The sequence below is a fragment of the Mustelus asterias genome, chromosome 22, assembly GCF_964213995.1.
Source record: "Mustelus asterias chromosome 22, sMusAst1.hap1.1, whole genome shotgun sequence".
Taxonomy (NCBI): Eukaryota; Metazoa; Chordata; class Chondrichthyes; order Carcharhiniformes; family Triakidae; genus Mustelus; species Mustelus asterias.
The window spans coordinates 23,083,332-23,194,810 of NC_135822.1; the positions used below are offsets into that span (position 1 = coordinate 23,083,332).

General features: G+C 46.9%; 1 protein-coding gene and 1 pseudogene across 1 annotated transcript; one reads left to right on the top strand and one right to left on the bottom strand.

The window, feature by feature from the left end:
• Positions 1-20,753: 20,753 nt before the first annotated feature.
• vwa1 (von Willebrand factor A domain containing 1) lies at positions 20,754-89,604 on the top strand. The gene is made up of 6 exons (XM_078238919.1): positions 20,754-20,995; positions 45,628-46,191; positions 72,569-72,847; positions 82,164-82,436; positions 85,365-85,649; positions 88,332-89,604. The coding sequence occupies exons 1-6, from the start codon at positions 20,926-20,928 to the stop codon at positions 88,394-88,396; spliced, it is 1,536 nt and encodes a 511-aa protein (XP_078095045.1). The 5' UTR covers positions 20,754-20,925; the 3' UTR covers positions 88,397-89,604.
• On the bottom strand, positions 35,700-36,131 carry LOC144509753 (small ribosomal subunit protein uS9 pseudogene; annotated as a pseudogene).
• Positions 89,605-111,479: the final 21,875 nt, after the last annotated feature.

Consider the following 111,479-nt stretch of genomic DNA (forward strand, 5'->3'; position numbering starts at 1 on the left):
CATTTAGTTCCCCTCTGAAGCCACTTTAGTGCAGTAACTAGCATACCCAGCTCTCTGGGTGGAAACGAAAGCTGTACACATTGCACCATGATGCAAGATTTGTGCCCCTAACTGTACCATCTTTTGGGGGGACGGCTGGGGGGGAGGGGGCCACCTTACCAAAAAGATCTAAGTGCCAAACGAGCATGAAAATGGGAGGGAATCGCTCCCACCTTTTGGCTCCCAGACGCAATTGTACGGCACTTAGAAAACAAAATGAGGCAAAGTGTGCTTCTCGCCAGTAGGGGCAGTGGGCGGAGCCTATTCTCACCGAAAAGCCGGCTATTGAGCTGCACGAGCGTCATTGCACAGGCGCACCGTATCTCCAAGTGCCCCCTGTACTGTGTCCCGGGCACGAGGCTGATTTCGCCGGCAGAACAGGGACCAGTAACATCGTGAGAGGTGAGAAACCGGGCATGAGCCCAACGTTTTGCCTCTCGCCCAATCTTATTGGCCCATCACGCCGACTGACTGGCATGACAAGCGTGTAAGATCACCCCCTTTGTATCTGCCTGGCCTCTTTAAAAGAGAAAGGGTGGTGGGAATTTCTGGCCCCACCCGCCACTGGGATTTTCCAGTCCCGTCGAAAGTCAATGGTCTTTTGGCTGAGCCGCCAAATCTCCCGTGGCGGTAGGTGCCACCACAGCGGGGCTGGAAAACCCCGGCCAAATGATTTGCATTTCTGTATTAATTTCTTTCACGAGCACCACGCAAAGCGATTTGCAGCCAATGACCTATATCTGAACTGTAGTCACTGTTGCAATATAGGCAGCACAGCAGCCAATTCGTGCACAGCAAGCTCCCACAAACAGCAATGGCCAGATAATTGCCAGAATTTTCCGACATTCGGTAAGCGAGGGAGAATCCCAGGTGGCTCCACTAATCCTCACATGCCCACTCCCACTTTCAAAAACGAAAAAATGTTCTCACGACTTTGACGCCACGCTTGCCTCTGATTGGCTCGTCCTGGCATCGCTTGACCTCGTCAATCAGGTGCGCGAATCTTTTAAACCCCTCCCCAGCTCGTGATCTAAGTCCAATCGGGGGATGGCTGCCAGAAGGCTGTGCCCCGATTCTCAAAGGGAGCTCGCACCAAGCTTCTGGTTGGGGTGGAGCAGAGGCGTTGGGGTGGAGCAGAGACTCTCACATGGGCAGACTGCCTACCAACAAAGTTACCAACCCCGCATGGGCGACAGTGGCAGCGATAGAGAGACGGCCAGCTCACTGCATAAGAGAATGGGGATCCAGTGCGGGAAGAAGGTGAATGATCTTGTTCGTGCAGCCAGGGTAAGTCACCCTTCTCATGTGTCCACCTGCACCTACTAACGTGCCCATCACACTTTCTCCCAGCCACCTCACGGGATCCCAACACTCATTCTGTTCCTGCCTTCCCCGCCACTCCCTATCCTCCCAGGTGGCTCCACTAATCCTCACATGCCCACTCCCACTCACTTAACATGCATGCCAGACATCCTTACCCTCTGACCTGGCACAAGTTCTGCCTATGCTCTCCCAGCTGGTGCCGTGGTGGCACGGTGGTTAGCACTGCTGTCTCACAGCGCCAGGGACCCGGGTTCAATTGGAATTTGCACGTTCTCCCTGTGTCTGCGTGGGTTTCCTCCGGGTGCTCCGGTTTCCTCCCACAGGCTGAAAGACGTGCTGGTTAGGTGGATTGGCCATGCTAAATTCTCCCTCAACGTACCCGAACAGGCGCCGGAGTGTGGCAACTAGGGGAATTTCACAATAACTTCATTGCAGTTTTAATGTAAGCCTACTTGTGGTACTAATAGAAAAAACCTGTCTCATTTTAGGACAAACTCAAGCACATTTGGCGTGAGTGGGCGCAGGTAGCCAGAGCAATGCCCGAGTTGAAGACCCTCGATCCATTTGAGGAAAGAGTCCTTGAGCTGGTTGGAGAGGAGCAGGACCACCCACACCGGTGCTGAGGGTGAAGGCACAAAATGAAAACCCTCAACACATCCAGCCATGTCACCATCCTCACACGAGTTCAGTTCTGCTATCCTTATGGACACGATGGACCCGGGAAGCTCCAAGGGAAGTTCTCGGAGAATAACACTGAAGAAGCAGCACAGCTGTCACCCGCACCCTCCGCCAGCGAAGATGATGCAATCTTGGTGGACATTACAGGCCTCAGGGTCGCTCTGTGGTGGGCACCTCACAGCTGACGATCCACAGCCGGCAGAGACAGAGACGTCCCAGGCATCCAAGACTCGGAGAGATGCTGGACCCCAGGACTCGGCTGCCTCCCGGGCAGATGATGTGCCCCAGAGTCCAGCCGTCCCAGAGCTGCTGCAGCGGCAAAGGCAAAGCCGCGAGCGTAAGGAAGGGATTTCAGCATCCATCCTCGGACTGCAAGGCCGAATTGTGGAGTCCCATCGCATTCTGTCCCAGGAGATACTCCGAAGCAAACATTGTGAGGCTGGCATCCACAGTGGAGAGCTCGGTGTAGGACTTGCACTCCATGGCGGGGAATGTCCAATCCATGTTTCAGCTCCTGCACTCCGTGCCTGAGGGCTGTAAGATTCTGTGATTTAATCTAGCAAAACGTCTCACCGTCTTGGAAACCGATCCTAGGTAATCTCTTGACCATCTCAGTTCCAAGGAGAACAGTCTGAGCTTTTCCAAAATGTCCTCAGAGCCGAAATCCCTCGTCTCCGGTAACATCCCAGTAAACCTGCTCCGCGTGCCTTTGTATCTATCCTGAAATGTGGTGTGAGGAAGTGTCCACATTGGGCAGGATTTTCCACGCAATCTGTCGGAGCAGAGGCGGCCGGCCATTGGCCAGCTGTGGGATCTTAACCACCACCTGCCGCAGTTCCAGCCGAGCAGCTGTGTCTTTTAGGGCCCGGCCAGTTCGGTCTGTGGTGGTACAACCGAGCCACTCTTGGCGATTGAAGTCCCCACCCAGAGTACATTCTGCGTCCTTGCCACCCTCAGTGCTTCCGCCGCCAAATGGCGTTCAACATGGAGGAGCATTGATTCATCAGCTGAAGGGGGTCGGTACGTGGTAATCAGCAGGGGGTTTCCTTGCCCATGTTTGACCTGGTGCTATGAGCCTTTATGGAGTCCAGACTCGATGTTCAGCACTTTCAGGGCGACACCGTCCGACTGTATATCACTGTGCTACCACCTGCGTTGGGTGTGTCTTGCCGATGGGACAGGACATACCCAGGAATGGTGATGGTGGTATCTGGGGTGTCATCTGTAAGGTATGCTTCCATGAGTATGACTATGTCAAGCTGTTACTTGACTGCTCTGTGAGACAGCTCTCCCAGTTTTGGTACTAGTCCCCAGATGTTAGTCAGAAGGACATTTGCAGGGTTGACAGCGCTGAGTTTGCCATTGTCATTTCCAGTGTCAAGGTTGATGCCAGGTGGTCTGTCTGGTTTCATTTCTTTTTGTTCCATTTGTAGCGGTAGTGGCCTGCCAGGCCATTTCAGAGGGAATTTCCAAATCAATTACGTTGCTGTGGCACAGGAATCACATGTAGGCCAGACCGGGTAAGGATGGAGGATTTCCTTCCCCAAAGAACATGAATGAACCAGTTGGGTTTTTCCGACAATCGACAATGGTCTCATTGCCATTGTCAGACTTTTGTAATCCCAGATATTTCATTGAATTCAAATTCCACCACCTGCCCGATTTGAACCCAGGGCCCCAGAACATTTAGATAAAGGCAAAATATTGCGGATGCTGGAATCTGAAACAACAACAGAAAATGCTGGAAAATCTCAGCAAGTCTGGCAGCATCTGTGGAGAGAGAATAGAGCCAACAATTCGAGTCTGGATGACCCTGTGTCAGAGCTCCAGAGAAATCCAGAGATTACTAGTCAGATTACTAGTTAAATGACAATACACCGCCGCCTCTCCCTTCCAATAAATCTATGCATTTAAGATTTATTTATTAGTGTCACAAGAAGGTTTACATTAACACTGCAATGAAGTTACTGTGAAAATCCCCTAGTTGCCACACTCCGGCGCCTGTTCAGGTACACTGAGGGAGAATTTAGCATGGCCAAGGCACCTAACCAGCACATCTTTCGGACTGTGGGAGGAAACTGGAGCATCCAAGGAAACACACGCAGACACGAGGAGAATGTGCAAACTCCACTGAGACAGTGACCCAAGCTCGGGAATCAAAACCGGGTCCCTGGCACTGTGAGGCAGCAGTGCTAACCACCGTGCCACCGTGTCGCCCACTTGATTGAAATGTATATAACTGACTAAAATAATATCCCGGTAGCCAGAGCTATGGCCAGTCAGCAATTTTAATTAAGGCACCAGTAACTCAAAGGGTAATCAAATGATAGGGCAAGTTACCAGGGAGGGATATTGAAGGAGAGAATGTATATGATGTGGTAAGTTATAAAGAAAGGATATTGAGATAGACAGTATAAATGATGGGGTGAGTTACCAGGAAGGGATATTGAGGGAGACAGCAGAAGGACAGGATCAGTCGGATTTTTGTGACTGACTGCCTTTTCATGCCTTTAAACATTCCTATTTTTAAAATATGTTAAAGTTAAAGTTTTTTTATTAGTGTCATTGCAATGAAGTTACTGTGGAAATCCCCTAGTTGCCACAATCCGGCGCCTGTTCGGGTACACTGAGGGAGAATTTAGCACGGCCAATGCACCCAACCAGCATGTCTTTCGGATTGTGGGGGGAAACCAGAGCACCCGGGGGAAACCCACGCAGACACGGGGAGAATGTGCAAACTCCACACAGACAGTGACCTGAGGCTGGAATTGAACCCGGGTCCCTGGTGCTGTGAGGCACCAGTGCCAACCATTGTGCCACCGAGCCGCTTGGCAGCTTCCCGTCGGGGAATGTTCAAAATATTCTCACCATTTGTATTTCATTGTCACAAGCTGTTAATCTCAGCAAATTGTTAACCGTTTGCCCGAATAATTGTAACTCAATGCAGTCATTAACTGGACCCTCCTAAAATTGAAGCATTGTACCAGGACACACAGAGGTCTTGACAGGGTGGATGTGGAGGGGAAGCTTCCTCTTGTGAGAGAATCTCAAACTAGGGGTCACTGTTTAAAATTAAGGGGTCGCTCATTTAAACTAGAGATGAGGTGAACTATTTTCACTCAAAGAGTTGTGAGTTGGGCGGCACGGTGGCACAGTGGTTAGTACAGCACCAGAGACGTGGGTTCAATTCCGGCCTTGGATCACTGTGTTAAGTTTGCACATTCTCCCCGTGTCTGCATGGGTTTCCTCCGGGTGCTCCGGTTTCTTCCCACAGTGCAAAGATGTACGGGTTAGGTGGATTGGCCATGCTACATTGCCCCATAGTATCAGAGGGATTAGCAGGGTATATGTGTGGGGTTATGGGAATAGGGCCTAGGTGGGAAGTAGTTGTTATGGACTTGATGGGCCAAATGGCCTTGTTATGCATTATATAAGGATTCTATGATTCTTTGGAACTCTCTTTCTGAAAAGGCAGTGGAAGCAGAGTCTTTGAATAGTTTAAGGCTGAGGTGGATAGTTTCTTGGTAGGCAAGGGGGTGATAGGTTATCGAGGGTAAGCAGGGTAACAACAGGGTAACCTCAAATGCAGATTTGAGGTTACTATAAGATCAGCCATAGTCTTATTAAATGACATAGCAGGTCCGAGGGGCTGAATGGCCTACTCCTGCTCCTTGTTCATATGTTTAGTACACCAACGCCCCAGATAGTGACAGAATTTCAGCAGATAAACTTGAGAAACTGTGTTTGCCCGAAATACATTCACACACACAGGAGGGGGTGGTACATACGCCAGCGCCTGCGTAGAGAAAGTACATACATGAAGAAGACATGTGCACACATACATGAAGAGGGGAGCCAGATGTGCACATGGAGTGCGGTTGAATATTCATTTGGCTGAGGAGGCAGGACGGGTGGCGAGGGGGGGTGGGGGGGTGGGGGCTGGGGGGGCTGGGGGGGTGGGGGGTGGGGGGGTGGGGTGGGGTGGGGGAGTAGGGGGAGTGGGGGGGGTGGGGTGGGGGGGGTGGGGGGATGGGGGGGGGGGAGGGTAGGGGGGGGGGAGCAGGCGGTGCCACAATTTCATGCCCCCCGAGCGATGTGTTAGCTTTCCTCTTCCCAGCCGGGATTTTGGAAGAAGTTGAGCATATTTTTTTTAAAAAGGAATATTGTGTACACTTCTGGTCGCCACACTAGCAGAGGGATGTGGAGGCTTTGGAGGGGGTACAGAAGAGGTTTACCAGGATGTTGTCTGGTCTGGAGGGTATTAGCTCTCATGGATGAGAGGGGTGTGGAGGGATATGATCCAAGTGCAGGTCAGTGGGACTAGGCAAAAAATGGTTCGGCACAGACAAGAAGGGCCAAAAGGCCTGTTTCTGAGCTGTAATTTTCTATGGTTCTATGGTTCTAGGAGAGGTTGGAGAAACTCGGTTTGTTCTCACTGAACGACGGAGGCTGAGGGGTGACCTGATAGAGGTTTACAAGATTATTGGTGGCATGGACAGAGTGGATAGTCAGATGCTCTTTCCTAGGGTAGAAAAGTCAAGTACTAGGGGACATAGACGTGGGGAAAAGTTTAGAGGAGATGTGCGAGGCAAGTTTTTTCATACAGAGGGTGGTGAATGTCTGGAATGCGCTGCCTGGGGAGGTGGTGGGAGCAGGTACGATAGCGGCATTTAAGGGGCAACTAGGTGAATACATGAATAAGATGGGAATGGAAGGATACGGACTCCGTTAGTCCATACGGTTATAGTTTAGACAGGCATCATGATCGGCGCAGGCTTGGAGGGCCGAAGGGCCTGTTCCTGTGCTGTAATGTTCTTTATTCTTTGTTCTCTGTCGGCTTCATTAAGGGCACTCTCCCGATCCGGCCTGGGTTTTCAATCCCACCACATCAGGAAGCCATCTGTGAACCTGTGGACGGCTTCCACTAGCTGAGTTGGGCAAACATCAGAAGAGTTGGGTAGGCCTCAGAAAAGTTGGGTAGGGCTCAGAGGAGTTGGGTAGGGCGCAGAGGAGTTGGGTAGGGCTCAGAGGAGTTGGGTAGGCCTCAGAGGAGTTGGGTAGGCCTCAGAGGAGTTGGATAGGCCTCAGTGAAATTGGGTAGGCCACAGAGAAGTTGGGTAGGCCTCAGAGAAGTTGGGTAGGCCTCAGAGAAGTTGGGTAGGCCTTAGAGGAGTTGGGTTGGCCTCATAGCTGGAGCTGCCATCTATTCAAAAGGTGCCACTCCACAAATGGGCCACACAACCATGGCAGTGCCCATTACTATGGTGGGGGAGGGTTTTCCCTTTGATTTCCAGAGGTCCTAGCCCACCTGTCCCTCGTAACTAACCCACGGCCAGGAATGGAGGCACTCCCTGTATACTCACTTACTTCAGCAGCACCTCCCTCTGAGAGTGGGCCTTCCAAACTGGTCATCGTGGGTGACCCTCAAGACTCAGGCTCACCCTCCTGAACTGGTTATCTCCGCCCAAATTTCATGCCTGCATTTCATCCTGAAGGCAGCTTTGGGACCTGGGGGACAAAAATTCAGATCAAATTCAAACATAGAGTGCACGTAGGGTTTTCCAGTCCCGCCGACGGCCATCCTCAGAAAACCCATTTGAAAGCGGCGGGACTGGAAGATCTCACCGCTGGTTGGTGGGTGCAGAAAGTCCCGCAGCACGGGCACACCAGCAGCATAACAGCCACTCACACAAACAAACATATCGACCACATGTGCATTCATTTAAGTTTATTTATTATTGTTACAAGTAGGCTTACATTAACTCTGCAATGAAGTTACTGTGAAATTCCCCCAGTTGCCACACTCCGGCGCCTGTTCAGGTACACTGAGGGAGAATTTAGCATGGCCAAGGCACCTAACCATGGATGGCACGGTGGCACAGTGGTTAGCATGCTGCCTCACAGCGCCAGGGACCTGGGTTCGATTCCCGGCTTGGGTCACTGTCTGCGTGGAGTTTGCAAGTTCTCCACGTGTCTGCGTGGGTTTCCTCCGGGTGCTCCGGTTTCCTCCCACAGTCCAAAAGATGTGCTGGTAGGTGCGTTGGCCATGCTAAATCCTCCCTCAGTGTATCCAAACGGGTGCCGGAGTGTGTCGACTAGGGTATTTTCACCATGTGAATGTAAGCTTACTTGTGACACTTAATAAATAAACTTTAACCAGCACATCTTTCGGACTGTGGGAGGAAACCGGAGCACCCGGAGGAAACCCACGCAGACACGGGGAGAATGTGTAGACTCCGCACAGACAGTGACCCAAACCGGGTATTGAATCCGGGTCTCTGGCGCTGTGAGGCAGCAGTGATAACCACTATGCCTTTAACTTGTTTTGGCTGTTAGGAAGGGATTATAAAGAATGATGATTCCACTCTGGGACTGCTCATCCAGCCAAAGCATTCTCTCAGTCCTGCACTGTAGATAACATAATAAATGAAGGAGGTAACATGCCAGGGATTAGGCGAGGCAGCAGGCTAGATTAAGTAAAAGTTTCATTTGCGTTACTCGCACTGAATTCCGGCCAAGAGACCTCAGTGGAAAGTTTCCTTTTTCCCAAATGGAAAACAAGTCGGATGCTTCCAGCCCTATTCCCCATGGACTGAAAGCCAAAGCCCAAATTAAGGCCAGAAATATAACATTATTAATGTCAGGAGCTGGCGAAGACAGAAGCAGGAGTGCGTAGCTGTTGTTGAGTGTTAAAATATCCCAAGGAAGCACTTGTCTAGTCGCCCTGTCCTCAGCCTCTGAGATTGAGTATCGGAGGCACTGACGGGCAACACAACCCCGGACGAATTTCCCCGACATTTAAATCCAACAGGTTGCTTAATTATAAAAGGCAAGTGTTTAAAGAATCGAGTTCGCTGCTGCTGAACTCTGGCCACTGGAGGATTACTAACCCGCGCGGGTACAAACAACACTTAACAAGATGGGGAAAGAAAAGAGCAAAATGCTACGGATGCTGGAAATCTGAAATAACTACAGAAAATGCTAGTGGCACAGTGGTTAGCACTGCTGCCTCACAGCGCCAGGGACCCTTGAACTTGGGTGACACTCTATGCTGAGTCTGCACATTCTCCCCGTGTCTGCGTGGGTTTCCTCTGGGTGCTCCGGTTTCCTCCCACACTCCAAAGATGTGTGGGTTAGGTGGATTGGCCATGCTAAATTGCCCCTTAGTGTCAGGGGGATTGGTTGGATAAATTTATGGGTTTACGGGGATAGGGCCTGGGCGGGATTGTTGTCGCTGAAGGCTCGATGGGCTGAATGGCCTCTTTCTGCACTGTAGGGATTCAGTGATTCTAAGTGCCCAGCAGTGTCTGTGGAGAGAGTCACATGTGGGGTTGGGTTGAAGATCCTTTAAAGGGCGGGATTTTCCGCTCCTGCCTGTCCCGTGGCGTATGTTCCCATGGCATATTTTCTGGCGTCCGGCCATTGGCCGGCGATAGGATCTTCCAGCCCCGCCACGTCTATGGAATTTTGTGTGCCCCACACCCACCCTCCTATTTTGGGAATGCGTTGGGGGGGTGGGGTCACCATTGATGGGACTGGAAAATCCTGCTGGCTAGAAGGGCTGGAAAACCGCAGAATTGTTACGGTGCAGAAGGAGGCCATTTGGCCCATTGCGTCTGCTCCAGCTCTCCAACCGAGCATCATGATTTAGTGCCATTCCCCTGCCCTATTCCCCCGTACCCCCCATACATTGTTTCTATTAGAGTTTCGGCCTTTGTGTGAGAGTTGACAATATAGCAGCACTATCCAAATGGATAAACAGACAGGGAATGACCAATAATCCGTGGAGGACAGCACTTGTACTTCCTGCCACTGGGCAGGACAATATTGGTGAAATGGGCTGAAAGACATGTAGGGAAATGTTTTCACTGGGAGTGAATTGAATACTGATCACTAACCTTCACCATCCCCAGAACCAATGCCGTTGCGAGCGTGGGCCTCTGTGTGTTTCATTGTTCGACTCTGTCCCTTTGAATGTCATTGTGCTTCAGCTGGGTCAGAAAGTCGCTTGTTCGAGCCCACTCCGGGGATTTGAACCTCATGAGCTGAGGTATGTAGAATCCATACAGAGCAGAAGGAAGCCATTCAGCCCATCGAGCCCGCACCAACAACAGTCCCACCCAAGCTCTATCCCTGTAACCCTATGTATTTACCCTGCTAGTCCCCCTGACACTAAGGGGCAATTTAGCATGTTCGATCAACCTAACCCGCACATCTTTGGACTGTGGGAGGAAACCGGAGCACCCGGAGGAAACCCACGCAGACACGGGGAGAACGTGCAAACTTCACACAGAGGCCGGAATTGAACCCGGATCCCTGGCACTGTGAGGCAGCAGTGTTAACCACCGTGCCGCTCGGTACACTGGTTGCCATACTGTAGATGAGACATTGAGTTGAGCTTTTCTCCAGCCATTCAGGTGGGTGTTAAAGGTTTATTGACACAGTGTGTAGAACAGTGTGTGTCGTTCCTGCCTGCGGGCCAATCACTGGAAATTCTAACGAGCCGACATTGCTTAGTACAAAACCGGACTCACTGCTAAAACACTCACCTATTTGTATACAGTACTCCGAGTGATTGAAAGGAAGGGTAAAGAACGTTCCTCACTCCTCAAAGCCCCACATCCCACAGCAGCACTGAACACAAACAGAGGAGGGGGTAAGAATGATGATCAGTGATTTCAAATGGCAATTGGATGGGCATTTGAGGTACATGCATTTGCAAAGGTATGAGAATAGAGAGGGGGAATGGAGCTGATTGAATCACTCTACAGAGAACCAACATGGATTTGATGGGCTGAATAGCCTCTTTCTGAGCTGTAATGACTCAATGAGTTTGGCCCAAGGGAACCCATCTCAATAGGAACTGTAGCCACTTCCAGGCCCATGGTGAATACAACAAAATGAATGTTTTTCTGAGTCCCCCTTTGTCAATTACAACATTGAAAGCATTCTTTCTGGTTGTATCACAGCTTGGTGTGGCTCCTGCTCTGCCCAAGACCGCAAGGAACTACAAAGGGTTGTGAACGAAGACCAGTCCATCACGCAAACCAGCCTCCCATCCATTGACTCTGTCTACACTTTCCGCTGCCTCGGAAAAGCAGCCAGCATAATCAAGGACCCCGTGCACCTAGAACATTCTCTCTTCCACCTTCTTCCATCGAGAAAAGGGTACAAAGGTCTGAGGTCATGTACCAACTGACTCAAGAACAGCTTCTTCCCTGCTGCTGTCATTTTTGAATGGACATACTTTATATTAAGTTGATCTTTCTCTACACCCTAGCAATGACTGCAACACTACATTCTGCACCCTATCCTTTCCTTCTCCCCTTTGTACTCTATGAACGGTATGCTTTGTCTGTATAGCGCGCAAGAAACAATACTTTTCACTGTATCCCACTACATGTGACAATAATAAATCAAATCAAAGCAATGTTGCTGCGGTTGCTTGATTGGAGGTAAAACAGCATAAAGTGAATGATGGGCGAGATTCTCTGTCCTCCCAGCCGTGTGTTTCCCGCCAGCGGGAGGTGGCGCGTTGTTTGCTAGCGGTGGAATTCTCTGGTCCCGCCGCTGTCAATGGGAATTCCCATTGACGTCACACCAGCCGGGCAGGAAACCTGCGGGTGGGGGTTGGGGTGCCGGCGGGACTGGAAAATCCCGCTGGCGTACGGGCGGGAGAATCCCGGCCCATATCTTTAAACGCACAGGACAGAGATGATGGGAGCAGCAGAAAAATAAAGTTGACAAGGTTTCTTTCTGAGCTGACGAAATGGGCTGAAAGACATGTTTTCACTGGGAGTGAATTGAATGATGATCACTAACCTTCACCATTCCCAGAATCAATGCCTTTGCGAGCGTGGGTCTCCGTGTGTTTCATTGTTTGACTCTGTCCCTTTGAATGTCATTGTGGTTCAGCTGGGTCAGAAAGTCGCTTGTTCGAAGCCCACTCCGGGGATTTGAACCTCATGAGCTGAGGTACGTAGAATCCATGCAGAGCAGAAGGAGGCCATTCAGCTCACTGAGCCCCGCACCAACAACAGTCCCACCCAAGCCCTGTCCCCGTAACCCCATGTATTTACCCTAGCTAGTCCCCCTGACACTAAGGGGACAATTTAGCATGGTCAATCCACCTAACCTGCACATCTTTGGACTGTGGGAGGAAACCGGAGCACCCGGAGGAAACCCACGCAGACACGGGGAGAACGTGCAGACTCCACACAGATGGTGACCCGAGGCCGCTGAGCTGAGTTCCAGTTCAGCTGTTTAGTTGATGGTGCAGGTGGCTGAGTTCTGGATGAAGCCGGCGGATGCAGCACATCCAGCTATAAATACTTCGCATTTCGACCTGGCTTCCTCCTCTGTGCCGTCAGTAATAGTTTAACTTGCGTCTGCCCGTGAAAATAGGCCACAGGAAGCTGGTTTCATTAAACAAGGCTGTTGAATGGAAAATATTTTTTTCTCTCCTTTCCCATTCATAGAGGCAGTAAAAGCAACGGCCGCGGATTGACAGCTGACTTAACTCTTCCACGTCCTTTGGTAGGAGAGCACTCTACTGGCACTTGGCATCACCTTACCATGGCTAAAGTGGCCAACTCACAGGCTGGGATTCTCCAAATTTGTTCGCCCTGCCAGCGAGAACGGAGAATTTGGTGCTCAGCCTAAACCCCATTCACTGCAGCGGGACTGGAGAATCCCAGTCACGGGCAAGGTCAGAGAATTCTGGCCACAGTCTCAAAGCCACATTATACCATAGTAAACTGAAAGAACATAGAACAATACGGCACAGGAACAGGCCCTTCGGCCCACCACGCCTTCACCGATACACAGTTTCTATCCCTCTGTTTGCCTCGCATTCATGTGTCTATCAAGATACGCCTTGAATGTTGCTAATGTGCCTGCTTCCACTGCCACCACTGGCAGTGCGTTCCAGACACCCACCACCCTCTGTGTGAAAAACACATCTTCCCTAAACTTACCACCTCTCACCTTAAACCTGTGCCCCCTTAATAGAATCCCTACAGTGCAGAATGAGGCCATTCAGCCCAACAAGTCTGCACCGACCATAAACCCACCCAAACCCTAATCCCGTAACCCCACATATTTACCTTGCCAATCCCCCTGACACTAGGGTCAATTTAGCATGGCCAATCAACCTAACCCGGGAGGAAACTCACTGTGGGAGGAAACCGGAACACCCGGAGGAGACTCACGCAAACACAGGGAGGACATGCAAACTCCACATAGACAGTGACCCAAGCCGGGAATCGAGCCCGGGTCCCTGGCGCAGTGAGGCAGCAGTGCTAACCACTGTGCCAACATGCCCTTGCAATCAATCTTTCCACCCTGGGAAAAAGCCTCTGACTATCCACCCTGTCTGTGCCTCTCATAATTTTGTAGACTTCTATCAGGTCTCTCCTCAGCCTCCGTCTTTGCAGTGAAAACAATCCAGGTTTATCCAACTTCTCCTCATACCTAAAGACCTCCAGACCAGGCAACATCCCGGTGAACCTTCTTTGCACTCTCTCCAAAGCATCCACGTCCTCCTGGTAGCGTAGCAACCAGAACAGCATGCAATATTCCAAATGTGGTCAAACCAAGGTTTTATACAGGTGTAACATAACTTGCCAACTTTAATACTCGATGCCCCGGTTGATGAAGGCAAGCGTGCTCTATGCCTTCTTGACCACATTATCCACCTGTGTTGCCACTTTCAGGGATCCGTGGACCTGTATGCCCAGATGGCAAGAGGTGGAGGGAATTATACTATTACACGCATGGCATAGCAGAAGATTGATCTAAACTGGAGCACAAAGGGACACAGTATAAGGGACGGAGGTGGGGCGGGCTGTATGGTACACATGCCATCAGGATATTTAATAGTTCATAACCTGGTGATAAAGCCAGGCCTGATTCTAATCGAAGCTCTGGGGCTCTGACGAAGGGTCATCCAGACTCGAAACGTTGGCTCTATTCTCTCTCCACAGATGCTGTCAGACCTGTTGAGATTTTCCAGCGTTTTCTGTTTCTGATTCTGATTGTATTCTTTGCCCGATGCATTCAGTTCTACTGCCCTACGTTCAAGAAATGAACTGCAGAGTGTCCGAATAATCCACTGATGGGCAATCTAGGCTAGTGAGTGGCTGCATGAGTGGCTCTCCTCCGTCTCAGTGGGCCACAAGATTGAAATTGGGCTTGTTCACTAACCATGATTCCATGGATCGGATTAAACACATTTAATACACGCCAAATATTTCATAATGAGTTACTGAAATTGCTTACTCATTTATATATTAATAGAACTATCATCAACTTCAAATGCTAAAAACAAAAGAAATATTTACACTTTGGACATAGAGGGAGCGCACGGCTCTCACAGTCAATGTTGTGAGCAATCAGCACGTATCTCACTTCACTTGCCCTTGCTTTATGTACAAATTCAGTCATACTGGCAGGAAAAAAAGTATGCGGATGGAAATCAGTGGAATGTGATAATCACGTGCAGTGGGCAATGGTCAACAAAATGTCTCATGGGGCCGCACTCAGAACCCAGATGGGCCGCATGTGGCCCCCGGGCTACAGGTTACTCACCGCTAAGATAATCACAGGATATCAAATACTCTCATTTGCACTAAAGAGAAATCAGTAGGCTGAATTTTATGGCCCTGCCATGGAGCTGGAAAATGCGATGAGCCCGTGGAAAATCCATGACCTTCGGCGGGAATGGAAAATCCCGCCGGTGGAAAATCCCACTCAATGTGTGAATTTAAATAAAGGAGTCTTTTCATTCAGCACCTCAGTCACAGATATTAAAGGAGTAAGAATCATAGGATCCATGGAATCCCTACAGTGCAGAAGGAAGCCATTTGGCCCATCGAGTCTGCACCGACTCTCGGAAAGAACATCTTACCTAGGCCCAGCCCCACCCCATTCCCCACCCCCGAATCCCGTAACCCCACACATATAGCAAGGTCAATCCAACTAACCTGCACATTGTTGGACACTGAAGAAGGGAAAGGGTTAATGTTTTTTGTACTCAATGTATTTTGTGCCTAAAATGTTGAACTTTGTATCTGGAATGTATCATAAACATAACGCTTCCTTGTGGCTAGTCACCCCTTTGTTTATATTGCTCCTGGTAGAAGTATAAGCCATTTGTTCATGTCTTTCATCTTTTACTTTTAGTAGTATAAGCCATTTGTTCTTGGTTTCATCATTTACTTTTAGTATAAGCCATTTGTTCATGGTTCCCTCGCTTGTTTATATCATTCTGATAAAACAGACAGTTGAATATAGATGTTAGTCTTTCTTTCCCGTGGGCTTGTCTGTGATTTAAACAGAGGAAGCAGTGACCAAATGGTAGAGTGCGAGAATGGCCGTTTGAAGGACTCCCACTGGGACAGTTGCACTCAGTCACTTCAAAGGAAAAGCTGCGGGAAGAGCAGGGGACCAGAGGTGGCACCTTGGCTACAACGACCAGGAGAATTGTGCTTTATGACCCAAGGATACCAGATGGTCTCTAACCATGATCCAGAGACTATCAGAAGCTGTTAAAGGAACTATAATTTATGATCAAGGACTGTTAACTGGACTTTGCTTTATGGCTTGTACTGGGAATCCTGATGTATAAATATCCACGCTTCTTGTGTTCAGAGAGAACTTTGGCTTCCACTTTCAAGGGGTCAAGTTCTCCCATAAGCTTGTGAGAATAAAGCCTGACTGTATTTTGACTCATACCAGCCTCAAGAGGTATAATTTCCGACTTCAGACACTAAGGGAGAATTTAGCATGGTCAATCCACCTAATCTGCACGTTTGGACTGTGGGAGGAAACCGGAGCACCCAGAGGAAACCCACGCAGACACGGGGAGAACGTGCAGACTCCGCACAGACAATGACTCAAGGCCAGAATCAAACCCGGTTCTCTGGAGCTGTGAGGCAGCAATGCTAACCACAATACCACAAAGTGGTAGCTACAGCTAGTAGGGTGTTGGAGTGCACTCATAGGACAATTGATTAAAAGACAAGGCTATTTAGTCCGTGTACAACACCTTGGTCAGCGTATTCTTGGAATACTGCGTCCAGCTTCAGTCTCAGCAGACAGTGGGTGATATTGAGGCTTTGAAAAGTGTACAGTGGGGGCCCACTGCACAAATTCTCATTGCAAAGCATTGTAGTTACCAAGGTTGGGGAGTCGGTTAGCTCAGTTGGCGGGACGGCTGGTTAGTGATGCCAACAGCACAAGTTCAATTCCTGTACTGGCTGAGGTTATTCTTGAAGGCCTCGCCTTCTCAACCTTGCCCCTCGCCTGAGGTGATTCGCAGGTTAAATCATTTCCAGTCAACTCTGCCCCTTAAAGAGGGGGAGCAGCCTATGGTCATCTGGGACTATGGCGACTTTACCTTGCCTTTTAGTTATCAAGGCAGACGAGAAGAATCGGAACTCCATACTTTGGAGGTGTAAAATTACAAGTGATCTGATTGAGGTTTATAAGATAATGAAGAGGAATAGACTCATAGAATCCCTACAGTGCAGAAGGAGGCCATTCGGCCTCTTGAGCTAGCACTGACAACAATCCTACCCAGGCTCTATTCCTGCACCCCACATACTTACACTGCTAATCCTCCTGATACTAAGGGGGGCAATTTAGCACAGCCAATCAACCTAACCCGCACGTCTTTGGACTGTGGGAGGAAACCGGAGCACCCGGAGGAAACCCACACAGACATGGGGAGAACGTGCAAACTCCACACAGACAGTGACCCAATCAGGGAATTGAACCCGGGTCCCTGGCGTTGTGAGGCAGCAGTGCTAACCACTGTGCCACCGTGCCGCCATTTGCTTCGGTCATTGCTTGCTGGCTCGTTGGTCTAGGGGTATGATTCTCATTCAGGGTAGTAGTATTAGGATAGATGTTTATCCATTTGGAACTTGCTCCAATTAAACCGATTGAGGAGGACCAGGAGACAGAATTGTAAGCTGTACAAGGTAAAAACTGTGAGGGGGATAGTTAGAACTTCAAAAGGACATAGACAAGTCGGTGGATTGATTGAGTAGAGAGGTGGCAGGCGAATTTCAATAGAGAGAAATGTGAAGTGACTCATTTTGGTAGGAAGAGCGTGGAGAGACATTACAAAATAAAGGGTACAATTCTAAAGGCACCTGGGTGTATATGTGCATAAATCATTACAGGTGACAGAACAGGTTGAGAGCATGGTTAACAAAGCATACACTATTCTAGGCTTTATTAATAGGGGATTAGAGTACAAGGGCAAGGGTTATATCCAACTTGTATTGGGCACTAGTTCAACCTCGCTAGAGTATTTTTTTATTCCTTTACAGGATGTGGGTGTCACTGGCTAGACCAGCATTTATTGCCCATCCCTAATTGCCCTTGAGAAGGGGGTAGTGAGCTGCCTTCCTGAACCGCTGCAGTCCATGAGGTGTAGGTAGGTACACCCACAGTGCTGTTAGGTGCAGTAAGAAGGAGAGAAATGCACACAAGGTCAGCTTTTAAACAAAAGACTCCACAAAAGCTGAGAGGTGTTTGCCGATAGCCACACTGGAAAATTAGTTTTCTTCTCTTTTGCCTTTGTCTGCCTTTATTAGTATTTCAAACGCCTTTCACGTCGGTGCGTTTGTTTTTTCAATTGACTGAATACAAGTTGGCTTTAAAACACAAAGTACAACTTTTTTTTCAAATACTTTTTGTGGAAAACATTGTCAGAGAAACGCCCACACGTAACAAGCACACTATCTCACTGTTCCATTCCACGCATGAGGTGATACTTGGATCTCTCTCAAGAATCAACAGAGTCACAGGATCCCTACAGTGAAGGAGGCCATGCAGTCCATCGAGCCTGCACCGTCCACAATCCCACTCAGCCCCTTTCCCCATAACCCCATGTATTTACCTTGCTAGCCCCTCTGACACGAAGGGGCAATTTAGCACGGCCAATCCACCTAACCAGCACATCTTTGGAGTGTGGGAGGAAACCAGAGCACCCGGAGGAAACCTCATGCAGACACGGGGAGAATGTCCAGACTCCACACAGACAATGACTGTGCTGGGAATCGAACACGGATTGATGCACTATCAATCGAGTCAAGACTAGTTGTGAGCAAGACGAATAGGCTTTTATTAGCAAGAACTTGGAGCCATCCCTGTCGGAGATCTGGTCTGTACTGGAAGCTAGGGGGAGGAGCCATCGCCTCTATAGGGGAGGAGTCTTGGGCGGAACCGACAGGGATGTGCCACATATACAGGTAATAATAAATATTAACCACCACAGGTAACAGATAACAGTGGTTTACCACACCCGGGTCCCTGGCACTGTGAGGCAGCAGTGCTAACCACTGTGCCACCGTGCCGCCCACCATACTGTCTCATTCTTCTATTTAACACATAGCACCCATGTGACAGGTCTAGGAATCGGTTCAAGCCAAACATGATTCCTGCTTCTGAAGAGGAAAATCCGAGCTGCACCTAATCCTGAGCCTCAGAACTCATTTCAATATGGGCACCAAATGCAGGATGAATGTTGGTTATTAAGGGGGGCTTGCCAGTGAATTAGCACCGGATTTCAGACCAATTCCTTGCTGGCAGCATTCCTCAGGTCCTGGGAGGGAAAGGATGATCCGGAGTCAGGAGGAATGAGCCAATCAGAGAGTTAAGAGTGACCAGGGGTCTTTCAGCACTGGAAGTAGGAGAACTGAAATATTTTTACTTACCAAATCTACCTGTTTAATGCTGTCCTCTTACTGTCCCTTTAAGAACTGTTAGTGAGCTGATATATATGCTGGAATTTTACGCCTCGTCCGCCCGAGGCTCGTAAGATCCCACCCCAGGCCAACGGAGAATGCTGTTCTGTGAGCCTCACCCACCCTGGGGCGGGCGAGATGGTAAATTCTGGCCATAAAGTCTGTTTTCCTGAATGCAGCTGGCTACAATCGGGGCATGGCAATTCTGGAAAGAGAGGCTGAAATTGGCAGTGGACTGTTTATTTACATGGGGCAAAAGACACTGTGCTTATATCAGACATAGGCCCAGGACAATGCTTATTGTGCCTTTATGAATATGACAGGCAGTGTGATCTATCGTGGAATGTGTATATTGGATAGTCGGGCACTTGGTCTATATGTCAATGGCCAATTAATGACCCAACCATGTTCTATTCCTCAAGATCATAGAAACATAGGAACAGGAGTAGGCCATTCAGCCCATCAAGTCTGCTCCGCTATTCAATACAATCGTGGCTGATTGGACACTTCAATGCTTTTTACACCCACCATCCCCATAACCCAGAAAACATCTAACTGCTGCATTTAACACATGGGAAATTCTTAGCTCTCCCTCTCTCCTGATTAGCACATTCTTCACTCACTCTTTTACATGTACAGTGAAGTCTGAAACTATAGTCCAGCATCTTAAAAACCCATCTGGTTCACTGATGTCCTTTAGGGAAGGAAATCTGCTGTCCTTACCTGGCCTGGCCTACATGTGACTCCAGAGCCACAGCAATGTGGTCAAACTGCCCTCTGAAACAGTCTAGCCAACCATTCTGTTTAAGGGTAATTAGTGACGGGCAACAAGTTGGCCTTGCCTCTGACACCCCACATCCCATACTCAGCAGGAGATATTTTCCACTCCATACTGAACTGGCCATGTTGACCAGTGTAACTAACTATGCATCCATTGACACTGTTTACACTTCACGCTGCCTCGGAAAAGCAGCCAGCTTAATCACGCAGCCCGGACATAGTCTCTTCCAACTTCTTCCATCAGGAAAAAGATATAAAAGTCTAAGATCCTGTACCAACTGACTCAAGAACATCTTCCCTGCTGCCATCAGACTTTTGAATGGACCTACCTCGCATTAAGTTGATCTTTCTCTACACCCTAGCTATGACTGTAACACTACATTCTGCACCCTCTCCTTTCCTACGTACTCTATGAACAGTATGCCTTGTCTGTATAGTGCACAAGAAACAATACTTTTCACTGTATCCCAATACATGTGACAATAATAAATCAAATCAAATCAAAAGAATGTTTCAAATGGGAAGGCAATGGTCTAGTGGTATTATCACCAGACTATTAATCCAGCTAATGTTCTGGGGACCCGGGTTCGAATCCCACCACAGGAGAAGGTGGAATTTGAATTCAATAAATAATATCCAGAATTAAGAATCTACTGATGTCCATGAAACCATTGTCGATTGTCGTAAAAACCTACCTGGTTCACTAATGTCCTTTAGGGATGGAAATCTGTCCTTACCTGGTCTGGCCCACATGTGACCCCAGAGCCACAGCAATGTGGTTGAATCTTAACTGCTCTCCAAGGGCAACTAGGGATGGGCAATAAATGCTGGCCATCCAGCAAGGGCCCATGTCCCACGAATGAATAAAGTGGCCTCCCTCCACCCCTTGTAAGCTTTGATTGCAGGGACTGAGTGTTATGGTTTACTGAAGAGTTATTGAAGGTGTAATGAGGGCGCTGAACTTCAACAACCCTTTGCTTGCATTCTTCAGATCGACACTAGATGACACGGTGGTTAAACTGTGTCTTTGCTCAAGCACTTCTCTCTCTCTCTCTGTGTGTGCCGGCACTTTGCCAGCTTTCGAGTGACGCGGTGTCTCCAAGTTCAACGTTAACTCCACAGTGGGAGACTGGATCAGCTTGTGAGAGTTTCTCGGTCGAGGGCAATTCTGCACACAGAGAGATGTGGAGCAGAGGCGGACCAGTTTGAGAGGCGCCCGGGATCTGCTCCCCTTTTCCCGCGGTCACTTTTCCAGTTCGTTGCCACTGGCCAGAATGTGAGCAAATTTTGCAAAGATAAAGGACGACAGCGAGTGTTTCCCCCCCCCCCCCCAAGAGCAGCAATCGCCATGCCCGCACTCAGAGGCATCAGTCTGCAATCCTTGCTGCTAGCGGTCTGGATCTTACACAGGACAGCAGGTAAGACAGGGCACAAGAGGCAGGACCCCTGGGGAGGGGGACTGAGGGGACGGGTGGGGAGAGGGGGAGGGGGGAGTCAGTTAAAATTGGGTGAAGGATCAAGTCATATCTCAAAGTCTGAAGACAAATATCACCCCGTGGGAAGATGCACTGTTTGTGAACATTGAAGACTGACAGTCAAGGATATCATTAAGAAGTTTCAAAGGTGGTCACAGCAGCTAAAAGAGACAGGTGCAAGTTGTTCCAGACTAGGTGGGGAGGGGGGGGGGGGGTGACTAGAGTTGGGGTGACTGGAGTTGGGATTGAACCCCCCCCCTCCCCTTTGTGATTTTAAACCAGTTTACACACAGCGCAAGTTTCATCTACAGCCGAAATCTGGGAATGTCACTCCTCACCCAGAGTTTACTGGATGGGACTTGTGGATATTTATTTCTCTTTTGAATGGGGGATATTGCAGAGTGTCTGGTTAGAGTGGGGTGGGAGGGCGGATAGTGGTCTCTCTCTCTCTCTGCCTATTGGGGGAATATTCCGTTCCATTACACAGACACCAGCCAGTGGCAAAATGGGACAAAGGTAGAATAAAACTGAACTGAGAAATTGAGACCTTAAACGAGTCGCCCCACTTGTTTTTTGTGGACATTTCCAAAGAGTTTTGTTTTATAATGGAATAAAGTTACAGCTGTATCTGTGACACCCACCCCAGCTGGAGAGGGCACAAGGATTCCTCACTCTCCGGGCTGTCTGGATTTCCCCTTGCCCCAATCTGTGCCCTTCCTCTGGGTTGGAGGGGACCGTGTGCCAGCTCAGTGTTGGCAAACTGGCCCCCCTGTGGAATCCCCTGAACTTAGGGGCTGTGTTTCATTGCCTGCCGCGGCTGCCTTTCCGCAGAGGCATCTTGTAACTGAGCTTTCTCTCAGGGCCAGGACAACTCGTTCTGTCCGGCTTCACTCTTTATCCCACCGGTTGCTTTTGCTGGGAGCTGTTCAGAGGGAGTTAAAGCAGGCAGTTCCTTACCCAGGCTGGGCATGCTGAGGTGTTGCAGAAATAGGAATGTCTTCAGTTGTCTGTCTACTGGAAGTTGCTGTTGTGTGGTCCCTAATAGAGAGTGATTGTGAATGTTCCCTTGTTTACTGTAACTGCAGGTTAACCTGGAGGGGAGGGATGCGGGTTACATTAAAAACCTGGTTAGAGTGAGTGCCAACACATTGCTGATGTTGCTGGAATTTTAAATACCTGAACCCCTAACTACAATCTCAGTAACCTTTGTTTAGGAGTGGCCTGGCTCCGTACTAGTTATCAGTTCTCTGGAGTACAATGGCAGTTGATCCACTAGAATCAGAGAATTACTACAGTGCAGAAGAAAGTCATTCGGCCCATCAAGTCTGCACTAACAACAATCCCACCCAGGTCCCATCCCCGTAACCCCACGTATTTACTCTGCTAATCTCCCTGACTCTAAGAGACAATTTAGCATGGCCAATCCACCTAACCCGCACATGGGGCAGCATAGTGGCACAGTGGTTAGCACTGCTGCCTCACAGTGCCAGAGACCCAGGTTCGATTCCCGGCTTGGGTCACTGTCTGTGCGGAGTCTGCACATTCTCCCTGTGTCTGCATGGGTTTCCTCTAGGTGCTCTGGTTTCCTCCCACAGTCCAAAAGATGTGCTGGTTAGGTGCATTGGTCATGCTAAATTCTCCCGCAGTGTACCCGAACAGGCGCCAGAGTGTGGTGACTAGGGGATTTTCACAGTAACTTCATGGCAGTGTTAACGTAAGCCTACTTGTGACACAAATAAGTAAACTTTAATTTTTGGAGTGTGGGAGGAAATCGGAGCTAACCCAAGCAGATACGGGGAGGAAGTGCAAACTCCACACATACAGTTACCAAGGCTGGAATCGAACCCGGGTCCCTGGCGCTGTGAGGCAGCAGTGCTAACCATTGCGCCACCGTGTCACCCCTGCCACTACTGAGGCACAAGCTCATACATTATTGGAATGTACACACGGAATGCCGAGTGATCCCTTCCTGAATGGGCAGAACAATTTTTTTAAATTAATTTGCTTATTAATTAGTTAACACTAAAACGCTGTCACAAGCAGCCAATAATCCTACCATGCCTTTTGAAGTGCTCTCCTGGGTGGCAGTAACCACCTGTTTCCAGTCTGTGGACTGACATCATGATAAAGGTGGTTATTCAAATTTATTGAAGATTAAAAATAACTTGTCATTAAACAATGAACAGCATTGGCAATTTCCTGTCCTCACACCTGGTTATAGGCTTCTTTTATTCATTCGAGAGACATGGGCGTCGCTGGCTGGCCAGCATTTATTGCCCATCCCTAGTTGCCCTTGGAGGGCAATTGAGAGATACTAAATGGTTTTTTTGCATCCGTATTTACTGAGGAAACGGGCATGGAGTCTACGGAAATAGGGCAAACTGGTAGGGAGGCCATGGAACATTTACAGATTAAAGGGGAGGAGGTGCTCGCTGTCTTGAGGCAAATCAGAGTGGATAAATCCCCAGGACCGGACAGGGTATTCCCACGGACCTTGAGGGAAGCTAGTGTTGAACTTGCAGGGGCTCTGGCAGACATATTTAAAATGTCAGTATTCACGGGGGAGGTGCCGGATGATTGGAGGGTGGCTCATGTTGTTCCGTTGTTTAAAAAAGGTTCCAAAAGAAATCCGGGAAATTATCGGCCAGTAAGTTTGACGTCGGTGGTGGGCAAGTTATTGGAAAGCGTGATAAGGGATAGGATCTACAAATATTTGGATAGACAGGGACTTATTAGGGAGAGTCAACATGGCTTTGTGCGTGGTAGGTCATGTTTGACCAATCTATGAGAGTTTTTCGAGGAGGTTACCAGGAAAGTGGATGAAGGGAAGGCAATGGATGTTGTCTACCTGGATTTCAGCAAGGCCTTTGACAAGGTCCCTCATGGAAGGTTAGTTAGGAAGGTTCAGTCGCTAGGTATACATGGGGAGGTAGTAAATTGGATAAGACACTGGCTCAATGGAAGAAGCCAGAGAGTTGTGGAGGATTGCTTCTCTGAGTGGAGGCCTGTGACTAGTGGTGTGCCGCAGGGATCGGTGTTGAGTCCATTGTTGTTTGTCATCTATATCAATGATCTGGATGATAATGTGGTAAATTGGATCAGCAAGTTTGCTGATGATACAAAGATTGGAGGTGTAGTGGACAGTGAGGAAGGTTTTCAAAGCTTGCAGAGGGATTTGGACCAACTAGAAAAATGGGCTGAAAAATGGCAAATGGAATTTAATGCAGACAAGTGTGAGATATTGCACTTTGGAAGAACAAACCAAAGAAGAGCGTACAGGGTAAATGGTAGGACTCTGAAGAGTGCAGTTGAACAGAGGGATCTGGGAATACAGGTACAGAATTCCCTAAAAGTGACGTCACAGGTGGATAGGGTCGTAAAGAGTGCCTTTGGTACATTGGCCTTTATAAATCGGAGTATCAAGTATAAAAGTTGGAGTGTTATGGTAAGGTTATATAAGGCATTGGTGAGGCCGAATTTGGAGTATTGTGTACAGTTTTGGTCACCTAGTTACAGGAAGGATGTAAATAAGATTGAAAGAGTGCAGAGAAGGTTCACAAGGATGTTGCCGGGACTTGAGAAGCTGAGTTACAGAGAGAGATTGAATAGGTTGGGACTTTATTCCCTGGAGCGTAGAAGATTGAGGGGAGATTTGATAGAGGTGTATATGATTTTGATGGGTATAGATAGAGTGAATGCAAGCAGGCTTTTTCCGCTGAGGCTAGGGGAGAAAAAAACCAGAGGGCATGGGTTAAGGGTGAAAGGAGAAAAGTTTAAAGGGAATATTAGGGGGGGCTTCTTCACGCAGAGAGTGGTGGGAGTGTGGAATGAGCTGCCGGATAAAGTGGTAAATGCGGGGTCACTTTTAACATTTAAGAAAAACTTGGACGGGTTCATGGATGAGAGGGGTGTGGAGGGATATGGTCCAAGTGCAGGTCAGTGGGACTAGGCATAAAATGGTTCAGCACAGACAAGAAGGGCCAAAAGGCCTGTTTCTGAGCTGTAATTTTCTATGGTTCTATGGTTCTATGAGAGTCATCCACATTGCTGTGGCTCTGGAGTCACATGTAGGCCAGACCGGGTAAGGACAGCAGATTTCCTTCCCTAAAGGACATTAGTGAACCAGATGAGTTTTTCTGACAATGGTTTCATGATTTTTAATTCCAGATCTTTAAAAAAATTGAATTCAAATTCCACTGTCTGCCGTGGCGGGATTCAAACCCGGGTCCCCAGAACATTAGCTGAGTTTCTGGATTAATAATCACGGGTGGCACAGTGGTTAGCACTGCTGCCTCACAGCGCCAGGGACCCGGGTTCAATTCCGGCCTTGGGTCACTGTCTGTGTGGAGTTTGCACGTTCTCCTCGTGTCTGCGTGGGTTTCTTCCGGGTGCTCTGGTTTCCTCCCACAGTCCAAAGATGTGTGGATTAGGTTGATTGGCCATGGTAAATTGACCCTAGGGTCGGGGGATTGGCAGGGTAAATACGTGGGGTTAGGGGAATAGGGCCTGGGTGGGATTGTTGTCGGTGCAGACTTGATAGGCCAAATGGCCTCCTTCTGCACTGCAGGGATTCTATAATACCACTAGGCCATTGCTTCCCTATCAACATGAAGTCAAAAATACGTAGATCAAGGAGCTGTCTATGACCGTAAAAGGGTTCAATTCAAAGACATGAGGAAATGACTGATATACAAATTTTGGATGGGTTGCTGGGTAGCACTTCATAGGAGGCCAAGTAGAACTCCATGTAGGTACAATGCTGAAAGAATGAACGTTAGCTACATTTCTAAAATCAACAAACTCAGTCTAAATAAATGTGACCTTTAAGTGGCTTAACAAACAAATCAGGAAATAAATAAACAGGATAAATAATCTTTGCACGGCGTCTAGGTTTACTGGAATGAATAGAACTTCGGTGACGCCACAGCTAGATTACTGCGTGCAATTCTGGTCACCACATTATACGAAAGATGTGAACGCACTGGAGGAGATGTAGAGGAGATTCACCAGGATGCTGCCTGGGATGGAACCATGCCTTGGATGGAACATTTAAGTTATGAAGAGAGGTTGCGTAAGCTTGGGTTGTTTTCGTTGGAGCAGAAGAGTCTACAAAAAGATCAGCCATGATCTTACTGAATGCCAGAGCAGGCTCAAGGGGCCAGGTAGCCTACTCCTACTCCTAGTTCTTTAAAGTTTACTTATTAGTCACAAGCAAGGCTTACATTAACACAAGAAGTTACATGAAGTTACTGTGAAATTCCCCCAGTCGCCACAGTCCGGCGCCTGTTCGGGTCAATGCACCTAACCAGCACGTCTTTCAGAATGAGGGAGGAAACCTGAGCACCTGAAGGAAACCCACGCAGACACGAGGAGAATGTGCAAGCTCCACACAGACAGTGACCCGAGCTGGGAATCGAACCCGGGTCCCTGGCGCTGCGAAGCAGCAGTGCTAACCACTGTGCTACCGTTCGGGCCTATGTTCTTGTGTTCTCTGAGTATCATTTACCAGTCTCTCTTTTTTTAAATATTCTGCTTTTCCAGTTTTCTTACCACATTACACTCCAACTACCACCTTCTCACCCAACCACTTAATTGGTCTCCACCCGTCTGCAGTCACTTTGTGTCCTCCTCACAGCTTACTTTCTCACCCAGCTTCGTATCATCAGCAAACCTATGCATATTAAACTTAGTCCTCTCATCCAAGTCATTGATATCGATTGTAAACCGCTGAGACCTGAACACTAAGCTCTCAGTGCTCCATTAGTGACAACCTGTCACCCCAAAAATGATTCTTTATTATTATTCGGGCTACTGGCTAAGTCCTGGTAAATGGGATTAGGTGGGAGTTCAGGTGTTTCTCACGTGTCAGTACAGACTCGATGGGCCAAAGGGCCTCTTCTGCACTGCATGAATTTGTGATATTTATGATTTTCTGACTGAGGGGGCGACCTGATCGAGGTGTACATGTTTATGAGCGACATGGACAGAGTGGATGAGGAGGAACTGTTCTCCTTAGTTGAAGGGTCAGTCTCGAGGGGAGATAGGTTCAAGGTGAGGGGCAGGAGGTTTAGGGGGGGATGTGAGGAAAAACCTTTTTACCCAGAGGGTGGTGACGGTCTGGAATGCACTGCCTGGGAGGGTGGTGGAGGCGGGATGTCTCACATCCTTTAAAAAGTACCTGGATGAGCACTTAGCACATCATAACATTCAGGGCTATGGGCCAAGTGCTGGCAGATGGGATTAGGTGGGAGTTCAGGTGTTTCTAAGGTGTTGGGGCGGCTCGATGGGCCGAAGGGCCTCTCCTGCACTGTATGATTCTATGAATATTTAAGAAATTGAAAACAAAACTAAAAGTTTGATCAGAGATACAAAGAGAAAGCTGGATAAAGATTCGATTTGATTTGTTATTGTCATATGTGTTGGGATACAGTGAAAAGTATTGTTTCTTGCACGCTATATAAAGCATACCATTCATAGAGTACATAGGGGAGAAGGAAAGGAGAGAATGCAGAATGTAGTGTTACAGTCATAGCTAGGGCGCAGAGAAAGATCGGATTACAGAGGCTGTGGCTAAGCACATCAGTAAAAATAATTGAATTATCATAGAATTGTAGAATCCCTACATTGCAGAAGGCGGCTATTTGGCCCATCAAGTCTGCACTGACCACAATCCCACCTAGGCCTTATCCCCGTAACCCCACATATTTACCCTGCTAATGGGGAGGTGATGGCCTAGTGGTATTATCGCTAAATTATTAATCCAGAAACTCAGCTAATGTTCTGGGGACCCGGGTTTGAATCCCATCACGGCAGATGATGGAATTTGAATTCAATAAAAAATATCTGGAATTAAGTATCGACTGATGACTGTTGTAAAAACCCATCTGGTTCACTAATGTCCTTTAGGGAAGGAAATCTGCCATCCTTACCTAGTCTGGCCTACTTGTGACTCCACAGCCACAGCAATGTGGTTGACTCTCAATTGCCTTTCAAGGGCAACTAGGAATGGGCAGTAAATGCTGGCCAGCCAGCGACGCCCATGTCCCATGAATGATTTTTTTTCAAAACTGTCTAACCTATGCATCCTGGGACACTGAAGGGCAATTTAGCATGGCCAATGCACCTAACCTGCACATCTTTGGACTGTGGGAGGAAACCGGAGCACCCGGAGGAAATCCACGCAGACAGAGGGAGAACGTGCAGACTCCACACAGACAGTGACCCGAGGCTGGGAATCGAACCCGGGTCCCTGGGGCTGTGAGGCAGCAGTGCTAACCATTGCGCCACCGTGTCACCCTGCCACTACTGAGGCATAAGCTCATACATTATTGGAATGTACACACGGAATGCCGAGTGATCCCTTCCTGAATGGGCAGAACAATTTTTTAAAATTAATTTGCTTATTAATTAGTTAACACTAAAACGGTGTCACAAGCAGCTAATAATCCTACCATGCCTTTTGAAGTGCTCTCCTAGGTGGCAGTAACCACCTGTTTCCAGTCTGTGGACTGACATCATGATAAAGGTGGTTATTCAAATTTATTGAAGATTAAAAATAACTTGTCATTAAACAATGAACAGCATTGGCAATTTCCTGTCCTCACACCTGGTTATAGGCTTCTTTTATTCACTCGAGAGACATGGGCGTCGCTGGCTGGCCAGCATTTATTGCCCATCCCTAGTTGCCCTTGGAGGGCAATTGAGAGTCAACCACATTGCTGTGGCTCTGGAGTCACATGTAGGCCAGACCAGGAAGAACAGCAGATTTCCTTCCCTAAAGGACATTAGTGAACCAGATGAGTTTTTCTGACAATGGTTTCATGATTTTTAATTCCAGATTTTTAAAAAATTGAATTCAAATTCCACTGTCTGCCGTGGCGGGATTCAAACCCGGGTCCCCAGAACATTAGCTGAGTTTCTGGATTAATAGTCACGGGCGGCACGGTGGCACAGTGGTTAGCACTGCTGCCTCACAGCGCCAGGGACCTGGGTTCAATTCCGGCCTTGGGTCACTGTCTGTGTGGAGTTTGCACATTCTCCTCGTGTCTGTGTGGGTTTCCTCCGGGTGCTCCGGTTTCCTCCCACAGTCCAAAGATGTGTGGGTTAGGTTGATTGGCCATGGTAAATTGACCCTAGGGTCGGGGGATTGGCAGGGTAAATACGTGGGGTTAGGGGAATAGGGCCTGGGTGGGATTGTGGTCGGTGCAGACTTGATAGGCCAAATGGCCTCCTTCTGCACTGCAGGGATTCTATAATACCACTAGGCCATTGCTTCTCTATCAACATGAAGTCAAAAATACGTAGATCAAGGAGCTGTCTATGACCGTAAAAGGGTTCAATTCAAAGAAATGGGGAAATGACTGATATACAAATTTTGGATGGGTTGCTGGGTAGCACTTCATAGGAGGCCAAGTAGAACTCCATTGTAGGTACAATGCTGAAAGAATGAATGTTAGTTACATTTCTAAAATCAACAAACTCAGTCTCAATATATTTGACCTTTAAGTGGCTTAACAGACAAATCAGGAAATAAATAAACAGGATAAATAATCTTTGCACAGAGTCTAGGTTTACTGGAATGAATAGAACTTCGGTGACGCCACAGCTAGATTACTGCGTGCAATTCTGGTCACCACGTTATACGAAAGATGTGAACGCACTGGAGGAGATGTAGAGGAGATTCACCAGGATGCTGCCTGGGATGGAACATTTAAGTTATGAAGAGAGGTTGCGTAAGCTTGGGTTGTTTTCGTTGGAGCAGAAGAGTCTACGAAAAGATCAGCCATGATCTTACTGAATGCCAGAGCAGGCTCAAGGGGCCAGGTAGCCTACTCCTGCTCCTAGTTCTTTAAAGTTTACTTATTAGTCACAAGCAAGGCTTACATTAACACAAGAAGTTACATGAAGTTACTGTGAAATTCCCCCAGTCGCCACAGTCCGGCGCCTGTTCGGGTCAATGCGCCTAACCAGCACGTCTTTCAGACTGTGGGAGGAAACCGGAGCACCCGGAGGAAATCCACGCAGATACAGGGTGAATGTGCAAGCTCCACACAGACAGTGACCCGAGCTGGGAATCGAACCCGGGTCCCTGGCGCTGCGAGGCAGCAGTGCTAACCACTGTGCTACCGTTCGGGCCTATGTTCTTATGTTCTCTGAGTATCATTTACCAGTCTCTCTCTTTTTTTAAATATTCTGCTTTTCCAGTTTTCTCACCACATTACACTCCAACTACCACCTTCTCGCCCAACCACTTAATTGGTCTCCACCCGTCTGCAGTCACCTCCTCACAGATTACTTTCTCACCCAGCTTCGTACCATCAGCAAACTTATGCATATTAAACTTAGTCCTCTCATCCAAGTCATTGATATCGATTGTAAACCGCTGAGACCTGAACACTAAGCTCTCAGTGCTCCATTAGTGACAACCTGTCACCCCAAAAATGATTCTTTATTATTATTCGAGCTACTGGCTAAGTGCTGGTAAATGGGATTAGGTGGGAGTTCAGGTATTTCTCACGTGTCAGTACAGACTCGATGGGCCAAAGGGCCTCTTCTGCACTGCATGAATTTAAGATAGTTATGATTTTCTGACTGAGGGGGCGACCTGATCGAGGTGTACATGATTATGAGCGACATGGACAGAGTGGATGAGGAGCAACTGTTCTCCTTAGTTGAAGGGTCAGTCTCGAGGGGAGATAGGTTCAAGGTGAGGGACAGGAGGTTTAGGGGGGGATGTGAGGAAAAACCTTTTTATCCAGAGGGTGGTGACGGTCTGGAATGCGCTGCCTGGGAGGGTGGTGGAGGCGGGATGCCTCACATCCTTTAAAAAGTACCTGAATGAGCACTTAGCACATCATAACATTCAGGGCTATGGGCCAAATGCTGGCAGATGGGATTAGGTGGGAGTTCAGGTGTTTCTAATGTGTCGGGGTGGCTCGATGGGCCGAAGGGCCTCTCCTGCACTGTATGATTCTATGAATATTTAAGAAATTGAAAACAAAACTAAAAGTTTGATCAGAGATACAAAGAGAAAGCTGGATAAAGATTCGATTTGATTTGTTATTGTCATATGTATTGGGATACAGTGAAAAGTATTGTTTCTTGCACGCTATATAAAGCATACCATTCATAGAGTACATAGGGGAGAAGGCAAGGAGAGAATGCAGAATGTAGTGTTGCAGTCATAGCTAGGGCGCAGAGAAAGATCGGATTACAGAGGCTGTGGCTAAGCACATGAGTAAAAATAATTGAATTTTCCAGTATCACAGAATTATAGAATCCCTACAGTGCAGAAGGCGGCCATTTGGCCCGTCAACTCTGCACTGACCACAATCCCACCTAGGCCTTATCCCCGTAACCCCACATATTTACCCTGCTAATGGGGAGATGATGGCCTAGTGGTATTATCGCTAAACTATTAATCCAGAAACTCAGCTAATGTTCTGGGGACCCGGGTTTGAATCCCACCACGGCAGATGATGAAATTTGAATTCAATAAAAAATAACTGGAATTAAGAATCGACTGATGACTGTTGTAAAAACCCATCTGGTTCACTCATGTCCTTTAGGGAAGGAAATCTGCCATCCTTCCCTAGTCTGGCCTACTTGTGACTCCACAGCCACAGCAATGTGGTTGACTCTCAATTGCCCTTCAAGGGCAACTAGGAATGGGCAGTAAATGCTGACCAGCCAGCGATGCCCATGTCCCATGAATGATTTTTTTTCAAAACCCTCTAACCTATGCATCCTGGGACACTGAAGGGCAATTTAGCATGGCCAGTGCACCTAACCTGCACATCTTTGGACTGTGGGAGGAAACCGGAGCACCCGGAAGAAATCCACGCAGACACAGGGAGAATGTGCAAACTCCACACAGACAGTGACCCGAGGCTGGGAATCGAACCCAGGTCCCTGGAGCTGTGAGGCAGCAGTGCTAACCACTGTGCCACCGTGCCACCCCTCATAACAGGGCAGAAATAAATGTGCTTTGAAGGGTTTTTCTATGTTATTTTAATGTAATTTGTTGTCAAAAACTTTAATACATGTAAACAGGCTGGAAACCAAAAATGAACACAAGTCGTAAATATCCTGAACGATTCCTTCCATCAGCTCTTCAGAGGGAGTGACACGCACTATATATGCTTCTTGAAGCAGAAATAACCTAAGCAAAATCAATCACTTCAAGATAAATAAAAGTATACTTGACAGGCTGAAGGAGCTCGAAACAAATAAGTCCTCGGAGATGAATGCTGTTTATCTCAGAATGCTGGAAGAAACCAGAACGAAGACTTATGCAGTATTAATGGCCAATATTGAGGGAGCCACTGAGCACTAGTGAAGTGGCAGAAGATTGGAAACGCCATGACATGCTGTCCATATTTAACAACAGATGGAGGCAACAAGTGACCCATTCAATTAAAGATAAAATAATGGATTAATTATCGGGAGACAAATTTGAGGATGATCGGTACAACAATTCACTAAGCAACAAGCATCAAGGATTCCAAAGATGTTTGGGTTAGGTTGATTGGCCATGCTAAATTGTCCCTTAATGTCAGGGGGATTAGCAGGGTAAATATGTGGGGTTACAGGGATAGGGCCTCAGAAAGTCCCCACAGTGCAGTGCACCCAACCCCTACCCGCTTAACCCCATGTATTTAACCTGCTAGCCCCCCTGACACTAAAGGGCAATTTAGCGTGGCCAATCCACCTAACCCACACATCTTTGGAGTCTGGGAGGAAACAGGAGCACCCACAGATAAAGGGAGAAAATGCAAACTCCACACAGACAGTCACCCGAGGCCGGAATTGAACCCGGGTCCTTGGTGCCGTGAGGCAGCAGGGCTAACCACTGAGTGGGATTGTGGTCGGTGCAAGCTCAAAGGGCCAAATGGCCCCTTTCTGCTCTGTGGGAGTTCTATGATTCTGTGATTCGGATGGACAAGAACCAGTCTGACATACATAACCCATTGCTTCAATGAGGTGACAACACAAGTCAGCTGTGGGGAAGTCCCTCATTAACTTCCAAAATACTGGGAATGCTGGAATCCAAAACAAAAACAGAAAAGTGCTGGAAAGTCTCAGCAGGTCTGACAGCATCTGTGGAGAGAGAATAGAGCCAAATGTTTCGAGCCTCAATGACCCTTCGTCAGAGCTCTGATGAAGGGTCATCCAGACTCTCAACATTTGGCTCTATTCTCTCTCCACAGATGCTGCCAGACCTGCTGAGACTTTCCAGCGTTTTTCTGTTTGTCCACAAAGAGGTTGCTAGTTAAACTCGTTATGTTGGTGGTCCAAAACTAAAATCTGAAAATGGATAAATCATTGACCAAAGAATTGGGAGCAGAGTGTCTGTGAAAGAAATCATATTGGAGTGTCCAGAGATTGCACTCATTCTGTTTGCAATTTATGTTAATAACCTGGATTCAGAAACTGAATGCGTACAGATCATACTAAAGCAGGAGATGCAGCAAATTTAAAGAAGGTCACTTCTTCTGCTCCTATATCTTATCGTCTTATTACCCAATGTTGAAATGCTTCCCTGTTGAATGTTAAGTTTACTGAGAATCTTAGGTCTCTGTTAGCTTCATTGTTAGCTGTTGCAACACTGTTCATGGAATATATCTGTTCACTTAGCTTCTTTGTAATGCAGTATTTTATATTTGCCAGCACTAAATTTCATTTACACCAACTAAATTGCATTGGTCAAATTTCTACCTAATAATATATTTATCCAACTCTTTGAGTAGCTTCTAAGTAAACAGATATATCCCATGAACAGTGTTGCAATAGCTAACAATGAAGCTAACAGAGACGGCACGGTAGCACAGTGGTTAGCGGGCGGCACGGTAGCACAGTGGTTAGCACTGCTGCTTCACAGCTCCAGGGACCTGGGTTCGATTCCCGGCTTGGGTCACTGTCTGTGTGGAGTTTGCACATTCTCCTCGTGTCTGCGTGGGTTTCCTCCGGGTGCTCCAGTTTCCTCCCACAGTCCAAAGATGTGCGGGTTAGGTTGATTGGCCAAGCTAAAATTGCCCTTAGTGTCCTGGGATGCGTAGGTTAGAGGGATTAGTGGGTAAATATGTGGGGGTAGGGCCTGGGTGGGATTGTGGTCGGTGCAGACTCGATGGGCTGAATGGCCTCTTTCTGTGCTGTAGGGATTCTAAGATTCTAAGATCAGACCTAAGATTCTCAGTAAACTTAACATTCAACAGGGAAGCATTTCAACATTGGGTAATAAGACCATAAGATATAGGAGCAGAATTAGGTCATTCAGCCCATTGAATGCTCCACCATTCAATCATGGCTGATATGATTCTCAGCCCCATTCTCCTGGCCTCTCCCCGTAACCGTTGATCCCCTTATTGATCAAGATAAAGGGTACAGCTGTTATACAATGCAATGGAGAATGCACTAGTCCGCTGCTAAGGCAGCAAGTCTTCATTGCTAAAGTTGCAGCAGCTCAGGTCACAGTTTAATCGTTCTCCAATGAGCGAACTTGGCAAATTAGAAATCGTCGTTTAGCAGATTCAGATCTGAGCTGTTGCACGAATAGGTGAAATTCAGTTAATCAGCCATCACACAGCACCATCCATTTTCATTCCTGTTTAAATATTAATTTCATTCCTATTATTTAGCCTCACAGCGCCAGGGACCCCAATTCAATTCCGGCCTCGGGTAACTGTCTGTGTAGAGTCTGCATGTTCTCCACGTGTCTGCGTGGGTTTCCCCCGGGTGCTCCAGTTTCCTCCCACAGCCCAAAGATGTGCAGCTTAGGTTGATTGGCCATGCTAAATGGTCCCTTAGTGTCAGGGGGATTAGCAGGGTAAATACATGGGGTTAAGGTGATAGGGCCTGGGTTGGGTTGTTGTCTGTACATGCTTGATGGGCTGAATGGCCTCCTTCTGCACTCTCGGGAGTCCATAAAGCAGGAGAACCAAAAATTGTAAAAGATATAGAATTGGTCACCAATTCAATATCGGCCATTTTGCATAATCGCGCAAGGACCCCGGAGGGGGTGTTGAATAGCAGTAGGGAGGCTGGTATCGGTGGGGTTGCGTTCCTCCGATATTACTTTACATTACAAACGTCAGCCAGGGCTCAGTTGATAGCATTCTCACATCTGAACCAGAGGTCTTGGGTTCAAATTCCACTCCACAGACCTAGCTGCAAAAGGGTGCAGTACTTTTTAAAAGTTTATTTATTAGTGTCACAAGTTAGTCTTGCATTAACACCGCAGTGAAGTTATTGTGAAAATCCCCTCGTCGCCACACTCCGGCGCCTGTTCGGGAACACTGAGGGAGACTTTAGCACGGCCAGTGCACCTAACCAGCACATCGTTTGGACTGTGGGAGGAAACCGGAGCACCCGGAGGAAACCCACGCAGACGCGGGGAGAATGTGCAGACTCCGCAGAGACAGTGGCCCAAGCCGGGAATCGAACCCAGATCCCTGGCGCTGTGAGGCAGCAGTGCTAACCACTGTGACAGCGAGGGATTATTGGAAGTGCCGTCTCTCAGATCAGATGCTAAACTAAGGCCCTGTATGCCCCATGGACATAAGAGATCCCTTGGCATTATCTTGAAGAGGGGCAGCGGAAGTTTTTTTTTAACAGTTACATATTTATTTGTCACAATCAAATAAAAGAGTTAACGGTAAGATGTCCGGTGACGTGCACGGACACCAAGCCCACCAACTTTCCTGGCCTCACAACGGTGTGGATCAGCAAACAGCAAGGTCCTGTCCTGAGGATGTCTTTGATCTCTTTCTTGGAGGCTTCCTCTACATGTTTCTGGTAGTATTCCCCCAATGCTTTAGAAATGGCGTAGATGGATAACATAGATTTGAGCTATTTGACCACCGACTTTCACACAAACTCGACTATCGATTCCAGCAAATCTTACCTTGCCCAACAGCAGAGCTGGTTCCAACAGTTTGTACTGTAAGGTTCTTGGCTCAATCTGCTCCAGAGGCCGTCCATCTTGATAAGGCCATTTCCTCCATTACACTGGGCAACAGAGGTTGCTGTTTGTTTTTCACCCAAACACCTCAATCGATTGCAAAGAACCTTTAGCGAACATCTTCCCGTTTCTGCCAAGCACAGTCATCACGCCCCAGCCACAGTCTATCCTTCATAGAATCATAGAATCTCGACAGTGCAGAAGGAGACCATTCGGCCCTTCGTGTCTGCACCGACAACGATCCCATCCAGGCCCTATCCCCGGAATCCTCATTTACCCTAGCTAATCCCCCTGACACTAGGGTCAATTTAGCACGGCCAATCAACCTAACCCGCACATCTTTGGACTGTGGGAGGAAACCGGAGCACCCGGAGGAAACCCACGCAGACACGGGGAGAAAACGTGCAAACTCCACGCAGACAGTGACCCGAGCTGGGAATCGAACCCGGATCCCTGGAGCTGTGAGGCAGCAGTGCTAACCACTGTGCCACCGTGCCGCCCAATCAACATCACAAAAAACAGAATATCTGGTCATTATCACAGTGCTGCTTGTGGGATCTTGCTGTGCGCAAATTGGCTGCCACGGTTCCTACATTAAAATACTGGCTGCTCTTCAAAAGTCACTTGGGACATTCTGAAATATGTGCAAGGCTTTCCTTCTTTATCCTGAGGGTAGGGCAAAGCAATAAAGTTTGAAGTGAGTAAAATGCAAATTTAGGGAAAGGAATCATCGACTGGGAATGGACCAATCAGATTAAAATACGCAGGAAACACATTTTCCAACCCTTGCTGTAAATAATACAATTGGAGCAGTCGCCAGCTTAGAGACATCACATAGGTACAGTAAGATGCATTGAGCTGAAGCATATTAGTGCTATACCTGATATGGGAGTGTTTAAGGGGAGAGTGTAAAGGATCCTTCACTCAGTAACTAACCTGTGCTGTACCTGAGCTGTGAGCATGTGTCAGGGAGTGTGGCTGGAGCTTTACTCTGCATCCTAACCAGTGTGTACCTGCCCTGCTGCATCCTAACCAGTGCTGTACCTGTCCTGCTGCATCCTGACCAGTGTGTACCTGCCCTGCTGCATCCTAACCAGTGTTGTACCTGCCCTGCTGCATCCTAACCAGTGCTGTACCTGTCCTGCTGCATCCTGACCAGTGCTGTCACCTGAAGAAGGGGCTTAAGGCTCCGAAAGCTTGTGGCTTTTGCTACCAAATAAACCTATTGGACTTTAACCTGGTGTTGTTAAACTTCTTACTGCTGCATCCTGACCAGTGATGTACCGGCCTTGCTGCATCCTAACCAGTGCTGTACCAGTCCTGCTGCATCCTAACCAGTGCCGTACCAGTCCTGCTGCATCCTGACCAGTGCTGTACCTGTCCTGGCAATCCTTGATGCTGACATTGAATATCTAAAATAGAATGTACTCTGTTTCCTGTGCTAACATTCAGCTCTGATGAAGAGTCATCCTGACTCGAAATGTTGCCCCTATATTCTCTCCACAGGGGCTGTCAGACCTGCTGAGATTTCCCAGCATTTTCTGATTTTGATTCACACAACATTTATCTTTAAGTTTATTATTGTGGACTTAGATTAACACTGCAATGAAGTTACTGTGAAAATCCCCTCGTCGCCACACTCCGGCGCCTGTTCGGGTACACTGAGGGAGAATTTAGCAGGACTGCACCTAACCAGCACATGTTTCGGGCTGTGGGAGAAAACCGAAGCACCCGGAGGAAACCCACACAGACACGGGGAGAATGTGCAGACTCTGCACAGACAGTGACCCAAGCCGGGAATCGAACCCAGGTCCCTGACGCTGTGAGGCAGCAGTGCTAACCACTGTGCCACCGTGCCTCCCCCTTTAGGAGAGAGAAAAAAGACAGCCCAAAAATTCTTGCATAGCACTTTCCAAAAGCAGCACCGCGTATTCGACAACATCATTAAGTGCACAGTAATGATTGGCTTTTATAAATAAGTAATTAGCGGCAGCTGCAATTGCGCTGTAACTGTACGCACCGAGCTCGATTACTATTTAGATAAATTGTCCTTTCAGTGGGCTAAGACTCGCAGAGGCAATTATTTGGGTTTAAATCCCGACTTTTTAAAGTGGCTGAGCCAGTGATTGTAGGGTGACCAGGGATACACGGCAAAGGAGGTGCTGCTAACTAGATTGCATGGGCTGGGAGTGCCTGTCTTTGATCCACGGTGTTAGACTGTCTCAGATTGAATGAATCATGTATTATTGCACATCAAGCACAATAGAATCACTTCTTGGGTATTTACGCACTGCCCGGGGCCAAACATTAATCTTTTGTTAGTCAGCCTCGCTATCAGCTCGTGTTACTATCAAATCTGGTTTGCGTGTCCCCACTCGGAATGCTGACTACCACATTTACTCATTGTTCCGCATTTCATTTTTATTTCATTAAACTACAGCTGCGAGGTTTGTGTTTTTTTCAAGGCCACTTGGCGAACGTTTAACCCAATGATGCAGCTGTCCGGTGCCCTGCCAGACTAGAATTAAGGGGAATGAACCTGGCTGCGGTCTGCACGAGATACAGTGGACGTGATTGTGGGAGTGGGGGGGGGGGGGGGGAATCACAGTGAGAAGGATGACATGACCCACCCCTCTCCCAAAACCTGAGCCTTCATCAAAGTACCGAATCCCACCATGACACTCGTGTGGTTTTATAAGGTTGTAAAAGCACCAATCCATTCATTAGGGATTGGGGAAAGACATTGAGAATTCATTTATTTACACTTGGCAAATAAGAACAGCTATTCAAAGATATAAAACGTGAAGACATCAGCAGTAGAGCTGTGTGTGCTGAGTTCTGCTCACAGGCCAAAGTGCAACTGAGACTGGATCACATGGATCACTTGCCTACTAGTGATGTCATGCTGTTATCTCTTAAAGGTATATTACAACCGTCACATTCTCTCTTCTGCTTTTAATAGTGTGCAATTGCGCAGATTGAAAGAAGTTTGGATTTATACAGCACCTATACAGCCTCAGGATATCTCAAAGTGCCTCACAGTTAATTAAGTACTTTTAAAGAGCAGTGAAGGTGGTAAGCAGACAGGCAACCAATATATGAACAAGCAGCAATGAGATAAGTGGCCAGATAATCAGCGTTAATAATGTTGGGTGAGGGATATATGTTGGCCAGGATGCTAGGAGAACTCCAAAATCAAAACAGAAAATGCTGACCAGGTTTGGCAGCACCTGTGAAGAGAGAGGAACTAAGTTAACACATCAGTTCTGATGCTGTCTAATGTTGACTTAATCATTTTTCTAATCCTAAGTTTATTTATTAGTGTCACAAGTAGGTTTACGTTAACACTGCAATGAAGTTACTGTGAAAATCCTCTAATCGCCACACTCTGGCGCCTGTTCGGGTACACTGAGGGAGAATTTAGCATGGCCAATGCACCTAACCAACACATCTTTCGGACTGTGGGAGGAAACCGGAGCACCCGGAGGAAACCCACGCAGACACGGGGAGAACGTGCAGACTCTGCACAGACAGTGACCCAAGCCGGGAATCGAACCCTGGTCTCTGGCGCTGTGAGACAGCAGTGCTAGCCACTGTACCACTGTGCAGTATGCCTTTCCATTTTGTCCTTTTGAATGAGAGAAAAAAGACATCCCAAAAATTCTTGCATAGCACTTTTCAAAAGCAGCACCGTGTATTCGACAACATCATTAAGTGCACAGTAATGATTGGCTTTTATAAATAAGTAATTAGCGGCAGCTGCAATTGCGTTGCAATTGTCTCACTGACTGAACGCACCGAGCTCTTTTGAATGGGAATTAATAATGGCAACTACTGCAGGATCATTTACAGGAAGGTGTTACCCCCCCTCGCCCCCTCCCCCCCCCCGACCCCCACCCCCCCCCACCCATGCATCAACTTACCGCATAAAGACAGAGGGAAACCCAGGGCAAGTAAAGCCAGTCAGTCATCAGTCTTCCAAATTTATTGACTATTTGGCATCAGATATATATATTTTTTTAATTCATTTGTGAGATGTCGGGTGACACGGTGGCGCAGTGGTTAGCACTGCTGCCTCACAGCACCAGGGATCTGAGTTCAATTCCGACCTCAGATGTCTGAAAGATGTCCAGGTTAGGTGGATTGGCCATGCTAAATTGTTCCTTAGTGTCCCAAGTTTGTTTAGGTTAGGTGGATTAGCAGGTCAAATTCGTGGGGCTGTGGGGATAGGGCCTGGCTGGGATGCTCTGTCAGAGATTTGGTGCAGACTCGATGGGCTGAATGGCCTCTTTCTGCACTGTACGGATCCTTTGATTCTATGTGGGCATTGCTGGCTAGGAGAACATCACTAACTATCCTGGAGAAGGTGATGGTGAGCTGCCTTCTTGAATCGCTGCAGTCCATGTGGTGTAGGTACACCCACAGTGCTGTTAGGGAGGGAGTTCCAGGATTTTTTTACCCAGTGACAGCAAAGAAACAGTGGTATATTTCCAAATCAGGATAATGTTTGACTCGGAGAGGAGCTTGCGGGTGGTGGTGTTCCCATGCATCTGCTGCCTTTGTCCTTCTAGGTGGCAGAGGTCACAGATTTGGAAGGTGCGGTCAAAAGAGCCTTGGCACATAGCATCTTGTAGGTGATGCATTCTGCCATTGGTGTGTGTCGGCACTGGAAGGATGAATGTTCAATGTGATGAATCGGGTGCTAATTAAGCGGGGCTGCGGTGTCAAGCTTCTTGAGTATTGTTGGAGCTGCACCCATCCAGGCAAGTGGAGAGTATTCCATCACACTCCTGACTTGTGTTTTGTGGACAGGCTTTAGGGAGTCAGGAGGTGAGTTACTTACTGCAGAATTCCCAGTGTCTGATCTACCCTTGCAGCCACACATTTATATAGCTAGTCCAGTTTAGTTTCTAGTTAATGGGATTCAGTGATGGTAATGCTATTGAATGTCAAGGGGCAATGGTTAGATTCTCTCCTATTGGAGATGGTCACTGCCTGGCGCTTGTGTGGTGTGACTATTTCAGATTATTTATTTACAATTCATAGGATCATAGAATCCATCAGTGCAGAAGGAGGCCATTCAGTCGATAGAGCCTGCACTGACAATAATTCCATCCAGACACTATCCCTGTAACCCCATGTATTTACCCTAGCCAGTCCCCCTGACACTAAGGGACAATTTAGCATGGCCAATCAACCTAACCCGCACATCTTTGGAGTGTGGGAGGAAACCGGAGCACCTGGAGGAAACCCACGCAGACACGGGGAGAACATGCAAACTCCACACAGACAGTGACCCGAGGCCGGAATTGAACCCGGCTCCCCACCATTGTGAGGCAGCAGTGCTAACCACTGTGCCACCATACCACCCCGAATTCACTTAAATACAGCATGAAAATGGTTAATCGTACAATACACAAGCTATTGAGAAAAGTGGAATTCGAACTGATTAGCCAGGACTAACAGAATTGCGTTTCTCTAATACCACATCAGTTTGAGACAATGGGGTTCATTTCTACATTTCAGAGAAGGTGTTGGGTGAACTCTGAGAAATATTTCCTTCCACTGAGCACAACAGGGGAAATCAAATTGAGATACTTATGATGATAAAAGGTGTGGATAAAGTAGACATGGAGCAGATGCTTCCTCTTGTGGGACATTCTAGGATGAGAGATCATAGTCTTAGGATAAGGGGCAGCAAATTTAAAACAGAGTTGAGGAGAAACTACTTCTCCCAAAGGGTTGTGAATCTGTTGAATTTGCTCCCAAAGTGCGGTGGATGCTGGGACAGTGAGTAAATGTAAGGAGGAGTTAGACAGATTTTTAATTGGGAATGGATTGAAGGGTTATGGGGAGAAAGCAGGAGATTGGGGATGAGGAGCATATCAGCCATGGTCGAATGGCGGAGCGGACTTGATGGGCCGAGTGGCCTAATTCTGCTCCTATATCTTATGAACTTATGAACATTTGTTGCATTTGAGCAGGCCATTAAAATGGGGCTAAAGTTTCTCATGGGAGTTGACTGATTTGATTGACAGCTCAATGTCTCAATACCCGACACAAGGGAGGCAAAGCTCACAGTCAGCTTGTTGGCTTCCTCTGGCACTCGAACAAAGGCGTACGACTCGAGGTTGAATTTGAAAGCTGTCAGGAATGCTTCTGTTCTTGTTGTCAAATCGACCCGTTCGAGCCAGGTGGCTAAGCATAGCAATTGTCCCTTTACGATCAATACCACAGGGTAAGGATCACCTAGACTGGGTGGACAATCGACGCTCAGAGCGTTAACGGGGTAAAGTGACATGTTGTGTGGTGCAGTGTGGGAGAACTTAAGTTTCACTGAAAATCACGCCCTGTTTAGTTCTATATTCTATATCCGGCCCTACGCACTTTAATGTTTGAGAGACCATCTTGGCAAAATCAGGAGAAAGGCTCTTTGGGGCATGCTCAATGTTACGCAGGGCGAAACGATTACTCAGAATGGAAGGTCTTCACTATCACATTGACTAGATATTGGGCAGTAAAGGTGAACACATGATTTCATAGAATCACAGAATCCCTACGGTGCACAGGGATTAGAAGAGATAGGTGATTGATGGACAGCACACACATGATGGGCTGAAGGGCCTCTCTCTGCCACGTGAGGGTCATTGAGAGAGAGAAACATGCATCCATAGAATCATAGAATCCCTACAGGGCGGAAGGAGGCCATTCGACCCATCAAGCTTGCACCGACCACAATCCCACCCAGGCCCTATCCCCGTATTTACCTTGCTAGTCCACCTCACTCTGAGGAGCAATTTAGCACGGCCAATCCACCTAACCCGCACATCTTTGGAGTGTGGGAGGAAACCGGAGCACCCGGAGGAAACCCACGCAGACACGGGGAGAACGTGCAGACCTCGCACAGACAGTGACCCGAGGCTGGAATTGAACCTGGGTCCCTGGCGCAGAGAGGCAGCAGTGCTGAACACTGTGCTGCTCATTTTCCTAAGGTGATACTGAACCAATGAGAATCTCCAGTGCAACCCAAAATATATAACATTGTCACTCCATCCAGAATCTATTCTGATTGTTTTTTTCAATACTTTAGCCTGAGAACATCTCCTGTTCATTGTGGAGCTGCCAGATATCTTTCCCTATCTCCAGTGAGCATAGAAAATCAAGCAATATTTTTAACATTTCCCCAGTGGCAATCCCTCCTCGGAACATAAATCCCATTCCTTTTAAAGAAGCTAATTGGCCACAAATCAACTCTCCCAGAATATGATTCCTACCCACTCGGCTGCAGGGGAAAGGAAGTTTCATCTAAATGCTAATCCGGGCTTGTGAATTTTTGCTCTTATGACCCCCCCACTCTGGCATTCTGTCATTGTTGTTTATTTCCATCTCGTCCTCATTTTTTATTTTAAAAACCTGGAGCATCTCTCCAATCAATGAGTGGGATTTTTAGCATTCCCTGAGGCATGTTTCGCTGCATCAGAAGTGGCCCACTGTAGGTGAGATCTTTTTCATTTACTAATTTGTGGGACATGTGTGTCGCTGGCTGTCCAGCATTTATTGCCCATCCATAGTTGCCCTTGTTCAGAGGGCAGTTGAGAGTCATCCACTGTGGCTCTGGAGTCACATGTAGGCCAGACCGGGTAAGGACGGCAGATTCCCTTCCCTAAAAGACATTAGTGAACCAGATGGGTTTTTCCGACAATCGACAATGGTTTCGTGGTCCCAGCAGATTCTTAATTTCAGATGCCGTTGTTGACAATGGGATTTCCCATTTTCCCCTCTCCCCCCGCCACCGAGGGCTCACGTCAGCAGGACCAGAAGATCACCAGAATGGCCGGAAAATCCCACCCAGTATTTTCTGCAGCAGAAATATGTTGAGTCACCTCTCTCGGTATCTTAGTTAGGACAAAGCAGTCGGCTTGGTGGGCAACCCATCCACTATCTTAAACAATCACTCCTTCCACCATCTGCTTGTGTGACTACAATCCACAAGATGCACTGACTTTGAATGATCTGATTTGATTTATTATTGTCACATGTGCAGTGAAAAGTATTGTTTCTTGCGTGCTACACAGACAAAGCATACCGTTCATAGAGTACATAAGGGAGAAGGAAAGGAGGGGCTGCAGAATATACTGTCACAGTCAAAGCTAGGGTATAGAGAAAGATCAGTTTAATATAAGTTAGGTCCATTCAAAAGTCTGACGGCAGCAGGGAAGAAGTTGTTCTTGAGTCGGTTGTTCCATGATCCCAGACTTTTGTATCTTCTTCCCAATGAGGAAGGTGGAAGAGAGAATCTCCGGGGTGGCGTGGGGTCCTTGATTATGCTGGCTGCTTTCCTGATGCAGCAGGAAGTATAGATGGAGTCAATGAATGAGAGACTGGTTTGCGTGATGGACTGGGCGACATTCACAACCCTCTGTAGTTTCTTGTAGTCTTGGTCAGAGCAGGGGCCATACCAAGCTTTCTATGGTGCATCTGTAAAAATTGGTGACAGTCGTAGCAGACTTGCTGGATTTCCTTAGCCTCCTGAGAAAGTAGAGGCGTTGGTGGGCTTTCTTAACTATGACGTCAGCGTGGATGAACCAGGATAGGTTATTGGTGACCTGGACACCTAGAAACTTGATGCTTTCCACCATTTGCAGCAACTTGCCAAGGCTCCTTCAGTAGCCCCTCCCAAACCAACAATCCCTACTGCCTGGAATAATAAGGGCAGCGGGTTAATGGGAACACCATCGCTTGCAAGTTCCCTACACACCATCCTGACTTGGAAATGTATCCCTGTTCCTTCAATGCCACTGGGTCAAAATCTCAGAACCCCCCCCCCCACATGTAACAGTGCTGTTGGTGCTCAGTTAAAGATGGGCAATAAACCCTGGCCTTGACAGTGACGTATGCATCCCAAGAATGAATAAACTCCCCTAAGACCTGAAACCACTTTCTAAATCCTATCCAACATATCAATATCATTCTGGAGGTAGGGTCATTGAAATTGCCTGTCGTAGTCCAAGAACTGGACTCATGAATGATCACTAAGAATGCCGGATAACATCTTCTGACTTGTAACCTATAGCTTTTCAAGTCCATTCTCTCATCTTAATGCTTGAATTCGTGAGTCATTTATACCATTTGTCAATAGAATCTTACTTTGTGCAAACAGCAAAGTTCATCCACAATAAAGTGCTGGAACACAAAGCAGGTCGGGTAGCACCTGGGCAGAGAATAGGGCGGCACGGTAGCACAGTGGTTAGCACTGCTGCCTCGCAGCGCCAGGGACCCGGGTTCGATTCCCAGCTTGGGCCGCTGTCTCTGCGGAGTCTGCACAGGGAGTTCTCTCTCTGTGTCTTGCGTGGGCTTCCTCTGGGCGCTCTGGTTTCCTCCCACACTCCGAAAGACATGCTGGTTAGGTGCATTGGCCATGCCAAGTTCTCCCTCCATGTACCCGAACAGGCAACTAGGGGAGTGTGGCAACTAGGGGATTTTCGCAGTAACTTAATTGCGGTGTTAATGTAAGTCTACTTGTGACACTGATGAAATAAATAAAGCAGCAAAGGAAGTTCAGTGGACAGTAAAAGCTTTATCCTAATTTAATCTGTCGTTTTCTCCTCTTCTTTAGGGATTGAGTACTCTATAGAGGATGCAGAGGGAGATCTTCTCTTCCTGATGGACAGTTCCGGAAGCATCTTGCCCTACGAGTTCACCCAGCTGAAAATGTTTGTTCTCGATTTACTGAAGCCTTTCACCATAGGCCCCAGTGACGTACAGATCAGCTTCATGCACATCAGTGACAACCCCATGTTGGAGTTTCCATTCGATAAGTACACGTCGGACACTGATCTCCAGCGAGCTCTTCACAACATGGAACAGAAACTGGGAGACACCAACACGGGCAAGGCATTGGTACATGCCAAAGACACCATGTTCACACAGAAAGCTGGTGCCAGGCCGGATGTCCCAAAGGTCCTGGTGTGGCTGACAGACGGGATATCATCAGACGATATATCAGGGCCCACCCAGCTTCTCAAGGACCTCGGGGTTACAATTTTCATCGTTAGCACAGGCAGGGGCAATTATATCGAACTGAAGGCTGCAGCGAGTGATCCACCAGAAAGGCGCCTGTATTATGTGGATCCAGATGATATGAACGTTATTACTGAGGAGCTGCGTAATGAAATTCTAGGTACGTCACTCTTTTGCCGACTTCTTCCAAACAATTGTTTCCATCTGTAGTATAGAATCCCTACAGTGCAGAAGGAGGCCATTTGGCCCATTAGGCCGGCACGGTGGCACAATGGTTAGCACTGTTACCTCACAGCACCAGGGACCCGGCTCCGATTACTGGCTTGGGTCACTGTCCGTGTGGAGTTTGCACGTTCTCCCCGTGTCTGCGTGGGTTTCCTCCGGGTACTCCAACACAGTCCAACACTGTGCGGGTTAGGTGGATTGGCCGTGCTAAATTGCCCCTCAGCGTTGGGGGTCTAGCTATGGTAAATGTATGTATGGGGTTACAGGGATAGGGCCTGGGTGGGATTGTGGTCGGTGCAGACTTGATGGGCCGAATGGCCTCCTTCTGCACTATAGGATTCTATGATTCTATGATCAAGTCTACAGAGCATCTTACCCAGGCCCAACCCCCCCTCCTTATCACTGTAACCCCATGCATTTACCCCCGCTAATCCCCCTAACCAATGCATCCTGGGATGCCAAGGGGCAATTTAGCATGGCCAATCATCTAACCCGCACATCTTCGGACTGTACGAGGAAACTGGAGCACCCGGAGGAAACCCACGCAGTCATGGGGAGAACATGCAAACTCCACACAGACAGTGACCCGAGGCTGGAATCGAACCCGGGGTCCCTGGCGCTGTGAGGCAGCAGTGCTAACCACTGTGCCAATGTGTCAGCTTCAGTCCCCATATCTTTGCCATCTGTCACTAAGGGGTGCAGAACTAGCTCTAGCTCTGTGTGTGTGTAGTTCAGTGTGTGGGGGTGTGTGTATGGTTCTACATCAGAGGGGAAACCAGATCGCAGGCATACCAGATTTAAAGTATTTTGTTGAGTTATCGCTCCCTATGATGTGTTTGGCTTGGACACCATCAAGCAGCCTTATAGACATTACCAAGCATTACTGAACTTTGTACATTACTTATTAACATTATTGAACTATGCACATATTTACAATAGAGGGTACAGCGAGGGAGGGGACTCCATGGCATGCCCTTACATGTTGCGGCATGGTGGCACAGTGGTTAGCACTGCTGCCTCACAGTGCCAAGGACCCGGGTTCAATTCTGGCCTCAAGTCACTGTCTGTGCAGAGTCTGCACGTTCTCCCCGTGTCTGCGTGGGTTTCCTCCGGGTGCTCCGGTTTCCTCCCACACTCCAAAGATGTGCGGGTTAGGTGGATTGGCCATGCTAAATTGACCCTTAGTGTCAGGGGGACTGGCTAGGGTAAATACATGGGGTTTTGGGGATAGGGTCTGGATGGGACTGTGTTCAGTGCAGACTCGATGAGCCAAGTGGTCTCCTTCTGCATTGGAGGATTCTATGGTTGCCAACTAGGCCGGAATTTTCCAGGCACTTCCAGCAGCGGGATCTTCCAGTCCTGCCAAAGTCAATGGACATTTGAATGCTTCACCGCATCTTCCGGAGGGTAACCCACCATGGCGGGGGCCAGATATTCCGGCCGTACTTCTACACTGCTGACCTAAGGTCTAGGTCAGGTGACTTCCTATGTCAGCGGCGGACGGTACTGTACTCAGTCCCAGGTTAACCCTCAATGTGCCAGATCCCTCTATTACATAAAGCAAGATTTCTTGGGTTCTTCAGTCGGATATTGATGTAGTTTCTGTGCCAGCCTGAGACTGGAACAGCTGCTCAAACGGGGCATGGGGATTATCCGTGCTGGATGGAGGGCAGAACCTACCTGCAGACCAGCTCTTGTACGGGGGAGTAATGAGGGGCTTTTGACTTGTTTAAAGCTTTAATAGAAGTAGCTCATTTCGTGCTGAATCGTATTTAGTTCACCTTCAATCATGTGATTGTTCCTCTTAGTAAAAGGTCACAGTCAATCTTTTCAGGACAACATTTCCCACTAAAGTATTCAATTTATTTAAAATAACCAAGTTGGAAATATTTCATGAGGTGGAGATGCCGGAGTTGGACTGGGGTAAGCACAGTAAGAAGTCTCACAACACCAGGTTAAAGTCCAACAGGTTTATTTGGAATCACGAGCTTTCGGAGCGCTGCTCCCTCATCAGGTGATTCCAAATAAACCTGTTGGACTTTAACCTGGTGTTGTGAGACTTCTTACTGGGAAATATTTCGGTGCAAAGTTGCAGGAAATCTTTCGTCAAATAGTTTTGCACGAGGGAGGAATGCTGTCCCTGCAACGTGTTGTTTTATCTAATTTACTATGATAAAATAATTTGGGTACAGTGTCAGCTAATTTAAATGTTATATCCCCAATTCAAAATGTTATCAATCCCCTTAATTTCACTGTTAAAAGGAAGGCGCCTTTTGAGAGACTTGAAGAGAGAGATAAAGGATAAAAATGCAGATCACAATTCTTCTTTATCACTGATCCTACTACAGCCGCTATTCCAAATGATACAGAAAAATATAGCATGGAGTGTTTGTAAAGGTTCAGTTAGAGGTGGAAGTCAGTAACAGAGCAAATCACAAGGAAGGGACTCATTTGGGCAGATTTTCCAGTCCCTTATTCTGTGTCGAAGGAGATAGTCATCGACTTCAGGAAGCATAATGCCCCCATCTACATCAACAGTGACGAAGTGGAAATGGTCAAGAGCTTTAAGTTTTTAGGTGTCCAGATCACCAATAATCTGTCCTGGTCCCCCCCATGCCGACACTATAGTTAAGAAAGCCCACCAACACCTCTACTTTCTCAGGAGATGAAGGAAATTTGGTATGTCCGCTACGACTCTCACCAACTTTTACAGATGCACGATAGAAAGCATTCTTTCTGGTTGTATCACAGCTTGGTATGGCTCCTGCTCTGCCCAAGACCACAAGAAACTACAAAGGGTCATGAATGTAGCCCAGTCCATCACGCAAACCAGCCTCCCATCCATTGACTCTGTCTACACTTCCGCTGCCTCGGAAAAGCACCCAGCATAATTGAGGACCCCAGACATTCCACCTTCTACCTTCTTCCATCGGGAAAAAGATACAAAAGTCTGAGGTCACATATCAACTGACTGAAGAACAGCTTCTTCTCTGCTGCTGTCAGACTTTTGAATGGTCCTACCTCACGCTGTACTCTAACTCTTATATTAAGTTGATCTTTGTCTACACCCTAACTATGACTGTAACACTACATTCCGCATTCTCTCCTTTACTTCTCAATGAACTGTATGCTTTGTCTGTATGGCATGCAAGAAACAATACTTTTCACTGTATACTAATACATGTGACAATAATAAATCAAATCAAATCAAAGTCTGCCACCTCCATTTACCATGCCTGAAGAAAAGAAAGTCCAAGCTTCCAAGAAGGGGCCAACAATGCCCAGAAGAAGCCACCAATGTAAAGGAGTAGAGACAACCACATTGCTGTGGCTCTGGAGTCACATGTAGGCCAGACTGGGTAAGAACGGCAGATTTCCTTCCCTAAAGGACATTAGTGAACCAGATGGGTTTTTATGACAATGGTTTCATGGTCATCAGTAGATTCCTAACTCCAGATATTTACTATTGTATTCAAGTTCCAATGTCTGCTGTGACAGAATTTGAACGCGGGTCCCCAGAACATTAGCTGAGTTTCTGCATTAACAGTCTAGCAATAATATCACTAGGCCATCACCTCCCCTAAGTTACTCCATCTACATCTACAAAGTGATGAAGCAGGTTCACACCCATACCGGCATCTCCTCCAAGACCATGAGCGTCATGAACCCATTCGTCAGCGACATCTTGGAGCACATCGTGGGTGAGGCTTCCTACCTGGCCAACTATGACAAGCACGGCACCATTAACTCCTGGGAGATCCAGACCGCCCTGCGTCTGCTGCTGACAGGGAACTTGCCAAGCACCCTGTGTCAGAGAGGACAAAAGTGGTGACCAAGTACACAAACTCCAAGTAGAACTGTACAATGCACTGAAAAATACACTCGCCAGCGGATCTCCCAACCCCGCCTGAAGTGGCTTCCCCCCCCCCCCCCCCCCCCCCGCCCACCACCCAGTGACAGCTCCCCCAGCGGTGGAACGGGCGAGCTATGCAAAATGCTATAGAAGGTCCCACTGGCTACCTGTGCCGCTGGAAAACACCCCACGGGGAGACTGGAAAATTCCACCCACTATCTGGAACTGGACTTATCAAAGACTGATCCACCCCTCGCTTCGTTAGTGAGCTATGTCGAGGATGATTACAATGACATTTATGCTGGTGACAGTTCTTCTCACTAGTAGATCCAGAGTTTAGTGGATCACGGGATCCATTGTTGGATTAAGTGCCTCCTGTTCTGAGGCACTGATTGAGTCTTTGAGTCTGTGCGGGTGTCGGCTTAGGGCGGCACGGTGGCACAGTGGTTAGCACTGCTGCCTCACAACGCCAGGGACCCGGGTTCGATCCGGCGTTGGATCAGTGTCTGTGTGGAGTTTGCACGTTCTCCCCGAGTCTGCGTGGGTTTCCTCCGGATGCTCCGGTTTCCTCCCACAGTCCAAAGATGTGTGGGTTAGGTGGATTGGCCATGCTAAATTGCCCCTTAGTGTCAGGGGGATTAGCAGGGGTAAATGCATGGGTGGATAGTGCCTGGGTGGGATTGTGGTCGGTGCAGACTCGATGGACCGAATGGCCTCCTTCTGCACTGTAGGATTCTATAAAATCAATCATTGCTGGGATACAGGCATTGCTGACTAGCTCAGCTTTTATTGTCCATTTCTTGTTGCCCTTGAGAAGGTGGTGGGGAACCACTTTTTTTAACCACTGCTGTCTATATGTTGAATGTTGCTGTGTAGAGAGGTGTTATTAAACAGCCAGCTACATTCCTGAATCACAGACTTGTAATTTGCACATAACTGCCTTTAGTCTTAAAACTTGGCACTGTAATTAGCCTTCAGCACAGAGATCTTATTTTTCATACTCTGCTGTTAATCTGCAGTAATATGTTCCACCATGCACAGGGAAATGTGTCATTGCACTCAGTTGGTCTTTTAGGAGAAGTTGGATTGCAAGCTAATTGGGGATAGAGGCATAAGCAATTCATTGAATCATAGAATCCCTACAGTGCAGAAGGAGGCCATTCGGCCCATCGAGTGCACCGACACCAATCCCACCCAGGCCCTATCCCCGCTTAGTTACCTGCTGATCTCTCTGACCTATCACATCCCAGGACACTAAGGATTAATTTAGCTTGTCCAATCAACCTAACCCGCACATCTTTGGACTGTGGGAGGAAACTGGAGCACCCGGAGGAAACCCATGCAGACACGGGGAGAATGTGCAAACTCCACACAGACAGCGACCCAAGCCGGGGATCGAACCCAGGTCCCGAGCGCTGTGAGGCAGCAGTGCTAACCACTGTGCTACCTTGCCGCCCCGAGTTTCAGGGCTGGATTTTTGCTAGCAGGGAGATAGCTGGAATGGACTCGCCCCAATAAAAGAATGTCCCGACGCACTCCATATTTGCTACAGGTGGGAAGAAGGCAGCCACAGGGGTAACTGAGTGCCAAGGTGGGCTGCTTAGGAAGCCCACCTCAGTTTCTGAGACTTTCTTTTCAATTGTATTAGTAGATCTTAGGCCCTTGAGCCCTCACACCACCTACTCCTCATGGTCTCATACACCTTGAAACTAACTCAATATCAACTTATTCTCCTATCCACTTCCTATAGCTCTTTATACCTCCATGCCAACACGATGCCAGTATCCACCATGGGCAGACCTCATGAACCATGTGGCAATGAAATAAAATATTACTCTAATGGTAGAATTTTCCCACTCCGTCTGCCACAGACTTTGACCTTGGGCAGGACTTTTCAGTCTAGGGGTGAGCGCGGCCGGAAAATCCTGCCCTAAAGATCTAATACATCTCTCACTACACAGACCTAACAGTAAAAAAAAACACCCATTCATGAAAACCCATGCGTAGTTTTTAAATTTCAAGTGCTTAAGCTCTTCTAAAAAACAAACTTCTAGTCATACCCCGCATCAAAGTCAGCTAATTCTTTAATAGACTCTTTAGACTATGGATCAAACTGTGAACTCACAACCCTTGCTGAGATAATTGTAGCTTTCCGAACCCAGCCAAGCATTCATAAAGTGTCCTTAGCATTAACAAAATGTCAACATACAACTATTGAAATGGCTACACCACCAAGTAGTCAGTTAAAGCAATGTAGCAAAATTGCCACTGTGCCGTTCATGTGTGAATCACCCCCTGCCCCTCTTCCCCGCTGCTCACCATTTTTGAAAGTCCGCAAAGTTTCTGGCCTCAGTTTGAGTCTTGCTCGCCCAGTCAATCAAGAAGGTTGAAGTGCCTTTGGATTGTGATAACTGTGAAAGGCTTTATGTAGGCAGCACGGTGGCACAGTGACACAGTGGCTAGCACTGCTGCCTCACAGCGATTCCCGGCTTGGGTCACCATCTGTTCAGAGTTTGCACATTCTCCCCGTGTCCGTGTGGGTTTCCTTCGGGTGCTCCGGTTTCCTCCTACAGTCCAAAAGACGTGCTGGTTAGGTGCATTGGCCGTGCTAAATTCTCCCTCAGTGTATCGGGACAGGTGCCGGAGTGTGGCGACTAGGGGATTTTCACAGTAACTTCATTGCAGTGTTAATGTAAGCCTACTTGTGACACCAATAAATAAACTTTTAAAACATCTCCCTTTTTAAGGTGTCGATAAGTTGCAAGTTAATTATTTTCCCTTTAATAGTTATTGGGGTTTAACTGTGGTTCATTGTGTCAGAATTCCATTTTCCTGAATTACTCCAGAAGAAATTCCGACAGAAAATGCTGTTCATTCAGCAGGGATCAGTCCAGGAGAATTAATTTTGAGTGCAAATTAAAATTGGAAGGATTCTAAGGGTTATTTGTTAGTGGCATAATTATCTAGCTTTCAGCTGAGTTAAGACATTCGATATGTTAGTTCCTCCTCCCCCACCCACTCTCCCCAAAGCTGACCCTGCACACAGAGCAGAAAACCTGATAATGAAATTCTTTTACTCATCTGACCAGGTTTCATGCCAATTTTTGAGTGCATAAAACAAAAGGACCTTTCTAAGATGGTGAACAAGTAAATATAACGCCAAAGGAATTTACAGCACAAAGAGGTTGATCCCAGGGCACAAGTGAAGCCCACGTAGTCTCGATGTAATTATTGTGCAGTGAGAACATAAACCCAACAGAAAAGTGTTTCAATGCATTCTCAGGAGCGTCATCGGAAAAATAAATCAACTCTGAGTCAAAGGAAGAAGTATTGGGACTGGTAAGCTGGCCATCCTTGTACGCCAGTCACTGAACGCAAGCATGCAGCAAGCGGTTAGGGAGGCAAATGGTATATTGGCCTCCATTGCAAGAGGACTTGAGTACAAGAGCAAGGATATCAGGGAATTATAGAATCCCTACAGTGCAGAAGGAGGCCATTCAGCCCATCGAGTCTACACCGACAACAATCCCACCCAGGCCCTATTCCCGTAAGCCCACATATTTATGCTGCTAATCCCTCTGACACTAGGGTCAATTTAGCATGGCCCAATCAACCTAACCCGCACATCCTTGGACTGTGGGAGGAAACCAGAGCACCCGGAGGAAACCCACGCAGACACGGGGAGAACGTGCAGACTCCACACATTCAGTGACCCAAGCCGGGAATCGAACCCGGGTCCCTGGCGCTGTGAGGCAACAGTGCTAACTACTGTGCCACCGTGCCATCCCAGATGGCGGGACAAAGACAATGGTGGATGCATGAGCCAAGGTTGGGAAAACACCAAGTTCTTGGAGGGTTGCCGAGCTTTAGAAGGTTCCAGAGATAGGAACTTCCCATCCTGTGAAGGGGTTTAAACTGAAGCAGCAGATTTTAGATCTTAATTGCTGGGGGATCAGGAGCTAGTATCTGCAAGTGAGTGCAGGGGGGATGAATGAGTGGGACTTGACACAACACTGGATACAAGCAGCAGAGTTTTTAATGAGATGAAGTGTATACGGAGGATGAAGGGTGGGAGGTCACTCCAAAGAGCGATGGATTGAGGTGGGCAACATTTATAATGATGAAGATATAGGGTGAGATGTTCAGCATGGAGTTAACCTGAGGCAGTGTCCGTGGAGTGGGATGATTTGATTTGATTGATTATTGTCACATGTATTGGGATACAGTGAAAAGTATCTCCCTCATTAGCATAGTGGTTGGTATCCCCACCTGTCACGCGGGAGACCAGGGTTCAATTCCCCGACGGGGAGCTGCTGAATTTCCTGACTGTGTCCAGAGAGCATGTCGTGGGACAGCACAGTGGCACAGTGGCTAGCGCTGCTGCCTCACAGCACCAGGGACCCAGGTTCCATTCCCAGCTTGGGTCACTGTCTGTGCGGAGTCTGCACGTTCTCCCGATGTCTGCGTGGGTTTCCTCCAGGTGCTCTTGTTCCCTCCCACAGTACAAAGATGTGCTGGTTAGATGGATTGGCCGTGCTAAATTGTCAGGGCGACTAGCAAGCGTATGGGGATAGGGCCTGGATGGGATTGTGGTCTGTCCTGACTTGATGGGCCGAATGGCTTCCTTCTGCACTGTAGGCTTCTATGATTCTATTCTTTCTTGCGCGCTATACAGACAAAACATATCGTTCAGAGAGTACATAGGGGATGAGATCATGGATGAGAGGGGTGTGGAGGGATATGGTCCAAGTGCAGGTCAGTGGGACGAGGCAAAAAATGGTTCGGCACAGACAAGAAGGGCCAAAAGGCCTGTTTCTGAGCTGTAATTTTCTATGGTTCTATGGGAGAAGGGAAGGAGAGGGTCCAGAATATAGTGTTACAGTCATAGCTAGGGTGTAGAGAAAGATCAACTTAATATAAGGTATTAGAGTTAGAGTACAGTTTTAAAAGCATAGAACAAGAGTAAAAGATAGCATTAAAGTTGGGGACCGCTCGCAAAATGGCGCCAAGCTCCAGCACGTTACAGAGTTTGCAATGGGGCTGAGGATGATAGTTTTGGTCTTTCCAATGTTTAACCCTTGATGGAAGTTGTGACTAATCCAGCACTGGCTGTTGGACCAGCAGTCTGACCACACAATGGCGGGGGAGAGGTTAGAAGATCAGATGGATGAGTGGAGCTTGCTCTCATTCATCATCCTGAATGTGGAATATTAAACCTCGAGCATGGGGTTAAAATGGGAAAAGATGGGAAACCAATCCCAGACCATCGCACGTGAATGTTTAACTGGGGAAGGTTGGGCATTAGACAAGTGACCAGCTCTCAAGAGGAGGATTTGGTAATTATAACGGCCACGATTCTCCCAAGTGAAATCTAAGTGCTGCCGCCAGTGGAAAAATTGGTGTGTTTCCCGTTGGCACTGGCAGCGCTCCTGAGGCGGGATTCAACAACTTTACAATGGATAAGAATGCCCCCACATGAATCACGCCAGGTCTAATGCACCAGGCATGTGAGACTCCCGAATCAGCGATCAGCTGGTCAGCTCACATTCAAGAACACTTCTTGCTTTTCTGTAGCACAGTGGTTGGCACTGCTGCCTCACAGCGCCAGGGACAGAGGTTCGATTCCTGGCTTGGGTCACTGTCTGTGCGGAGTCTGCACGTTCTCCCCATGTCTGCGTGGGTTTCCTCCGAGTGCTCCGGTTTCCTCCCACAGTCTGAAAGATGTGCTGGTTAGGTGCATTGACCCGAATGGGCACCGGAGTGTGGCGACTAGGGGATTTTCACAGTAACTTCATTGCAGTGTTAATGTAAGCTTTACTTATGACTAATAAATAAACTTTATTTTTACTTTACTTTTTTCTTCCAGACTAACTGAAGGAAGAATAACCCAGTCTCACATTAATGTAGGAAGCATTTAATCTTAGATCTCTTGTGACACCAATCTTTTTGAGTTATAACAGTGGATTTACCTCTGACAGTCTCTACTGCAGCAAGAACCCAGAAAAAGATCATAGGGACGGGAGGTTTAGGGGGGAATTTGAGGAAAAGCTTTTTTACCCAGAGGGTGGTGACGGTCTGGAATGCACTGCCTGGGAGGGTGGTGGAGACGGGATGCCTCACATCCTTTAAAAAGTACCTGGATGAGTACTTGGCACGCCATAACATTCAAGGCTATGGGCCAAGTGCTGGCAAGTGGGATTAGGTGGGCAGGTCAGGGCCTTTCATGCGTCAGTGTGGATCGATGGGCTGAAAGGTCTCTTCTGCACTGTAGTATTCTGTGATTCTGAAGCCTGTAGCTGGATTGTTCCCCCAAAATTTAGTTAATCACAAAACTAACCTCAATGTCCATTTACAATATGTGATATAACTGATTCAAACCTGCAGTTTTCCCCATGACAACTGCATCTCAGTGGTTCTTTCACATACTCCCATGATAATAGAATGAGGTGTAGTTCTGAAATTGTACCTCTTGCAGGAGCATCACAGTGGCACAGTATACAAGGGTTTGAGCTTGTATATAATATAGATATAGATTAGCATATATAAAGCCTCACAAGTTTCCAATCTCATCTAATCATTGGAAGGCAAACACACCCCGCACGGAGGGAGATTTAGAACAATATCAGCCCTTGCGTACCTCCCAGTGACCAGCTGCCCAACATCTTTATCATAGCTGCTGAAAATGATGAGAAAATCATCATTTTTGCGGCGGCACAGTGGTTAGCACTGCTGCCTCACAGCGCCAGGGACCTGGGTTCTATTCCCGGCTCGGGTCACTGTCTGTGTGGAGTTTGGATGTTCTCCCCGTATCTGCGTGGGTTTCCTCCGGGTGCTCCGGTTTCCTCCCACAGTCTGAAAGACGTGCTGGTTAGGTGCATTGACCTCAACAGGCGCCCGAGGTGTGACGACTTGGGGAATTTCACAGTAACTTCAGTGTTAATGTAAGGCTTACTTGTGACTAATAAATAAACTTTAAACTTTAACTTTATAAAAAGACTTGCATTCTTGCATAGCATCTTTTCATGTCCTCATAATGTCCTAGAGCGCCAATGAATTACATTGAAATATCATCACAAACAGTAAGAGAAAGAAGTGGTAATATAAATCTTATGGGTTCAGTGAGAAGCTTTGTAGGCAAGAAAGAAAGCCAGCGGCACAGAGAAGTATTAGAAAACATATCTGCTTTCTAGGGAGGGTCAGTGACTTGAAACAAAATGCACTGTTAAAAAATGGGGCCTGAAAGAATAGGTGTGATGAACATGAACTGATTGTATCAACAATGTAATGTCTGATCTGCCCAGAATCTGTCAGTCAGAAAAGCTTGTCAGTTCCCTGTGCAAATGAACCTAGGCTAATCCCCTCTTTGATCTGCTCTGGGGCTGTCAGTCAAAACAGTTTCAGAGCTGCTGGGACTCATTCAAACGAGAAAGGGAGATTTCCCTTGTGAAATTGAATGCTGCTGTCAATCAAAGCACTTCAAAGAGGTCTGGTAACACCTGGGGGTGCTGAAATCAACCAAGGGCAATCCCTGCAATAGAACAGAGAGCTGCTATGATTTTGAAGGCTTCCAGTTATTCAGCGGGCATGGATTCTAATGGGACCAGGCCACTTCAAAGGTTTGACAAGACACAGACAATAATAAAGACTTTTCTGCCCCAAAGGTGGCTGAAATCACTATCCCAAGAGTGATTTCCACCTTTTCCAGGGCAACAAGGAGAAGTCCCACAGCACCAGGGACCTGGGCTCAATTCCAGCCTTGGTCACTGTCTGTGCGGAGCCTGCACATTCTCCCCATGTCTGTGTGGGTTTCCTCTGGGTGCTCCAGTTTCCTCCCACACTTCAAAGATGTGCGGGTTAGATTGATTGGCCATGCTGTATTATCCCTTAGTGTCAGGGGGATTAGCAGGGTATATGTGTGGGGTTATGGGAATAGGGCCTGGGTGGGATAGTGGTCAGTCCAGACTCGATGGGCCAAATGGCCTCCTTCTGTACTGTAGGGATTCTCTGAAGTCCAGCCACAATAACCACATCATGACAGAAACCCTGAGGTCAACCCCCCCATTTGCCCCCCCCCCCCCCCGAGTCCCCCAACCTTCAGGTCCCTTGAGGGTAGACCCCTCCACCCCTCCCCCCCACAGCTTGGCAGCGGCAGAGGAGTTCATGGGCATTGTGGCAGCAGTACCTACCTCCTTGCCCCTGCCCGCGGCTTGGTCCCCGATTGTTAGAAGGAAGACTAATTGGCATCAATGGGACTTCCCATTAAGAAGGGGCAAGAGCATCGCAGAAGGCCATTGAATCAGGCTACTAGCCCGCTAATTGTAATCAGATGCATTTAAATTAGTCCTGATCAGGTTCTTGCTCTCTCTGGATGGGAATCTGTCTGGCCAGGTGCAGCGGGCTGGGAGACTTGCAACAGGTTTGGCGCTTGGCAAGTATCCCAATTTGACCCTCACGCCCAATTCAACAGGTCATCAGGAATCCTAGCTGGAGCTCACAGCCCCAGAGAATGGCCTCCCAATGTGTTCGTGAGACTGTGTGCTTCAGGGTTCAGCAGCTGCAAGCCGGCTTTACTGGGGCTTGGGAAGCTGGCAGCTTAAGGGAAGTGAGATTTGACTGAAGCAAAGGCAAATTCTTTACCAGCGCTGCTTGTGGACCAAGAGGAGCAGGAGCGCGTCCCTCCACTCCCCTCACCCCAACCTCCACCTTGGTCAAGTTAACCGTCAAGACCTGCCTCCCACCCTGAGATCTCCAAACCACCCCTTCATCTCACCATAGAATCCCTACAGTGCAGAAGGAGGTCATTCAGCAAATTGAGTCTGCGCTGATTCTTCGACAGAGCATCCGACCCAGGCCCTATCCCCATGTATTAACCCTGCTAATCCCCTTAATCTACACATCCTAGGACACTAAGGGGCAGTTTAGCCAATCCACCTAACCCGCACATCTATAGAGTGTGGGAGGAAACTGGAGGAAACACACACAGATGCGGGGAGAACGTGCAAACTCCACACAGACAGTCACCCCAGGCCAGAATCAAACCTGTGGCCCTGGTGCTGTGAGGCAGCAGTGCTAACCACTGTGCCACCGTACTATCCTCCCCAAATTCACAATCTCTCACTCCCTGTTTCCTCTCTTGTTCCCCAGTCCTGGCTTTGTCGCAGTCACCCCTTTAATTTGCCTGTCGTGAAACTGGGCTCTGGAATTCTAATGCGGTTTGGCCATTGGAATTGACTGGTCCTCCACCTTTGCCATGTTTTAAGGTTCCCCAATTGCTACCAGTCACCCCTTCTTGCCCCTGCCTGCCTCCCCATAAATACTACAGGCTATGATGTAGTCAAGGAGCAGCATGTAAATGAAGAGGGGGGGAGGTCGTCAAGGAAAGGGAACTGCAGGACCAGGATAATCTGACTGACTCCAGGAATGAGAAACCATTAACTAAACATGGTCTAAAAAACATTATTCATTTGTGTGGAAGATTAATTTTGTCTCGTTTACAATGCGTTCTACCAGTTGATTTGATTTTGATTTGATTTGATTTATTATTGTTGCATGTATTAACATACAGTGAAAAGTAGTGTTTCTTGCATGCTATACAGACAAAGCATACCGTACATAGAGAAGGAAAGGAGAGAGTGGAGAATGTAGTGTTACAGTCATAGCTAGGGTGTAGAGAAAGATCAACTTAGTGCAAGGTAGGTCCATTCAAAAGTCTGACTGCAGCAGGGAAGAAGCTGTTCTTGAGTTGGTTGGTATGTTGGTTGCTGTTCTGGGAAGGAGACCATGATGGGGCCTCTATTTTTCTGGGTGAATTAAACAAGAAATGCTTGAAAAGTTATTCAAGTGAGACCATTCTTTTTTTTCACATAACTCACTTTATTTCTTAGTTATACAAACCTTACCACCCGACAAATGAGGCTGTTCTACATCACTCGAGCCTAAAGCGATTATTCACAACCCCTCGGACTTCACACCTTCAACGGCAGCACAGTGGGTTAGCACTGCTGCCTTACAGCGCCAGGGACCCGGGTTCAATACCCGGTTTGGGTCACTGTCTGTGCGGAGTCTGTACATTCGCCCCGTGTCTGCGTGGGTTTCCTCTGGGTGCTCCAGTTTCCTCCCATGGTCCAAGGATGTGCACATTAGGTGGATTGGCCATGCTAAATTCCCCCTCAGTGTACCCGAACAGGCGCCGGAGTGTGGCAACTAGGGGATTTTCACAGTAACTTCATTGCAGTGTTAATGTAAGCCTACTTGTGACTAATAAATAAATAAACTTAAACTTAATTGGCAAGTTGCTTTCCTTGGAACTGATTGAGTTAATTAAGTATAACCCTCATGTGGATATGGCAAATAACGTTGCTTTCAATCATTTAAATGCACTGAGTGTTGGCTGCGGCAGAACCTGCATGAACTCCAATGGCTTGGCTTAGTGCAGCCAACCATGATGAAATCGTGTAGCTATGTGTGAAGAACGCAGAGTCTGAAAAGCCTTCATACATTGAGGTTTGACACAGCCTACCCCGCTCGCTCAGCTATACAAGTTCCAACTTTAAATGCTTCTGAAGCAGTTACTGGCTGTGGAGAACAGGAGGTTTTGGAATTTGTTCCGGGAATAATTTGGAACAGCAGATGTTGGCCATCGTGATTTTTCAAATCATTCTTCCCTCGCTGAAGCATTGCTAAGTAGGAGAGAGGCTCTTCAGCTTTGAAAGCTGGTGAATAAAAGCGGACCTTGTCCAATAAGGATAAACTGTTTCCACTGGTTAAAGGCTGTAGAACCAGGGATCACAATCTAAAAATTCAGGCCAAGTCGTTGAGGAGAGATGTTCGAAAACACTTCTACACGCAGAGAGTGGGGGAGGTTTGGAACTCTCTTCCTCAAACAACAGTGGATGCTGGTTCAATTCTGAGGTTTAAGTTTGAGATAGAAACTACGGCCGGAACTTTCCCACCCCGCCTGCCATGGGAATCGGAGCGGGTGAGGAGCGGACAATGGGGAGGTCCGCTGTCCTCAGGCGGTATTTTATGGTTTCGGGACGAACGAGGCCATAAAATCCCGCCCATTGTTATTGAGCAGCGGTATCGAGGGATATGGGCTGAGGACAGGTACATGGAGTTGGGCCACAGATCAGTCATGATCTTATTGAATGGCGGAGCGGGCCCGAGGGGCTGAATGGCCTAATCCTGTTCCTATGTTTCTATGAAATGTATATAGAAAAAGAAGAAAAAGTAACAATAGAAAATGTTAATCTTAAAGAAATTCCACGAATCCTAGCCCATTTTTCCTGCACTCCATGCGTCCTGAACTCCATGCTTCCTGCACCCAATGCTTCCTTACCAGGCAATGGCTGAGTGGTATTATCGCTAGATATTAATCCAGGAACTCAGCTAATGTTCTGGGGACCCGGGTTCGAATCCCGCCACGGCAAATGGTGGAATTTGAATTCAATAAAAAATATCTGGAATTAAGAATCTACTGATGACCATGAAACCATTGTCACTTGTCGGAAAAACCCATCCGGTTCACTGATGTCCTTTAGGGAAGGAAATCTGCCGTCCTTACCCGGTCTGGCCTACATGTGACTCCAGAGTCACAGCAATGTGGTTGACTCTCAGCTGCCCCCGTGCAACCAGGGATGGGCAATAAATGCTGGCCAGCCAGCGACGCCCATGTCCTATGAATGAATTTAAAAAACCACAGGACTGAAATCAAAGTCAGAGTCACAAGTGGTCTGTGGCCATGGTAAACTATCCCTCCTCATCTTTCTTCACTTGACTGCAACCATTGTCCCCACCTTCTTCCTCCCTTATCTGCTTTGCATCCTTCAGATGTTGGCATCTTCCAGATGAGATCTGAAATGTCCTTTTAACTGCAAGAGTAGGACAAGTGGACTGAGTAAGGTTGGCATTCAGGACTGCTATCAGAAAGCTCCTTTGCACACAGCCAGATCAACGCATGGAGAAAGTTCCTGGAATCAACTCAGGAATGCTGGGATGCAGCAGTGGCAGAAGCGGCTGCTTCAGGGTGGACGGATTAAGATGGGCTGAACAGCATTCCTTGCCTGTAATGGTCGTGTGAATGAGATACGCAGAAAGCCGGAGTCTACATTCTTGAGGCATGTGGGGGCCAGCGCCGTAATGATAGTCCCGTTTCCACGGCATGTTGCTGTACATGACTTGACATATCAATAAACCCGCACCAGGCGCTGTAACAGCTGGAACCCTCAGCCTTAATTGCAGTGAACTGTGACTTGCCGCTTCCCACTTGGAGCGAGCATTTTTCAGCTGCCACAGGATGGGGGAGCTGGTTAGAATACAACATCTGTCTGCTCATCTGCTGAGGAGTCTTCAAGAGTTCTGACCGGTTCCACTTGGAGCTTCATTTTGCTTTATTTATGTGTGTGTGTATGTATGTGAGTTTAAAGTTTATTTATTAGTGTCGCAAGTAGGCTGACATTAACACTGCAATGAAGTTACTGTGAAAATCCCCGAGTCGCCACACTCCGGCGCCTGTTCGGGTACACTGAGGGAGAATTTAGCACGGTCAATGCGCCCTAACCAGCACGTCTTTCACAGTGTGGGAGGAAAGCAGAGCAACTGGGGGAAACCCACGCAGACACGGGGAGAATGTACAGACCCCGCACAGACAGTGACTGTGTGTGACTCTGTGTGTGTGTGTGTGACTATGTGTGACTGTGTTTGTGTGTGACTGTGTGTGCGTGCGTGTGTCAGGGGCTAAACAGCGGGGGTATTATCAGAAAGCTGAAATTAGCCGGCATTCCTGGGATTTATGCTTGGAATTCTTGTCATCTGTTCATTACTGTATATTCACACAGAAAAGTTCTCCTGCGATGGTGATTTTTACTGCATGCCAGGCTGGTAGATTATGAATCCCACAATCAGTTAAATAGTTTTGTGCGTGTTCTGCTCACATTGGGATGCAGTGTTATGTCTGCAGTTGTTCAGAGTGTCCTTGCTACTGTTACTTTTTTTGGGCAAATAACCAGCAAACTGAAGAATTGGACATTTTCCCAGGTAAGTGTGTCCAATAATGGGATTATGCCTTTGCAGACAGAATGTGAACAGTAGCTCACAATGTGCATCTCACTCCAAGGTAACCCACTCAGGATCCTTTAAGGTTGAATTTGAATTGTCCCCTACCTCACTACATTCTGGGGGTCTCACTTGTAAATCATATGGTGCAGAAGGAGGCCCTTTGGCCCATCATTTCTGCACCGGCTCTCCAAATGAGTATCATGACTTAGTGTCATTCCCCTGCCTTTTCCTTGTACCCCTGCACAATGTTTCTATTCAAATATATCATCTAACGCCCTTTTGACTGCCTCAGTTGAACCTGCCTCCACCACACTTCCAGGCAGTGCATTGCAGACCCAAACCACTTGCTGTGTGAAAATGTTTTTTCCTCGTTTGCTTCTTTTGTAAATCACTTTAAATCTGTGCCCTCTCGTTCTTGATCCTTTTACGAGCAGGAAAATTTTCTCCCTGTCTACTCTGTCCAGCCCCCTCATGGTTTTGAACATCTCTATCAAACCTCCTCTCAGCCGCCTTCTCTCCAAGCAGGACAGTCCCAATCTCTTCAATCTATCTCGTTACTGAAGTTTCTCATCCCTGGAACCATTCTTGTAAACCTGTTTTGCACTCTCTCCAAGGCGTTCACATCCTGCCTATTCCCAGTACAACTGGTACAGATTCAGTAAGTTGTGTAGATGGGAAGTTGCAAAAGGACGCAGATAGATTAAATCAGTAGGCTAATGTGTGGAAGTGTGCGGTCCTCCACTTTTGTACCCGAGTGATAGGCAAAGGTTGCAGGAGAGGAGTTTTCCTGTCCCGCCCGCCACAGGAGTTGTAGCGGGCGGGAAGCAGACCATGCAAAGATCCGTTGACCCAGGTGGGATTTTCCAATTTTGGGGCAAGCACGACTGAAAAATTCCGCCCCTTGACTATGTCCCAGGAATGAAGGTCACTGACGCAGAAGTCAAAATCTCGCATATTCCAAGTTAGCAAAGATTGCATCAACATACAGACGGCAATGCTTTGGTGTAGAAAAACACATATTCACAGTTGTTAAGCTCAACCTTTTAGATAAACCTCTTTCTTCAGTATCATTAACCGACTTCTAACTATGGCTGGGGTCATTTTATGCCCTGTCTAATTTGTGTTAGTCCATGCACATTCCATAAACTTTACACACAGTTTTTAATCTAAGGGGAGGCATTGGCCTGGTGGCATTATCGCTAGACCATTAACCCAAAAACTCAGCTAATGTTACTGGGTCCCAGGTTCGGATCCCGTCACGACAGATGGTGAAATTTGAATTCAATAAGAATCTGGAATTAAGAATCTACTGATCACCATGTGGCACAGTGGTTAGCACCACTGCCTCACAGCGCCAGGTACCCTTCCCAGCTCAGGTCACTGTCTGTGTGGAGTTTGCACATTCTCCCCGTATCTGCGTGGGTTTCCTCCGGGTGCTCCGGTTTCCTCCCACACTCCAAAGATGTGCAGGTTAGGTTGATTGGCCGTGCTAAATTGACCCTAGTATCAGGGGGATTAGCAGGGTAAATGTGTAGGGTTACAGGAATAGGGTCTGCGTGGTATTGTAGTCGGTACAGACTCGATGGGCTTAATGGCCTCCTTCTGCACTGTAGGGATTCTATGATTCTATTGATGATTGTCGGAAAAACCCATCTGGTTCACCAATGTCATTTAGAGAAAGAAATCTGCTGCCCTTACACGGTCTGGCCAACCCCAGAACCACAGCAATGTGGTTGACTCTTAACTGCCCTCCAATTTGGGGATGAGCAATAAATGCAGGCCAGCCAGCGACGCCCATGTCCCACAAATGAATACAAATATCTGTGGGTCCAAGGGAGTTAGCAGAAAACACCTGTCCCACTGTGGGTTTCCTGGCAGCAGAGGGTATGAACAATGGAAAACCGTTGACAGTGGCGGGAGCAGAAGATCCTGCCGCCAGCCAATGGTAAGTCACCTCCAACGCTGCAAAACATGCCACGGGGGAGAAGGTGGGGGTGGGGGGGGGGGGGGCGGTTGCGGTCAGAAATCGCTGCCAATGTGTTGTTTAAGATCGAGGTAGGCTGTTTGCCATCTCAGTGAAGATTGCCGCTATCAGCGAGGTTTTGTAGCTTTTTACCTTCAACAGCCGAGTACAATAATCAGTTACACATCCCCTTTCGACTGTTTTTTAAACACAGAAGCGGCAAATCAGAATAGGTCATTAATGGCGAGTGTCTCCGATTTGTAAAGGAGCAAAGGTTGTCCGGGTAAACAAATCTCGAAATGCTGGTGAACAGATACATAGAACATAGAACATAGAACAGTACAGCGCAGAACAGGCCCTTCGGCCCACGATGTTGTGCCGAGCTTTATCTGAAACCAAGATCAAGCTATCCCACTCCCTATCATCCTGGTGTGCTCCATGTGCCTATCCAATAACCGCTTAAATGTTCCTAAAGTGTTTGACTCCACTATCACTGCAGGCAATCCATTCCACGCCCCAACCACTCTCTGCGTAAAGAACCTACCTCTGATATCCTTCCTGTATCTCCCACCACGAACCCTATAGTTATGCCCCCTTGTAATAGCTCCATCCACCCGAGGAAATAGTCTTTGAACGTTCACTCTATCTATCCCCTTCATCATTTTATAAACCTCTATTAAGTCTCCCCTCAGCCTCCTCCGCTCCAGAGAGAACAGCCCTAGCTCCCTCAACCTTTCCTCATAAGACCTACCCTCCAAACCAGGCAGCATCCTGGTAAATCTCCTCTGCACTCTTTCCAGTGCTTCCACATCCTTCTTATAGTGAGGTGACCAGAACTGCACACAATATTCCAAATGTGGTCTCAAAAAGAAATGGAAAAGGCCTAATGGATTGTTGGCCTTTATCTTCAGAAGATCTGAAGTAGAAGGAGGTGGAAGTGATGTGGCACGGTGGCACAGTGGTTAGCACTGCTGCCTCGCAGCGTCAGGGACCCGGGTTCAATTCCGGCCTCGGGTCACTGTCTGTGTGGAGTTTGCACGTTCTCCCGTGTCTGTGTGGGTTTCCTCCGGGTGCTCTGGTTTCCTCCCACAGTCCAAAGATGTGCAGGTTAGGTTGAATGACCATGCTAAATTGACCCTTAGTGTCGGGGGGGATAGCAGGATTAATAAGTGGGGTTCCCTGGATAGGGTCTGGGTGGTGCAGGCTCAATGCGCTGAATGTCATCCTCCTGCACTGTGGGGATTCTATGATGCTTCGCTTCATCCAGAACCCTGCTCTGACTCAATCTGGAATACTGTGTTCAGCTTTGAGCAAGGTATCTTATATTAGCCTTGGAAGGAGTGCAGCCCTGATTGAGCAGCATGGGATTAGAGGTTAAACCATGAAGCAAAGTGGCATAAAGGGGCGGCACAGTGGTTAGCACTGCTGTCTCACAGCACCAGGGACCCAGATGTGATTCCTGGCTTGGGTCACTGTCTGTGCGGAGTTTGCACATTCTCCCCGTGTCTGCGTGGGTTTCCTCCGGGTGCTCCGGTTTTCTCCCACGGTCCAAAGATGTGCTGGTTAGGTGGATTGGCTATGGTAAATTCACCCGAATAGATGCCAGAGTGTGGTGACTAAGGGATTTTCACGGTAACTTCATTGCAGTGTGAATGTAAGCCCACTTGCGACACTAATAAATTAACTTTAAACTTAAAGATGAATGTTGGGTGAATCAAGAGAAAATGCTGGAGAAACTCAGCAGGTTTGGCAGCATCTGTGGAGAGAGAATAGAGCCAACATTTCGAGTCAGGGTGACCCTTCATCAGGGCTGAATGTTGTGTGAAGTTAGTGCAGGAAACAGAATACATTCTATTTCATGGGTGGCACAGCGGTCAGTACTGGTGGCTCACAGCGCCAGGGACCCAGGTTCGATTCTGACCTTGGGTGACTGTCTGTGTGGAGCTTGTACGTTTGCCCGTGTCTGCGTGGGTTTCCTCCGGGTGCTCTGGTTTCCTCCCACCCTCCAAAGATGTGCAGGTTGGGTTGGTTGGCCATGCTAAATTGCCCCTTAGTGTCAGGGGGATCAGCAGGGTAAATACGTGTGCTTACAGGGATAGGGCCTGGGTGGAATTGTTGCTGGTGCAGGTTCGATGGGTCGAGTGGCCTGCTTCTATACTGCAGGATTTTATGCTCATATGTCTTGTTCATATAAACCTGATTCATGTTCCCGTGAGTTTAGAAAGCTGTGGGATGGTCTAACTGACGTCTTTAACATGATGAAGAGATTTGATAGAAAACATTCAGGGAAATGATTTCATCCTGTGGGAAGATTCCAGGATGAACAGATTAAGTTAGGCATTTAGGAGTGAAATTAGGAAATACTTATTCATACAAGGGTAATGGACATCCGGAACTCTCTCTCCTAAATGGCTGTGGGTGCTGGAATATTCAAGTTGAAGTACGTCCAAGATCAGAATGTTCAAAACTGAAATGTTGATGATTCTGGGACTGATAAAATGTTGTTAGATCAAAGGGTCAAAGGAGCTGAATCATGGAATCCCTACAGTGCAGAAGGAGACAATTTGGCCCATCGTATCTGCACTGACTCTCCAATAGAGCATCTTACCCAGACCTTATTCCTGTAACCCCACATATTTACCCTACTAATCCCCCTAACCTACACATCTTGGGACAGTAAGAAGCAATTTAGCATGGCCAAATCCACCGAACCTGTACATCTTTGGAGTGTGGGAGGAAACCGGAGCAGCCGGAGGAAACCCACGCAGACACGGGGAGAACGTGAAGTTGAACCCGTAAAATCTCAGCCAGTGTTTGTATTTGGAGGGTTTCATTTTTCCAACGTATGTCTCCCTCAACTCAAGCAAATTTGAGTGAATTTTGACCCCAGTCCAATGTCAGAGCAGCATTCCTGAATATTGGAAGAAGAAAAACTCACATTTGTCGAGAAGCTTTCATATCTTCAGGAAATCACAGTGCCACTTTACGAGCAACGAAATACTGTTAAAAGTTACAGCAGTAAAGCAAGCTCCCAAAATTCGGAATAGTAGGAAATCTCACAACAGCAGGTCCTTTAGTCCAACAGGTTTATTTGGTATCGTGAGCTTTCGGAGCGCTGCTCCATCATCAAGTGTTCCTTCATCAGGTGAGTCATCTGATGAAGGAGCAGCACTCCGAAAGCTCATGATACCAAATAAACCAGTTGGACTTTAACCCGGTGTTGTGAGACTTCTTACTGTGCCCCACCCCAGTCCAACGCCGGCATCTCCACACCATAAATCGGAATGTGATAATGTCCAGTTAATCTGTTTTAAGTGGCGTTGATTGAGAGATAGAAATTGGCCGGCACATCCAGGGTAACTCATGCCTCTGTTCTGCTTCGAAACAGTGTCATGGGGATCACTTGTGTTGATCTGAGAAAGCAGTCAGGGTGTCGGTCTAACACCTCCAAAATACTGGAATGCCAGTCCAAGGCTAAAACTACACGTCGGTAGATTTTGCTTTGAACAAGGAGTGAAGCTGGTTTCTCACATCTCACAATCAACCTGGCGATAGGTGCACACCATTAATCACCAAAATTCCCTCTGGCCACCATGCAGGGAGGAACTGTATTCACCATGTCACTACACATAACCCTCCCACCCCCCTGGGTCCCATTAAGAAGCGTTGCAGCAAAAACAAATTAATCTCTTCAGAATCGAACTCCCTTACCTTGTTCATGGTTTAGGAACTCATTAGCTGTGCTGAAAATGGAAATATTTGCACAGCTTGCTTTGTGTGGGGCAAATTCTCCTTGATTTCTGGCCTCGGCTCCTTGTCTGTCTGGAGTTTGCACATTCTCCCCGTGTCTGCGTGGGTTTCCTCCGGATGCTCCGGTTTCCTCCCACAGTCCAAAGATGTGCAGGTTAGGTGGATTGGCCATGCTAAATTGACCCTAGTGTTAGGGGATTAGTAGGGTAAATATGTGGAGTTACATAAAGAGGGTCTGGTTGGGATTGTGGTCGGTGCAGACTCGATGGGCCGAATGGCCTCCTTCTGCACTGTAGGGATTCTATGATTCTATGATCCTTTGGGCCTATGTCACTGATCTGACAAATTCATGTTGGGAGGTGTAGGCGCCATGAAAACTGATCCTGTGAGGTGGCCCCACTGACAGTCAGTTGCGAAAAAAGAAATCAGGTGTTGAAATAAATCCAATCTGAGTGATGTGTACGCTTTTCAAATATAAACAGAAAATGCTGGAAGCAGTCGGAAACTGGGACAGCGTCTGCGGCGAGAGAAACAGAATTAATGGGCGGGACTTTAACTCATTTGAAACCCATCCACTTAGAAGCCCAATAAAGTCAACAACCTTTGATCAGAACTGGAGGAAATGAGTGCTTTACAGTTTATAAGCAAGAAGAGAACTAGGAAAGCTAGTGCAGAGAATGGGGAGAAAAGAGCAGAGAGTCAGTGGTGGAGGCTAAAGTTTATTTATTATTGCCACATTAACACTGCAATGAAGTTACTGTGAAAACCCCCTAGTCGCCACACTCCGGCGCCTGTTCGGGTACACTGAGGGAGAATTTAGCATGGCCAATGCACCTAACCAGCATGTCTTTTGAACTGTGGGAGGAAACTGGAGCACCTGGAGGAAACCCATGCAGACACGGGGAGAACATGCACAGACAGTGACCCAAACTGGGAATCGAACCCGGGTCCCTGATGCTGTGAGGCAGCAGTGCTAATCACTGTGCCACCGTGCCTCCCTCGCAGTTGATGGGCTCAGAAGAAAGATGGTTGAATTGAGAAACAGACTTCTTAAGGCTTTTTCCCCTCCGGATTGCTGACATCCTGTATGGTCTTGTGGAGATAGGTGGGCTGGAGAGAGTGATATGAGTGTGCTGGACTGGTGTTTAAATATGGCGCCAGGACCTTTGAACCCGTCAGCCAAGGGCAGGTGGACGAATCAGCTGGGAGTGCCTTACAAATTTGGTGGAGTTTTTTGAGGAAGTGACAAAAACGGTTGATGAAGGAAGGGCCGTGGATGTCGTCTATATGGATTTCAGTAAGGCATTTGACAAAGTCCCACATGACTGGTTGGTTAAGAAGGTTAAGGCTCATGGGATACAAGGAGAAGTGGCTAGATGGGTGGAGAACTGGCTTGGCCATAGGAGACAGAGGGTAGTGGTCGAAGGGTCTTTTTCCGGCTGGAGGTCTGTGACCAGTGGTGTTCCACAGGGCTCTGTACTGGGACCTCTGCTATTTGTGATATATATAAATGATTTGGAAGAAGGTGTAACTGGTGTAATCAGCAAGTTTGCGGATGACACGAAGATGGCTGGACTTGCGGATAGCGAAGAGCATTGTCGGGCAACACAGCAGGATATAGATAGGCTGGAAAATTGGGCGGAGAGGTGGCAGATGGAGTTTAATCCGGATAAATGCGAAGTGATGCATTTTGGAAGAAATAATGTAGGGAGGAGTTATACAATAAATGGCAGAGTCATCAGGAGTATAGAAACACAGAGGGACCTAGGTGTGCAAGTCCACAAATCCTTGAAGGTGGCAACACAGGTGGAGAAGGTGGTGAAGAAGGCATATGGTATGCTTGCCTTTATAGGACGGGGTATAGAGTATAAAAGCTGGAGTCTGATGATGCAGCTGTATAGAACGCTGGTTAGGCCACATTTGGAGTACTGCATCCAGTTCTGGTCGCCGCACTACCAGAAGGACGTGGAGGCGTTAGAGAGAGTGCAGAGAAGGTTTACCAGGATGTTGCCTGGTATGGAGGGTCTTAGCTATGAGGAGAGATTGGGTAGACTGGGGTTGTTCTCCTTGGAAAGACGGAGAATAAGGGGAGATCTAATAGAGGTGTACAAGATTATGAAGGGTATAGATAGGGTGAACAGTGGGAAGCTTTTTCCCAGGTCGGAGGTGACGTCACGAGGGGTCACGGGCTCAAGGTGAGAGGGGCGAAGTATAACTCAGATATCAGAGGGACGTTTTTTACACAGAGGGTGGTGGGGGCCTGGAATGCGCTGCCAAGTAGGGTGGTGGAGGCAGGCACGCTGACATCGTTTAAGACTTACCTGGATAGTCACATGAGCAGCCTGGGAATGGAGGGATACAAACGATTGGTCTAGTTGGACCAAGGAGCGGCACAGGCTTGGAGAGCCGAAGGGCCTGTTTCCTGTGCTGTACTGTTCTTTGTTCTTTGAGTCCTGCTGGACTATATATGTAGTGACGTGATAAATAAGTTTCCCTCTGCACAGAAGCAAACAGGAGTAGGGTCTTAAATTTCAATGACACATGGTCTACACCGAGAATGAGTTTGAAAAAAATAAATCAAACATACAGCAGACTAGCTTCACGCCCTGGCCTCTGTAAATTCAAACAAAATCTACCGACCTGTAGATTTAATCTTGGCTACAATCTAATATTTCACGCGTACATCAAACAATACACCCAGTCAGGTTGTATACCTGTCAGACACATACTCTCACAGATATCCCACACCAAGGCCCTTCCTCAGCTTTCTCAGGAGGCTCAGGAAATTCGGCATGTCCGCTCCAACTGTCACAAATTTTTACAGATGCACTATAGACAGCATCCTTTCCAGATGTATCACAGCTTGGTATGGCTCCTGCTCTGCCCAAGACCGCAAGAAACTACAAAGGGTTGTGAACGTAGCCCAGTCCATCATGCAAACCAACCTCCCATCCATTGACTCTGTCTACACTTCCCGCTGCCTCGGCAAAGCAGCCAGCATAATCAAGGATCCCACGCACCCCGGATATTCTCCCACCTTCTTCAGTTAGGAAAAAGGTACAAAAGTCTAAGGTCACGTACCAACCAACTGAAGAACAGCTTCTTCCCTGCTGCTGTCAGACTCCAGACCTACCTTATATTAATTTACCCTGCACCCTGTAACACTATATTCTGCACCCTCGCCTTTCCTTGCTATGTGCTTTATGACTGATATGTTTTGTCTGTATTGCAAAGTAAAGTTTATTTGTTAGTCTCAAGTAGGCTTACATTCACACTGCAATGAGGTTACTGTGAAAATCCTCTAGTCACCACACTCCAGTGCCTGTGCGGGTAACACTGAGGGAGAATTTAGCATGGCCAATGCACCTAACCAGCACATCTTTCAGACTGTGGGAGGAAACCGGAGCACCCGGAGGAAACCCACGCAGACACGGGGAGAACGTACAAACTCTACACAGACAGTGAGCCAAGCTGGGAATTGAACCTGGGTCCTTGGCTGTGAGACAGCAGTGCTAACCACGCACAAGAAACAACACTTTTCCCTGTATCCCAATACATGTGACAATAATAAATCAAATCAAATCGAATCGCTTCATTATCACACACATACATAATCTGTCTCTCACAGACTCACACACATAATTGTTTAAATTTTTTTTTTACTGAAAGCTGCTTTGTTTGCCTTTACAGAGATTATCCGGGCTAAAAGACTGCGAGTCTCGGACATCACAGCGTGCAGCTTCCGTCTGTGGTGGCCCAAGTTGCTGAGCGGCGAGAAGGATTATTATCTGATTGAGTACACTCTGCCTGATGAACCTCAAAGGGGCGGGTGGAAAACTGTCACCAGAGACGAGACAAGTGTCGTCCTGCAAGGACTGCTATCGGAGAGCACATATGACGTGAAACTCACTCCAATAATTAACAGCAACTATCACAAACCCCTCGCGACAAAGGTAACTACACTGGAAGGTGAGTTCTGATGCGTGCACTGTAACTAGAACCCTCTGAAATCGGAAAGGCAGTCTATTAAACCATGAGCACAGTGGCAAGTGGAAACAATCTTCATCACTAGGCTGCTGGCTTGTTATTTGATCTCAATAAGGACTTTGGAAATTGGATATGGAGAGCAGAAATCATTTAAGTTGAAGCAGGGATTCCTATTTTCATCGAATTCAAATTTCACCACCTGCTGTGGGATTTGAACCCAGGTTCCCGGAGCATTACAAAGAACAAAGAAAGGTACAGCACAGGAAGAGGCCCTTCAGCCCTCCAAGCCCGTGCCGATCATGATGCCCGAACTAAACTAAAAAAAAACCTTCTGCCCTTACTGGGTCCCTCTATTCCCCCCCTATTCGTGTACCCATCCAGATTCCTCTTACTGTCGCTAATGTGCCTGCTTCCACCACCTCCTCTGGCAGTGTGTTCCATGCACCCACCACTCTCAGCCTGAAAAACTTCCCCCGCACATCTCTCTTAAACTTTCCCCCCTCACCTTGAACCTGTGCCCCCTTGTAATTGACACTTCTACCCTGGGGAAAAAGCCTCTGACTATCCACCCTACAGTAAGAAGTCTCACAACACCAGGTTAAAGTCCAACAGGTTTATTTGGTAGCAAATACCATATGGTATTTGCTACCAAATAAACCTGTTGGACTTTAACCTGGTGTTGTGAGACTTCTTACTGTGTTCACCCCAGTCCAATGCCGGCATCTCCACATCATATCCACCCTACCCCAGGTCTCTGGATTGTTGGCCCAACGATAACACCACCATGCCACCATCACCTCAGGAAGAGAAGTTGAAGCAAGGATCTTGCTCCCATTTTCGGTGAATCGATTAACCAATCAAACTACATCAAATAAGCAGAGGGACAAATTAAAGGGGCGGCCCCTTAAAGGGATACTGTCTTAAACCAAAAGAAAAATCACAACTGAAACTTAAAACAGCAAACCAAAATGTGATTAAGAGGGTTGATAAGGCAACCTAGCCCCCGCAGTGCCAACCGGGCATGGATGGCCTCAACAAAGCCGGTAGACTCCACATGCTCCCTCTCCATGGGCACCCGGCTACAAGTGTATCAGCGGTAGAAGGGCAGACAGTCGGGTCTGACGACTCCCTTGGTCGCCCACTGTCTGGACCTGTTTATGGTCAGGATCTTACTCCTCCACCAACTCCATTTACGCTGGACCAGTCTATATGTCTTTTTTTTTTGAGTGAGGAGGGATGCTATCTCGTCACAATTCTGGAACTTCTCATACGCTGGGCGCCATTTCCCTGCCCACCGCATATAAATGCCAGTGGAGGTGGGTGGGGGGGTTGGCAAACACCACTGACTCCATTAATCCCTGGGACCACCAGCAGAAAGGTTAGCACAGCTCCCTGTGGTGAGTTACACGTTTCTGGGGCATCAGTAAAGGACCACTCAGCCCAAGCTGAAGTTTATGCTCCATATGAGCCTCCATCCACTCTTCTGCATCTAACAGTATCTTTATGTCTTTCAATTCTTTTCCCCCCCTTATGTAACTATTCCAGCTTCCCCCATCAAATGCACTTATGCTAATCACCTCACCTTCTCCTTGTGGTAGCACACTCCACATTCTAACCACTTTCTGGGTAAAGAGATTTCTCTCCATGTTTTGAATTATATCTTACAATTATGACCTCTAGTTTTTGTATCACCGACGAGTGAAAACATCTTCTGTGTCCATACCCTGTCAAACCCCCACTTTATCATTTTAAAGACCTCCGTCAGGTCACCCCTTCCCCAGGGGAAAGAGCCCTACAACCAATTCAGCTTTTCCTATTATCACCTCGCAGTTCTGATATATTCCTTGTGATTCTTTTCTTGCACCTTCTCCAATGCTTTTCATATAACAGTGTAGGGTCCATTCATTCCTCAGAATAGACGGAGACAGCACTGATATGTTGAATTTCTTTTACTGAGCAGGATTTAAAATTAACACATTACAGAGCACAAAAAAACTGGGAGAGAGAGAGAGATATCGGCAAAAGCCAGTATTGTACTGGTCTCAAAAATAGACTTGACCCAAACAGGAAAACATACTCGGAATACAGAATTATAAGTTGTTAACTTGTTTCTGCTAGCATTTTAATTTCAAAGAATGCAGTCAATTTTTTCAAGCTAATCCCAGCATGCCTGCTGAGTTTAAAATGTGGTCAAGTTAACTTTAAAAGCTTAGCATTTGTCATATGAGGAATGGTTGAGGACTCTGGGTCTGTACTCGTTGGAGTGTAGAAGGATGAGGGGGAATCTTATTGAAACTTAACAGGATACTGCGAGGCCTGGATAGAGTGGACGTGGAGAGGATGTTTCTACTAGTAGGAAAAACTAGAACCAGAAGGCACAACCTCAGGCTAAAGGGACGATTCTTTAAAACAGAGATGAGAAGGAATTTCTTCAGCCAGAGAGTGGTGAATCTGTGGAACTCTTTGCCGCAGGAGGCTGTGGAGGCCAGGTCATTGAGTGTCTTTAAGACAGAGATGAATAGGTTCTTGATTAATAAGGGGATCGGGGTTATGGGGAAAAGGCAGGAGAATGGGGATGACAAAAATATCAGCGATGATTGAATGGCGGAGCAGACTCGATGGGCCGAGTGGCCTAATTCTGCCCCCATATCTTATGTTCTTATTTAAATGTAATTGCATAGGCAGAAATATCTTAAAATGAAGTCTTTGTATAAATGAAGCAAACCATACACAGGATCCACAACAACGGAGACCTGAATGGTCCACAGGATGCCAAGTGTGGTCTAATCCAGTGGTTCCCGACCTTTTATATGTCATGGCACACCTCTGTACAATCAAAAATAATTGAGGCATTCCTCCTATTGTCTTGTTTCCCCTAACTGGGAACTTTGTTTTTTAACTTCCCCCTGTCCGCTTGCCCGTGTGTTTTTAACCTCTCCCTTGCTTCTCCCAATGCTTTTGCACCCTTTTAGCGTTTCCGCTTATTGTGCGGGTAAATGGGGCCTTTGTCTGCAGCTCCAAGTCCTGTTGGTCATGGGCATAGGCCTGTCCAGCATAACACATATAAACCGCGCATGTGCAGCACTTTCCCAGCCAGCACATGCCCCGGAGGCCCGTGATTCGTCGGGTGTGAAGAACTGAAGACGAAGATTAGTTTTAGTTTAATTACATGAATTTTGAATCATTTGGAATCTTTTTGTGTGGCACACACTTAGAGGGCCTTCACGGCACACCAGTGTGCCACAGAACACATCGATTGGGGATCTCTAGTCTAATCAAGATTCTGTACAAGTTTAAAAAGACTTGCCTGCTTTTCCACTCTGTCAATAAAACCCAGTGCCCAGTTTGCTTTTAATTTTGAATGGCTCTGTGCCATGACTTTTATAGATATGTGTATCTGAACCCCAAGATCCTTTGAACCTTTGCCATGAATACCATCAGAATATCCAGAAGCAGTAAGTGGATATACGAATCAGAGAATCCCTACCATGCAAAAGGAGGCCCATCGAGTCTGCACTGACTTTCCGACGGTATCTTACCCAGGCCCTATCCCCGTAACCCCACATACTAATCCCCCTAACCGACACATCATTGGACACTAAGGGGCAATTTAGCATGGCAAATCCACCTAACCAGCATGTCTTTTGGAGTGTGGGAGGGGCACCCGGAGGAAACCCACGCAGACACGGGGAGAATGTGCAAACTCCACATAGACAGTCACCCGAGGCCGGAATCGAACCCGGGTCCCTGGCGCTGTGAGGCAGCAGTGCTAACCACTGTGCCACCATTGAGCACAAAATCTCACTTCCTTTTCCTGGGTCAACCCCATTTCCTCACTAATGTTCCCCGTAACTGCATGTGCATGGCTATACTGCAACCCCATGTTGGCCATGCACGCAGTTTCCCTTTAAACTGCCATGCCAAAACATTTAAAGGTACCATGCATTTGAATGGACGAGCCACGCACAACAAATGGAGATGGCATTTACATTCCCTATGTCTTTTTGTTTATGACCCCTTTGTCAATCTGCCCTCACCCCCACGGTATAACATCATATAAACATCACAATATAAATATCACAGAAAATGCTAGAAAATCTCAGCAGGTCTGACAGCATCCGTGGAGAGATATTAGAGCTGTTGTTGGAAATTTACCACTTCGGAGTCAGACTTGGAGGTTCAACAAAACAGTTTTATTTCGGACAAAGCTTTGGGAGAAAGCACTGGCACTCCGCAGTACTTGGCAGCTACCTTCTCAACTACACAATGGTAGTTGACCATCTTTATACCTTTTAGACAATAGGCAGTACGGACATTAGACGTTAACACATCGTTACAAGTTGAGTAGACAGATACGGACATCGACAGTTAACACATCATTATTCATAGAATGGATACATTTATGCAGTTATGTCCTCTATCAATGACTGGTTTCGATATATACATTCAGTGGCTGATCTTGTTACATTTCTGCATTTATGTCCCCATCAGTGGCTGACATTATCAAACTCATTGTTCTGGGTCTGCTCTTATCTAAAGTGCCTCAAGCTCTGACCAGTTTCCTGCAGCAATTCAGATACTGCAGGTTTTAACTCTGTGTAACTGTCTGTGCCTCTTAATGTCCCTTCCCAGAGTCCATTTTGTGTGCCAGTAACCATTTTGTGTCCATCACCCTAATTTCACCATAACAGAGCTAACAAAGGGTCATCCTGACTCGAAACGTTGGCTCTATTCTCTGCCCCCAGATGTTGTCAGACCTGCTGAGATTTTCCAGCATTGTCTGTTTTGGAATTAACAGGAGACTTTGCTTCTCAGCAAGCTCTGAAACATCTTCCCTCCCACAATGTCTGTGAGCGTCCTTGCCTTCTCGCTAAGAGGTAGCTTGACAGAGGCCACTGGCCACGTCTGGAAACTCACAGCTTGTCAGGAGTTCAGGGGCTGAAAGCAGCTTTCAGAATTGGAGCTGCGGAGCTTTCAAAGGCAGCTCAGCTTGAGCAGGGTCGCGACCCCGGTGTCCAAGCACTGGGGCATTGAGACGTCGCTGTGACAAGCCAGGGGTCAGGTGCTCAAAGTGACAGCTCATTCGGTGCACAAACATGTGGCAGGAGCTGGATTCAGATGAAGGGAGCCAGATGCGCTGGAGTTTATTTATCGAGGTTTCAATTAACTTAAGCAGTCAGGCAGCGATCTGCTGTAGCAAGTACGGTGGAACCTATTATCCTGGACATTGTTTGTCATGATCAAGGCTGAAAGAGACCATTAAGATCCATCTGGCCAATGTGGCCTCCCAAATTGTTGCTTACAACAATGCAAATCTCCTTCTCTCAATCGCAACCTCGATAACACTGCTTCTAATCATCGGCACAGTCTGGTTGTTCAGAGAAAACCCCCCAGAGTTGAAAAGAATAATTGATTCAGTCGTGTGGTAACCACTGTTAGCTTATTACCTGTATATGCCTGGACACATCCCTGCCGGCCCTACCCGAGACTCCTCCCCCACCCTGGTCCAGGTATAAAGACGGCTGCTCCCCACCCCCCTGCCTCAGTCTGGACCAGTTAATCGGCATGGGTGTGCTCCAAGTCTTTTGCTAATAAAAGCCTATTTGTTCTTGCATACAAACTAGTCTTTGCTCGATTGATGGTGCATCAAGTTGTAACACTGTTAATTTATACTGTGATGTTTATATGATGTTACAATGGCATTAACACAAAAATATACTTAACCAATCGAGGCACTAAAGGTTCCTGAGATAATTCACTTTGCTACTTTCATATTGGCGTTTTGTGGCACATAACAAGCACATAGAATCATAAAATGCTACAGTGCAGAAGGAGGCCATTCGGCCCATCGCGTCTGCGCTGACCACAATCCCACCCAGGCCCCATCCCCATAACCCCATGCATTTACCCTAGCTAGCCCCCCGACACTAAGAGGCAATTTAGCATGGCCAATCCACCTAACCCACACATTTTTGGACTGTGAGAGGAAACCGGAGCACCCGGAGGAAACCCATGCAGATGCAGGGAAGGATGTTCTTGCTCTCGAGGGACTGCAGCAAAGGTTTACCACGCTGATTCCAGGGATGGCAGGACTGATGTTCGCGGAGAGATTGACTAGGTTAGGATTGTTTTCACTGGAGTTCAGATGAATGAGGGGGGATCTCATAGAGACTTATAAAATTCTAACAGGACCAGACAGGGTAGATGCCGGGAGGATATTCCCGATGGTGGGGGAGTCCAGAACCAGGGGTCACAGTCTGAGGGTACAGGGTAGACCATTTAGGACGCAGATGAGGAGACATTTCTTCACCTAAAGAATGGTGAACCTGTGGAATTCATTACCACAGGAAGTAGTTGATGCCAAAACATGGGATATATTCAAGAGGCGGCTGGATATAGCACTTGGGGCGAATGGGATCAAAGGTTATGGGGAGAAAGCAGGATTAGGCTATTGAGTTGGACGATCAGCCATGATCGTGATGAATGGTGGAGCAGGCTCGAAGGGCCGAATGGCCTCCTCCTGCTCCTATCTTCTACGTTTCTATGACAACCTGCTTTTACTGCCGCTGCCAATGCTTCATTACATACAACTTTGCGGTACAGAAAGAGGCCATTTGGCCCATCTGGCCTGCGTTGGTCTTCATGCTGTACCTAAGCAAACTCCCACCTCACTGCCATTGGCGCAGACTCAGTGGACTGAATGGCCTCCTTCTGCACTATAGGAAGTCTATGGTTCATCTCAACAATCCCTCCATGTACCTATCCAGCTTCGTCTTAGATGTATCTCTGCTATTCACGCCAGTATAAAAGTAGCCACCTGTACAGTCGAATGGTTAAATATATTTCGCCATCCTATGATGACGAGTTCCACAATCTCACCACTCCTCGGGTAAAGCAGTCTCTCCTGAATTCCCTATCAGATTTTTACGTGGCCACCTTCTATGCACAGCACCTTGTTTGGACTCCCCTGAACTCCTCTTCTTTACGTCTAGCTGATCAAATTTCTTTATAATTTTAACAGGATACGTCTCTTTTCTTAAAAATATTTTTATCAGTTTGGAGATGTTGAGCAGCACCGCTCGGTAGCGCAGTACAGGACTGGGGATCAAAAAGAGAAGCAGCACACGGAATCTCTACAGTGTAGAAAGAGGTCATTCAGCCCATTGTGTCCGCACTGACTCTCCGAGAGAGCATCCCACCCAAGCCATCCCATGGCGAATCCATTGCGAATCCACCTAACCTGCACATCTTTGGACATTAAGGGGCAACTTAGCATGGCTAATCCACCTAACCTACACATCTTTGGAGTGTGGGAGGAAACCGGAGGGCCCGGAAGAAACCCATGCAGACATGGGGCGAACGTGCAGACTCCGCACAGACAGTGACCTGAGGCTGGAACTGAACCCGGGTCCCTGGCGCTGTGAGGCAGCAGTGCTAACCACTGTGCCACCCTCTGGGAGCGTATGGTCAACATTCACAATTGACTAATCGGGGATTGTTACCATTTGATATATTGATCACTCAGTTAGTGATGAACGCTTTTTAAGATAATGAAAATCGATAAATTAAACAGAAGTGAGAGGGGTGGCCTCCCCGGTGGGGCACTGTGACAAAAAAAATCAAAACTTCAAAGGAAACTTAACTAATTAAACCAAAATGTCGTGCTGGTGGAGGTGAGGGGGGAGGGTGACGATGCACCCCAGCTCCCACACTGCCCACCAGAGGCGGAGGGTATGAAGTGCATCGCCAGAAACTGTATGCTCCCTCTCCAAGGCCATCCAGCCACTAAGGTCGTTGCAGTACATTGACAGACAGTCAGGTCTGACGCCCCCCTTGACCGCTCGCTGCCTGGACCTGTTGACGGTCACAGTTAGTGATAAATGGTCAGTTAGATCCGTGTTCAGTAATTGGATCCTATTATAATCAGTGTAGCGAGAGATCACCTGGGATTATTGAAAAAAAACAGTGAAGACCTACATTTCCCCGAAGTCGGACCATTTACTGATGCGTAACTTGATTCCTCAGATACTGAAGCAGCCCATGTTCAAATGCAACAAGATCTAGACAATAACAGAAAATGCTAGAATATCTCAGTAGGTCTGACAGCATCTGTGGGGCGAGAATAGAGCCAACATTTCGAGTCTAGATGGCCCTTTTGTTTCAGATTCCAGCATCTGCTGTATTTTGCTTTTAAGATCTGGACAATATCCAGGCTTGGGCTGTAACATTTGCACCACACAAATGCCAGGCAATGACCATCACCAATAGAGACAACCTAACCACCGTCCCTTGATATTCAATGGCGTAACCATCACTGAATCCCCCACTGTCAAAATCCTTGGGGTTACCATTGACCAGAAACTCAACTGGACTCACCACATAAACACAGTGGCTACAAGAGCAGGCCAGAGGCTAGGAATACTGCAGCAAGTAACTCATCTCCTGACTCCCCCAAGCCTGTCCACCATCTACAAGGCACAAGTCAGGAGTGTGATGGGATACTCCCACTTGCCTGGATGGGTGCAGCTCCAACAACACTCAAGAAGTTTGACACCATCCAGGACAAAGCAGCCCGCTTGATTGGCACCACATCCACAAACATCCACTCCCTCCATCACCGACGCTCAGTAGCAGCAGTGTGTACCATCTACAAGATGCACTGCAGCAATTCACCAAAGATCCTTAGACAGCACCTTCCAAAGCCACGACCACTTCCATCTAGAAGGACAAGGGCAGCAGATACATGGGAACACCACCACCTGCAAGTTCCCCTCCAAGCTACTCACCATCCTGACTTGGAAATATATCGCCGTTCCTTCAGTCGTTGGGTCAAAATCCTGGAATTCCCTCCCTAACGGCATTGTGGGTCAACCCACAGCGTGTGGACTGCAGCGATTCAAGAAGGCAGCTCACCAGCACCTTCTCAAGGGCAACTAGGGATGGGAATAAATGCTGGCTAGCCAGTGATGCTCACGTCCCACGAATGAATAAAAGAAAGATACATAGAGCTATATAAAATACAGTGACATTAATTTAAAAATCCTATTTTGTTAATCACAGAATTGTTATGGGGCAGAAGGAGGCCATTCAGCCCATCGTGTCCGCACCGGGCTCTCCAAATGAGCATCATGATTAAGTGCCATTCCCTGCCTTTTCCCCATATCCCTGCACTTTATACACTGGTACATTATCCATGTGAAAGTTGTTGATTACCTAGCACAATTTTATGAGGCTATATGCAGCGTTCGTTGATCGTACACAATTAACTCAGACACTATTTTCTTTCCTATGACTCCAGATGAGATCAGTCCACAGAGAATCCTCATCTCGGACTCGCGCCCGAGAAGTTTTCGGGTCAGTTGGGCCCCGACCCTGCTGTGCGTAGCTTCCTATGAAGTTCTGTATGGGATCCTGCCGGGGGGTGAGCCCAGTTTACTCACCATCAACAGCAGCCAGAACAGCACCATCGTGGACAACTTGGAGCCCAACACCACCTACCTGGTCACCGTGTCAGCCCTGTACCATTCTGGCAGAACAAAAGCACTGTCTGCGATAGCTTGTACTCAGGAAGGTAAGAGGTTCTGCGGCAGCAGTCAAGAGATGCTGTGATGCAGTGATAACATTTTTCCCCTCAGAGCATGGTCTCCTACCATAGAATCCCCAGTGCCATAGAATCCCTACAGTGCAGAAAGAGGCCATTCGGACCCCGGAGCCAGCACCAACTCTCTGAAAGAGCATCTTACCCAGTCCCACCCCTCCACCCTTTCCCTGTAACCCCACACCATGGCCAATCCCCCTAACATTACACATCTTGGGACACTAAGAGGCAACTTAGCATGGCCAATCCATCTAATCTGCACATCTTTGGGAGGAAACCGGAGCACTCAGAGGAATTGAACCCAGGTTCCTGGTGCTGTGAAGCAGCAGTGCTAACCATTGTGCCGCACTGCGGCAGAATTCTCAGTTACCTGAGGAGGCAGAGGCAGCGGTGTACAGGCCCACAATTTTGCATTACCAGCTGGTGAGCAATCTTCCGCCATGGGCCCACCCCAATGCCATGAAGACATGATTTGGGGGGTGACCGCACCTACAAGTGACAGGTAGCCCATTCAGCTAATTAAAGGGCCTATTATGGCCACTTTCGCGACGTCAACTGGAATTTTCACAATGTAGACTGAGCATTGAGGATTATCTTCCAGCTATTTGTCTTGTTTTTATACAACTACGCACCTGAAATAGTGAAATTTAAAGGAAGGAGGCATTCATTCAAATAAACGCAGAGGAATCGCTTTGTGTTTTGGGGAGCTCATAGAGCAATGTGTCATTTCTCAAACTCAGATGATGCACTGCAGTGTTTCAACTTAATTCAGGTCATGTTACAGTTGTTAATTTTCAATCATAAGGCAGGTGCAGCGGGGCAGTGAGCAGGTTTGTGCTCGGAGGTGATTGTCGATCTTTTGGATGTCGGACAACTGGGATGTCAGCTTAACCTTTGATCACAACTAGGAAAGGTGGCTCATCGTGTCCTCTCAACATCAGACCATGAGTTATAGAGTTATAGAGTCATAGAGGTTTACAGCTTGGAAACAGGCCCTTCGGCCCAACTTGTCCATGCCGCCCTTTCTTTTAAAACCCCGAAGCTAGTCCCAATTGCCCGCATTTGGCCCATATCCCTCTATACCCATCTTATCCGTGTAACTGTCTAAATGCTTTTTAAAAGACAAAATTGTACCCGTCTCTACTACTACCTCTGGCAGCTTGTTCCAGACACTCACCATCCTCTCTGTGAAAAAATTGCCCTTCTGGACCACTCACCTTAAACCCTATGCCCTCTAGTTTTAGACTCCCCTACCTTTGGGAAAAGATATTGACTATCTAGCTGATCTATGCCCCTCATTATTTTATAAACCTCTATAATATCACCCCTTAGCCTTCTACGCTCCAGAGAAAAAAGTCCCAGTCTATCCAGCCTCTCCTTATAACTCAAACCATCAAGTCCCGGTAGCATCCGAGTAAATCTTTTCTGCACTTTTTCTAGTTTAATAATATCCTTTCTATAATAGGGTGACCAGAACTGTACACAGTATTCCAAGTGTGGCCTTACTAATGTCTTGTACAACTTCAACAAGATGTCCCAACTTCTGTATTCAATGTTCTGCCCAATGAAACCAAGCATGCCGAATGCCTTCTTCACCACTCTGTCCACCTGTGACTCCACTTTCAAGGAGCTATGAACCTGTACCCCTAGATCTCTTTGCTCTGTAACTCTCCCCAACGCCCTACCATTAATTAAGTCCTGCCCTGGTTCACTCAACCAAAATGCATCATCTCGCATTTGTCTAAATTAAACTTCATCTGCCATTCGTCAGCCTACTGGCCCAATTGTTGCAATCCGAGATAACCTTCTTCACTATCCACTATGCCACCAATCTTGGTGTCATTTGCAAACTTACTAACCATGCCTCCTATATTCTCATCCAAATCATTAATATAAATGACAAATAACAGTGGGCCCAGCACTGATCCCTGGGGCACACCGCTGGTCACAGGCCTCCAGTTTGAAAAGCAAACCTCTACAACCACCCTCTGGCTTCTGGCATCAAGCCAATTTTGTATCCATTTAGATATCTCACCCTGGATCCCGTGAGATTTAACCTTATGCAACAGCCTACCATGCGGTATCTTGTCAAAGGTCTTGCTAAAGTCCATGTTGACAACATCAACTGCACTGCCCTCATCTACCTTCTTGGTTACCAAGAAGATAGATAGGAGCAGAGTTAGACCATTCAGCCCATTGCGTCTGCTCTGCCAATCAATCCTGGCTGATTCTCCCACTTTTTCCCCATAACTTTTGATCCCCTTACCAATCAAGAAGCTATCTATCTCTGTCTTAAATACACTCAATGATCTGGCCTCCACAGCCTTCTGCAGCAATGAATTCCACAGATTCACCACCCCCTGGCTGAAGAAATTCCTCCTCATCTCAGTTCTAAAGGGTTCCTTCACTCTGAGGTTGTGCCCTCGGATCCTAGTCTTGCCTACTAATGGAAACATCTTCCCCACGTTCATTCTATCCAGGCCTTTCAATATTCTGTAAGTTTCAATGAGATCCCACCTCATCCTTCTAAACACCATTGAGTACAGACCCAGAGTCCTCAAACGCTCCTCATATATCAAGCTTTTCATTCCTGGGATCAAAGCCAACACTCTGCTGTGATTTGGGGTAAGGGTTGCCCTTCCAATGAGGGATAAATGCAATGTAAGAGAAACCATAGTACAATGCATTGGACATGTATTGTATGTGAGCGATAAGATCCTGAGAGTGGCACTGACTCTGTAGTGGGACATAACTAGGCCTCTCTCTCATCACTACCTACCCCCATGTCTGTCTAAGGAACATAAACACAGAAGAACGGAGTGGGAACAGGACTATTTATCCTGGTGTCCATCACTAATCTGAGATCTTATCAGTAACAATATTTGTACCCTCTTCTTTTAGTCTGGACAGAGCATTCCAAAGTCAACAACATGAAGCTCAGCGACATCACCCCCACCAGTGTAGTAGCCTCATGGGATCCTGCCAGAGGAACAGTGCTGAACTACAGGGTGAGGTGCACTCGCCACCGAAGAAGCCCCTCTGTGAGAACCGTTCCAGCACAGGTCCAAAGTGTGCTATTAACAGACCTCATCCCAGGGGCTGACAACCGGATTTGTGTGAGGGCGGTGTACAGAAATGGTGCAAGGCGAGATGTGTGCAGGACGGTACGCACACCACAGCCACGAGGTGGGTAACAGAACCAGGCAAGGGCTACCAAAGCCCGGCCATTTAACCGGCGGAGACGTGCTTGGGAGATGAACACAGGCAACTGAAATGTATTGCAACAACATGCAATAAAAGTGAAATAACAAACAGAGCATGCTACACTGACCTTTGTCTCACTGAGGGTTGACAGTCATTGGATTATTTGTGCGCCTCACTGCGACCTTGGATTGATTAATGGTATGCACTGTGACTGTATAAAGAGAATGAACTGCAGCTTGTCATTCCATTATCAGTCATCTTCCAACTACAACAACCCACTCCCTCGCCCAGCACCGCTATCTGGCCCTCTGCTATTAGTGCTTTGACTTTAGAAACTAACTCATGGGGGGGGGTCACACCAGTACACTCAGATAATGAGCCCACTCTCAGTCAAACCTCCACCATTGCACTGAGTGATTTCTCTCAAAGAGAGAACACCACCTTAATAGCATCCTAATGGTAGCAGTTAGATAAAAGCATCACATCATCACAGGTTGCTCACTGCAATCCCTGAACATCTTTATCAAATAATCAGAATAATTCACCCGAAGAGAACTTGGTGGCGTTGGTGGTGTGCCTGGTGTTTAAGTTGGCACTGCTCACAAACACCTGGGGCACTATTTTATGACCTAGCTCGGGCGAGGCTCGTAAAATCCCGCCCGAGTCCAATGGAGAATTCCGTTCTGCGAGCCTCGCCCACCCCGATTCCGGGGCGGACAAGGTGGTAAAATTTTAGCTCTGGTGTCATTTGTCTAGCCACTGTTTCAGTTTATTGTTTGAACAGTTGCAGAATACCAAATTGTAATTAAAAGCAAAATACAGCTTAATGGAATCTGAAACATAAAACAGATAATGCTGGAAAATCTCAGCAGGACTGACAGCATCTGTGGAGAGAGAATAGAGCCAACGTTTCGAGTCAGAATGGCCCTTTGGACATCCAAACTCAAAATGTTGGCTCTATTCTCTCTCCACATCTGCTGAGATGTTCCAGCGTTTTCTGTTTTTGTACCAGGTTGCAATTGATAACAGAGCCGGAGAATAAAGGGGAGGCGATGGCCTAGTGATATTAGCGCTAATCCAGAAACTTGGCTAAATGTGATGGAGACCCAGGTTCGAACCCTGCCACGGCAGATGGTGGAATTTGAATTCAATTTTTAAAAATCTGGAATTAAGAATCTACTGATGACCATGAAACCATTGTCGATTGTCGGGAAAAAAGCCATCTGGTTCACAAATGTCCTTTAGGGAATGAAATCTGCCGTCCTTACCTGGTCTGGCCTACATGTGACTCCAGAGCCACAGCAATGTGGTTGACTCTCAACTGCCCTCTGAACAAGGACAGCTAGAGATGGGCAATAAATGCTGGCCAGCCAGCAATGCCTATGTCCCACAAATGAATAAATAAATACTCAAGAGCATTCAAATTGTAGCTGGTTAGAGTACAGGGTGAATGGTTATTGATAGGTGGGTATTAAGAGTATTAGAGGGAAATGTATTAGTGATGAGCGAGTTTAGGATATTACAGGAAGATAGAGAATCACTACTTTGGTATGCACATTTGGGCATTAGAGGCACTATGACTGATGGAAAGGTCAAGATATTACAGGAACATTGATGGATTAGATAAGGTTCCAGGACAACTGTCATCAAAATGAGAGGAAAGTTACTGAAAAGATGTTTTTTTAAGTTTATTTATTCGTGTCACAAGTAGGCTTACATTAACACTGCAATGAAGGTACTGTGAAAATCCCTTAGTCGCCACACTCCGACGCTTGTTCTGAGGGAGAATTTAGCACAACCAACGCACTTAACCAGCACGTCTTTCGGACTGTGGGAGGTAACCGGAGCACCCAGAGGAAACCCACGCAGACACAGGAAGAATGTTCAGACTCCACATAGGCAGTGACCCAAGCTGGGAATTGAACCCAGATCCCTGGCGCTGTAAGGCAGCAGTGCTAACCACTGTGCCACCATGCTTTAATGAGAGAATAGTGATCAGCTTTAGAGATTGATGGGTCACATCGTGTACTGAAGGGACAGACTATGACGTGAGTTCGTGTAAATGATGGACAACCTATAATGGGTGAGTTAGGCTGCTAGAGAGAGGCTTTGACAAGTGACATAGTAAACTAGAGAGACATGTTGGGATTAGTAGCACTGCTGCCTCATAGCGCCAGGGACCCGGGTTCGATTCCCGGCTTGTCTGCGTGGAGTTTGCACATTCTCCCCGTGTCTGCGTGGGTTTCCTCGGGGTGCTCTGGTTTCCTCCCACATTCTGAAAGACGTGCTGGTTAGGTGCATTGATCCCAAACAGGCGCCGGAGTGTGGCAACTAGGGGAATTTTACAGTAACTTCATTGCAATGTTAAGGTAAGCCTTACTTGTGGCTAATAAATAAACTTTAACTTTAGAATCTCAGGCAAAAGCATTGATGGATGAGAGGGTATCAGAGGAACCAGCTGTGATTGGTGAGTTTTAGGTACTAGAGGAATGAGTATCAATGGATAAATCAAGGTATTAGAAGGATGGGCAACAATGGGTAAGGTTAGATACTAGAGGATGGTATTTGAAACTGAATGGCTTTTGCTCTTTAAGTTTCACTTTCTTGCAAATGTGTTGTGATATAAACAAGGTGTCCTAACTCGGGCCTACTTTCCTCCTTCAGATTCCTTGTCAACAGAGACACAACCCACTAAATCATTCTGCATTCAGGAGCATCAATGCTGGTAAAAATGATGCATAAATCTGAAAGATTAATGGAAGCTGTAAAGCAACAGGAGGACTCATCAAAAAAAAAACATTCGCTGGGATTAAAAAGAATCTGTCTGCAGTTTACTTGCAGAGTTTGACGGTGGCCAGTTGGGAGACAGTCATCACAGGCCAGTGCTGTACAAGCAACTGAAGTGTCTAGATTCCCAGTAACTCGGTGTACTGTGATTCCAGGTTCCTGGCACCTGGAATCACATTTTACGTCTGATGCTCTTGGACAGTGCTGAGTGTGTGGAGTTTGGTTGATTGTAAGAAACCTGGATAATTCTGTGCTTGTATTCACCTTCTTGTTAGGCTGGGCTGAGATCCATGTAATTGTGAATTCTATGATTCTATAGGGCTGAGATCAATGCGGCTGTGACACTTCTAAGATGTCATCCCATTTTTATACATGATACTGTTAAAAGTCTGGCTCAGAGGTCACACTTTTGGCACCGCTGTTGTTGAAAGATTTACTTTTCCTGTATCAATGCCCATAAAATGGCCCTGCTGCTGCGGGATTGTACTGAGAAACAGCTCAAGAGACAGCGTCACATCCATGGCATTTTGACTTATCCTTCAAAAGAATTTTAGAAATCAAGATGGTCTCCTGCACAGCTTCTCATGTACAAAAAAGGGAGGATTCTGCTCGCAAGCTTCATGGGTGTGTTGCCCAGCGTGGGTACTGAGCTATACTGAGAACCCTGGACTTTCCCATGATTGATCCCTCTCATCTGCAGTGAATCAGCTAATCTCAATCAGGACGAATTTGGAGGGGTGGGAGATGGGGGCAGGGAGGCTACAAGTGGTCACATGTCCATTGAAGAGGTGAAAGAGGTCAACCAGCCTTCCTTCTTCTGATCGCCAACCAAGTGGCTCCCATTGAAAAGCGCGTGTGTGTGTGATATGTCTGTGTGTATTAAAGCAAAATGCTGTGGATGCTGGAAACTGAAACACAGGGTAGAGTTTTACCGGCACGTCCACCCGAGGTTCATACGATCCCGCCCGAGGCCAACGGAAAATGCCGTTCTCCGAGCATCCCGGGGCGGGCGTACCGGTAAAATTCCGGCAACAGCGTGTATGTCTGACTGGTGAAGAACTAATACCGAATTCTGTGAAACAGACTAAATGGCAGATCTTGTATTCTACCAGATGTGGGGCTGCACGCAATCATTAAATGTACGTAAGCCATTTCTTGTATCCAATTAATATGTGAATTCACATGTACCGCCGACGTAATGATCCGTCGATCAGCAGGTATGTTGCATTTTGAAAGCTCTCTTTCAATAACTTGGAATTTCTCATAACAGGCCAAATGGCCTGCTTCTCTTCCCGAGTGACTCTATGTTCTTGCTGAAATAAAAAATGCATTAGGAAATGTGGCCAAGAGCTGACCGGAGAACACAGTGGATGCCGGCGCTTCTCTAGAAGCACAATATATTTCTCAGGTTAATCAGAGAACATGGAGAAGCTAGAAAAGTATGTTCTATACACCGTGAACATCGTCAGAGGGAGCCTCAAATCACACGGTTAACTGAGAGACTCCTCATGTGCAACGTGACTGCTCGGCTAATGTGCCTCCATATTTTATTTGCATCTCGCTGATAAATTATGGCTGAAAGCTTCATCGCCCCTATTTATCTTTCCCCTCCGCATTCCACCTCCCTCTGTGCCCATGCCTTGTGGTTGGTGACAATAGACTTCCATTGAATTGGTCCATAATTATGCTTGGCAAAGTAATGCAGTGGGCTTGCCGTTGCCGTCTGCAGTATTGCGGACCAGGAAACTCCCACTCTTATCACCTTTCATCAGGCACTTTGAACAGGTTTATGGGCAGATTATCAACCCATTGGACCACATTATGAGTGCACTTTCCATAGTCATCAGGTCCTGGAGTCAGACTTGAACCCAGAGCTTCTGGTCCAGAGATAGGGATACTATCCCACCGCACTGCACCACACCACACGAACTCCCCATCTCCACATTAACAGTGATTAATCTCCAAGCTGAATGATCTCTCTCAAGGAACATTGATTATTTGCAAAATGCACTGTTATCAAAATAAGTCGATTTCAGCATTGCTGCTGTTGTTGTCAGATTGGTCTTATTGATTGGCCATGAAAGCATAGCCATTTCCATCGAATGCAAGACGGTTAGCTCCTTTCAATTACACTGCTATCAGTCCCAAGTCTCTCTGCTGTTTGGTATGAATGCTAATAGTCTTGATTTCACTGGGTGACTCTGTGGGTTATTGAACCATTCAGAACATTCTGTACTGCAGGCATGGTGTCGAGCTGCATCACTCGCCGCAAGTCCACATTCTTTTAAATTCACCTTTAATAGGGCAGTACACATTAACCCAAAATACCAAATAAGTGAATCATTAAGGAACCAACCTGAGAAGAATGAACAACACCCTTCCACGTTAATGCCTAACCATTCAGAAAAAACGATCCATTGCCTCCTGTGAAGGACTCTGGGTATGTACTCGATGGAGTTTAGAAGGATGAGGGGGGATCTCATTGAAACTTACAGGATATTGAAAGGCCTGGAAAGAGTGGACATGGGGAAGATGTTTCCATTAGGGATGGGCAAGAAATGCTGGCCAGCCAGCGACACCCATGTCCCGTGAATGAATAAATAAAAATTTAGGAGAGACTGGGATCCAAGGGCACAGCCTCAGAGTAAAGGGATGACCTTTTAGAACTGAGATGAGGAGGAATTTCTTCAGCCAGAGGGTGGTAATTCTATGGGATTTATTGCCACAGAAGGCTGTGAAGGTCAGGTCTTTGAGTGTATTTAAGAGAGATAGATAGGTTCTTGATTGGTAAAGGGATCAAAGGTTATGGGGAAAAGGCGGGAGAATGGGGTTGAGAAATGTATTAGCCATGACAGAATGGCGGAGCAGACTCGATGGGTTGAATAGCCCAATTCTGTTCCTGTATTTTATGGTCCTTTTCTTCACAGTATAATCTGTTTTGAACCATCAGCAAGAAGGCTTTATCACCCATCATTAGGATGCAATACAACATTTTAGGCACTGTGAGCAGAATGTTATGTTTAGGAATGATTAAATTTGGTTGTTTGATTAGAAGAACAAATTGAAGAGACGCTGAAACTGTAGACAAATCAACATTTTTAATCATTGAATCAGCACAGGGCCAGTTATTACATTGAACATATTGGGGAAAAAAAAAAACAAAATACTCCAAAACGGATTGGAAATGCAATCTGATCAAGATGTGGAGATATGGCTCAGAGCTGTTAAAGAATCTAGATCCCTTAGTGACATCCTCCTCCCAGCTTTGGAAGATGGCAGCTAATCCTGTTTGTATGCATAGGTTCAAAGAGTGCATTCTCTTCAAGTTCCCTAGTCCAATGCAGACTGGGCAGAATATTTGAATCTCTGAAACCTAACCCTTTCCCCATCTCAGTAAACCCATTGCAAAAAAGTTTCATCGTGGCCTCTAACATTTGATTAAAGTCAGTTTTGGTGCTCCTTCCACTTAGAAACTAACATTTTGAAGCAATTTGACAGGCCTCCTAAAGATGGAGAAGGATCACAGTAAGGCCATGCTCCATCTGATGCCCAAGGGCACTGAGGCCAATTAGAGGACCTCTACTTGGTTTTGGCTGAAATCAGTTAACTCAGTACAGAACCAAACTAACGACCTTTTTGATCCATGGCGGCTGAGTGAGTTGCTCGCTGAACAACATGTCGCTGAGACAAAGCTGACCCTCTACAGCAGACAGTGCCACCAACTGGTACTGCAAATCTACAAAATTATATGTTAAAAAATTCAGCAGTGCCACAATAAAAGGTCTTGGGCATTAATTCAAACTGTGATGTTTACTGAAACACCATGCACTGCAATTTATCACTGCTCCATTGTGAAGTTCATTGGTACCAAATCACTAAAATATACATACACACTGACAGATGAAATCCTGGTATATAATTTTTTTATACCGATAATCTTGAATTAGCAATGCTGGCGTTCTTCCAATCCACTGAATCAAGGAGTAATTCTGTCACAGTAACACTGACTTCACTTATTTTAATGCACTATTTTCACACACTCAACATTTAATTTAGCTGCAATCCCTGCCTGACTCACTGACTTTCCTCGCTCTCAACAATCCTCAAGGCATTTTACTTCAAAACATGAAACATTTAAATTAATCCCATGTGCCGTCACTGGCCAAAATGTAAATTAACCAACTGTTTACTTTGCGGTCTCTGCATTCTTCATTTCTCTTCCTATCCATTTGAATGTTGTCCTCCCATTCAGCTTCACTCCACCTATCTCCTCTGGTCCTAAAGGCCATTTGGAAATTGGCGCTTTCTTCCCATCTTTTCGCTTTGGTGTTTCTTTCTCCCATACTTGCCCGCTCAATAATTTCCAACACATCTTCCACCCCAACCTGAGACAGACAGAATGTATCCTGTGACCTCAATGAGCAACAGGATGGGAGATCTGCACGAGAATGATCCCACAAATAAAAAGCTTGACGTATGAGGAGCGTTTGAGGACTCTGGGCCTGTACTCGATGGAGTTTAGAAGGATGAGAGAGTCGGGGGGGGGAATCTCATTGAAACTTACAGAATATGGAAAGGCCTGGATAGAGTGGATATGGGGAAGGTGTTTCCATTAGTAGCAGAGACTCGGATCTGAGGGCACAGTCTCAGAATAAAGAGACGACTCTTTGGGACCGAGATGAGGAGGAATTTCTTCAGCCAGGGGGTGATGAATCTATGGAATTCATTGCCCCAGAAGGCTGTGGAGGCCAGGTCATTGAGTGTATTTAAGACAGAGATAGATAAGTTCTTGATTGCTAAGGGGATCAAAGGTTACGAGGAAAAGGCGGGAGAATGGGGTTTGGAATATGGAATGGGGTTTGTGTATGGAACCAAAAGAGATGGGGGAGATACTAAATGGGTTTTTTGCATCTGTATTTACTGAGGAAACGGGCATGGAGTCTACGGAAATAGGGCAAACTGGTAGGGAGGCCATGGAACCTTTACAGATTAAAGGGGAAGAGGTGCTCGCTGTCTTGAGGCAAATCAGAGTGGATAAATCCCCAGGACCGGACAGGGTATTCCCACGGACCTTGAGGGAAGCTAGTGTTGAACTTGCAGGGGCCCTGGCAGACATATTTAAAATGTCAGTATTCACGGGGGAGGTGCCGGATGATTGGAGGGTGGCTCATGTTGTTCCGTTGTTTAAAAAAGGTTCCAAAAGAAATCCGGGAAATTATCGGCCAGTAAGTTTGACGTCGGTGGTGGGCAAGTTATTGGAAGGTGTGATAAGGGATAGGATCTACAAATATTTGGATAGACAGGGACTTATTAGGGAGAGTCAACATGGCTTTGTGCGTGGTAGGTCATGTTTGACCAATCTATTAGAGTTTTTCGAGGAGGTTACCAGGAAAGTGGATGAAGGGAAGGCAGTGGATGTTGTCTACCTGGATTTCAGCAAGGCCTTTGACAAGGTCCCTCATGGAAGGTTAGTTAGGAAGGTTCAGTCGCTAGGTATACATGGGGAGGTAGTAAATTGGATAAGACACTGGCTCAATGGAAGAAGCCAGAGAGTGGTTGTGGAGGATTGCTTCTCTGAGTGGAGGCCTGTGACTAGTGGTGTGCCGCAGGGATCGGTGTTGGGTCCATTGTTGTTTGTCATCTATATCAATGATCTGGATGATAATGTGGTAAATTGGATCAGCAAGTTTGCTGATGATACAAAGATTGGAGGTGTAGTGGACAGTGAGGAAGGTTTTCAAAGCTTGCAGAGGGATTTGGACCAACTAGAAAAATGGGCTGAAAAATGGCAAATGGAATTTAACGCAGACAAGTGTGAGATATTGCACTTTGGAAGAACAAACCAAAGAAGAACGTACAGGGTAAATGGTAGGACTCTGAAGAGTGCAGTTGAACAGAGGGATCTGGGAATACAGGTACAGAATTCCCTAAAAGTGACGTCACAGGTGGATAGGGTCGTAAAGAGTGCCTTTGGTACATTGGCCTTTATAAATCGGAATATCGAGTATAAAAGTTGGAGTGTTATGGTAAGGTTATATAAGGCATTGGTGAGGCCGAATTTGGAGTATTGTGTACAGTTTTGGTCACCTAGTTACAGGAAGGATGTAAATAAGATTGAAAGAGTGCAGAGAAGGTTCACAAGGATGTTGCCGGGACTTGAGAAGCTGAGTTACAGAGAGAGATTGAATAGGTTGGGACTTTATTCCCTGGAGCGTAGAAGATTGAGGGGAGATTTGATAGAGGTGTATAAGATTTTGATGGGTATAGATAGAGTGAATGCAAGCAGGCTTTTTCCGCTGAGGCTAGGGGAGAAAAAAACCAGAGGGCATGGGTTAAGGGTGAAAGGAGAAAAGTTTAAAGGGAATATGAGGGGGGGCTTCTTCACGCAGAGAGTGGTGGGAGTGTGGAATGAGCTGCCGGATAAAGTGGTAAATGCGGGGTCACTTTTGACATTTAAGAAAAACTTGGACGGGTTCATGGATGAGAGGGGTGTGGAGGGATATGGTCCAAGTGCAGGTCAGTGGGACTAGGCATAAAATGGTTCGGCACAGACAAGAAGGGCCAAAAGGCCTGTTTCTGAGCTGTAATTTTCTATGGTTCTATGGTTCTATGGAGACATATCAGCCATGATTGAATGGCGGAGCAGACGCGATGGGCCGAGTGGCCTAATTCTGCTCCAATGTCTTATGCTCTCTTATAATACATTTTTTAAAACTGTCCTGCGATCCGCTGATATAAAATGGGACTTCTGCTCAGCAGTGGAGCGGAACAGCTCAGAGGAAATTTGGAGCTGTGGTGTTAATTAGAATGCCTACTCAAATGCATTCTGAGCACTTCAGCCTTCAACGTGACAATACAGCTCATGACAACCCTATACCACTATGCGACAGCCCTATACCACCTATACCAGTTTGCTGAAATGCTTCACAACCTGATCTCATTTCAGACTCAATTACTGCAGGGAGTTTAATTTGTCACCCAGTTTGATCGTGAATCAAACTGCGATTGATCTTTGATTGAAAAAGCAGGGGCTGGAAGCAATTTTTACTTTATTACATTTCACTCCAATCTACAGGTAGACCTTAGACTTAGCAACACACAGCCTGGAAACTGCATCGTAAGTCGATGTAACCATCACTGAATCCCCCACTGTCAACATCCTTGGGGTTACCATTGACCAGAAACTCAACTGGACTCACCACATAAACACAGTGGCTACAAGAGTAGGTCAGAGGCTAGGAATACTGCGACAAGTAACTCACCTCCTGACTCCCCAGAGCCTATCCACCATCTACAAGGCACAAGTCAGGAGTGTGATGGAATACTCTCCACTTGCCTGGATGAGTGCAGCTCCAACAACACTCAAGAAGCTCGACACCATCCAGGACAAAGCAGCCCGCTTGATTGGCACCACATCTACAAACATTCAATCCCTCCACCACCGATGCTCAGTAGCAGCAGTGTGTACCATCTACAAGATGCACTGCAGCAATTCACCAAAGACCCTTAGACAGCACCTTCCAAACACACGACCACTTCCATCTAGAAGGACAAAGACAACAGATACATGTAGCGACCGTCCAGCCCAGGGTTAAAGCCAGAGGAAAGCAGGGGGCCTGGTGTTTCAGTCAGAAGTTTCACAACTTTCCTGGGCTCATTCAAAACATATCAAATTTATAAACCATATTTATAAAAATATAAAAGTTGAGCTGGTGTGGCTTTGTAAAGTCAAGCACAACGGGTGCAATCTTATGACCTCGTCCCGCCCGACTTTAGGCGAGGCAAGGTGGTACAATCGGGTGAGAGTTGAGAAACGATAAACGTGCCCACTTTCTCACCTCCCCTTGACTGTACCGGCCCTGTTTTGCTGGCAAAATCAGCATTGCGCCCAGAAAGGATGCAAAGCTGATTTAAATATTGATGACAGTGTTTAAATGTCATTAGCGACTCCCAGACGCTATCACCAGGCTCACTAGCCCTTATCGGTTCGCCGGTCGGGATTCTCACCGGCAAGAATCTCAGGTGGTCTCCACCAGCGGGAGACCGGACTTGATAGCCTTGCTGGCAGGGATCAAAGGCCATTGAAACTCTCAGGTGATCAGGGGGCAGGGCAGGGCCATGCCCATGGGGCAGTGCCAGCCTGGCACACTGTCACTGCCCACCAGACATTATAAAAGTGCCAGGGGCAGTGCGAAGGGGGTGGAGCTAATCCGGGCAGGGGTGGTGGGAGGGAAAGGAGCTCCGCAGGAGTGGGAGGGAGGAAACTCTGCACTCTGTGGGGTGGCGATCGGGCACTCTGTGGGGTGGCGATCAGGGTGGGAGGGCGGGAACTCTGCAGATGGGGGCAATCGGCGACAGGGGTGTGGGCTAGGAGACCTCCTGCAATTCTCTCTGTGATTCCCCCCCCGCAATTTTCTCACTTGTTCGGCACTGAGTGAAGCTGATTCACAGCCCTTTCCTGGGAGTGAGAGGGCACTGCTGGATGAGTGGTCATGTCCTGTGTGCATCAGCATTCACATGTTCCCCTTCCTGCTATTTTAGTAAATATGACACAGTAAAAACCAGGCCCAGAAAAATTATCTCAATAACACCTCTGTACTAATCAGGAACATCAGAACCTATGAACAAGGAGCAGGAATAGGAGTAGGCCACTCAGCCCCTTGAACCTGCACCGCCGTCCAATAAGATAATGGTTGGTCTAATTTTAACCTCATATCCACATTCCTGCCACAACCGAAAGCCTTTCATCTCCTCGCTTAGCAAGAATCTATCCACCTCAGCTTTAAAAATATTCAAAGACTCTGCCTCAACCACCTATTGAGGAAGAGAATTCCAAAGTCTCTCAATCCTCGAAAGAAATTTTTCCCCTCATTATTGTCATAACTGGGAGTACTCTTATTTTTAAACAACAGCCCCTAGTTCTAGTTCACATTTTTCTTTACATCCTCAGAAAAATCACTCTGGTAGTCCCTAACTCTTTCATTAATTAAATCACACTCTGCCCTCTAAATATATTATATATTGTCCCCCTCCATCAATTATATCAACACAATGTTTAATATCAATTATATCACAAAACAATCTTCAATTATGTGAACAGTGTCTTGCATTAATATGAACATGCGTTCCTTTTCAATATTCACACACAGCCAAACCCAACAATGCTATCCTGATCCCATCCCTTTTTATAGCAACCTACTGCCCCCCATCAATAATACCCACAGTGCCCTCAATAATAATAACACACGGGTGGAGAATTTTCCCATCTTACCTGCCACGTGAATCGTAGCGGGCGGGTGGGGGGTTGACCATGCAAAGGTCTGTTGGCCTCGGGCGGGATTTTCCAGTTTTGGGGCGACCGCGGCTGGAAAATCCAACCCACTGTGTCAACAATATCAAGTACATTTCCTTCGTTCATCAACTGTGTCCCCTCCACCGCTGTCAACAATCTCAACATTGTCCCGTCACCAATCTCGCCCTCCCCCCAAACAATTATGACCACACACTACCCTAGCACCAATGATACTAACACACTCTTTCCTAATAGAATTAGTAAACCTATGATTCAACATGTTGTATCATCACGGAACAACAAGTCAGTAAAGCTGATAAAATACTGAATAGTTGGAAAAACATGGGAGGAAGTTGGAGGAGGTCAGGCTGAAACCATGCTCTAGCATTGATCATATTGAATCACAAAGACATGAGGGTGATCTTTAAATCCCGAAAGCAGTGCAGAAAATAATGAGCAAATTACTGCGGATGCTGGAATCTGAAACCAGAAGAGAAAGTGCTGGAAAATCTCAGCAGGTCTGGCAGCATCTGTAAGGAGAGAAAAGAGCCGACATTTCCAGTCCAGATGACCCTTTGACAAAGGATTTTCCAGCATTTTCTCAGAAAAGAATGATAACTGCATGCCGTAAACCTCTGATTCTGACTCTGCATGATAACATTAGCAGCAGTAAATGTACTTACTCCCCCCACAACGTCAACCACAAACACTGCTCCCCATCAATGAAAGACACACTGATCCTCATCAACAATAAGTTCACTGAAACCCCAAATGATTTTGACACACAGATCTCCAACAATTATATCGGCACGCTGCCTAGCCACCCCAAATCACACTGACACATAAAATCAACATTAGTTACAGCGCCGACTGAGTTAAAATCGGAAAGGTTCAGGTTCTCACACTTCAGCCTGACCTGTTCTTTTCAATAATACCTGCCATGATTTTGCTGGATTAGATGAATTATTTGTGCCTGAACTGCACAGTAGTCATTGTACCCAAGAATCCCCCAACACTAAAGCTAAAATTGTTGTGCAGAAAACGTAGTGATGAAATTGAAATACATCAGTGTCAGTGGTATCTTGCCTCATGCATCAACTTAAGCATTTGATATGTACTGAAAAAGAATAAGAAATAGGAGAAGTAGGCCATTTGGCCCTTTGAGACTGCCCCTCCATTCAATAAGATAATTGCTGATCCCCTATATCAGCTACACCTTCCTGCAGAGAACAGAGCCAGACAGCTACAGTCCTGAAAGCATTAAATCAAAACTGAACAAAATAAATATGATGATCAGGAATAAAATGGACTTTGTCTATTTGATAATGATCTAGTAAGTAGCAGCCAACGGGTACAAAAGGGGATGATTTTGCCTTAACTAATCTATTTTGCTTCCTAGAAGAAGGCATGCCATTCCAAATGGATTGTAGAAAGCCCCATGGTGAGCAGCAGAGGTAAACCAACAGAGGCATTGAAGTTGAACCAAGCCCAGACGTACAAGTGAACTTGCGGCTTGACGTCTGTAATCACTGTGAAGCAGAAACCGATAAAGCAAAAGGAAAGCTAAATTAACTGTGTACAAGAGAATAGAAGTTGGAGGAAGTCATAATGAGCCAGTGCTCCAAGCACATCACAGCTGGCCAGCAAGGCGCTAGAGAGATAATCAAGCATTGGAAGTGATGCAGAGCCACTGGGCTGATCCATTGCGTCAAACTAACTGAGTTATGAGGAAAGGCTGGAGAAACTTGAACCTTGAAAGGAGACAACGAAGGGGGTAAAGTAACCTTAAAGCAATATATAATAAATGATACAATAAAATAAATATTTAAACAAGGAACAATAGATTTTGACAGCAGCACAATGAGCTACAGGTTTAAACTAACGGAAGGCAAATTAGAACTGATGTCAGGAACATTTGGGTGGGGTATTATAGAATCCCTACAGTGCAGAAGGAGGCCATTCAGCCCAGCAAGTCTGCATCAACTCTCTGACAGAGCATTTTACCCAGACCCACCCCATCCCCATAACCACATGCATTTTCCGCATTAATCCCCCTAACCTACACATCTTTGGACACCAAGGGGCAATTTAGCATGGCCCAATCCACCTAACCTGCACATCTTTGGACTGTGCGAGGAAACTGGAGCACCCGGAGGAAACCCACGCAGACACGGGAGAATGTGCAAACTCCACACAGTCACCCAAGGCTGGAATCAAACCCAGGTTCCTGGCGCCGTGAAGCAGCAGTGCTAACCACTGTGCTACCGTGCTGCACATGGAAACAAATACCACTGAATCATTGATGGAAATGTCGGATGCTGTGATGGGAATGAGGAATGGGGCTGTAGGATCTTTGTCCACGAGTGAGCTAAGATGGGCTAAATGGCCTTCATCACCTGCCTATATCCCATGATACTGCGCAAGTCACTATCACAAGCAAAGGAAGCATATGAATTTAAAAAGGACAAGTGTTACAAACTCCAGGCAAGAGTTGGAATGGTTCTGCAAATCTATTTATAAATAGGTTGAAGCTGCAATGCCTGTGGGGAACAAGTGCTTGTTTGAGGAAGAAAAAAGCAGCCTGAGCAAAATTAATCAGGATCAGACAGCAAAAATCTTCTCTCCAGAAGAAAAGTTTCAAGGAACCTTTCTTTTTCTTTACTTTAAAATTCTGTGTCGTTTGATGATGCAATGACTATACCAGCAATCTAACAGTGGAAGCTGCACAGTGCAAGATGCAGCTGCAGAGCTGCGACTCGCATTCTGCCTGTCTTCAGAGTGCTAATATCTGCAGCTCCATCCCATCAGTGATTTTTTTTTAGCGCAACTGGAAAGCAGAGAATTCACAAATGTGTCCAGGAATCTAGCAAACTACCTTAGCAATTCTTAAGATCAACTTCATCCAGCAGTTATGGGCACACCTGCATATTCCTGAAATCTGCTTCACTCCGACTGGGATGATATTCCACCCAGAGTGAAGCACTCACTCTGGTGGAAATATCACATAGTTTCGTATTATAATGCTCTAGTGTCTGGATGAGACCAGACCACAGAGGAATATTACACCACCTTCACGCCGATGCACTTTAAAGCCACATAGTACCAATGCCTGGATGACTGAGCGCTAGCCAAACCAGGAGAATAATCACTGTCAAATATCACACAGAATCGGGGTTTCTGTGACAGCCGTTTGGTGTGAAGTCCTTGGATGCAGAGAGCAGGTCCTCCCGATAGTTGAACAGGGACTGCCAGTCCTTGCTGTTTCGCAGCAGTTTGTTGTTCTTGTGAGCTTCATAATGGAAGCGTGATCCTTTCATTTCATACCTGAAAAGATGCAAAATCAATCTCTTCACAATTCGTCAAGAACAATGATCCCAAAATGATCTCGGGGTGCCACAGTGGCACATAGCACTGCTACCTCACAGCACCAGGGACCTGGGTTCAATTCCCCCGGTTTGGGTCACTGTCTGTGCGGAGTTTGCACATTCTCCCCGTGTCTGCGTGGGTTTCCTCCGGGTGCTCCGGTTTCCCCCCACAGTCCAAAGATGTGCAGGTTAGGTGCATTGGTCATGATAAATCTCCCTCAGTGTACCCGAACAAGCGCCGGATTGTGGCGACTAGGGGAATTTCACAGTAACTTCATTGCAGTGTGAATGTAAGCCTACTTGTGACGATTAAATAAAACTTTACTTTAGAGTGTTGCAGATCAATTTTGGGCACAAGGAACTTTCTGAACCCCATCTCAAATATAAAAATATCACTGGAACCGCATGAGGTTCCACTTCAGAAACCTAAATGCGAACGTGTCAAAAATCCTGGTGCCGAAGTAAATCTTAAACTATTGTCTGAACTTCAGATTAAATTACACTTGTTAAACCGTCTCTCTCTTTATTAATGATTTCTGATTGTAGAATTTGATGACCTCGAAAGAAAATGGTGGCTGATTCTAGTCTGTTAGGTTCAACCTAGCACATCATCATTTTTTAGCCGGGAATGAACGAGACTGCACTAATGTTCCTTTCAGGTTGTAATCAATCCTAGAATTCTGTGCTTTATATAAGACTGCAATCAGACCAGACACTGATGATTTATAAGAAACTGAAGCTGGTCACAGGTACCCTGTGATTAATGGTTCAGGATATAAATTATATATTCACACATCCTTGGCTTGTGGTGATTATTGCAAATGAATTATGCTTTGTCCTTCCGGCTTGCTAGACCTCATCAACAAGAATACTGCCAGCAGTCAAGCATGCTGTTTATGTTCGGCATTATTTTTCATTCATTTATGGGATGTGGGCATCGCTGGCTAGGCCACCATTTATCGCCCATCCCTAATTGCCCTCTAAAAGGTGGTGACATGTCGTCTTCTTGAACCGCTGCAGGGACACCCATCGTGTTTCAGTAAGTGCTTGGGTACGGTGGCGGTGGCTGGGTACTGCAGTGTCCCCCCCCCTTGGGTTATCTCGCTACCTTTAAAGATGTCGCCTCCCCATTTTTATTTAGTTTTTGGTTTCCTCCTATCTTGGATCACTTTACCAGATTTCAACTCCTAATGGGACGAATTTTACCGTCCCGCCCGCCACGGGGATTGGAGCGGGTGAGGGGCGGACCATGGAAAGGTCCGTTGAGCTCGGGCGGGATTTTCCGGTTTCGGGGGGGGGGGGGAGCGAGGCCGGAAAATCCAGCCCAATTGTCTTTGACGCTGTCGGCACCCAGCCTGGTGATCAGAGAATGATACAGCACAGGAGGGGACCATTCAGCCATAACGTCCATGGTACAGCTATCCAATCAATCCTACTCCACTGCTCTTCTCCCATAACTTGATTTTCCCTTCACATATTTATACAATTCCCTTTTTAATGTTATTGTCAAATCTGTTTCCATCCTTACACATTGTGCAAAAACAATATTTCCTCACGTCACTTCTGGCTCTTTTGCCAAACACCTTCATTGCGTCCTCTTATTACCGTCCCTTCTGCCGCTAGAAATGGTTTCTCTTTATTTATCCCATCTGACCATCCACAATTTTGAATACCTCTTTCAAACGTCAACTTTTTCGACTGTAAGGAGACTGTGGAATTTTCAATCTCTCCATATAATGGAAGTACTCCGTCCCTGGCATCCTGATCTCTTCTGCATCCCCCTTCTAAACCTTCAAATCCATCCTAAAGTCTGATGTTGTTCCACAAGAATCAATATCCAGTCCTTGATAATCAGGAGCAGGGAATAGTGGGTTCTTTAAAATCTCCTGTGCTGTGCCTAATTTGAAAGGGACCTTTCCCACTCACCCCGGACATTCTCTCTTCCACCTTCTTCCATCGGGAAAAAGATACTGAAATCTGAGGTCACCGACCAACCGACTCAAGAACAGCTTCTTCCCTGCTGCCATCAGACTTTTGAATGGACTTACCATGGATTAAGTTGATCTTTCTCTACACCCTAGCTATGACTGTAACACCACATTCTGCACTCTCTCCTTTCCTTCTCCCCTATGTACTCTCTGAATGGTATGCTTTGTCTGTACTGCGCGAAAGAAACAATACTTTTCACTGTATCCTAATACAATTATAGAATCATGGAATCCCTACAGTGCAGAAGGAAGCCATTCAGCCCATCGAGTCTGCACCGACAACAATCCCACCCAGGCCCTATCTCCATAAACCCACCTATTTACCCTGCTAATCTCCCTGACACCAAGGGGCAATTTAGCATGGCCAATCAACCTAACTTAATACATGTGACAATAATAATAAATCAAATCAAATCAGGCCAAAGCAATTCGGAACTGCTGTTCGCTTGTCCCGTTCCTCACTAACCATTTGGGCTGCGGGCCCCGGATCCTCTCCAGTTCTTGTTGCCGTTTCAGCTCCAGCAGTAACTCTTCCTCTACACGGAGGCGTTGCAGCCTCAGATGAGAGAGTTCTTGTTGGTACGGAGACATTTCCACCAATGACTGTCTGACATCGCCATCTGCCAGCGACTGCAGGAACCTACAGGAGGGCAGACAAAAGAAGCTGACACACGCGTGTTAAATCTAATCAACACACACACACACAAACTGGAAAAGATTGAGAGTTTAATCACTAAGTTGTACTAAATTAGCTGTTGTCAGAATTGGCCTCAGTGCCCTTGGACTATATGGGGGTGGGCGGGAGGGGGAGTGTCACAGCAATAGTGCTAAAAAGAACCGTACGACTACCAGAGAGGCAGACGTGGAATACAAAGGGAGAGGTGCTGCAGTAACTCTGTGGTGGGAAGGGGCAGGAGTCACCGGCAGAAGGGCAGAAAGTAATGGGTAGAAATACTAAAATGTAGTCGTATTAAAATGAGTAACTCAGCCTTTTTGATTTTGTGCCCAAGAAGAAACAAAAGGAGGTTTCTTGGAAAATATTGTAGGTACTAAGCATAATTTTTTTTAAAAATTGGAAATAAGAATTCTACAAAATGTGGGGGACAGGAAGGTACTCCTGTTATAAAGGGGAAATTTTGGAACGATAGACCAGTTAGCCTCATGCCAATTGTAGAGAAACTGTTGAGGTCAAAAAGTAATGACATTAGAAAACACTTAGAAATGTATTGGCTAATCATGAATGGCTGAAGAAATGCCACATGAAGACTTGTTGGAAAATTGAAACTGATATTCAGATGGAGTGACTGCAGGGATAGACGAAAGGATACGCACAGTCGTGAGTGGATGCTGTGGCGGCACGGTGGTTAGCACTGCTGCCTCACCGCGCCAGGGACCCGGGTTCAATTCCGGCCTCAGATCAATGTCTGTGTGGAGTTTGCACATTCTCCCCGTGTCTGCGTGGGTCCCCTCCGGGTGCTCCAGTTTCCTCCCACAGTCCAAAGATGTGTGGGTTAGGTTGATTGGCTATGGTAAATTGACCCTAGTGCCAGGGGGATTAGCAGGGTCAATGCGTGGGGTTATGGGAATATGGGCTGGGTGGGATTTGGTCGGTGCAGACTCAATGGGCCGAATGGCCTCCTTCTGCACTGTAGGGATTCTATGGTTGCCTTGGTAGAGAAACTCAGTGCTTGGAGGTGTTGCTGTTTACAGGGTACATAAACCGTTTGAGTCAGGGACAGAAACAAGACTCTCTGCAGGTAATATCAACTTAAGGGAAAGAGGGAGTGAGAGCAACAGGAGAGGGATCGGAGTACACTAATGGATCGTTCACTAAAGGAAACAACATCTGTAGGATGAAAAACCAAAGGAATTAAGCACAGATTGCTGAGGTGAATCTGTACAAAACACCCATGCAGGATTGTACACAATTCTGGTCTCTGTTAAAGTTTAAAATTATTTATTAGTCACAAGTAGGCTTACATTCACATTGCAATGAAGTTACTGTGAAAATCCCCTAATCGCCACACTCTGGTGCCTGTTCGGGTACACTGAGGGAGAATTTAGCATGGGTTATGCACCTAACCAGCACATTTTTGGATTGTGGGAGGAAACTAGAGCACCCGGAGGAAACCCACGCAGACACGGGGAGAACGTGCAAACTCCCCGTTTGTGAACCAAGTCGGGAATTGAACCCTGGTCCCTGGCGCTGTGAGGCAGCAGTGCTAACCACTGTGCCACCGTGCTGTGTCTCTGTACTACAAGGACATCCATGCACTGGTTGCGGTGCAGAAGAGGGCAATGATAGTTTAAGCTCTGGGAAGAGGCTGAAGAAAGCAAGATTTCTTACAGTGGATAAGTGAAGGTTCAGGTGAGATATTAATCAAGATTTTTAAGGAAAAAGATAAACTAAACCCCAATGAACTGATCAATATCACTTAACTCTGGAACCAAGGGGCACAGTCTCAAATCAGAAAGGGGAAAAGTGCACAGTTTTAACAGCAACATAGAAAGGGTGTACACCTGTAGATTGGACCTCCTGGGGAGGCAGTGGAAGCAAACAAAATGGTACGGGAGAATTGAATAGATATTTAAGGTAATTGGCATTTCAGAGATATTCTTTTTTGGTATTGGATCAATTGTCTCCAGATCCTTTGCCATTGTGTAATATTTTACACTCCTCAGTTATGGGGCACAGTGACGAATGCATCAACAACTGAAACAGGGATGCCTCAGGCAGTGAAATGGATTTTAACTGAGCTTTGAACTGAGATACCAATCTATCCCTAAAGAGGTCCTAGCTATCATTCCAAAGACTCAGAGCTGGGTCTGTGGGCTTTTGACTGTTTGTTTAGTATTAGCTCATGCCTGCTGAAACCACAGGAATGATGTACGATTCCTACAACCTTATCTGCAGCAAAATGGTACGGACTGTTGGAGGAAGACTACCTTTGACTGATTTCCTGAGAAGAAAGAGATGACACAGCTGGGGCTGCAAAACCGTACGGAGTCCACAGTGAGCTTGAGCTGTCATCCAGGCTCTGACTGGACACAAGTTGGGAGCTGGAGTTGAACACCCCTGGTCTATAGGAATACGACCTGGTCAGTCTGTTGGAAGTTGTCTTGCTTCCTGGCCTCTTGATGGGAGGAGGGGGCTGCCCACATGCATTTACTTTAGCAGAATTTGGTCTCCACACAGGTTGGGGAGACTGGGAGCGGGACAGCTGCCAACGGCTTCTTTTGGAAGCTGGGGACAGAGATCGTGATCGGATGCTTCTGGAGCGTCTGAGAGTCTGCGATCGGTCTCGGAGGAATGATGACCTGGTTCTTTCAGGGGATTGCGGCCGGACTGGAATCTGAGGAGGAAGAAGAGCCCTGACTCCAATTACATGCGGTGCACCCATCCTAAGCGGGAAGCTTTCTCTGTAGGCAATGTCTACAGGCGAGATGGTGGAATCTCTGTAGTTTGTGCTGGAGAGCTCAGTCCCAGTGAGGCCCACCACTCGATCAACTGGCGACACGGAGCGAATGGGAACACCAAGGTCTTCAAGTGCTGGATATCTGCCCAGTGACTGCACTAAGTGCCTCGGCCTCAAAAACCAATCCGATTCATCAGGACTTTTTGCTCGTCCACCTATATCCTCCTCAGGCAATGTCCCATCAGTTGAGGCTGGCCAGTCACCGTTCTTGCCACTGGATCTAAAGATGCTGTACGACTCTCCTATCTTCTGGTACTCTGGCGATAACTCAGGGTTCAGACTTTCAGTCAGGCCTTTTACCTGCACCTTCAGTTCACTTAAACTTTGTTCCAACTCATCAATGCTGGGACTATCCTTCCTGCTGCCAGACAGAAGCATCTCTAATTTCCAAAGATACAAATAACAATAGGTAAATAACACAAAATTCACATCAAAAATCAAATGAAAATTATTCTGTTCACATCTGAACATGGCGGCTCCAACACATATGACATTTAACAGGGAATTATGTAAACATTTCAAGGAATAAATTAGATTATTGGGGAAGGGCAGAGAAATTGAGGGAGATTAGATATCTCTGAAAGACGATAAATGGCCTCACCTTGTATTGAAATGCCTGTGATTACTCAGTGGCAGCTCCATCATTTGGTGCTACACAACATACAGTGATTTGCAATGTTAATGTTGCAGAGCACACCTGAACAATTGAGCCTCATTCTTTAAAGCAGTTTTAATTCAGGGTTATTTTGCAGAATCTAACAGGTAAATGCAGTTCCTGCAAAATGGATACGGGGCGATGCTGCTTAGGTGCTGCGTGTACTTGTTGCACTTTGAGCTGACCTCACTCTGTAATGCAAAGCCTGCACCTCTGCAATAATATGCTGTGGTCCTGAAGCACAGTCCATGAGGCAAATGGCACATTATCTTGTGCCAAAAACTCTTAAAGGAATTAAGGAATGTTAAAGTTGGAGTGATACTGAGGAGCAGAAGCGTCTGCAATAAGACCAAAGAACAAAGAACAGTACAGCACAGGAAACAGGCCCTTCGGCCCTCCAAGCCTGTGCCGCTCCTTGGTCCAACTAGACCAGTCGTTTGTATCCCTCCATTCCCAGCCTGCTCATGTGACTATCCAGGTAAGTCTTAAACGATGTCAGCGTGCCTGCCTCCACCACCCTACTTGGCAGCGCATTCCAGGCCCCCACCACCCTCTGTGTAAAAAACGTCCCTCTGATATCTGAGTTATACTTCGCCCCTCTCAGCTTGAGCCCGTGACCCCTCGTGATCGTCACCTCCGACCTGGGAAAAAGCTTCCCACTGTTCACCCTATCTATACCCTTCATAATCTTGTACACCTCTTCACCAGGATGAAGAGAGGAACCCTCCCTGACTGCAGATTTGCCAGTGCTGTTGCAAGAAGCTCTGAAGAGAAGGACAATCCTTTCACCACCATAGCCTGAGATCAGCCAAAATGGGGATCATTGAAAGAGTGAATACCATCTCACCTGTGATGAGATGCTGTTGGTCTTTCAGGACTTAGCTACGGAGCCAGTGAGGAATGTTGTGCAAAATATCTAGTATATAAATTTAGCTGGAAGACCATAGATATCCCTCTTTTTGCTTTATTGTTTCATGGGATGTGGGCATTGCTGACAAGGCCACAACTTATTGCCCTTGAATTGAATGGCTTGCTAGGCTGTTACAGAGGACAGTTAAGAGCCAACTACATACCTGTGGGTCCGAGTCACATGTAGGCCAAACCAGGTAAGGAAGGCAGATTTCCTTCCCTATAGGACATTATTGAACCAGAGGGTTTTCTACAACAATCGATGACGGTCATGGTCACCATTACTGGGACTAGCTTTCAATTCCAGATTGATTGAATTTAAATGCTACCAGCTGCCATAGTGGGATTTGAACATGTGCCCCCAGAGCATTAGCTTGGGCCTCTGGATAACTAGAACTAGTTCAGTGACATTACCACCAGGCCACCATCTCCCCGATGTGCAAGGTCTCTACAGTGAAGCTTTCTTGTTGCTCACTTTGTGCTTACTTCTTCCTTTATTTTTGCTCTTTGGAATTCTTTATCCCAAAGGATTGTGGATGCTCACTCAATGAATTTATTCAAGACCACGAGTGATTGACAGAATTTTGAATACAAAGGGATATGGGGGATAATATGGGAAGATGAAATAATAGTGGAAGATCAACCATGATCGTATTGAATGGTGGAGCAGGTTCAAAGAACAAAATGACCTACACCTAGTTTATCTATATCTGTCTGTAAAATCTTTATATCCCCTCCACTGCTCGCTTTCCCATCTATTTCAGTATCACCCACAAATTTTGCTATGTTAAACTCTGTCCCTGCTTGCAGATCATTTATATAGATTGTAAACAGTTGAGATCAAAGGACTGACGCCTGTGGCACCCACTAGTTACAGTTCACCAGCCAGAGAAGGATCCATTTATCCCGCCCCTCTGCTGTCTGTCAATCAGCCAATCCTCAATCCAATCTAGCCCCTACTCTACCCCCAATCCCCTGTGATCTCACCTTCTGAATCAGTCTTTTAAATGGCACCTTGTCTGGAAGTCTACCACATTCACAGGTTCCCCACTATCCACCTTGCTGGTTGTGTCCTCAAAGAACTCAAGTAAGTTTGTCAAGCATGGCTTACAGTTTGTAAAGCAGCACAGAAGCTATTTGGTTAACTCAAAACAATCACTCCGCAGGAATTCTTAAGTCCTGATCCAATCTTGTGCAAAACACTGATGTCTAAGTTTAAATTCTTATACTGTAACATCATACCCTTCAGTTCTTCATCCATGGAAGTTTTTGCTGAACTGCTCCAGGTTGCTGACAGGTCTCTTGGTATTTGATGTGCAGTGAATGTCCTTTGGGAGTTTGTAAGATAACTATTTGGTTTCTTTCTGAAAATGAAACACATATATCCACTACAACAAAGGCAAAATACCACAAATGCTAGGAATCTGATATAAAAACAGAAAATGCTGGAAAAACTCAGCAGCTCCAGAAGCTTCTGTGGAGCAGCATTTGTTAACAAGGAAAATTTGCATTCAGCAAGGTTCCACAAACAACAAAGAAATAAATTTTGATGAGAACATTCAGAATTTCCCTGCTCTTTTTTGAAGAATGTCATGGGGTCCTTTATGTCTGTACAAAAGGGCAAAGTGGGGCCCCAGTTTAATTCTCATCCAAAAGTGGGCAGGGCTTGATAATAAAGCTAGTGTCTCCAAACTAAGACATGTCTCTGGTGTGGAATTTTAATTACTGAACTAAAGTTTATACAACTAAAATTTCATTTACTCACCTGCCATTACAGGATTGGGAATTCTGGTTTTTTTTGTTAGTGTTGTAAGAATAAAATTTTACTCATTTGTAATCTGGTTCCTTGCTTTACAGTGACTCATGGTATGGTGGCACAGTGGTTAGCACTGCTGCCTCACAGCGCCAGGGACGCAGGTTCGATTCCCGGCTTGGGTCACTGCACATTCTCCCGCATCTGTGTGGGTTTCCTCCGGGTGCTCCGGGCTCCAGTTTCCTTCCACAGTCCTAAAGACGTGTGGTTAGGTGCATTGGCCAAGTTAAATTCTTCCTCAGTGTGCCCAAATAAGTGCCGGAATGTGGCGACCTGGGGATTTTCACAGTAACTTCATTGTAGTGTTAATGTAAGCCTATTTATGACAATAATAACTAAACTTAAAAAAAACTCAATTTTTAGTATCTGAGAACAAGAACTTTTTCTCCGATTTTGGAATGGTTTTTGGAATCATATTCCAGGATAATGTTTATTTATCCACAAAAAAATAGCAGATCAGCTTGAATATTGTCAAACGTTTGCCACCCAGAATGTTAATATTTTAAGTTTGTTTATTTATTAGTGTCACAAGTAGGCTTACATTAACACTGCAGTGAAGTTACTGTGAAAATCTCCTTTTACTTCCAAATACTGATCGATTTATTGTGTATTGCTAGCGCTTCTTGTTCGCATTTCTGACTTGGAGATGGAGGCAGCCACTTATGTTCAGCTGTCTAGACATCCTAGCAATTAGCAAAATGCAAACTGGGCTACAAATGCAGAGCATGTGCGGTTGCTGGCTATCTGAGAGACTACCCTGTGAAACAACTGGCCTTTTTGAAAAATGCTTTCTCACTATGTGGGTAATACTGGCAGGATCACATTTATTGTCCTCATGAGCAAGCAAGGCAGGTCTTCTCCTTGTGATGATGGTGCTGCCACAAGGAGGTATTAGGTTCCAATTATAAAATCTGACCTAGCAAACGATGAAATATATTTCAAGTCATGAATGGATGTGTCTTGGAAGGAAATATGGGTGAGTGTACACGGTAGCACAGTGGTTGGCGGCACGGTAGCACAGTGGTTAGCACTGCTGCTTCACAGCTCCAGGGACCTGGGTTCGATTCCCGGCTTGGGTCACTGTCTGTGTGGAGTTTACACATTCTCCTCGTGTCTGCGTGGGTTTCCTCCGGGTGCTCCGGTTTCCTCCCACAGTCCAAAGATGTGCGGGTTAGGTTGATTGGCCATGCTAAAAATTGCCCTTAGTGTCCTGAGATGCGTAGGTTAGAGGGATTAGTGGGTCAATATGTAGGGATATGAGAGTAGGGCCTGGGTGGGATTGTGGTCGGTGCAGACTCGATGGGCCGAATGGCCTCTTTCTGTACTGTAGGGTTTCTATGATTTCTATGGCTCTGCTGTTTTTTTTTCTTTTTAATTTATCATTGTCACATGTACCAAGATACAGTGAAAAGTATTGTTTTGTGTGCTCTCCATACAAATCATATCGCAAAGAGTCACCACACTCCAACGCCATCTTGAAACATGTCAATCCACAGTGAGAGCACAACCTCATCCCCATTCTTTCTC

Coding starts and splice junctions, on each gene's coding strand:
- vwa1 (XM_078238919.1), top strand. CDS start 20,926: ATGCCCGCACTCAGAGGCATCAGTCTGCAATCCTTGCTGCTAGCGGTC. Junction 20,996..45,627: donor GATCTTACACAGGACAGCAG/GTAAGACAGGGC, acceptor CCTCTTCTTTAG/GGATTGAGTACTCTATAGAG. Junction 46,192..72,568: donor GCTGCGTAATGAAATTCTAG/GTACGTCACTCT, acceptor TTGCCTTTACAG/AGATTATCCGGGCTAAAAGA.